Source organism: Lepidochelys kempii, chromosome 23, assembly GCF_965140285.1.
Source record: "Lepidochelys kempii isolate rLepKem1 chromosome 23, rLepKem1.hap1, whole genome shotgun sequence".
NCBI lineage: Eukaryota > Metazoa > Chordata > Testudines > Cheloniidae > Lepidochelys > Lepidochelys kempii.
Window position 1 is genome coordinate 5,402,709 of NC_136402.1, and position 133,108 is coordinate 5,535,816.

General features: G+C 54.5%; 3 protein-coding genes across 3 annotated transcripts; 1 reads left to right on the plus strand and 2 right to left on the minus strand.

The window, feature by feature from the left end:
- Positions 1–18,406: 18,406 nt before the first annotated feature.
- On the minus strand, positions 18,407–68,253 carry PPP5C (protein phosphatase 5 catalytic subunit). The gene is made up of 13 exons (XM_073322313.2): positions 68,050–68,253; positions 49,881–50,122; positions 48,261–48,408; positions 44,025–44,146; positions 43,533–43,598; positions 40,823–40,921; positions 38,763–38,868; positions 36,491–36,633; positions 36,046–36,133; positions 25,323–25,363; positions 24,402–24,580; positions 22,944–23,025; positions 18,407–20,497 (listed from the first exon to the last, which is right to left on the minus strand). The coding sequence occupies exons 1-13, from the start codon at positions 68,168–68,170 to the stop codon at positions 20,435–20,437; spliced, it is 1,500 nt and encodes a 499-aa protein (XP_073178414.1). The 5' UTR covers positions 68,171–68,253; the 3' UTR covers positions 18,407–20,434.
- Positions 68,254–80,147: 11,894 nt separating this feature from the next.
- HIF3A (hypoxia inducible factor 3 subunit alpha) lies at positions 80,148–98,162 on the minus strand. Its single transcript, XM_073321663.2, is given in 17 exon segments — positions 80,148–80,256; positions 80,258–80,381; positions 80,925–81,021; positions 81,290–81,401; positions 81,730–82,007; positions 82,009–82,113; positions 82,444–82,521; positions 83,072–83,304; positions 84,263–84,423; positions 85,085–85,232; positions 85,950–86,056; positions 86,794–87,005; positions 87,925–88,034; positions 88,319–88,403; positions 88,705–88,841; positions 89,271–89,464; positions 97,974–98,162. Coding segments are annotated over 17 exon segments (2,352 nt in total). The 5' UTR covers positions 98,120–98,162; the 3' UTR covers positions 80,148–80,231.
- Positions 98,163–124,289: 26,127 nt separating this feature from the next.
- Positions 124,290–128,514, plus strand: SNRPD2 (small nuclear ribonucleoprotein D2 polypeptide). Its single transcript, XM_073321600.2, is given in 4 exon segments — positions 124,290–124,578; positions 126,344–126,494; positions 126,496–126,524; positions 127,047–128,514. Coding segments are annotated over 4 exon segments (411 nt in total). The 5' UTR covers positions 124,290–124,576; the 3' UTR covers positions 127,276–128,514.
- The last annotated feature ends 4,594 nt before the right edge of the window (positions 128,515–133,108 follow it).

Genomic DNA, 133,108 nt, shown 5'->3' on the forward strand with positions numbered 1-133,108 from the left:
GTCGGGGGGGCATCTGTATATCTTTTTTAGAGATGGGGCGACCAGAACTGCATGCAGTATTCAAGATGGGGGCATACCATGGATTTATATAGAGGCATTATGATATTTACTGTCTTATTATCTATCCCTTTCCTAATGATTTCCAACATTCTGTTCACTATTTTGACGGCCGCTGCACACTGAGTGGAGGTTTTCAGAGAACTATCCACAGTGACTCCAAGATCTGCATAGACACACCCCTAGAACCCCAAGCAGGGATATTCTATCTGCTACCCAAGATCCATAAACCTGGAAATCCTGGGCGCCCCATCATCTCAGGCATTGGAGCCCTGACAGCAGGATTGTCTGGCTACGTGGACTCTCTCCTCAGGCCCTACGCTACCAGCACTCCCAGCTACCTTCGAGACACCACTGGCTTTCTGAGGAAACTACAATCCATCAGTGATCTTCCAGAAAACACCATCCTGGCCACTATGGATGTAGAAGCCCTCTACACCAACATTCCACACAAAGATGGACTACAAGCCGTCAGGAACACTATCCCCGATAATGTCACGGCTAACCTGGTGGCTGAACTTTGTGACTCTATCCTCACCCATAACTATTTCACATTTGGGGACAATGTATACCTTCAAATCAGCGGCACTGCTATGGGTACCCGCATGGGCCCACTGTATGCCAACATTTTTATGGCTGACTTAGAACAACGCTTCCTCAGCTCTCGTCCCCTAACACCCCGACTCTACTTGCGCTATATTGATGACATCTTCATCATCAGGACCCATGGGAAGGAGGCCTTTGAGGAATTCCACCAGGATTTCAACAATTTCCACCCCACCGTCAACCTCAGCCTGGACCAGTCCACACAATACACTACAGTGCTAATAAGCAACGGTCACATAAACACCACCCTATACCGGAAACCTACTGACTGCTATACTTACCTACATGCCTCCAGCTTCCATCCTGACCACATCACATGATCCATTGTCTACAGCCAAGCTCTAAGATACAACCACATTTGCTCCAATCCCTCAGACAGAGACAAATGCCTACAAGATCTCTATCAAGCATTCTTAAAACTACAATACCCACCTCCTGAAGTGAAGAAACAGATTGACAGAGCAAGAAGAGTACCCAGAAGTCACCTACTCCAGGACAGGCCCAAGAAAGAAAGTAACAGAACGCCACTAGCCGTCACCTTCAGCCCCTAACTAAAACCTCTCCAGAACATCATCAAGGATCTACAACTTATTCTGAAGGATGATCCCTCACTCTCACAGATCTTGGGAGACAGGCCAGTCCTCGCTTACAGACAGCCCCCCAACCTGAAGCAAATACTCACCAGCAACCACACATCACACAACAGAACCAATAACCCAGGAACCTATCCTTGCAACAAAGCCTATTGCCAACTGTGTCCACATATCTATTCAAGGGACACCATCATAGGACCTAATCACATCAGTCACACCATAAGAGGCTCGTTCACCTGCACATCTACCAATGTGATATATGCCATCATGTGCCAACAATGCCCCTCTGCCATGTAATTGGCCAGACTGGACAATCTCTAGGCAAAAGAATAAATGGACACAAATCAGACCTCAAGAATTATAACATTCAAAAACCAGTCGGAGAACACTTCAGTCTCCCTGGTCACTCAATTTCAGACCTAAAAGTCGCAATTCTCCAACAAAAAAATTCAAAAACGGACTCCAACGAGAAACTGCAGAATTGGAATAAATTTGCAATCTGGACACCATTGAATTAGGCCTGAATAAAGACTTGGAGTGGATGGGTCATGACACAAAATAAAAACTATTTCCCCATGTTATTTTTTCCCCCTACTGTTACTCACCTTCTTGTCAACTGTTTGAAATGGGCCATCCGGATTATCACTACAAAAGTTTTTTTCTCCTACTGATAATAGCTCACCTTAATTGATTAATTGGGCCAAAAGGAATCTGATGAGGTTCAATAAGGATAAGTGCAGGGTCCTGCACTTAGGACGGAAGAACCCAATGCACAGCTACATACTAGGGACCGAATGGCTAGGCAGCAGTTCTGCGGAAAAGGACCTAGGGGTGACAGTGGACGAGAAGCTGGATATGAGTCAGCAGTGTGCCCTTGTTGCCAAGAAGGCCAATGGCATTTTGGGATGTATAAGTAGGGGCATAGCGAGCAGATCGAGGGACGTGATCGTTCCCCTCTATTCGACATTGGTGAGGCCTCATCTGGAGTACTGTGTCCAGTTTTGGGCCCCACACTTCAAGAAGGATGTGGATAAATTGGAGAGAGTCCAGCGAAGGGCAACAAAAATGATTAGGGGACTGGAACACATGACTTATGAGGAGAGGCTGAGGGAGCTGGGATTGTTTAGCCTGCAGAAGAGAAGAATGAGGGGGGATTTGATAGCTGCTTTCAACTACCTGAAAGGGGGTTCCAAAGAGGATGGCTCTAGACTGTTCTCAATGGTAGCAGATGACAGAACGAGGAGTAATGGTCTCAAGTTGCAGTGGGGGAGGTTTAGATTGGATATTAGGAAAAACTTTTTCACTAAGAGGGTGGTGAAACACTGGAATGTGTTACCTAGGGAGGTGGTAGAATCTCCTTCCTTAGAGGTTTTTAAGGTCAGGCTTGACAAAGCCCTGGCTGGGATGATTTAACTGGGAATTGGTCCTGCTTTGAGCAGGGGGTTGGACTAGATGACCTTCTGGGGTCCCTTCCAACCCTGATATTCTATGATTCTATGATTCTATGATTGGTTTGGTCTCGTTACAGTTGGTGTGGCAACACCCATTTTTTCATGTTCTCTGTGTATATATATCTTCCTACTGTATTTTCCACTGCAGCATCTGATGAAGTGGGTTTTAGCCCACGAAAGCTTATGCTCAGATAAATTTGTTAGTCTCTAAGGTGCCACAAGGACTCCTCGTTGTTAGGGCTAAGACAGACTAACACAGCTACCCCTCTGAAACCTATTACCTCACTGGTTACTCAGAAGTCCAAACAACACAGTTCCCTTAAAGCGATCCAGACTCAGGCCTCCACCCAGACACACATGCCAGATATGATGATGATTGCTGAAAATCTTATCTCATCATATAAAAGAAAAGGTTCTTCCAACCCCAAAGGATCAGCCACACACCCAGGTCCAATTATAACTTAGATCTTACTCAAAATACACGCTTATGGTCAATTCTTGTTAAGTAAACTAAAATTTATTAAAAACAAAAAGAGAGAGATAAACAGATTCGCATTCAATTCTTGAAGTTCAGATACATAGCAGAGATGAGTTGTAGTTGCCAAAAACTCCAGTCAGTGACTGGGGATCTCAATCCTTATGGCTAAAGGAGATCTGAGATGAAGAAGGATCGTGTCCCAGGGTTTTTAATCCATTTCCAGCAGCCTTTTGGCCTGAGAAAACAATAGGCTTAACTTTCCTCCTCCTAAACATCATGGCAATTAGCATAGGGTAATTTATCCATTAACAGTTCAGACACCGGTTACCACAACCTTCAAAGAGACACATAGCCCAGAGGTGGGCAAACTATGGCCTGCGGACCACATCCGGCCTGCGGGACCCTCCTGCCCGGCCCCTGAGCTGCTGGCCGGGCGGCTAGCTCCCGGCCCCTCCCCTGCTGTTCCCCCTTCCCCCGCAGCCTCAGCTCACTGCACTGCTGTTGCAACGCTCTGGGTGGGGAGGCTGCGAGCTCCTGGGGCAGGGCAGCTGCAGTGCCCGGCCTGACCCGGTGCTCTGTGCTGCATGGTGGCGCAGCAGGGAGCGGGGGGGTTGGATAGAGGGCAGGGGAGTTCAGGGGGGTGGTCAGGGGGCGGGGATGTGGATAGGGGTTGGGGCGGTCAGAGGGCGGGGAACAGGGGGGTTGAATGGGGGCAGGGGTCCCGGGGTCCTGGGGAGCCAGTCAGGAAGGGGGAGGGGGTTGGATGGGGCGGCGGGGAACAGTCAGGGGCAGGGGTTCTGGAGGCAGTCAGGGGACAGGGAGAAGGGGTGGTTGGATGGGCAGGGGTCCTGGGGGGGCCAGTCAGGAAGGAGAGGATGGGTTGGATAGGGCAGTCAGGGGCAGGGGTTCTGGGGGGAGTCAGGGGACAGGGAAAAGGGGTTGTTGGCTGGGGCAGGGATCCCGGGGGTGGGGGGGCAGTCAGAAATGAGAGGAGGGGTTGGATGGGGCAGCAGGGGGCAGTCAGGGGTGGGGATTCCGGGGGCGGTCAGGGGACAGGGAGTAGGTTGGGTGGATGGGGCAGGGTCCTGGGGGGCCATCTGGGAACAGAGGGGGTTGGATGGGGCAGGAGTCCCGGGGGGGGGGGGGGTCACGGGGCGAGAAGCAGGGCCAGGGGGTGAATGAGGGGGGCATGCCTCACTGTTTGGGGAGGCACTGCCTCCCATAACTGGCCCTCCATACGATTTCCTAAACCTGATGCAGACCTCAAGCCAAAAAGTTTGCCCGCCCCTGATATAGTCAATAATACTCTTTCACTCAAGTATCTTCCTATATATTAATACCCCTTTTTTGATCTTTGAATCAAAGCTATAGCCATAGACGAGACTTGTTTGCTGACATCACAAGACCTGAGCAAACATCTCCCCTTCCATCTCTAACAATGCAGGCTGGCATTTCAAAGCTCTATTCATTTACAGATCTTCCTAACAAGTCTTTAAAGTTTGGCCATGGGTCATGCCAGTCTGTGAGTTAATTAACTCTTTCTGGCCCTATGTCACCTTTCAATGAGATATTATATTACACTTGTCAAGGTTCCTTCCCCACTTTGAACTCTAGGGTACAGATGTGGGGACCTGCATGAAAACCTCCTAAGCTTATTTTTACCAGCTTAGGTTAAAACCTCCCCAAGGTACAAACTATTTTCCTTTTTCCCTCGGACTTTATCGCTGCCACCACCAAGTGTCTAACAGATATATAACCGGGAAAGAGCCCACTTGGAAACATCTTTCCCCCAAAAATCCTCCCCAAACCCTACACCCCCTTTCCTGGGGAAGGCTTGATAAAAATCCTCACCAATTCGCATAGGTGAACACAGATCCAAACCCTTGGATCTTAAGAACAATGAAAAAACAATCAGGTTCTTAAAAGGAGAATTTTAATAGAAGAAAAAGTAAAAGAATCACCTCTGTAAAATCAGGATGGTAAATATCTTACAGGGTAATCAGATTCAAAACATAGAGAATCCCTCTAGGCAAAACCTTAAGTTACAAAAAGACACAAAAACAGGAATTTACATTCCATTCAGCACAGCTTATTTTCTCAGCCATTTAAAGAAAACAGAATCTAACACATCTCTAGCTAGATTACTTACTAAGTTCTAAGACTCCATTCCTGTTCTGTCCCCGGCAAAAGCATCACACAGACAAAGAGAGAGTTTGTTTCCCCCCCCCTCCAGTTTTGAAAGTATCTTGTCTCCTCATTGGTCATTTTTGGTCAGGTGCCAGCGAGGTTACCTTTAGCTTCTTAACCCTTTACAGGTGAAAGGGTTTTTCCTCTGGCCAGGAGGGATTTTAAAGGTGTTTACCCTTCCCTTTATATTTATGACAACACTATGATAATATCACAGCATACTTTGCTTAACAGCCTTTGGTAAGCAACCTTGTCAATGGCTTTCTGAAAATCTAAGTACACTATATCCACTGGTCCCCCTTGTCCACATGCTTGTTGACTCCCTCAGAGAATTCTAGTAGATTGGTGAGGCATGATTTCCCTTTATAAAAAGCCATGTTGACTCTTCCCTAACAAATTGTGTTCATCTATGTGTCTAATAATTCTTTTCTTTACTATAGTTTCAACCAGTCTGCCCAGGACTGAAGACAGGCTTGCCAGACTGCAATTGCTGGGATCACCTCTGGAGCCCTTTTTAAAAATTGCAGTCACATTAGCTATCTTCCAGTCATCTGGTACAGAAGCTGATTTAAATGATTGGTTACAGACGACAGTTAGTAGTCCTGCAATTTCACATTTGACTTCCTTCAGAACTCTTGGGCGAATCCCACATGGTCCTGGTGACTTATTACTGTTTCATTTACCAATTTGTTCCCAAACCTCCTCAATCTGGGACAGCTCCTCAGATTTGTCACCTGAAAAGAATGGCTCAGGTGTGGGAATCTCCCTCACATCCTCAGCCGTGAAGACCGATGCACAGGATTCTCTGCAATCTTGTCTTCCCTGAGTGCTTCTTTGCCATCTCGATCATCCCACTGGTTGTTTAGCAGCCTTCCTGCTTCTGATGTACTTAAAATTGTTTTGCTGTTACTTTTTGAGTCCTTGGCTAGCTGTTCTTCACATTCTTTTCTGGCCTTCCTAATTATATGTTTACACTTCACTTGCCAGAGTTTATGCTGCTTTGTGTTTTCCTCACTAGGATTTAGCTTCTACTTTTTAAAGGACGCCATTTTGCCTCTCGCTGCTTCTTTTACTTTGTTGTTTAGCCACGGTGGCTCTTTTTTGGTCTTCTTACTATGGTTTTTTTAATTTGGGGTATAAATACATTTGGGGTGTTCGCCTCTATTACGGTGTCTTTAAAAAGTTTCCACGCAGCTTGCAGGGATTTCACTTTTGGCGCTGTACTCTTTCATTTCTGTTTAAGTAATGTCCTCGTTTTTGTGCAGTTTCCCTTTCTGAAATTAAATGCTACTCTGCTGGGCTGCTGTGGTGTTTTCCCCACCACAGGGATGTTAAATTTTATTATGTTATGGTTACTATTACCAACTATATTCACCTCTTGGACAGGATCCTGTGCTCCACTTAGGACTAAATCAAGAATTTCCTCTCCTCTGGTGAGTTCCAGGACTCCAAGAAGCAGTCATTAATGGTGTCTAGAAATTTTATCTCAGCATCCTGTCCTGGGGTGACATGTGCCCGGTCAGTATGGTGATAATTGAAATCCACCATTAATAATGAGTTTTTTATTTTTATAGCCTCTCTAATCTCCCTGAGCATTTCAGTCACTATCACCGTCCCGGTCAGGTGGTCGGTAATATATCCCTACTGCTATTCTTATGATTAGAGCATGGAATTACTATCCATAGAGATTCTTTGGTACAGTTTGGTTCATTTAAGATTTTCACTTCATTTGATTCTCCGCTTTCTTTCACATACAATGCCACTCCCCCACCAGCACGACCTGTTCTGTCCTTCCGGTATATTTTGTACCCTGATATCACTGTGTCCCATTAATTTTCCTCATTCCATCAAGTTTCTGTGATACCTATTATACCAATATCTTCATTTAAGGCGGGGCACTCTAGTTTGCCCATCTTATTATTTAGACGTCTAGCATTTGTATATAAGCACTTGTCACTTTTAAGCAGAGTGGATACAAATCAATGATTTTTTTTTATCGGATTTTTTTTACTTAAATCAGATTTTTTTTATAAAATGTTTTTTGAGGAAAAAAACCCATCTAAAGATAGTTTTAATTTTGATGATGATGGGTGATCACTCATTACTGGGTATGATCAACTTCCATGGGAGTTATGGTTCCTCAGGTGGCTAATAAGGCCAATCCTTGAACCACAAGTTCTATTACAATGAGGGGAGATGTTTTCAGACTCAGCAGGAGGCTGTTGACAATGACTAGAGACCAGTCTCTCCTTCCTGCTGCGCCTCTTGTCCTCTTCGGCTTGTCGGCGAGCAAGTTCAAAATGCAGGGGACCCTCACGTAGGACTTCACTCCATTTTAAGCGATCTTAGGCAAGTGTCTCCCAAGTGTCAATGTTGATATTACATTTTTTTTAGGTTGTCCTTCAGCAAGCCCTTATAAAGCTTCCATTGTCCACCCACGTTACGGTACCCTTCTTTCAGCTGAGAGAACAGGACCAGTTTTGGGAGGTGATGGTCTGGCAGCCGGACAACATGACCAGTCCAGCGGAATTGCAAACGGAGGATCGTTGCCTCGTACTGGTGGTCTTTGCCTTTCCCAGAACACTGATATTGGTGCCCCTTCCTTCCCATTTGATCTTCCGAATCTTAAAAAGGCAGCGTTGATGGTGCCTCCAAGGACTTTCAAGTGGAGTCTACAGATTGTCCAAGTTTTGGACCCATACAGCAGTGTTGGGAGAATGACGGCTTGATAAACAAGAAGCTTGGTGTCTGTTCGAATGGCGTGATCTTCAAAGACACTGTGTCACAAACGGGAAAAAACGACCCTGGCACACCTCCGGTGATGTTGAATTTCTGCATCAACATCTGCCTTGGATGAAAGGTGTCTTCCAAGGTAGAGGAAACGATCGGCATTCTCCAGTGCCACGCCATTGATTCTGATAGATGGGGCATGCAATACCTCCTTTGGAGAGGGCTGATAGAGCACTTTAGTCTTCTTGATATGAAGTGTGAGACCAAGATATGCATAAGCATCGGCAAACACATTCAAGATAGTTTGAAGATCTGTCTCAGAGTGGGCAAAGACTGCGTTGTCATCAGCATACTGGACTGCCACAAGAGATGGTGTGGAAGTCTTACTCTTGGCTTTCAGCCGGCTAAATCTGAACAGCTTTCCATCCATTCTGCAAGTGATTTCAACGCCAGCTGAAAACTTCCCAGCAATTAGGTGAAGAATGATAGCAATAAAATATGGTTGGAGTGACGATACAGCCCTCTTTGACTCCTGTTTGTACTTTGAAAGGTTCACTCTGGGAGCCAGTGCTGCTCAGAACAGTCGCTTTCATGTTATCATGAAGCAATTTTAGGACATTGACATATTTATCAGGACATCCAATCTTTGAAAGTACAGTCCGGAGGGCACAGTGACTCACTGAGTCAAAGGCTTTAGTTAGATCAATAAAAGCCATGTACCGTGGTTGGTTTTGCTCCCGACACATTTCTTGCAGCTGCCATGCTGTGAAGATCATATCCGCAGTTCCACGACATGGTCAGAAACTACTCTGTGACTCCGGTAAAATTTCTTCTGACAGGGGCAGAAGGCAGGTTGCAAGGATCCGCACCAGAACTTTGCCTGCAGTGGCTAGGAGGGAGATACCATGATAATTTCCACAATCCACTTTATCCCCTTTCTTGAAGAGGGTGACAATCAAGGCATCCTTCGTTTCACTGGGTATCTCCTCCTTTATCCAGATTTTAAGGATAAGCAGGTAAAGCTGCTGAATTAGCTCTGGTTCACCGTTTTTGAAGATTTCAGCAGGGATCCCATCTAGACCTGCTGCCTTGTTGTTCTTCATCTGCATGGTGGCATTGTGTACCTCATACAAATTGGGAGGGTCTCCGAGCTCTTCCCTAAATGGTCGTTGAGGGATTTGCTCAAGAACTTCATCTACAACCACAGAATTATGGTTAAGGAGATCTTCAAAATGTTCTTTCCAGAGATAATTGATAGCTTCGTTGTCCTTCAGAAATGTGGTTCCGTAATTAAGATACATTATAGCTCAAAGATATCTCATCATGGAATAGGGATTATAAATTCTGATTCTATAGTATGAGACAATATATTCATGTAATGTTTAAGAAGAGTTTTGTAAAGGAGTTCCAATAATTCATGGATTAGGGACCCAATCTTATGGGGTTCCACAGGCTTCTGTATAGATTATTTAGGTTAATCTTTCTATCTACCCAATGGGACTCAGTGCTCCGTCTAGAAGATACCATCAGAGATGCTTAGTTTTGTAGTTCTCAAACTGTGGGGTTCTGTCTCCAGAGATAACATGCTTGTTAACAGCAAAAATGTTTTAAAATAAATAAATAATATAGAGAGGTGAGAAATAACAGACCTCAACCCTATTGTCCCTCTGCAAATTTGTGTACACAGGGTCAACCCCTTACCTCTCTCTAAAAGTGCAAAGTTTCAAAAAGTTCAACGAATAGAAGATTGTTGGGGGCGGAATAGATCTGGACAAGGAGAAGAAGTCTGGAAATAAATGTGAGAAATGAGGGACATATGCTTGTTTTGTTAAAATATTATATGTTTTCTGTTGAGGAAAAAAATCCAGAATACTTAATGTTGTTGTTTTAGTTAAATAAGACAGTTTAAATGTCTGTCTGGTGAGATTCTCCTCCTAATACAGCCTGGCAAGAAAATCCTCCAAATATTAATGATTAACCTGTTGAATTGGAAATAGTTGCCCTCCCAGTGACTTCATAAATATCTGCTTCAATTACCTTTGGTAAATGAAATAACCAAACCATCGTTCATTTTCTGATATAACTGTAAAACTCATCTGAAAAGTTTTCAAAATAAATCACTTTAAAAATGCACCTTCTAAAAATGAAACCTACATCTGAGTTGTGAAGAATATGTATTAAGCTTATAACCAACAAGAATGCACTTTTATGTAGAAATCCATGATTAAATAGAGTTTTCCTGACTCGTGATTTAAATCACATCCACCCTGCTTTTTAGCTGTCTCCCATTACACGATGTAATTAAATGGGCCTCTTTTTCATTTGACTGTTTCTCATCAGATCCTACCAGTATTTTATCGTCTTCCAGCCTCTCCTCCTTACTAGGACATAGAGAATCTCCATTAATAAATCCTCCCCTAGGGGATGTAGCTGTATCAACCACGTGCTTCTCTGCATCGTTGGCTTTCCCCAAGTCCTTAGTTTTAAAACTGTTTCTGCAAACTTTTTAATTGTACGTGCCAGCAACCTGGTTCCATTTTGGTTGAGGTGGAGCCCATCTTTTCTGCATAGGCTCCCCCTTTCCCAAAAGGTTCCCCCAGTTCCTAATAAATCTATACCCCTCCTCCCAACACCACTGTCTCCTCCAGGCATTGAGACCCTGCAGTTCTGCCTGTCTAATCGGCCCTGTGCGAGGACCTGGGAGCATTTCAGTGAATGCTCCCATAGAGGTCCTGGACTTCAATCTCTTACATGGGCAGTGGGGCGCTCGAGACAATCCTCTTCAAATCAAAAGAGCAGCAGATGCTCTCATGTGAGGGCTGGGTCCAAAGGGGCTGATGACAGGCTGAAGGGGAAGCATATCCTGCCATTGCAAGGGCTGCTGGTGGGTTAAATTTAGGGCAGCATCAAAAGCAGGAATGTTCCCAGGGTTTTGTTTCTTTCTCGCTTTGTTTTCCTTTTTTCCCACTCAGAACAGGTTAGTTGTTTTTTTTCCCTCCCTCCTTCCCTCCTTTATGGGAATTCACTTTCCTCCTTGCTGCAGCTGGAATGGCAAACATCTGGCCGGCTCGGGAAAGTGGTGAACGAACGGGATGTCAAGCAGCCGGTTTTCATCATCCCCCCAAGGGAGGAGTGGATCTTCCTCTCCAGCGCAGTGGATTTATGCACCACTTAACCTGAGAAGGAAATCCATATTATCGTTCCGGGCTCTGCACAGACCCCAACCATGAGCAGGGCCAGGGGAGGTGCAGCCTTCCCAAAAGTGGGGGGCCAGGGGCCCTGCCCCCTCCATGGCCCGCTCCTGCCCCCTCCTCTTCCACCCAAAGCCCTGCCAAGCTGGAAGCTGGAGCAGGCCAGGAGCAGCAGACCCTCCACCTGCCCAGGGTGGAGGGGTCTGAGAGCAGCCCCCGGCCCTTGTCCCTGTCCTATGGGCCCCATGCCTTGGGCAGGCAGAGGGTTTTGCGCTCCCCACAGCTGCCCACGCAGTTCTTACCTTGGAGCCGCAGCCTGGCCATGGTAAGAGCCACCCAAGCAGCTGCAGACCCTCCATTTTCCCGAGGGGGCCTGCAGGGCAGGAACACGAGCCTGGGGTTGCTCTCAGCCCCGCAACCTGGGCAGGTGGAAGGTCTGCGGCTCCCCACAGCTGCCCGGGCTCCCCGGCCAGGCTCCTGCTGCCGGCTGGGCCATGGGGGGGAGAGGGAAGAGGAGGAGTGGGGGCAGGGCCCATGGTGAAAAGTGGACAGGACAGGCCCATCCACTTTCAAAACGTGGGAGGGCCATTGGCCCCCCCACCCTCTTCCGGGTCAGGGCCCCCATTGTGCCAGGGGACCCTGACCCAGATCAAGGCCCTGTGATGGGGTGTCCACCCCACACAGGGCTGGAAGGGGTTAAGATGGCCAGGCCAACCGATTAGCTCCAGGGGCTGCACCCAGAGGAGAAGCCAGGGAGCAGGGACCTAATTGGAAGCAGGCTCAGCTGGGCAGGGACAAGGGGGGGCCTGTATAAAGCCAGGTAGCTGGACCGCGGCTGCAGGGAAGTAGGCTGCAGTCACTCCCTGGGAGGAGGGAGTGGGGAGGCTGGCAAACCCAGAGAGGGGGGAAGCCAGGAAAGGAGGGGAAGGCTCAGGGGAATAGCAGTGCAGACCCTGAGCTGGAACCCGGAGGAGAGGGTGGCCCTGGGTGCCCCTACCAGCCACTGGGGACGTGGCACGAACCAGGCAGAGGACAGCAGACTGCCTAGGAGGCCCGGAAAGGGGGAGTACGTTGGGTGACCTGGCCGGAGGGCCGAGCCATGAAGAGGAGGCTGGGGTGAGAGGGGTCCACAGAGTGGGAGAGATCCTGCCGGAGGGGTGGGGGCGCAATGGCTGGCCAGGGCTAATCCCCAGGGTGGCCAGTAGCAGGGAGTGCACCCTGAGGCCAGGGCACCGTGCTCCCGCCCGAGACCAAGGGGCCCCAGCTGTACTGGGCACGGGGCTCCCGCTGACCCAGGATGTGAGACAGTCCCGGCCCCAAAGAGCTTCCAGTCCAAGTAAGCAGGCAAGACAGAAATACTATCCCCATTTCACCGCTGGGTGAACTGACGCCCGGAGAAGGGGAGGGACGTGCCGGGGCCTCACAAGGCATTCGTGGTACAGGTCAGCCTTGAACCTACGGCTCCTGAGCACCAGCCTTGGGGCTTCCAGGCCCCATGGGACGGCACTGCCTCTTGTCGCTCCTTCCACCTGGCGCAGCTGCTCCATAGATGGGGTCAGTGAGTGTGGGGCAGGTGATCACTCGGGGGCTGATTCTAACGCCCCCGCGGTTGGCCCCCGGGGGGAGAGGGGGGCTGGTGAGGCCAGGAGTAAAGAGGGCACGTGCAGTGATGGGCTGCCAAAATCTGAAGAACCGGTGCCTTCAGTCGCTCCAGGTCTTCGGCGGCACTGAGGGACCCGCCGCCGAAGACCCGAAGCGCCGCCGGGTGAGTGAAAAGGGATTTGGGGGGAGGGATAGCTCAGTGGTTTGAGCATTGGCCTGCTAAACCCAGGGTTGTGAGTTCAATCCTTGAGGGGGCAATTTAGGGATCTGGGGCAAAAATTGGGGATTAGTCCTGCTTTGAGCAGGGGGTTGGACTAGATGACCTCCTGAGGTCCCTTCCAACCCTGATATTCTATGATTCTGTGATTCTCAAGGGGAGCCTCCCCAGCCGGGAGCTCAAGCGGGCCAGACAGGACGGTCCTGCGGGCCAGATGTGGCCTGCGGGCCGGAGTTTGCCCAACCCTTTGACAACCAGTTCTAAACTGGCTTCCAAATTTAACAATTTCATGCAAACCGGCTCCAGCTCGCCCCTGGGCATGTGTGAAAGGGACCCACTCAGGTCAGGAGCAGGCAAGTTCCTCTCCTCAGCTGCTGGCCATAGGGCTTCGGCTTTAACACGGGATTCTTTTTTAGCCCAGCTGCGTCCCGTTAAGGCCAGGGTCTGTGCCAGCAACGCCGCCCCAAGCCACCCGGCTCTCTGTCTCCTGCAGCCAGACGCTGCCTCTGGATTTACTCCCAGCACCTCCGACAGCAGAGCTGAGTCACTCCAGCGTCAGTGAAAGGTCTGGAGTTGGCGAGCCTGTCCTCGCCTGGGAGCAGACGAACCGAGCCAGGAGGTCTGGATCTCATCTGGCACAGCTTGTGCATCTCTAGTGACTTCAAGGAAATCACTCCGATGCCTTCAGTGGGTTCCTACTAGTTTGTACGTGTGTATTTTATTAAATAACCGAGGATCAGAGCAGCAATGCTGTGGTGTCTAGCGGTTAGAGCAAAGAATTGCTTTTCCTGTTCCCAGTTTTGGGCCAGAAGGGGAGTGGGGTGGAGTGGTTTAGAGTGCGGGAGAAGGCTGGGAATCAGGACTCCTGGGTTCTATTCCTGGCTTGCTTTGTGGCCATGGCCGAGTCATTTCCCCACCTGTAAAGCCGCGCTAACGGTCTTGCCCCTCTGTTTTCAAGCGTGTCACATCCTCGCCAGCCAGCAGCAGTCAGGGAACATGCTGCACGCGCTTTGCCACGTCTGCTACAAGCCTGGGGGAAGCCCTGCTCCTAATCCACCACTAAGCCCCATTCCTGGGAACCAAATTCCCAGCTCCCACATGCAGCCGGGGCTACAGCAGGGCTGCTCCTCAAGGCACTCAGATGCAATAGCCCATGTGCGGGAGCCACATGTGAAGACCTCTTCGGTTCTCAGGAATTGGCTTCTGTCAGTTACGAATGTCCTTTCACTTTCATGTGCTGAGGGTGCCTCTGGCACTGATGCATTTAGGGTCATAATTTTCTAAAAGGGCTCCTGATTTCGGGGGCCCAACCGAAGACCCCCTTAAAGGGGCCTGATTTTTAGATATTCGGAATAACCCCTAGCTCTCGGAATCGGCTCATCTCGAGGAGGGAGAGATTTAGAGATGCCGTGGAGAGAAGGGCAAGTTAGTTCTCATGGGGGAGAACCTGGAGCACGAACGGGATGACTTCGCGGTCCCAGCTCCGGGCATAGGCGCCAACTTTGTGGGTGCTCCAGGGCATGGAAAAAAATTAATGAGTGCTGAGCACCCACCAGCAGGCCCTTCCTCCCCTACCTGAGAGAGCCCGGCGGGGGAGGTGACTCCCGCTTCCTGCCCGGGCTCGGGTGCTGGGGTCCACGGTGGCCCAGCCAGGCGGGGAGCAGAAGCCACCTCCTCCCCAGCCAGGCTCGCCCAGGCAGCTCCTGGCGAACAGGGAGATCAGCAGAACATGCCGGGACGGCAGGCGCAGCGGGAGGACAAAGCGTCCGTCCCCGTCCCCTCTGTCATTCAGTCCCAGCTTCTGGCAGTCAGCAGTTTAGGGACACCCAGAGCATGGGGTTGAGTCCCTGAGCATCTTGGCCAATAGCCACTGATGAACCTGTCCTCCAGGAACTTACCCAGTTCTTTTTTGAACCCAGTGATACTTTTGGCCTTCACAGCATCCCTTGGCAAGGAGTTCCACAGGGGGACTGTGCGCTGGGTGAAGAAATAGTTCCGTTTGGTTTAAACCTGCTGCCTATTAATTTCATTGGCTGACCTCTGGTTCTGGTGTTATGCGAAGGGATAAATAACGCTTCCCCAGTTACTTTCTCCACTCCGGCCCCAATTCTGTAGGCCTCTGGCCTACCCCCTTTGTCATCTTTTTTCCAAGCTGAACAGTGCCAGGCTTTTAAATCTCTCTGCTTATGGAAGCTGTTCCCTACCCATCTGCAAAAATAACCCTTCATACTATAGTGCTACTATAACTTAGCTGGTCCGCTCTTTTGGGACATCTTTCTGCTCTGTCTTTGTACAGCACCTGGCACAATGTGGGCTAGGCCATGACTGAGGCTTCTCGGTGCTATCCCAAAATTAAGAATAAGCATCAGGAAAAGGAATATATCCCAGATGTCCTGAACACCTGTCCTCTCCTCTAACCTCTAGTCTCCATTCCCTTCCAGCCCCAGGATGGGAACCCAGGCGTCCTGCGTGCCAGCCGCCTCCTCTCATTGCTTGTTCTCGCCTGTTGAGTCCCTTCTTGCTGCCCAGCTCCAGGCTGGCCGGCCATCCAGCCGAGCGACCAGGCTGCAGCGTTTCCTGATGGCTTCACGCGCCCCAGGGACAGAGCGAGTGGGAAAGCGTGACCGGCTGAGCCTGGTTTGTAGCTTGCCTGTGATCTCAACCTGCTGACAGACCCATGGCGGTATCTCTGTGTGTGCGTCCCTCACAAAGGCGAGGTCGAAATGGTTCAGCCAACCTCATTCATAGACCTAAGGGGCTTTGATAAGCTCGGGGGACTTCCTAGCTTAATGACCTCCTAATCAAAGCCTGGGCAAATGGCTAAAAGCCAAGGAAACCTACAGAAAACTGACCCCGAAGAGTTCGTTAGACTGAGCCGTGGCTGCTAGGGGTTAAGAGGCAGCGGGACTGCACTGAGAATTCGAAGTGGGCTGAAAATACCCATCCACCCACCCACCCAGAAGGCGGTCAACAGAAACAAATATTTTTTGAACAAGCTTCTCAGACTCCCCAAATGTTCTTTTTGCGGCAGCCAAAAGCCGACATTTTTTCAGTGTAAAACAGATACCGAAAACTCAGCTCTGTTCAATAATACTATGAAGAAACTGAGGGGGGGGGGGGGGTGGCTTGCCCAAGGTCAGCCGATGGCAGACCCTGGACTAGAACCCTGGGTTCTTGAGTCTCAGGCCACTAGGCCACACTGCCTCTAAAACAGCATGTGATAAAGACGGCTCCCAATGATGCACACAAGGGGGGACAGCATTAAGGTTATGGGGACATCCTTAAACCTGGTGCTTGGTAACAGCTGCGTGCTTGTCTTTGCAAGCTCCATAAGGTTCTTTTAGTGTCACTTTTGGGGGATGTGATTAACTACAACAAAAGGAAAGGAGGGGAGGGACTCAGACTCCCCCACCTGCCAAGCAGGAGATACCCAAGAGGCAGGTTAGTGGGTAAGGTGGCCATATTTGTTCTGGGCATGGGGTTCTGAAGCCAGGAGCTAGGTGGGGAGAAGGTTCAAGGCTAAGACAGCCATGTTTTTTGTGGGCGAGGGGTTCTGAAGCCAGGAGCCAGCTGTTTTCCAAAGCAGATATGCTGAGGAACTAAAGGCAAAGGCCATTTTCATGGCAGCACCAGAGTATGGATCTGGGGGACCAGGCCACTGAGTCTAGAGCTGGGCAAGCAGATTTTTTTTCAGCCCACTGGCAATTTCAAAAAGTCAGGGGGCGGGGACAGAATCATTTGGAGTCAAATCAAAAATGAAAATTTGCGACCAATTGAAAAGTTGGGGAGAAAACGAGGGTTGGGTCAAATGCCCCGTTTCACGACATTTACATTTTTCACAAAACGTACTTTTCGCCAAAATTTTTGGCCAGCTCTGACCAGGTCCCCATTGCACGGAGCCCAGCTAGAGTCTCTTCAGAGGTGCCTTTGCATCCTGTTCTGTTGTCTCCAAGCCCCTTCACCAACACGAATGCCAGCAGCAGTTGTGTGATCAGTAGCTGGCTGATGATATCCAGGGCAGGGACGGGGTGTCAGCTCTGGGCTGAACCGCAAGCCCGCCCCCAGCAAGGAAAAAGCTCCATCACCCATTCCCCTGATCCACCCAGTCTCTTTCATAGCAGCTGATTACGAGCCCTTAGCACCATCACCCCACGGCTCCTCCAGTGCAGGGCTTGAGGAGACAGAGGAGGTGAGCGTTGACTCGAGGGAGACACACAAGGTTCATGCACTTTGCTGTGAAGGAACTGATGCACCAGCTGACAGTATCACACCAACTCCTTCCCGGGGAAACCTCTTGCAGCAGGGTGGAAACTGAACGCCCAGCGTGAAGGGAGATGATCTCTGACCACCACACGGTTGACCAGTGACTCTTGATTCCAAAGCTGCAGCATCCTGTTCCAGCAGGTCACAGGGTCCCCGGGATCCTCTGGGACACTCAGCAGGTTGAAATATTTGGAGAAGGGGAAGCAGCAGGGGATGGAGCGCTCTGGGATGCACGTAGGAGGAATACAGAGCACGAGTGGCTTCTGCCCATGGTGAGTGACAGGGGTTGGGAGGGAACGCCGGGCCCCCGACCGCCAGCGGAGCAGGATTATTGTAACCAGGCGCCCGCAGCCAACCTGACACTTCTCCATGCGCTTTCTGCAGCCTGGGACAGGCCGGATGGGCCCACTGCGCTGGCGGGCATTGAGTCATGGGAAGGCAGGACACCTGGGTTCTATAGCCCTGGATAAGCGATCTAAGGGCTTGGGGAAGAGTCCTTCTGCTCGAGCTCCACAGATCAATTTCCCTGTGTAGACGGGGGGGCTTTGGCAGCCCAGGCCTGTCCCACTCGGCGGTGGAGGGGGGAGGACTTGGCAAGGTCTGAGAAGCACTCGAGAGGCCCTCGGGGATGGGACAAAGTGTTAGCTCAAGGAACAGATGGAAGCAGCACCATGCAATGCTTGAACACAGCACTGGGACCCAGGCGACCTGCGTTCCTGTCCCAGCTCTGCCTCTGCGTGGGAGGCCATAGGCGCGCTCCTTTCCCGTCTCTGTGCCTCGGTTTCTCTTGCTGTAAAAGAGAGAGGAGGCTGCCCCGAGGTCTACGGCTGGCAAACACAAAGCACGGTTCATAAGGCTCGGTGACAGAGCAGGCTAAAGGCTGAGCTGATGCTTCAGATCCATCTGTGGTGGGGGACGACAGAGCTGGCAGGAACACAGGAGGGGGAGCTTTGGCCCCTCGGGGCAAGCGATCTGCTGGGGGGCAGGAGGAGGGGGGCAGGCCCGGGACACAGGAGTGGCCAGCGAGCCCGCAAGGCTTATAATAATTACTTTATTTTAACATCTTTAATTACAGACAGTAAAATAGCTCGAGAGGTGGTGGTGGAGGGCGGGCTCCTGGATCCGGTGGTGTGCACGGAGACACCCAGGGGCATTGGAGGCATCTGCTGTTGGCTTGCGCACATGGCACAAAAGGCTCTACCTCAAGGAGGTGCCCGACGCTCCCCAGGCTGAGAGAAGGGGGCAATGGTGGGGGGAGGGGCAAGTGGGGTAAAGCACCCCAAGAAATCCAGTCTGCTGCCCCCCCCCCACTGCCCCTGCCACACACACATCCTCCCCCCCCTCCCCCCCACTCCTGGCATGAGTTGGAGGCTGGGCCTCTGCCAGCCCAACACCCACACACCTATTGCTTATTTGTAAGGCTAAGATTAGGCTGCGGATTCCAGCACTTCCCAAGACGTCCGTGACATTTTCCGCTTCAGCCCTTGGGCGGTGGGACTTCAGCTGTCAGCCAGCAGGGGGCCCCCCGGGAGCGCCAAGCCGCCATGGGGGGTCCCACATCTCCCAGCCGCCGTGGACCTCCCCGCTTACCTTCCCCGCAGCAGGGCTCGGGCTCTCATCATCCATCCCCCCCTGCCCCTCCCCCCCGGTCAGCCCCATTTTGTCACATTTTGTCAGGGACGGGGCACTGGCTTCTGTGAATTTCTGTTTATTGCCTGTGACCCGTCCCTGGCTTTTACTGAACAAACCATGACAAAATCTTAACCCTACTTCTTTGTTTGTGGACCGGCTGGAGGCAGACGCCCGGGGAGGCAGCATGTCTCATGGGGAGGGAGGGGCGTATGCTGCCCCTGTCCTCTGCAGCAGGGAGCTACAAGCTCACAGGGGATCTAGAAGAGGGGCACCCCAGGGTGAGAGAGCTCCTGTGAGACGGATAGCTGGGGATCCTGGGACCCAGATCCCAGCAGCCAGGGATCCCAGGCCCAGATTCCAGCAGCCAGGGGTCCTGGGAGACAGATCCCAATATTTGAGAGCTCCCAACAGACTGGCAGGCAGAGGTCCCAGGGCCCAGATCCCAGCAGCCAGGGGTCCCAGGGCCCAGATCCCAGTATTAGAGAGGTCCTGTGCGACTGGTAGCCAGGGGTCCCAGGGCCCAGATCCCAGTATTAGAGAGGTCCCGGGTCCCAGATCCCAGCAGCCAGGGGTCCCGGGTCCCAGATCCCAGCAGCCAGGGGTCCCGAGGCCCAGATCCCAGCAGCCAGGGGTCCCGAGGCCCAGGTCTCAGTATTAGAGACCTCGTCAGACTGGCAGCTGGGGATCCCAGGCTCAGATCCATTGACCATAGAATGCCTCCAGGGATGTGATCAGGGATCCCTACTGGGCCGAGCTCTCACCCCACCTCTCTGAGCTGTGCCAGTGAGTGCCTCCAAAGCTGGTGAAAGCAGAGCCCTGCCTGCCCACCCTGGGTTTCTGATGCAGAGGAAGAGGACAACTAGGGATGGGACCCACCCCCCGCCTGACACCTTGCTTCTGCTTGTGACCTGATCCTAACCTCTGACCCCACCTAGCCCCCTCGCCGCTCCTGAAACCCCCAAGCCCAGAGACCACTGTCGGAGACACGCCTCAAAGCCAGAGCACTTGGGGAAGGGAGGGGAGGCCTCCATGCTCCACCCTGCAAGCCAATACCGTCTGCTGGGAGAGATCGGGCCGGGGACAGAGCCGGCTTGGGCCCAGCGGCCTCTCTGCTCCAGGCCGGAGTCTGAGCGAGGCCTGGGAATAAATACAATCTTTCCAATATATTAAAAAAAAAAAATACTCCTTGCTAATGCTCTGCCTCTCAGCTGTGCAGCACCAGCTCACGGCAACACTACAAATGGGCTCAGTGTGGGGGGGCGGGGGGGAAGAGAACCACGGCAACACCCCCCCTCCCCCGGCCCTCGTGATGGACGCTCCGGCGCCTGGCCAGCCCGGGCTGATGGCGGAAGAAAGTAAAAAGGCCGAGGGGCCGTCTCTGCCTAGCATGGGGGGCCTCCAGGTGGGGGCGGCGGTGACAGGGGAGGTTACATCATCCCCAGCTGGAGGAGGGTGTTGGCGTAGGCCATCGGTTTGACGTTCGGGTGAGGCTGAAAGAGAAGAGGTGGCCAGGTTAGGGCCCGGCGGGGCTCTGGGGGCAGCACTGTACTCCCTCCCATGGTATCTGCAGAGCCCCCTGCCCACTCGGGAGGCAGAATCACACACCAAGAGGCTGTGGGGAGACTGCGACGGTAACCAAGGTGCTGGCTAGGGGGCGCTGTCCTCTCTCAAGCAATGTCCCAGGGCGGCAGTAAGGGGCGCCACACTGCAGGGAGCAGGGTGGGGGACGCTCTCCCCCGGCAGTCAGTGCTGGCCCCAATCCCCCAGAGCAGCAGTAGGGGGCGCTGTGCTACAGGGAGTGTTTTTTGGGGGTAATAGGTAACATCAAGGTCTTGATTGCTTGTGGTTGTCAGAGGTGAAATGGGATCTCCCCTCCACCCACGAGCTAGGGCATTTGCCTCTTCCCAGATAAATTCCAGTTGGATAAATACGCTCTGCGTCCTTGTGTCAGGCCCACAGTTTCTGTTCACTTCCAGCCCTGAACGGGTGTGGTTTGGCTGACAGCTGTTGGCAAACTTCTGCGCTTTTACCTCAACACAGCTGTGCTTCTGCGCTGGGGGAAGTGACGGACGCATGCTGAGCGCCTAAGCACTTTGGGATCTCAGACGCTCCAGATGGCTGGTAAATTAACTATTACAGGGGCTCACGTGCAGAGCAAGGGGGGCTGGGCAGATCCCAATGCCCAGGCCGGGTGTCAGGAGGTACTGGGGGGGGAAGGATTGCCCACACAGCTGGTAAAAATGTAACATGGGGCGCCACCATAGACACGTGGCTCACGACTCTCGACTGGGGATTAGAGCCAGGTGACAAATTGATTTTCCCGGTCAGCGGCTGAACCAAAAAAATCCCAAACCACTTCGGTTCAGGTTGACCAAAACCAAAAAAAACCGGGGGGGGGGGGGGGAATTCCACATTGGGTGGAATTAAAGGACCCGTTTTCGACTGGGTTAATGGGTGTTTTCACTCTGCGTTTCTAAACTATTCCATTGTGTTGTTATTTTTTCCGGACGAAGTTATTAGCCAAATTTGACCTCAATTCGCACACAGTTTCGCTCCACCTGAAATGGTCGTTTTCAGCAAATGAACTTCTCCCCCGCCCTAGAACTGCCCATCTCTATGGCTCCTGCCCCTTCTCGAAATCAGACCCTTTGGGAGTCTCAAATTGGGCCTTGAATCACTAGGCACCTTGGCAAACATAACCCCTAAGGGCCTGTTCCCCCCACAGTTACAGGGCACTTGTCTCTCCCCTTGCCCTTTGACGGGGCAGAGGCTGCCCAGCTGTTCTGAGAATCAGGCCCTGTCCCTTTAAGATTCCTCAGACTCCACTGCCCCACAGGAGGGGTTTAATAGCTTCCCAGCCTTTGTATCCCATGGTTCATTCCCCTCAGGAGCCTTGTTGCCAATGGCTGACTCCCCGTTCAACACGTGACTGTAGGCCTCCAGCCAGCAGGGCTGGAAAACCCCCTCAAGCCCAGAGGTCCTGTGGCTGAGATAAGGGGACCCCACCCCAATGCAGATGACTTCACTGCATCTAGGCAGTGAGGAGCAGAGACAGGCAAAGGGTAAACATCCCCTCACAGCCAAGGCCTGATGAAACTTCAGTGAAATTCCTTCTCCCAGGGAGGAGGATTAACACTGCAGCTCCCAAGCAGCTGGTGCCCGGCTGCTGATCAGCCTGTGGCCAAAGCATCCGAGGGAGGCTGACTCCGTCAGCTGGGAGATTTGGAGGGGCACACGGTGGACACGTTTTTCCAGGATCCCGCCTTGTTCCAGTGGCATTGGGCCCCATTCCCAGCTCCCCTGTCCCTGTCATTGGGGAGAGGGACAGGGGATGGCTTTAAGCCCCCTCTGCGCTCCCCATATTCTGGGACCCTGGTGTAAGAACAGCCTTGAAGCTGCTGTAATTAACTCACGTTCTCTGCCCCATGGTCCCTGGGGGGCAGAAAATAGTCACAGCATAGTGTGCTCTAAGCACAAGCCTGATCTTTCTCTTCCACACTCCACACCTGCTGGGGAGGCCCCTTGTGCGGGGGATGTGGTGGGCGTTTCTGCCCCCCTCAAAGGCCTCTTCATGTTGCCAGAGTGGCCTATAGGGCCCCTTTATCTGCACACAGGAGCACAGGGCAGGATGGTGCGGGACAGGACAAGCACCTCCCAGAGCCCAGGACAAGCTCAGAGATTTCACAACTGGCCCGCCCAGGTCTGGTTACCCGATGCTTGGAGCTGGGTTTGGACGGGCAGGGAACCCCAAGAGGCAGGCGGAAAGAGCAGGGGAAGGACTGGGATTGTCTGCCTAGCCATGGAAACAGGCCGTGCCAACGAAACCGCACCCCTAGGCAGTGCGAAAGCCAGAGGGGGTTGCCCCAGGCGGGCAGGCCCACAGGGGCAGGTGCAGTCAGCGCCCAGAGGCCCCAACGGGACAATCAAATCACTCACCACAGCTGTGAACTGGTGGAATTCGGGGCGTAGGTCTGACCCCCGCAGGTGGATGTATGAACCTTTATTCCCCATCTGGTCGCTGGGGAGAGAATGCATGGGGGGTGGTTACGTCCAGCAAAGGAAGGGGATTCCCATCCCCCGTCCACAGAGACCTCCATGACTTTTACCCAGTGGGCCCGGACCGCCCCTGACTACACTGCTGCATGGGAGAAAACAACCAGACCTGTCTGCTGCACGTGCTTCAGGGAGGCAGCTCCAAGGAGGAGGGCGAGCAGCGCTCAGTACTTCCACTGAAACCTCAGATGCTTCACCAGCAGGGCTGGGACCCCATTTCACAGATGGGGAAACCGAGGCACAGAGCAGTAACGTGCCCAAGACTTGCTGAGTTGGGGATAGAACCCCTGAGTCTGACTCCCAGCCTCCTCCCCTGATCTAACCACTAGACCCCACAGCCCTCTCAGCTCTAACCACTAGTCAACGCTATCTTTTACAACATGCGCACACAGCCTGTTAGCTGCTTGCCAGCCACACTGCGTCCCTTTCCCAGGCAATCCGCCCTCCCCGGTGGTGGAGGCAGGAAATGTAGATGCTAACCAAGCTGGCTTTGCTCCTGCCCAGAAAAGACCAGCCTGGAGCCCTGTGCTGTCATCCCACTCAATCTCACCCGCGAAGATGGGCTAGGTCAGTACTGTACCATGACTTGAGACCTCCTGGAGAAACCCAGAAACTGTCGGGAGCGGGACAGAAGGCTCAGCAGGGGGCACTCTCCCCTGGCAGTCAGTGCTGGCCCCGATGCCTCTGTGCAGCACTAGGGGGCACTGTGATTCAGGGGGGCAGGGACTCAGCAGGGGTCTCCCCTCGCACTCAGTGCTGGCCACAATGCCCCAGCACGGTGCTAGAGGGCACCGTGCTGCAGGAAGCAGGGTAGGGGCTCAGCAGGGGGCGCTCTCCTGTGGCAATCAGCGCTGGCCCCAATGCCCCAGCGCAGTGCTAGGGGTGTAGGAAGCGTGGACAAGATTTAAGCCTGAGATCCTGACCTCCTGGGGGTTGTTAAGAATCGACAGCTCTTCTCACAGGAGGAGCACGAAGCTCGGCTTCCTGGGAACATCTAGCGAATTCCCCCTGGCCGCAGGATTCTTGACTTCCTGCCCTAACCTTGTAACCAACTAACCAACTGCCACGCCCCAGAAGTGGCTGCATCTCAGCAGCAGGTGAGCCATCCCAGTACAAGCAGTGGCCATGTTCCACCTCAGAGGTGGCTGCATCTCAGTGGAGTGGGGGAGGGAGGAAGGGTGCAGTGATCCCTGGGGTTGAGATTTCATGATCTGAATGCAGCAGGCTGGAAAAGCAGCAGGGGCCCCTACAGGCCAGGCCCTGGAAAAAACAGAGACACTCCCAGCTTGTTGCATGGCATGGCCACCCAGGGGGCCCCAGGGTACGGCCCGGAGCACTCACCAGTAGTTGGGTGCCGAGAAGACGGTGATGCACTTGCCCTCATGTGTCACCTCATAGCCTTCGGACTTGACTTCGTGGCTCCGGATGATGTAATCTAGCTGGTTCCGCTCCAGGAAGCTTTTGGTGACATCAGGCCCGAACTGACAGCTCACACCACGCTTGCTGACCGACCGGCCGTTCTGGAAAGGTGGGGCGAGGGGATCCCGATGGAGTTACTGAACATGTCCTGACAGGGCTGAGTGGGGTGAGGGGTCTGCACGTGGTGGGGGGAGCAGAGATCCCACAGACCAAGGCTCACAATGCAGTGTGGACGCCCCTGCCGACTCTTTTGTGATCTCCCAGATGCAGCTTTCCTCCCTCCTGCCTGCCAGACCTTTGGGCTGGCGCCAGGTGCTACAGACAGCCCTGGGCAATCTCCACCCCCGATAAACCTCTAGGAGGCGATGGGGATTCAGTCTCCATGGCCCAACAGTCCCTCAGCCTCACAGCAAACGAGCTTGTGCCAGCAGAGACGGGAAAGCCCCTGCCAAGCATCTGAGCTGAGCCCAAACTTACCCCACCCCAGCCACTGTCTGAGGGTGGGGCTGACTCTGGGCTAGCACCAAGCAGAGCAGCAGATGGTCCCTCCCTCCCTCCCCCCCCAGCAGTGAGCTGTCAGCTGGGGTGGAGAACCAGCATCAGCTGCCAGGCAGTGGGGGGATGCCCACAGCTCCCGGGATGCCCCACCCCGGTGAGAGCCAGCAGAGGCCGCTCTGAGTCAGCCCACCCACATCCTCTACCATGAGCAGTGACCCACTCGGCCTGTGATCGGCGCTTCTGTGCAGAAGTGGGGGTGGAGGACAACAGCCCGGCGCACAGCCCGCACCGGGAGCAGAACTAGTCGCGTGCGCACGATGTGGGGGATTTCACCGGCACACTCACCTGAGGCTGCGGGTCGGACCACAGCAAGTCGCACATGGGACCTGCCAAGGAGAGAGCACACGTCACTCCACGCGGGGTGTGCTGGGGGAGCGCCACCCTCGTGGCCAATCCTACGCCAGCTATGGGCTGTGACTGAGTGAGCCTTCCTCCCCACACCCTCTCCGGCTCAGTCCCCTGGGCCCCTCCAGCCCAGAGCTGACCCCCACCCTCCCCAGCTCAGTCATAGATTCATAGATATTAAGGTCAGAAGGGACCATTATGGTCATATAGTCTGACCTCCTGCACAACGCAGGCCACAGAATCTCACCCACCCACTCCTGCGATAAACCTCTCACCTATGGCTGCACTACTGAAGTCCTCAAATCATGGTTCAAAGACTTCAAGGAGCAGAGAATCCTCCAGCAAGTGACCCGGGCCCCATGCTACAGAGGAAGGCGAAAAACCTCCAGGGCCTCTTCCAATCTGCCCTGGAGGAAAATTCCTTCCCGACCCCAAATCTGGCGATCAGCTAAACGCTGAGCATATGGGCAAGATTCACCAATCAGATACCCAGGAAAGAATTCTCTGTAGTAACTCAGATCCCACCCCATCTAATATCCCATCACAGGCTATTGGGCCTATTTACCATGAATATTTAATTACCAAAACCATGTTATCCCATCATACCATCTGCTTCATAAACTTATCGAGTTTAATCTTAAAGCCAGATAGATCTTTTGCCCCCACTGCTTCCCTTGGAAGGCTTTTCCAAAACTTCACTCCTCTGATGGTTAGAAACCTTCGTCTAATTTCAAGTCTCAACTTCCTGGTGGCCAGTTTATATACATTTGTTCTTGTGTCCACATTGGTACTGAGCTTAAATAATTCCTCTCCCTCTCCGGTATTTATCCCTCTGATATATTTATAGAGAGCAATCATATCTCCCCTCAACCTTCTTTTGGTTAGGCTAAACAAGCCAAGCTCCTTGAGTCTCCTTTCATAAGACAGGTTTTTCATTCCTCGGATCATCCTAGTAGCCCTTCTCTGTACCTGTTCCTGTTTGAATTCATCCTTCTTAAACATGGGAGACCAGAACTGCACAGTATTCCAGATGAGATCTCACCAGTGCCTTGTACAACAGTACTAAAACCTCCTTATCTCTACTGGAAATACCTCGCCTCATGCATCCCAAGACCGCATTAGCTTTTTTCACAGCCATATCACATTGGCGGCTCATAGTCATCCTGTGATCAACCAATACTCCAAGGTCCTTCTCCTCCTCCGTTACTTCTAATTGATGCGTCCCCAGCTTATAACTAACATTCTTGTTATTAATCCCTAAATGCATGACCTTACACTTCTCACTATTAAATTTCATCCTATTACTATTACTCCAGTTTACAAGGTCATCCAGATCCTCCTGTATGATATCCCGGTCCTTCTCTAAATTGGCAATACCTCCCAGCTTTGTATCATCCGCAAACTTTATTAGCACACTCCCACTTTTTGTGCCGAGGTCAGTAATAAAAAGATTAAATAAGATTGGTCCAAAAACCGATCCTTGAGGAACTCCACTGGTAACCTCCCTCCAGCCTGACAGTTCACCTTTCAGTAGGACCCCTTGTAGTCTCCCCTTTAACCAATTCTTTATCCACCTTTCAATTTTCCTATTGATCCCCATCTTACCCAATTTAACTAATAATTCCCCATGTGGCATGGTATCAAACACCTTACTGAAATCTAGGTAAATTAGATCCACTGTGTTTCCTTTGTCTAAAAAATCTGTTACTTTCTCAAAGAAGATCAGGTTGGTTTGGCACGATCTACCTTTTGTAAAACCATGTTGTATTTTGTCCCATTTACCATTGACCTCAATGTCCTTAACTACTTTCTCCTTCAAAATTTTTTCCAAGACCTTGCATACTACATATGTCAAACTAACAGGCCTGTAGTTACCCGGATCACTTTTTTCCCCCTTTCTTAAAAATAGGAACTATGTTAGCAATTCTCCAATCATACGGTACAACCCCTGAGTTTACAGATTCATTAAAAATTCTTGCTAATGGGCTTGCAATTTCATGTGCCAATTCCTTTAATATTCTTGGATGAAGATTATCTGGGCCCCCTGATTTAGTCCCATTAAGCTGTTCGAGTTTCGCTTCTACCTCAGATATGGTAATATCTACCTCCAGATCCTCATTCCCATTTGTCATGCTACCATTACCCCTAAGATCCTCTTTAGCCTTATTAAAGGCTGAGGCAAAGTATTTGTTTAGATATTGGCCCATTCCTAGATTATCCTTAACCTCCACTCCATCCTCAGTGTTTAGCGGTCCCACTTCTTCTTTCTTTGTTTTTTTCTTATTTATATGGCTATAGAACCTTTTACTATTGGTTTTAATTCCCTTTGCAAGGTCCAACTCTACTTGACTTTTAGTCTGTCTCACTTTATCCCTAGATGTTCTGACCTCAATAAGGTAGCTTTCCTTGCTGATCTCTACCATCTTCCACTCCCTGTATGCTTTCCCCTGGTCCCCTCCAGCCCGGACCCTCCCCGGCTCAGTCCCCTGGGCCCCTCCAGCCCGGACCCTCCAGCATCCTCCCCAGCTCAGTCCCCTGGGCCCCTCCAGCCCAGACCCTCCCTCTACCCTCCCCAGCTCAGTCCCCTGGGCCCCTCCAGCCCCCTCCCCTAGGGGAGGATTTATTAAAGTGGACACTCTAGATCAATGGTTCTCAACCTTTCCATACTGCTGTACCCCCTTCAGGAGTCTGGTTTGTCTGGCGTGCCCCAAGTTTCACCTCACTTACAAACTACTTGCTTACAAAATCGGACATCAAAACACAAAGGTGTCACAGCCACACAGTTACTGAACAATTGCAGACTCTCTCATTTTTACTATCTAATTATAAACGAAGGCGATTGACTATGAATGCGCTATTTTCATTTCAGTGTGATACCCGAGCCCTGGTTTCCACTCGTGAGCCTGTTCACGCCAGGAGGCGGTGGAGCGACACCAACAATTCGGTTTTTCTCCACACTGAGTCTCTTATTCCTGTTCTTTGGCTGGCTCGCAGTCTTAGCAGAACATGAGACTTCCCAGAGATGTTAACCCAGCAAAGCCTGGTTCCCAAGGTTAGCATCCTCTCTCTGTACTAAACACCACAACTGGGCTGCTGCGGAGTCATTAAACGCCATTCGCAGACCCCGGTCTGAGGATAGCTCAAGAAGATTTTCTTTCCGGCTGGCAGAGAGCTAACATCTGACAAAACGAATGGGTTTTTTACCAACTTGAGTGGAGTTGTGTTAAACGTTGGGGAAATTACTTGAACTCAGATGTCAAGCGGGCCAAATGATCTACTGTTATTTCTTTAATTTTGCTCTGCTCAAATTTCCCCTGTGCAGACATCAGTGATGTATGCAGGAAGCAGCGGAAAACAGGTACAGCCTCTGTCTCTGCATCTGGACTTTCAGAATTCCTTGGTAAATGCATTTTGCCATAGAGATTCTGAATGTTAGTGTCATGGCCTAGCGTGGAAAAATTTAGATCATTCAGCTTGCTAAATATATCTGCGAGGCTGGCAAGTTGAGCTAACCACACGTTGTCAAACACAGAAGCAAGAGGGGATGAATGATCAGAAAGAAACGTGAGCTTCCGTGCCTAATTCAAACACTCTGGTAAGTACTTTCCCTCTTGAAAGCCAGTAAACCTCTGTGTGAAGCAACAGTTGCTGATGTTCAGACTCCACCTCTTTGCAAAGAACGGGAAACAGGCGAGCATCGAGTGGCCTAGACAGGAGAAAGTTGACAGTTTTGGCAGACTCATTTAAAACTTCATACAGCTCAGAACGCATCTCTTTTGAGGCAAGTAGATAGCACAGTGCAGGTGCTGCAAGGAAGGGTTTTCTGTCCTGATCATAACTATAAGTCTGTTCACTCTCCGGGTCATTGCAGCAGCCCCGTCAGGGCAGATGAAGTCAATTAAACATGTCCTCTCCAGTTGAGCTGGCCATGGGAGGCGTGTGAACTCCCCCACTTTTGGGGAGGCTAGCCCCCCAGCCTTGCCCCTTTTGCCTAAGGCCCCGCTCCCCCTCGCCTGCCGAAGCCCCAAGTCCCTCCTCCCCATGGCTGGAGGAGCCTGGCCAGCAGGCCTGAGCACTGGCCTGACTGCTGGCCAGCCCAACCAACCCCTAGCAGCTCTGGGCCACCAGCCGGCCTGAGCCCTGAGCTCCAGGTTGCTGGCTGGAGCTGAGCCCCCGCCGGCTTCAGGGGAGAGGGGGAGCATGGGCGGGGCCTTGGGGCAGAGCGTGGGTGGGACCACAGCCTGGGTTAGAGGAGGCTTAGCTTCCCCTGGCCTCTGACACCCACCGCGGCCCATGGAGTTGGCCTTTATCCTTTTGGAAAACACTATGTGTTCATTGATATCAGTGGCTTTGGGTATCGACTGTAAGCAGCTGAGCTTCTCCACTGACATCAGCGGACTCATCAAACTGAAGAGCAAATGTTTTTGCCATTTTAAGTTTCCCTATAAGCTGAGAGACAGTATCCTCAGCCATTTCTTCACTTCTACAGCACACGCTGTCACTTCATCAGGGTACTTCCGGGTGCGTATCAGCTACATTTTTTATCAAGCAGGCGCCACAGAGGCAAGCAGAATCAGATTTCCTGCAATTGTGTGCATCTTCTTTGATTCTGCTACAAGAAGGGAGACCGCAGATGAAGCTTTGAGTGCATCTGTAGAAGCAGTCGACGCTTTTTTCATTTTAAGCTGGTAAGTCTGGACCTCAGAAAGCTTTCTTTGAAAAAATTCTACTGGCTTACCCGCACGCACAGGGTATATCTTCACGTCATTGCAAATGCACTGGCTTCATACGGCTATTCGATAGTTTCTCCGCAAAGGAAACACAAAGCTTGAGGTGGATCTTTCTGTGTAGATGTGCATCCAAAAGCAATACACGCCTTGCAGATCTGACGATGAGGCTTTCCCAGTCATTTTCAATTTCCTGCCATTTTCACCATGGCCACTTCCAGCTCCTCGTATTAAAAAAATCTATCCCCTTTTACGTCAAGGCCACATACACACCATGACAACTTCAACCTCATTAGCATGCCTGAATGCTTCAGTGATATCGAACGCATATCTAATACAGTGTGTCTACGCACGCTATGTCACCGCATAATAGTATAAAGAGCAGTATAAACAAATCATTGTCTGTATGAAGTTTTAGTTTGCACTGCCTTTGCTAGGGCTTTTTTTGTAGCCTGTTGGAAAACTAGGCAAATATCTACAGGAGTTTACGTAAGCCCTGGAAGACCCCCTACATACCCCCAGGGGTACATGTAGCCCTGGTTGAGGCTACATGCTCTGAATCCTAATAAAGAGGAGAGGGTAGAAGTTGGTAAAGTACAGGTAAGAGAAACAATAGAACAATCAAATGAAAGAGTTCCATTCAATTACATCAGAAGAAGGCAGACAATTATATACTGACAAACTGTATACCTGTGCTAGAAGTCTAAACACTAAGATGGGTGAACTAGAGTGCCTGGCATTAAATGAGGATATTGCTATAATGGGCACCACAGAAACTTGGTGGAACAATGATAACCAATGGGACACAGGCACAGCAGGGTACAAAATACAGAGGAATGACAAAGTAAGTCGCGCTGGTGGATGAGTGGCACTGTGTGGGAAAGGAAGCAGAGTCCAACATAGTAAAAATCTTCAATGAATCAGACTGTGCCACAGAATTTCTACAGACAGAAATTCCATGCTTGAACAATAAGAACATAGCTGCAGGAATATACACCGAGCACCCGACCAGGATGGTGATGGTGTTTGTGAAATGCTCAGGTAGATTAGAGAAGCTACAAAAAAAACAAATAAGGGGGGATTCCAATAATCCCCATACAGACTGGGTACATGTCACTTCAGGACAAGATGCTGAGATAAAATATCTAGACGCTGTTAATAACGGCTTCTTGGAGCACCTAGTCCTGGAACCCACAAGGGGAGAGGCAATTCCTGATTTAGTCCTAAACAGAGCACAAGATCCAAAAGATTAGCGGAACCATCCAGCCACAGCAACCATAAAATTATTATATAAACATCCTTCTGGAGGGAAATACCAAAAAACCCCACATCTCAGTAGCATTCAATTTCAAAGAGGGGAACTAAACAAAAATGAGAAAGTTAGTTAAATGGAAATTGAGAGAGAGAAATGCCAGCAAGTTGCAAGGAAACTATTTAAAAACACCATAATAGAGGCTCAAACTAAATGTAAACCCCAAATAAATAAATAAAAACAGTAAATGGAGCAAAAAAAGGCCACCATGGCTAACCAGAGAAGTAAAACGGGCCATTAGAAGCAAAAGGGCATCATGTTTGGAAGTCAAATCCTAGTGAGAAAAATAGAAAGGAGCATAAACTCTGGCAAGTCAAGTGTAATTAGGCAGGCCAAGAAAGAATTTGAAGAGCAAATAGCAAAAGGCACAAAAACTAGCAGCAAGTTTTAAGTACATCAGAAGCAGGAAGTGGGCCGATCAGTGCGGCCACTGGACAATTAAGATGCTAAAGGAGCACTCATGGAAGAGGAGGCCGTTGCGGAGAAGCTAGATGGATCCTTGGCATCGGTCTTCACCGCAGAAGATTTGAGGGAGATTCCTACACCTGAGACATTCTTTTTAGGTGACAAATCTGAGGAACTGTCCCAGATGGAGGTGTCGATAGAGGAGGTTTTGGAACCAATGGATAAATTAAGCAGTAATAAGTCATCAGGACCAGGTGATTTTTACCCAAGAGTTCTGAAGGAACTCAAATATGAAATGGCAGAACTATTAGCTGTGGTATTTAACCTATCGCTTATATCAGCCTCTGGATCAGATGACCGGAGGGGAGCTAATGTAATGCCAATTTTTTAACAAGGCTCCAGAAACAATCCTGGCAATTACAGGCCAGTAAGCCTGACTACAAGACCAATTTCCTAATTTTTCTGGCAAATTGGTTGAAACTATAGTAAAGGGCAGAATTATCAGACACACGGATGAACATGATATGTTAGGAAGAGTCAACATGGCTTTCGCAAAGGGAAATCATGCTTCAATCTAGGAGAATTCTTTGAGGGTGTTAACAAGCATATGGACAAGGGTGATAGAGTGAATATAATGTACTTAGACTTTCAGAAAGCCTTTGACAAGGTCTCTCCCCAGAGGTTCTTCAGCAAAGTAAGCAGTCATGGGATAAGAGGGAAGGGCCTTTCATGGATCAGTAACTGGTTAAAAGACAGGAAACAAAGAGTAGGACTAAATGGTCAGTTTTTCACAGAGAAGTGAGGTAAACAGCCAGGTCCCCCAAAGATCTGTATGGGACCAGTGCTGTTCAATATGTTCACACATGATCTGGAAAAGGGGATAAATATTGAGGTGGGAAAGTTTGCAGATGATACTAAGTTACTCAAGACAGTCAAGTCCAAAGCAGGCCATGAAGAGTTACAAAGGGATCTGGGTGACCAGGCACAAAATGGCAGATGAAATGCAATGTTGATAAATGCCAAGTAATGAACATTGAGAAAAAATAATCCCAACTATACATACAAAATGATGTGGTCTAAATTAACTGTTATCACGTAAGGAGAGAGATCTTGGAATCACCGTGATTAGTTCTCGGAAAACATCTGCTCAACACGCAGCTGCAGTCAAAAAAGCGAACAGAATGTTAAGAACCATTAGGAAAGGATAGATAAGAAGACAGTAAATAATATCATAACGCCACCATATAAATCCATGGTACACCCACACCCTGAATACTGCGGGCATTTCTGGTCACCCCACCTCAAAAATGATTTATTAGACCTGGCAAAGGTACAGAGAAGGGCAACAAAAATGATGAGGGGGGATGGACCAGCTTCCAAATGAGGAGAGATTAAAAAACCTGGGACCGTCCAGCTTAGAAAAGAGACGACTGAGGAGGGGTGGATATGAGAGTGGTCTATAAAATCATGACTGGGGTGGAAAAAATTAATAAGGACGTGTGATTTACCCCCTCACATAACATAAGAACCCGGGGTCACTCAATGAAATGAATAGGCAGCTGGTTTAAAACAAACATAAGGAGGTACTTTACATAGAGCACAGTCAACCTGTGAAACTCACTGCCAGGGGAGGTTGTGAGGGCCAAATGTATAACTGGGTTCAAAAAAGAATGAGATAAGTTCCTGGGGGACAGGTCCATCAATGGCTATTAGCCAAGATGGCCAGGGACGCAGCCCCATGCTCTGGGTGTCCCTAAACTTCTGATTGCTAGAAGCTGGGACTGGATGACAGGGGATGGAACGCTCAGTAATTGCCCTGGTTGTGTTCATCTGGCACCAGCTACTATTGGAAGACAGGGTACTGGGCTGGACAGACCACTGGTCTGCCCCAATATCGCCACTCTTATGTTCAGTCCCCCCCAAAAATATTGGGATTTCATCAAAAAGACAAAAGCTTTTTGGTTTCCCAATGAAGAACAGAAGATTTCCCAAGTCACTTCACCTCTCCTGGTACATAAGAATGGCCACAGTGGGTCAGACCAATGGTCCATTCAGCCCAGTGTCCCGTCTTCTGGGGTGTCTATAAAGAACTGGACAGCTGGAGTGATGCACCCCGTCTACCCCCTCCCACCCTCCGGCAGCTGGCAGTCAGAGGTTTAGGGTTTTGCTCCTGACCATCTTGGTGGAGAGGAAGGAGGGCCCAGTGGTTAGAGCACTAACCCAGTACTTGGGCTACGTGGCCAATTCATTGTCTACGCACCTTATCACCATCTGTAAAACCGGATTACAGCACTGCCCTGCCTCTCTGGAGGGTTATGAGGATAAATATGGTAAATATTGTGTGGTGATGAGAGCCAGACAAAAACCTGAACGAGGCAAAGTGACTCCCTGGTACTTAGGATCACAGAGAGTTGTAGTGCTTTCGAGACACGCCTGAGCATTGAGGCCTTTTCAGGCAGTGAAACTACAGGAGGGAGAAGGATCCAAGTGGGCCCCCAAACGTGCTTTTAAAGCGTGATGCCACTGGAAGGAAAAGTTAACAAAAAGAAACAAAGCTTTGGGGGGGGGGGGGGCGGTGGCATGGGACACCAGGCACAGGGAGCATGTTCTAAGCACACCCAGCCACCGGGGGATATAGGGTGATCAGATGTCCTGATTTTATAGGGACAGTCCCGATATTTGGGGCACCGATTACCCCCCACCCCCCGTCCCGATTTTTCACATTTGCCATCTGGTCAGCCAAGGGGGATACGAACAGCTAAGGATCTGTCACTCAGCACGGGGAGGGGGCGGGGGGAGCGACTGTGTAACCGAGCACTGGAACAGTGGAGCTAATTGAAACCGCTGGTGGAACTGTTACCAGAGCTGGATCTGAGCCAGGACACCCCCGGTTACAGAGGCCGGTCTGGGAAAAGCAGGCAGTGACCGGCTAGTTTGGTCCTTCAAACAGCATTTCCTGCAGGACCGCCCCCCCCAGGGCACTGCTCCCATACTGATTTACAGGGGCAGCCCCCTAGCACCCAGCCCCACTTCCTGCAGCACGGCACCCCCTAGGGCACTGCTCCTGTATTGACTTACAGGGAAGGTTACCTACCACCAGCCCCACTTCCTGTTTCCAGCAGGGGTCCCCTTCCCTGGTCTCCCATCCAAGCACTGGCATGTCCTGGCTCTCCTCAGCTGGGGGTGGGGTGAAATCAGATTGCAGCATGTGGCATAAATCCACACTGCCAGCTCCCTGACACTTTGCTCTGACGTTTCTATCCAACTGAAATTGTACAGCCCTCTGGACTTCCACGCAGGGCGTGTCACAAGCACCGTGGCCTGGAGGCAGCCACGGGCGACTTTACCGAAGCCGGTGGGTTGACAGCAGCGATCGATTTGGCCCGGTGCGTGACTACAGAGCTGAACATTAACTCACTCCAGTTTCCAAAGGAAAACACTCCACTCTGCAAGCCAAGCAGTCCCTCGTGGAAATGAGCAATGGAAAGTCCGCATCATAGATGATCACTTTCCTTTCAGGGCAGAGTCATTCCCTAGCCTGTGTTTTCAAATATGTTATTTAGCCTTGTTTCAAAGACCCCAGCTGCCAGGTTTTCTTCAGCCCCCTTGGAAGGGGGCCAGGTTATCTGGCCAAAACTTAATTCCTTTACATTCCTCAACATTCCTCAGTCCTGCCTCTTTAAACAGCACATGTTACTTCCTCCAGATTTATACCCTTCGACTGGCTTCCAGGTAACTGATCCAGGGGATCCCTCAGTGGTTTCCACACCATGCTGCAGAGCCTGACACCAGCACGCCGCGGATAGGCCCAGTCCCATAGGGCGTAAAACGCAGCAAGGAAGGAGGATCTGGTGTGAGCTGGCCAAGCTGGGGACAGGGGTGCGGTCATGCCCAGCCCCAGAGCGTTATGCGGGCCAGCTCCCCACTGATGTAAACCAGCACAGAGCCGTTGTAGTCACTAGGGCGACACGGATTAGCACCAGCGGAGGTGCCCACAGAATACAGGGACCGGTGCTTCACAAAAGCGGGCAGCTGCCGACGACTCCGCTGTACAGTATGATCCAAGGAAACCAAAAGGGCTCTCCCTGTCTCTCTCCGTGGGCCAGGATCGGTGCACCCAGGGGACTGTCCCACCCCACCAGTGCAATCCCTTGCAGCGGGAAAGGCCCGACCAGATACAACACCCCACCCTATGCAGGGCGCGCCTTCCTGTCCTGACCTGAATCCGGAGGCTGCCGATTCCTCTCAATCTTCCGGATGTCGTCCAACGTGACCCCATCTTCGCTGAAGAGCCCGCCGTGCATTATCTGGCAGGAGCACAGCACAGGTCATGGTGGGGAGAGGGCGCTCAGATAGGTCAGGCCATAGCAACAAGCTGGCCTTAGGCTTCCGCTCCCCCGCTCCCCCCATGGGAGGCAGGCAGGAACAGCTGGGAAGGCGAGTACATGGCAAGGGGACATGTCGGACCCCTGCTCTGACTGGGGTTTAACACACACAGTGCCCTCCCAGACCAGCTCCGAGGGAGGTAACAGTCAGGCTAGAGGTAGATCCAAGCCATGGAGATGCTCAGGATTACACACCGGGCCTTGGCCTACTCTCCATGCCCACTGCCGGTCCGGATGCGTGTCCCCCCGCCACCCCGCAGTGCTGTATTCCGCTCTCACCAATACTTTGCCATTGATGCATTGCGCCAGGGGAAGCCACTCAAAGACCTCGCTGAAAAGTGCAAACATCTGGGCTGTGTATTTGGCTTTCACCTCCCCCTCGAACCCGTAGATCTGGTTCATGTTGTCCGTCTCGTGATTCCCTGGGGGCCAAAGAGGTGCGGGGAAAAAACATCAACCAACCAATGGGGGTCCAGCTGGAGAGAGGAGAGCTGCCCAGCTCTGGCCAACAGACGGCCAAGACTGGCTGTCCTCCCTTCCCCAGGGCAGAGGGAGGGATGGGGTTGAGCAATTCACTGCAGCACAGAGCCACCAGAATAGTAGCGAAAGGTTTAATGCATTCATAAAGGTCAGTGTGGCTGCTCCCCAAGGAAGCCCCCATCTTTGGGCTGATTTGACAGCCAGCATTAACAAGGGGGATGGGGGGAGTTTTACTGCTTTAGAGATTCACTGATTCCAAGGCCAGAAGAGAGCATCTAGTCTGACTCCTGTATAGCACAGGCCAGAGAACTGCCCCCAAACAATTCCTAAGGCAGATCTAGGATAGTTTAGCCATTTCATCTGGGCTCACTGGCTGGACAGCCCTTTGGGTTAGCGCTGTCCACACGGAGCAGAACGGGGCGGGGCTCACCTCATTAACCCTGAGCTACCTGGCTCCCTCATGCATTTCTGAGCAAAATTCAAGCAGTGGCTTTTAACTTGAAGTTAAACCTGGCCTCCCTCACTCTGGTATCTGAGCATCTCCTAATCCTTAATGCATTTATCCTCCCAGCTCTGCGATGAGGCAAGGCAGGACTAATATCCCCATTCAAAAAATGGGGAAATGGAGGCGCAGAAAGACTAGGGAACTTGCCCCAGGTCACACAGGGAGTCTGTTGCAGAGCTGGGACTTAAACCCAAGTCTGCCAACAGTTAGGCTTGTGCCCTAACCACTGGTCCATCCTTCCTTCCTCCCTCTCTGGAGGCTCTACCGAGCCCCAACTGGCTTGTGAGCTGGGATGCTTTCCTGTGTTCACACCGTGATCAACCAGGATTGGAAAGCATGCCTGACAGGGATCAGCTCCCACACCTCCACCTGTTTAGCTGAAAGAGAAGGTGAAGGGGTAACTTGATCACAATCTGGAAGTAACCCCATCGGGAACAAATATGGGATCACGGGCTCTTAGATCTGACAAAAGTCTAACAAGAGCCAATGGCTGGGAGATGAAGCGAGACAAATTCCGACCAAAAATAAGGTGCTAATTTTTAACAGTGAAGAGAATCAGCCAATTGCACCAGTTCATCAAGGGCTGTGGTGGATTCTCCATCAGTGGCCACTTTAAAATCAAGACTGATGGTTTTTCTAAGATACCGGCTCCAACAGGAATTGCTTCAGGGCAGCTTTCTGGCCCATGCTATACAGGGGGGCAGACCAGATCATCGCAGTGGGCCCTTCTGGCCTTGCAGGAAGTGATCAATGAAACAAAGCACTCTGGGACTGACAGGCCTTAAATGTGGATCTCACGGCTGCTGCTCACTGGAGGGCCTCCAGGTGGGGTAACCGCTCCCCTCACAAGAGTCATCCAGAGCCTGGGCTGGTTGGCAAAGCTCAGCTTCTCAAGCATGCGGAAGGCTGTGAATGGTGGCACCTTTCTCTCCTTCCTGGCAGGGAAGAGGTTAATATTGCTGCCAAGCGGGAGTGGTGATAGCTGCTATACAGGAGCAATCGCCCTGAGCAACTTGGTTCTTTTGTGGATGGGGGCATCACTTTCGGTGGGTTTAACTCATTCCCCACGGTGGGCACGCAGACTCTGTGATAGGGCTGGTGAATTTTCATGCCCGCTTGGTTCGGCTGAGTTAGCTTTAGGGGAGGGATGCACCCAGGTCTTTTCAGACGCTCAGGCGAGATATAACCATAAAATATCAATGACTTGGAGACTGTGACCCACCCAGAGACCAACTGAAAAGGCATGAGAGAGCTGGGAAAGGGGAGGAAAGGAGCAAAAGCCAGAGCATCCAGGGAATTCCACATTTCCATGATGATCCCCATGATCCTCTGCAGCTGGGGAATCTCAGAGACAGCAGGTGGATTTGGAGAAGCCAGCTTTGCTAAGAAGGAGAACTCCAGCTCTGGGTCTCTGCTGCAGCTTGGGGAAGCACCAGGAAAACAGCCAGCGAAGGGGACAGTTTGGGGAGCTCTTGCCCCGACTTGAGTACAAAGCAGAGCTCTCCAGTGGCTTATTCCCGCTGCCCCCCCCACCCCCACCCCAAGGTGGGATGGGACTGCACTTACCACGGAGTAAGTGGAAATGATCCGGATACAGCAGCTTAAAACCGAACAGCGTTAATATCACTTCCACGGAGAAGGAGCCGCGGTCAACGAAATCCCCGTTGAATATCTGCCGAGGGGGCTGCGCTCAGGAAAACGGGCCCAGGCGTCACTCTGGGATGAAGAACACTGTGATCCACCTTAGGTACTTGTATGGCCCCCCCGACACCACCACAGTACTGGAGCAAGCAACCCTGGGATTTGCCATTTTACAGAACCAAAGCACAGAGAAGCTAATGGATTGGCTCAAGACCACACAGGGACTGCAGCCCTAGCCACTGGGCCAGCCTTCCTTCCCTCCCTTTCAGCACCTTTCCTCTCCCCAACGCCGCTTTCCCAGTCCCACCCAAAGGCCTGACAGATGGAGTGTGACCCCCCGCCGGCTTCTCTCCCCGGAAAGCATCTTAGAGACCCCCCTAGGACACCCCAGCTCCAGTGTTCCCTCTAATTTTTCCCACACATGTGAGGAACGAATTTTGTTACGTGCACCAATATGGAGGTGATGTGTGACACATCACCTCCAAACTGGTGCACATAACAAAATTCATGTGGAGGGGGTTTGGCGTGTGGGAGGGGGCTCGGGCAGAGGGCTGGGGTGCTGAGGACTCCGGCTGGGGGTGCGGGCTCTGGGGTGGGACTAGGGATGAGGGTTTGGGGTGCAGGCTCCCCCAGGGCTACAGTGGGGAGAGAGGACTCCCCCTCAGCAACACCTGGGCTGCGTGGGGAGAGGTGCTTCTCCCCTGGCCGCGGCAGGTCCAGGCCAGGGTTGGGTTGGGGGTCAGTGGAAGGGCTCCTCTCCCCACAGCCACAGCAGGTCTGGGGCCGGGGCTGGGTTGAGGCACCTCTCCCGCTGGCCGCGGCAGGTCCAGGGCTGGGCTGGGGTCAGGGCGCCTCTCCCCCAGCCGTGGCAGGTCCGGGGCTGGGCTGCGGCCAGCAGGGAGAGGCGCCTCTCCCCACCACAGCAGGGCTGGGGGAGAAGCATCTCTCCCCACCGCAGCCCTGAGCGCCTGCATGGCACTGCTGAGCAGCTGGGCAGCTTAGAGAGAATTTAGCCCAGCACCACCAAGGTGTAGCTTTAACTCATTCCCCAAGCCCTCCGACTCAGGACTCATGCTCTGCTGTCAGGCTCAACAAAGCACGGCAGTCAGGAACAGGTCACTATGGGAGTATAATCTCTATGCCGGGGCTGGCAAACTTTTTGGTCTGAGGGCCGCATCGGGTTTTGGAAATTGTATGGAGGGCCGGCGGGGGGGGGGGGGGAGGGGCTGTGCCTCCCCAAACAGCTAGGCATGGCCCGGCCTCCCGCCCCCTATTCCCCCCCACACACACTTCTCGCCCCCTGACTGTCCTCCCGGGGATTTCTGCCCCATCCAACCCCCTCTGTTCCCTGTTGGCCCCCCTGGGACCCTTGCCCCCATTCAACCCCCCTGTTCCCCGCCCTCTGACCGCCCCAACCCCTATCCACACTTCCGCCCCCTGACCACCACCCCAAACTCCCCTGCCCTCTATTCAACCCCCGCTGCTCCCTGCCCCCTTACCGTGCTGCCTGGAGCATCGGTGGCTGGCGGCATTACCGCCGTGCCACCCAGCTGGAGCCAGCCACGCCACCACGCAGCACAGAGCACCGGGTCAGGCCGGGCACTGCAGATGCCCTGCCCCAGGAGCCTGCAACCCCACCGCCCAGAGCACTGCACCAGCTGAGGCTGCTGCGGAAGGGGGAACAGCAGGGGAGGGCCAGGGGCTAGCCTCCCGGGCCAGGAGCTCAGGGGCCGGGCAGGAGGGTCCTGCGGACCGGATGGGGCCTGCGGGCCATAGTTTGCCCACCTCTGCTCTATGCCGAGATCTCAATGGCAGTCAGGACCATTTCCCGCACAGTACAAATGGGGAAACCAAGGCACGGGGAGGGGAAACAATACATCCGAGCGCTGGAACAGAACCCAGGTCTGTCTCCTAGCCCTGTCACCTCCTGTTCCTAGAGAGCACACATCACATGCTAGATCAAAGGGGGAACCAGCAAAGGATACATATGGGTTCGTTTCAGACGGCAGCCCGTTCAGTTCAAATATATTCAGCAAGTCGTAATACTGCCCGTGGGTGTCTCCACACACGGTGACCTTCTCTGTCTGGGAGAGGCCGAAAGAGGAGAAGAGAAAAAGGAGAAGGAGACAGAAGAAAAGTAAAACCCAAGCCAGACAGAGCACCTCTCCCCATGCAGGATCCCAAAGCACTTTGCAAGAGTGGCTTCAGCCCACTGTGGACACACAGCCACCTCTGAGGTGGGACATGGCATCTGTTTATACTGGGATCCCTCACCCAGCACAGAAACTCAGCCACGTCTGGGGTGGAGCGTGGCAGCTGTTCATACAGTGATCATTTCCCCACACACGTCTGGAGGGGGCATGCCAGGTGTTTAAACAGGGACTGCTCACTGGTCTAATAATTGGGCCTACACATTTACCCTAATTGCAAGCTTAACTTTAAAAAGTGAGTATACGTTTAATAAACTATAACAACTGCTGATGGGAAAATGTGCCAAAGGGAGACAAAAGGACTGAATCGGTCTAAACCAAAATGCCTACTGATATAATTCAACAATTGTGTTAAGATCGTGCCTGGTAAACAAGTGTGGGACTGGAAATCAACAAACCAAAATTGGTGTGTCAGAAAACAGGCTGAATTGGATAAAATGATGAGAGGACAGACTATCCCACCCATCAAGCCCTTCCAGGGTCCTCCAAAAGAGACTTCGGGGGAGGAGAAAGCTGGCAGCATGGGAACAATTTACCAAGGGTCATGGTGGATTCTCCATCACCAAGTTTTAAATCCAGAGCGGCTGGTTTCTCAAAGGATCTGCTCAAGGAATGACTGTGGGGAAGTTCACTGGTGTGGGTTATGCAAGAGGTCGGACTAGATGATCAAAATGGAATCTATGAAACCGTGAGGCTGGCTGACTCAGACACATGCTTCACCATCATGGCTGCTACACCCACCATCTCCTTGGACCCTGGACTGTCTTCATCCCAATCCTGAGACATATCCTGAGCAGACCAGACCAGACGGAGGGAGCCAGATGATATCGTCACCTCCAGTAGCTCCAGCTAAATTCTGAATACTACCTGGGACATGAGACTTTGTCTCCTTCCTCCAATGTGCCCTTTTCCTTCCCTACCTTATTTCTTCTCTTTCCTGTCTCTCTCCATTTTCCTTCGGTCTAATAAGAGTCTGGCTTAGCTGGCCAACACTGTTGTAAGCCTGGGACCAGAAGGAGGCAGCCCAGAGGAAGGCCCTAAACAGCCCGATGCTGGTACAAGTTTGCCAGGTCTCAGAGTGGCTGATCAGACCGGGGGCTGGGCCTGAGTTTTTCCAGCAGTGAGGCTGCAAGTAAAAGTCTACCACAGACAGAAGCTGCCTTTTCTGTCTTTCCTCTTGTGGCTGTTTGTCTGGTCTCCTCTCATCTTTCAGACTTTAATAGCAGCCGCTCAAGCGCATTTCAACTAACTTTGTCTCTCTTCCCCCAAACGTATAGTAACTACCATCTTTAGTGCCAGTCTTTTAGATGTCAGAGACGGGGAGTTTCTTTCTAAAATCCGTCCAGCTAAAGGGAAAGGGAACAAGTGAGGCTGTTAAAATGAAAGCCTGACTTAATATTTTACATTTCAACCTCTTTTTCCTTATTTTCTGTATCCTGAATAAAAGACTAAAATGACGTTTAACAATGCACTTGCCATGGTGCTAAGCAGGCTGAGGTCCCCACAAGTTGTTTAACTCTGTTTAATGTTGGACAGCTGCAGGGCCAGGTTAATGCTTTTGACTCATTGGGCTCATATGTTCCATCTAAATTAATACATCCGTGGTGAAATGCAACCACCTCTGGGGTTGGACATGGCAGCTGATTAACAGGGCACAGTAACACTGCTCGCACTGAGGACACAAGGAGAATACTGGGTCCATTTTGACCAGCAGGAATTTAGGGAGACTGGATGGCTGAGGTAATAATCTTTTATTGGACCCCCTCATCTCTCGAATATCCTGGGACCAACACGGCTAGAACTACACTGAATCCAGGAATTTAGGGAGGCAGGTTGGAATTGCATGCCTGAATCTGTCCCAGACAACAACGATAACGACCCTAACTCTGGTGAAAAGGATCATGGGATCCCTCATCACGAGCCCAGCACATCACCATGCTGGGACAAGGAGGGAAGTATGTAACTCAAGGGGAAGAAAACGGCCTATTTCAAGCAACCCGGCCCCTTTGAGGGCTCTGACTCTGGTTACGACAGCAATGGGTGGATCAAAGAACAGACATGTCAGAGCCTCCCACTCCAATCCCAAAAGCCGTTGGACAGCTGCAAATGCTCTCAGATAAGGGCTGGACACGCAGTAAGGGATTCCCCCTCCCACTCCACTGCCTCATGCTGCAACAAGAGGCCATCCCAGCGGCTTAGCCAGCCAGGGATGGATCTCCGCTGGTCCAGAGCCCCATACAGGTTAGCTTGGCAAGCCCCAAGTTAGGTGAGGTCAGAGGTGGGAGGAGACATGGCATGGATTGAACAGCTGCTCATAGGCAGTGCTGGCATGCCATGGTTCGAATTACACCACAGACTGTTTTGGCCCCCAAGCAGCCTGAGGGGGGAGGGGAGATATGAAGCCACCGGAGCTTCTGCTCACCCAGTACTGCGGGTTTGGGATCCCAGGACCTGCCACCCCAAGGCTGCAGAGAAGGATACCCACCTCTTTTAACGTGGTTTCTACTAGAGTGGGGAGTTTGACGAGCACCTCCTTCACCTGCACCAAGATCTGCCCAAGGGGGAAAAGGAAGAGTTAGCAAAGGCAGGATGGGGCGGGAAATGAAGGACACAGCCCTATCTCCAGATGCAACAGGTCCCCGCCCTTTGCCAGCATCTTGCTGGCAAGTCCCTGGCCTTGCAAACAGCGGCCCCCCAACACACAGGGTGGAGAGTTCAGCTCCCAGCATGCAATGTGCCATCTTGATGACACGGAAGCACTGCAAGCTGGGACATGTAGTCTTTATGGCTCCCTCTATGTTACAAAGTGACACTGGCTGCAAGCCGGCTCCATTTTACACCCTGGACTCCTGTCGACCTGCCGCAGCAGTCTTTGCCACCCACAGCCGGGAAAGAGGATGCCAGCTCCTTCCGAAGAAAGGGCGAAGGATTCCACACATAAGCCTCCCGCCCTATAGCAGGGCAGGCAGGCAATTACCTGATAGGCACATTTTCTGTGGAGTTTCTTTTGATCCTTGTACCATTGCATTAACTCCTTCATGAACGCTAGCGTCACCTTCCCGTTGTCCAGCTTGGGGCCGCTGTACTCGTCCTCGATGGCTGACAGAAGCCGAGATGGGAGGAGAGCAGAAGCACTCGTTAGCAACAGGACGGCACCCAATAATCCAGAGCCCTGCGGGCACTGCCCACCCGCCTCCGCTGCTTACATGGGCTGCCCGCTTCCACCCAGCTGCACCCTACACATCCACAGCTGTACATGAATCCTCTCCTTCGTGCATGAGCTCCAAGTGCTTGGAGCCAAGACGTCCAAAGGCAGTGTCGTTAGGGCCTGATCCTGCCAGAGGCAGAGTCCCCTTGATTCACACTCCAGGGGGTGCTTGACACATCACGGGATGAAGCCCAATCGGCTCAAACAGGCCCTGGAACCAAAGACATTCATCTGACAGAGGGACAAGCCACTGACCAAAAAACCTCCATGAATTGTCCAGGGAAGCCTGGCAGAGGAGACTGAGCTGGGACAGGCAGAGAAGCGGATTAGGTGCGTGTTTTGGGCACTGGCGCTGCTCTCAGGTAGGAAGAACCGCAAGCACGAAGTTCTGCTGAGCTGAAATCAATACGTGGGCAGATGGGCCTGTAGCCATTTGCTTGGTAACGGCCGGCACATGGAATTTGTAAGCACTCCTCTCCCCTTTTCCCAAACGTTGAACAGCAGGGGGAATTAACCACTGGAACCAACTCCTGAGAGAAGGGGTGGATTCTCCATCTCGCAATAGCTTCAGGTCAAGACCGGATGCCTCTCCAGAAGGGTCGCTTAGCCTATCACAGGTTAAGGGGCTCAGCACAGGGGTAGTGGGATGGATGCTATACAGTAGATCAGACTAGATGCCCTAACAATCCCTCCTGGCAATAAAATCGAGGAATCTGTGCACCCAAATGGTCGGAATTTCAAGAGATCTCAGCACCCAGTAGTATGAGCTCTTCAGAAAATCTGGTTTAGGTGATGTTTTGCTACGATTCTTGAGTCATAAAATCATGTTTCCGTGCAATTTTTCAGCTGGAGGGCTATTTATAGACGCCCTGGAATCATTGCTTTAACAGCTCATCTTTTCCGAACGGCTGCCTCCTAGCTACTTATTGGCCTTTCCCCATGTTATTATTTGTCCGACTGTAGCACCTTGGAACCTCCTCCATTCACTCACTACAACAAGACAGGAATGCCGGTCCGATTCCAAACAGCATGTGCTGGATTTAAGCAAGCAGTGACTTTTTATTGTCCCGCATGACAATGTTCATTTATGGGTGAGGGATGTTAACCGCAGTTTGTGGAGTCAGCTGTGACTCAGAGAACCAAAAAGTCAACAGGCCAAGAGCCCCAATAAACCAGAGCTAATCCAGTGGCTCCTGGCCAGGAACAGCCGCCAGCAATACACGACAACACATCTAGTATCTACCGAAGACACCCTTAAAAGCAAAGAAGTGAAAAGGGGTGAAACCATCAGCTGCGTCCGGCCCCTTTATGCAGAAGAGCCAAGGTGGTGTAAAGGGGCCTAAACCCCCCCCAGATCCAGCCAGGCCAGGATTCTCCCTGGTGCAGGCACTGTGGAAGACAGCTGTAAGGCTGTCCGCAGAGGACCCTCTCACAAGCACTGGCATAAGGGGTGTGTTGGGGTCAGGACACGACCTATAGTGCTGTGACTTAGGCCCCCAGGACTATCTAAGATATGCTGGTGGGGCCTCTCCAGCCCCTGGAGCACCCCAAGATCGGGAGAGCAAAATGTGGCTTAAAGCCACCTTAGCGTCCCCCTACTCTCAGCTGTACCCTAGCGCTCAGCAGACCCCCACAAAGGCACCCCGAGTTTGTATCTTCTACTCCTCCAGCCAGACACCACCCACCACAGCCAATACACCACAGCCTTCGCGGTCATGTCTCACCCTCATCCCCCCAAACGCACCCTGTGAAGGACACAGTCAAGTCACGGATTGTAGAAATCTGGCGCACTCTGGTTGGAAGAGGACACACATTCCCCTCTTGCCATGCCGACTGACTGGGTTGACACAGGGCCAGGTTGACAAATCTAAGACCCTAGAATGTCTGTAAATAGCCTGGAAGCCAGGAGGCTACGAGGAAAAATGATTTGAGGGATTCATCAGAAAAAAGGGAAGAGCAAAGCCTAGCCACCTCACCTGCGTGGTGTGTGAAATAGATAGCTTTGATCCTAGAGCCTGGTTCCCCGAGCCACCAGGCTACCTGGGACTCTTCCTGAGACATCTGAAACATCAAGGGGAAGAGGGAGCCTTTTGCTCTTATAAATGAAGCAAATTTGATCTAAGTCGCTGACGGAAAACAGCCCACAATGCTCTTCTGACAGAACCCCTTTTTAAAAGCCTGGCATGGCACAGACTCCAAGGGGCTAACCAGCTTCCATCAGAGTTGGGAAGCCTGCATCCCTGCCACAGATGACGCAGGCCCCTCTGATACTAGCAGGAGAACGGGGAAGCGGGTTACAGCCCCCTGACTGGGACTTGGCAGAGCTGAGTTTAGTTCCTGCCTCCGCCACAAACTCGCCATGTAGTCTGAGGCAAGAATTTTCAGAAGTGACTAAGCAGGTTTTGATTAAATCAATAGGAGCTGGGTGGCTGGGTCCCTTAGGGCTGGGTTTTCAAAGATGTTTAGGAGCCTAAAGATGCAGCTAGGTGCTTAACAAAGGTGGGATTTTCCACAGTGCCTGGGCAGGTGAGGTGCCAAAACCCCCACTGATTTCACCTGCTTAGGTGCCTCTGAAAATCCCACTAGGTGCCAATCTGCCTCTTTAGGTGCTTAAATCCCTTTGAAAACCCACCCTAAGGGCTGAGGCTCTCGAGTCTCGATGACTTTGGATCTTTTAAAAATGGGATTATGGGGCTTTTGAAAGATTTATCCCTAATCTTTCTGGGCCTCAGCTCTTCATCTGTAAAACAAGGATAGCAATCCTTCCTTTTCCCCCACCTTATTTATTCAGATTGCAAGCTCTGGGAGGCAGGGACTGACTCACTGTGTACGTGCACTGCCTGGCAGAATGGGGGCGCTGATCCCCGGCACATGTTACTGTATAGATAGATTCAAAAACAACCGGGATCTCCCAGCTTCCAATCCTGGGTTTTAGTCATGAATCAGCACCCTTTGTGGTCAGGATAACACCACCCCAGGACAAACCTGCCCCAATCCTCTACCAGGATGCCAGAAGCACAGGGGAGAGCTCGGCTTTGTCGGAATCACACACACATATTCCTCTCCAGCAATGTCCTCGTAGTCTCATGCTGATCACATACACAAGGTGTGTCGCGTGAGATCATAGATTAAAACTACACAGAGCAGACAGGACACAGAAGCCAACTAGCTATTATACTAGGCCCAGAGCCCCACCTTTTGGTAGCTGTGTTCATGAGACGTGCATCATTGCATGAGGCAGTTATAGCAAGATATCCATGCAATAGGAAGCACGACCAGACCATAGTCTCCTCTGACCTCCTGTACACCACAGGCCAGAGTACTTCCCCCGTACTGAGCCTAATCACTTGCGTGTGACTGAGGCGTCTTCCAGCAAGGCATCTGGGCTGGACTGGGAGACATCAAGGGCTGGAGAACCCACCACTTCCCTGAGCTGATTGTTCCAGCGGTTAATCACCCGCACTGGTAAGCACTTGGCTCTGACTTCCAGCTGGAATTTCTCCGGCTTCCCCTGCCAGCCATCGGTCCCTGTTCTGCCTTTCTCCGCAGACATCTGAGCCCTTCATTTCGCTGGGATGTTCTCCCCTGGAAGGAGCTTAGAGACTGTAATCAAGTCACCTCTCAATCTTCTCTTGGATCAGCTACCCAGATCAAGCTCTGTCAGTCCCTGTCAGGCATTTCTCCAGCCCTCAGATTGGTTTCCTGACTCTTTTCTGCACCCTTGACAATTCTGCAAAGTCCTTTTTAAAATGCAGGCCCCAGAGCTGGACGCAGGATCCAGCGTCGGCTCGCCAAGGCCGGGTACAGAGGGAAAAGCACCTCCCCACCCCCACTCACTATCCCCATTTCAACATCCAAGGGTCCCATTAGCCCTCTGGGCCCCAGCGCTGCTCTGGGAGCTCGTGGTCACTGCCCCTCCCTCGAGCTAGCCAGTTCTCCCCCAGCACCCCTGGGGGATCCATGTGACCAGAGAAGCCAGGCCCAGAGCCCCGCAGCCCAACTCACTCATGCTCTCTATGTCCAGGGAGTCAACCACGGAGCGTTTGTGCTCATCACTGGCGATGGCGCGCTCGAACGCCTTCTGCTTCACAATCTTGTTGCACTCCTGATACTTCATCTTGGCATCTTTGTCGTTTGGCTTCACCTTCACCACCTGGAAGGGAGAGAGCAGAGCACAGAGCCCATCACAGGCCAGTGTCAGGCAGGAAGGAGAAACGGAGGGAAAGGAAGACAAAAGGGCATGACAAGGAGAGGCCCGGGGAAGTGCGAGACTTGGCATTAGGCTGGGAGGCAGGACTCCTGGGTCCTATCCCCAGCTCTGGGAGGGGAGTGGGGCCTAATGCTTAGAGCAGGGCAGGCTGGGAGTCAGGACTCCTGGGTTCCCCTAGCTCTGTAATGCTGGGCACATCACTTAGTCTCCCCCATTGAAAACACAGTGACCTTAATAGGCACCGTCATTACTGTTTGAGGGAGGTGGGGTCTGTGCCCTACCTAGTGGCACTATAAAGCTACTGGATGAGGTCATGGAGGGATCTCCATCAGAGTAAGCCCGGTGCCCATTCTGTGAAGGAGAAGCAGAGATCCATGGTATTTAGGAAGCACCAGGCACACGCTACCAATGCCCACAGGGTACAGTTAGCCAAGCCCTCACTATGTGGTAATCCTGCTCCCGCCATGGGCCACCGGCCCAACATCCCTCCGGGAGATTTCACAGACACCCGGGAGCCCACGTCTCCTGCATGGCAATGCAGCCAGTGCCAGGATCTGTTGCATCCTTTCTAAACCAGCCCCCAGACACAGTATGGCAGGAGCGGGTCCCCTGACAAAGTCCACAGCTATTCGGGCTGTCCCAGTGGACCCTGGGCTCAGGGTGTCATTGATCTAGAGCTTTGAAAGCACAGCAATAATGGGACTGAAATGAACCGTAATGGCTTGGACAGGAATTTACATCCCACGATGGCTGATTCCAGATTCCCAACTCCGGTCGCCAAAGGGAGAGGGGGAAAATGCGATTCCAGCCAGCTGGACGGGAGCATCATAGTGGTGTCTTACTGCAGCCCACCGCCCTGCAGTGAGCAGGGCTGGCTGAGAGCGCTGCAGGTGGTGAAAAACAGCCCCAAGCTCCACATTATGCAGCACCAAGCCCAGCCAGAAGCTAAGACAGGGAGCGTGGCCGTGGGCACAGCATGCTACGCGGGGCCCTGCTTTCAGCTGCATGGGCTGGCAGGGGTGAAACTTGAGTAGGTGGAACCTGGACACACATGGGTCGGAAGCTAGGGGGCTGTTTTTATGGATATCACCACACCTTTGTGTCCCAAACGATGGGATCTCTACTTTTCCCCAGGAAGACAGTTCTACAGTCTAGCCGGCCTGACCGATGTGAAACATTCCCCAGGACAGGAGCTAAAGATCCCTTTGTTCAGTTCATCCTAGTCCTACCTGTCTCCTGCCCTGTTTCGACCCATCACCCTCCTGGGTGCAGACGCCCTCTGCTCTCAGCTGCACCCAGGTGAGCTCACCAACCAAATGTTGGCAAAGGCAGAACTCAAGCCAGAGTGTTGCAAAGCCGGAGAGGACCATGGCGCTGCCGCTGGATTCCCCGCAGAGTGTCCCGCTCGCACTCACCGTCTCGTAGTCACGCAGGGCGGCCTTGAACTTGCCCAGGGCCATGTTGCTGGTAGCCCGCCGGTAGTAGCCTTTGATGTACTTCTTGTCCAGCTCGATGGCCTTGGTGGCGTCGGCCAGTGCGTAGCCATAGCACTCTGTCCGCAGGTAGGCCAGGCTGCGGTTGCCATAGTAGATGGCATTGGCAGGGTTCAGGTCGATGGCCTCGCTGTAATATTTCACAGCATTCTCGTAGTTCTTGCCTGGGGGAAGCAGAGCAGAGATGGGAGGTCAGCAGGCTCCGGGATGTCCAGGACCGAGCAGCACTGGGGGACCCAGGAGCATTTTGAGGGGGTAACAGATGCATTCGGGGCAGCAACAGCAGCAGGAGGCAGCCTACAGCTCTGGGCTGTTCCCGAGCTCTCTCTGACGCGCCAGTCAGGATCGAGGGCACGAGTCAGCAGAACTGAGGTTCCCCTCACCTCCCCCAGCTTAGCAGTGACAGTGCAGGGCACTCTCCCCCTACTCTCCACAGGGCACTGCCAGCTACCTCCCCAGCAGTGCCAGCCAGGCCTTCCAGAGGGGGTGAGCCTGCCCCAGCCATGGTAAGCCAGCAGGGCCCCTTTCCCACTCCTGCAGCGCCTCCCCATGTGGCACCTAGGGGTCCAACGTAAGCCCCAGCGCACATGACAGCCCTCAGGCACCATGGGCTCCCCTGCACCTCTACAGAGCTCAAGCTGTCCCCCTAGAGGCTGGTCCCCAACCCCCAGCAATTTTGCCAGAATGTGGCCAGGGGCCTCTCCCCGCCTTGAAGCGGAGCCGCACTCAGCAGCAGGTTGGGATTGGCCTAGCCCCACAGTGCTACATCAAAGGCCCAGAGAGGAAGGCAGAGCCTATAAAGCCTTCATCCGCCCCCAGCCCCCTCAGAGAGGCGTTCTGAGGTACAGTGGAGTAGAGAGAGAGAGCCTGGAGCACGGGGCCTGGGGCAAGACCTAAGGCATGAACCACAGTCAGCAAAGCCAGGCCGTGCTAGAAGCCAAAGGCAGAACCTGTTATAGAGCAAACGCTTGCTTACAAGTTCACCGTCCGGTACCTGAACTTGGCAAAGGCACAGCTAGCATGGCTGAGAGCCAGGTGCTCCTGAGTACTAGGCCCTGGGTGTTCGTGTAAACACATCCCAGAAGGCCCTAGCCCAGGTCCACCCCAATGGAGCATAAGATAAGATGGTTTAACAGAAGCAATGAATAGGGATGTTTTGTCCGAGACATCAGCAGCAAGGTACAAGGGGAGGTAACAAACAGATGTCAGGAAGCAAGGAAGGTGGTATGGAAGAAATGGTTTGTTTTCCGTACAAATATCAATGTACCAACCCCGGATTCTGTGTGCTGGCTTAGGGGACAACTTGACGTTGAATGTGCTGGTACCTTGTCACGAGCATACAAGCAGTGCACCCAGAGAACAACTGGGTTTTAGTAATTCCACAGCAACGACGACATTTATTGGTGAGCTGGATATGTGACTCTCTTGTAGGGGGACACCCCAAGTTAGAATCATAGAATATCAGGGTTGGAAGGGACCTCAGGAGGTCATCTAGTACAACCCCCTGCTCAAAGCAGGACCAATCCCCAATTAAATCATCCCAGCCAGGGCTTTGTCAAGCCTGACCTTAAAAACTTCTAAGGAAGGAGATTCTACCACCTCCCTAGGTAAAGCAGTCCAGTGTTTCACCACCCTCCTAGTGAAAAAGTTTTTCCTAATATCCAACCTAAACCTCCCCCACTGCAACTTGAGACCATTACTCCTTGTCCTGTCCTCTTCTACCCCTGAGAATAGTCTAGAATCATCCTCTCTGGAACCACCTCTCAGGTAGTTGAAAGCAGCTATCAAATCCCCCCTCATTCTTCTCTTCTGCAGACTAAACAATCCCAGTTCCCTCAGCCTCTCCTCATAAGTCATGTGTTCCAGACCCCTAATCATTTTTGTTGCCCTTCGCTGGACTCTTTCCAATTTATCCACATCCTTCTTGTAGTGTGGGGCCCAAAACTGGACACAATACTCCAGATGAGGCCCCACCAATGTCAAATAGAGGGGAACGATCACGTCCCTCGATCTGCTCGCTATGCCCCTACTTATACATCCCAAAATGCCATTGGCCTTCTTGGCAACAAGGGCACACTGCTGACTCATACCCAGCTTCTCGTCCACTGTCACCCCAGGTCCTTTTCCGCAGAACTGCTGCCTAGCCATTCGGTCCCTAGTCTGTAGCTGTGCATTGGGTTCTTCCATCCTAAGTGCAGGACCCTGCACTTATCCTTATTGAACCTCATCAGATTTCTTTTGGCCCAATCCTCCAATTTGTCTAGGTCCCTCTGTATCCTATCCCTGCCCTCCAGCGTATCTACCACTCCTCCCAGTTTAGTATCATCCGCAAATTTGCTGAGAGTGCAATCCACACCATCCTCCAGATCATTTATGAAGATATTGAACAAAACCGGCCCCAGGACCGACCCCTGGGGCACTCCACTTGACACCGGCTGCCAACAAGACATGGAGCCATTGATCACTACCTGATGAGCCCGACAATCTAGCCAACTTTCTACCCACCTTATAGTGCATTCATCCAGCCCATACTTCTTTAACTTGCTGACAAGAATACTGTGGGAGACCGTGTCAAAAGATTTGCTAAAGTCAAGAAACAATACATCCACTGCTTTCCCTTCATCCACAGAACCAGTAATCTCATCATAGAAGGTGATTAGTCAGGCATGACCTTCCCTTGGTGAATCCATGCTGACTGTTCCTGATCACTTTCCTCTCATGTAAGTGCTTCAGGATTGATTCTTGGAGGACCGGCTCCATGGTTTTTCCGGTGACTGAAGTGAGGCTGACTGGCCTGTAGTTCCCAGGATCCTCCTTCTTCCCTTTTTTAAAGATTGGCACTACATTAGCCTTTTTCCAGTCATCCGGGACTTCCCCCGTTCGCCAAGAGTTGTCAAAGATAATGGCCAATGGCTCTGCAATCACAGCTGCCAATTCCTTTAGCACTCTCGGATGCAACTCGTCCGGCCCTATGGACCTGTGCACGTCCAGCTTTTCTAAATAGTCCCTAACCACCTCTTTCTCCACAGAGGGCTGGCCATCTATTCCCCATGTTGTGATGCCCAGCGCAGCAGTCTGGGAGCTGACCTTGTTAGTGAAGACAGAGGCAAAAAAAGCATTGAGTACATTAGCTTTTTCCACATCCTCTGTCACTAGGTTGCCTCCCTCATTCATTAAGGGGTCCACACTTTCCTTGGCTTTCTTCTTGTTGCCAACATACCTGAAGAAACCCTTCTTGTTACTCTTGACATCTCTCGCTAGCTGCAGCTCCAGGTGCGATTTGGCCCTCCTGATTTCATTCCTACATTCCTACAAGTTAGAAGAAGCTATAGAAAAACTTTAAAAGGTAGGCTGGTGGCCAAGGATAAGGGAAGACATGAAAATGCACACACACCACTGCTTAAACATGTGCAAAACAAGATCCTGCACAACGAAAAAGAAGAGGTGAGCTAATGCATCAGGCTTCGAAAGGGCTGTTCCAAAGCCTGCAGGTGAATTTTGTAGGGCCACTGCCTATAACGTCTAGGAAGAACTGATTTTGTTTATCATTGTGGATAGTTTCAGTTAGTGGGCGGAGGCATTCCCCGCAAGAAAGGAAGGTAGCCATGTCACTGCAAAGCCTTAATGAGAGAAGTATTTCCTAGATGGGGTTTACCTCACTGACTATTCTATATAATTCTAATAATGGGCCAGCATTTATTGGATATGTGTACCAAAGCATGGGCGCTCAGGCTGGTATTCCCTTACCATTGCATATCACCCTCAGGCCAGACGACAAGTAGAAAGAATGAATAAATCTCTTAAAATTGAGTTATCTAAGGTACGTAATGAACTAGGCACAAATTGGGATCCGGATTTCACATGGGTGCTCATGAGAATCTGTAGTTGTCCAAACCGTATGACTGGGCTTAGCCCACATAAAATACTGTTCGGAAGGCCTAGGCCTGGATGGGAAAATCTATTATATCCCCCAGATTGGGAAGCCATAGCAGCACTGGCCACAAAAACCTGGATAAATAGTCTTAAATATTGACTGGGCACGGTCCAGGGGTCAGCCACAAAAAGTGAATCAAGTCTTTGATGAAAGCAGTGGCAAACAGGGGATCAACTAATGGTTAAAACTGTCCCATCACCCAAAAAGAAATTGAATAGCACGGTCCACATCAGACTATAAATAAACTGGGACCATTGCCGTACCTGGTCGAAAGAGAGAACCAACCTTGGTAGAAATACGCCACGCAGATAAAGGAGTTCAGGGCCTAAACTGTATGTTACATCTCTTAGTCTGTAAAAAAAGCACATCTCAAAAGATAACTGTCTATAAGTATAACGGAATCTTTTCAAATTGGCATGGAGTTTTATTAAATTTGGACATACGGGCCGTATCGGTTCCCCAGGCATTAACACAAGTAACCTGGAATCAAATGACAACCTTTGAATTAAGTAGGCCTTATCCTGTCAAACAGTTAACTGGAAAAGAATGAATACAATGGAAAATAGACAAGTACTAACTATTTGGTGAAACAATAGATACACATCAATATGGAAAATGGACCATAACAGGGTTCAAAAAAGAATTAGATAAAATTCATGGAGGATAGGTCCATCAATGGCTATTAGCCAGGATGGGCAGGGATGGTGACTCTAGCCTCTGTTTGCCAGAAGCTGGGAATGGGTGACAGGGGATGGATCACTTGATGATGACCTGTTCTGTTCATTCCCTCTGGGGCACCTGGCACTAGCCACTGTCGGAAGGCAGGATACTGGGCTAGATGGACCTTTGTTCTGACCCAGTAGGGACATTCTTATGTTCTTATGGAACAGGAAGGAAAGAAAATACTCTGGATGCTGGGCCCAAAGGTTCGATGGACAAGTGCGGGGCCTATAATCCAACCATATCCTAGATTTATTTTATTTTTTTTTAATTGAAAATCCCATGACAAAGGATGAAATTTTGTTTGAATTGGATGTGGACTGCTGGCAGGAGAATGGCCTTTGCAATAAAACCAGTGGTGCCCTTTCCAATGTACCTCAGTCAAATAAGGTTTACAATACATACAATTATGCTGCTTAAAAAAAACAACCCAAAAAGTGATTGTTTTTGTTTTCACAGGTCATGAAATTAATCTGGATACGAGGACTGCTGAGTGTAGTGGTAGTGATCCAATGTGCAGAGGGACTGGCTAACACCCAAAGACTAAACCAGACACGTTTTGTGATAAAAGGATTTGAATGGAAATTTCAAATAATCCCATTGTACTGGAAGCGGCCAGCCAAGCTCATCCTGCAGGAACTGTTCTAAATGTAGTATGTGAAACAGAAAGACGACTGTAGTCGGGCTACATCATCGAAGAGCGGCCGTGGGGCCGGCAGCCAGGACCCCAAGCGCGGGGCTGGCAGCAGAGCCCCACACCCAGGCCAGCAGCCAAGTTCCGGGTGTGGGGCGGTAGCGGGGAGCCTGGGCCTGGGGTGGAAGCTGGGATGCCGGGCGTGGGTGGCAGTGGAGCCCCGCGTAAAACGTGGGGGTGCTGCAGCACCCCCCCCCGCATTCTTAATTCCCTGCCTCTGTGAACTCCTTAACAGTTAACGTTTAACCAAGAGAATTTTAATAGGTTCAACTGTTACTATTTTTAAACCCCATTTACATCCCTAGCCATTATCCGTACTTTAGCTCCCAACACTGACTCAGCTGTTACAGAAAACGCTGACACACCTGCAATTAATATCCCCATTGTACCTGAATCCCCACTAGCTAAGGAAAAGGAAGTAGGAATTCAGGAGAGGGAACAAGTCTCAGTTACAACACATCAAAGAGTGGAACGTTCGATTACAGAAAAAGTAGAGGATAACCTTACTTTGCCACATAATATTAAATCATACCCACATGAGAAGGCTGATGTAGCAGTTGATTGCTTTAAAGCAGTCAACCCAGTAACGAACCACGTGGAAGGAATCATTAAAACATACAGGGCCTTGGCAGACAGAGTAACTATTATCAACGTAGAGGATAAGTGTAGTACATCCATTTGTATTAATTATCTCCAGGCTTTATACACAAGAACTTGGGCAACATCTCCAGGTATTAGCAAATGTATTTATCATGTGTGGCCATAACTGTGGTACCGTGGTACCAATCTTATCCCCGCAACTTAGCCTACCACTATCACTGCTCCATCAGTGGAAGGCCCACATTTGCAACCATGGCCAGAATCGGGCATCTTCCTACATCCTATCACTGAGTACCTGGTGGAAGATGCGGGATAGATGGATGTGCCACTCAAATTAAATTTCACCAGTATGGCTATGCACATGCAATGTCCCCACTAACATGACTGGTTTGATACAGAGATTAGGGTACAGTTACAATATTGGAAAGGTTTTCAAAATCCTTTAATGAAGCAACAAGGATGGGAAAAGAGAAGTGTCATGGACACAGTGTTGGGAGGCTCAAGCCTCGGCATGTCTGTATGGAATACAGGAGATACTGAAAACCTAAATCTAAAAATGAACAGCATCATCAATGGGGTAGGAGGAAAGGCAGTAAAAACTGGGCGACATATTCGCCTATTGCCTAATCAACACGCAATAACCATTGATAACATACATTTGATTGCTCAAAGGTTTGAATACCTCAACACCACTATCCTTTCAATGACTTATTCCTGGGGGAATTCTGCACCAAAAAAATAAAAATTCTGCACACAATATTTTTAAATTCTGCATATTCTTTTTCAAATTAACGCAATATAATCAAGCTGGTTTCAATTATTTTGGTAATTTATTTAAACTATAGTACAATGGATGGAGAATGGGAGTGGGGAGCACTGGAAGAAATCTCCAAATCCCCTGTGTCTAACAGTAATATAGCTAGTATTGACCATTTACTTCTAGTTATTAGTCAACAAATACATGCAGCCATATGCTCAGTGTTACATCACAGGAAACTGAAGAGCAAGTGAGGGCTGGGGACTCAAACTCACCATTTATACTGGCTACTGACCATCTCCAAAAAGGTCAGTAGCAAACAGTTCACAGAGCACATTTTGATAGGAATTTTTTTCAGTCCAAAAATGTAGACCAGTTCTAATCAGTGAAGCACCACAAGCATTTAAAAGGCCATACTCTGGCAATGTAAAGAAGCCTTAAAATGTTTACACCTGTTTATACTCCTGGGGGAATTCACTAAGAACAATGGAAACAATTCACTAAACAGGCAGGCTGCTACATTCTGCTCTGCCTGAGAGAACAGAGCCTGCCTACCCCATGCTTACCTCTTCAGAACCACCCCCAAAGCCCTGCCGTTCCATGCCAAGCGTGCTGCAATAGCAAGCGAGAGGGACAGCATCTCTTTCTCTCTCTCACCCACGCATGACTGCCCAGCCTCCCCCCTCACCTGGTGGTGATTTACATTTCGACCAGCTGCTCTGGGTGCCCAAACCGACCTACCTGCACTGCCGGGGAGGGAGCACATGACCACTCTTGCAGCTTCCCTTTGCTTCCCCATCAGAAGTCATTTTTCTGCGGGGAAGCAAAGAAATCTTCAGGACCATGAATTCTGCATGCATGCAGTGACGCAAAATTCCCCCAGGAGTAAATGATCAATAGTTTGGAAAATAATTATGTTTCATTGGCAGTGGCTTGGGTAACCTATGGAGACAGTGTAATTGAAATAATCAAACATGGGTTGTTACATATAAGGCTACAAAAATGGCCCCGCTTATTAAATGGCACAGCTTTTATAAAACAGATACAGGAAAAAGAAAAAGAATATTACCCCAGATTTCTTACAATTTGCTAAATCTGATCGGGTAGATTCCTAGACAGTCGTAAGAAGAGTAAAAATATTCAAATTATGATGGCTATTCCAAGGTGGACCCACGCTCCAGTAAAGGTACCTTACGCGAACAGTGTAGGAACCTTACTAAACAACACTTATGTGCAATCCTATCGTAGTGTGCCAGGGTGGATTTGATTTAAATCAAACTGATTTAAATTATGATTTAAATCACCAGTCAGAAAGACTCAATTTAATCATGCATTTCTACATACAAGTGCATTCTCGTTGGTTGTTATAACCGTAATACATATTCTTCACAGACAGGAACTTCATTAAAATATTCCCAGACTGGGTCTCTTTTACGGCCTGCTGCCATTATAGGTTTTCCCTTCTAGTGAGAGAATGGTATGGTAGATCTCAAATCAATGAAGGCTACACTCAGAAAGACCTCAAGACTTCTGGATTATGCTGCTCAAACAGTTTCATTTTCGTTTCTACTGCCTGTCCCTCCCTTCTCACATTTATCTCCAGACTTCTTCTCCTTGTCCAGATCTATTCCGCCCCCAACAATCTTCTATCCATTGAACTTTTTGAAACTTTGCACTTTTAGAGAGAGGTAAAGGATTGACTCTGTGTACATAAATCTGCAGAGAGACAATAGGGTTGAGGTCTGTTATTTCTCACCTCTATATTATTTATTTTATATCATTTTTGCTGTTAACAAGCATGTTATCTGTGGAGACGCAACCCCACAGTTTGAGAACAGCAAAACTAAGCATCTCTGATGGTAGCTTGAGAAGCACTGATCTAGAAGATATCTGATGTGGAGGACTGGCAATTTTTTTTTTCCAATGTGCGCGCAGACCAGCAGCCGATGGCTCGCAGACCAGCACCAGTCCGCGAACCACCACTTTGAGTAACACTGTTCTAGACGGAGCACTGAGTCCCATTGGGTAGATAGAAAGATTAATCTAAATAATCTATACAGAAGCCCCTGAAACCCCAGAAGATTGGGTCCCTAATCCATGAACTATTGGAACTCATATACAAAACTTTTCTTAAACATTACATGAATATATTGTCTCATGCTACAGAATTAGAATTTATAATCCCTATTCCATGATGAGACATCTTTGGGCTATAATATATCTTAATTAAAACTATTTTTAGATAGGTTTTTTCCTCAAAAAGCATTTTATCAAAAAAAATCCAATTTAAATAAAAAAAATCTGATTTTTTTATTTTTTTAAATAATTGATTTTTATCCACCCAGGTGTGCACCTGGTGACAGAAATAGATTCTGAAATCAACCAGGCTGGCTGCACAAAGCTGGAGGTAGCTGTGTGAATGCTACACGACTATTGACATTAACAGTACAAAAAATGGCTGGCCTTAACTGGCACAGAAAGAATTGGTCAAGGATTTGGTTTGTGCATTGGGAGTCTAATTTCACAATGTATGAACAAACCTGTCCTGGATTCTGCGTAAAGGTCACAAACACAATCCAAATCGGAATTCATTCTTTCTGGCCAACCAGTGGCATGAACACCATCACTGAACTCATCACTCTTCCCAATAACATAAATGATCTAGCAACCAGGTTATTTCCCACCACTATGCAATTACATTTAAATATACAGGACTCAGAAGCACAAACCAAGGAAGCTTTGGTACCCATAGCTAATCTAATTCAACAACAATTAGAGGAGATAGGGTACAAGAGGAGGTGGAAACACCTTGGTGGGCCCTGCCACGTCCCTTCACATCCTATAGTCAGAACACGGCCTAAATCTTATGATTGTGCAGGCAGTAGCACTAATTACCCTAATTGGACTGTGCTATTGTATCCGTTACCAAATGAAAAAGGCAAAATTACAGCAGCAGATTGGAAAAGGATTGGCTTGGCTTGGCTATTAAAGTCATGGTAATGGATGAGGGTTAGATACTTATAATCACACAACCATGGAGGATTACTAGGTATCCTTATGTTATTCAATATGTTATTTTATAATCAACTATGAGCATTATATGCGGTGTTACTTATTTCAGAGCAACAGCCGTGTTAGTCTGTATTCGCAAAAAGAAAAGGAGGACTTGTGGCACCTTCGAGAATAAATTGGTTAGTCTCTAAGGTGTTACTTATATCACACATAAATTACGCATATATTATTTATATATAAACTATTTTTTTAGGTACAGGAACTCCTCACTTAACGTTGTAGTTATGTTCCTGAAAAATGCGACTTTAAGTGAAACGATGTTAAGCGAATCCAATTTCCCCATAAGAATTAATGTAAATGCGAGGGGGGAAGGAGGAGGTTCCAGGGAAATTTTTTTCACCAGACAAAAGACTATATTATATTACACACACACACACACAGTATAAGTTTTAAACAAACAATTTAATACTGGTACACAGCAGTGATGATTGTGAAGCTTGGTTGAGCTGGTGAAGTCAGAGGGTGGGATATTTCCCAGGGAATGCCTTACTGCAAAATGGTGAACTAGCCCTCAAGGGTTAACTCGGTGTTAATGTAGCCTGGCACTCTACAAGGTAGAAGGAATGAAGGGAGGGGAGATAGCATAGCAGACAGAGACACACACAGTGCGTGTGTGTGAGAGAGATGTGCATTTCCCCTTTAACTATGTTGATCCCTGTCTTAAGTACACTGCCTTGTTAATTAGATCAGCAAGCTGAGACCCACCTCAGCTGCTGCATCCATCATGTGTCCCCCTGCTCTATGGCAGATGGGGTAAGCGGGGTGCAGGAGCAGGGGGTAGGGAGACACCCTGACATTAGCCCCCTCTTCCTCCCCTGTGCCCCCCTCACCCCCCGCACAGCAAGCAGGAGGCTGCACAGCAACAGGAGGCTCAGGGAGCAGTTCCAAGGCAGAGGGCAGGAGCAGCACATGACAGTGGGGGAGGGACAGCTGAATTTCTGGCAATTGATAGCCTGTTGGGCAGCAGCTGCACAGGAAACTTAGGGAGCGGGGAGCTGATAGGGGGAGCTGCTACAGGGGCTGCTGATCCACCCTAGTTCCAAGCCCCGCACCAGTTAGCTCCACCGGGCTGCTCTTCCTGCAAGCAGTGGACAAAGCAGGTGGCTGCCAAACAAGTTAGAAGGGAGCATTGCACAACTTTGAACGAGCATGTTCCCTAATTGATCAGCAACTTAACAAGGAAACAACCTTAACCGGGACGACTTTAAGTGAAAAAAGAAAAGGAGGACTTGTGGCACCTTAGAGACTAACCAATTTATTTGAGCATAAGCTTTCATGAGCTACAGCTCACTTCATCAGATGCAAGCAGTAGAAAATACAGTGGGGAGATTTTATATATGCAGATACAGACTAATACGGCTACTACTTTGAAACCTGACTTTAAGTGAGGAGTTTCTGTACATGGAAGCATCTCCCAAAGCTCAATCATAAAACTACAGCCTTCAATCAAAGTCCCAGACCTAACATTCCCAGGCCCACCATAAGGGACTAAGAAAAAATTGGAAACGAAAAATCTGTCTACCAGTTGTATGTGGGAATGTGCAGACCAAAGGACAGATGGGACATGAATATGTGGATGGGAACGTAAGGTATAGCCATATAACAGTGTTTAGCCCACTGGCTCATCTTCAGTCCACGCATTATGCTTTTCTGGGATGATGAGTACACATCCTCCCCATAGAAAGACAAAAAGCAGGGGAATGTAATAGAGAGAGCCTGGAGCATGGGGCCTGGGGCAAGACCTAAGGCATGAACCACAGTCAGCAAAGCCAGGCCATGCTAGGAGCCAAAGTCAGGCCCTGTCATCACAGAGACACTTGCTTACAAGTTCACCATTTGGCACATGAACTTGGCAAAGGCACAGCTAGCGTGGCTAAGACACAGGCACTCCTAAGAACTAGGCACTGGATGTTCATGTACACACATCCCAGAAGTGAAGACTCACTCAGGTCCGCCCCAACCGAGCACAAGATAAGATGGTTTGACAGAAGTGATGAATAGGGATGTTTTGTCCGAGGCATCAGCAGCAATGTACAAGGGGAGGTAACAAACTGATGTGAGGAAGAATGGAAGGTGGTATGTAAGAAGTTGTTTGTTTCATCACATAAAGATCGAGGTACCACCCCTTGATTCTTTGTACTGGCTTAAGGGATGACTTGACGTTGAATGTGCTGGTACCTTGTCACAAGCATACATGCAGTGCACCCGTGCAGCGTATGGGATGCTGATAACATGCTTTAAGACAATAAACTTAGCCGAGTCTTTCTGCCACTGACACGAGCCTGCGGTCTTTCAGGGTACCACTGTTGAGGTCTGCTGAATCAATTATCTACGCAGGGCTGGGACAGCCTATGGAGAAAACTCACATGTTCACCAACTGACAACATACAGAGCCCCTCACATGCTGACCGCTTCGGCCCAGAGAGATCAGGCTGAAGTCACTGAACAGGCCCCCCAAAATACTCTGCAGAGCCTGGACAGCCCAGAGTTGGACTCAAAGCCTGGAGATTGTCCCCCTTGCTGAGGACTAGGCACCCAGCTCCTTCTCCCCCAATAGAGCCCTGGCTGACTGCTGCTTTCCCACAGGACACAGCAGCTGCTGTATTTGGAACATTCGCTCACTGGCTGGCACCATGTTCTACATGGAGCAATCCGGCATGGACAGATCCCCCGCCTCCACACCCATCACCTTTTAAATGAGGTCACTGATCAACATAGAAGTCACTGAAATCAGGGAAGGGCACAAGCTGCTAGATCCCACTGAATCCAGCACAGAGCTCCGGCCCAGACTGTCCCTTCACTACGGTGATTCCCCCAGGGCTTTGTCCAGTCCTGATATAATTTCCTAGCCTTCCTGGGGTTGAGATCCAGGAAACTTCTCCCTGATATTCACCCCTTGCTTTGCTTCATCCCCTTGTATTGCAGTAATGTTCTCTGCAACTGATGCAACTAGGTCATTATGTATCGCCCCCCACCTGTCGTCATTTGGCCAAACTAGGCAAGTTTCTCTCTCTTGGCCTTTCCCTATAAATCCGTTCCCTTCAGCCCTTGACCATTTGTTTGCTTTTCTCTGAAATCACTGCAATCTTATTGACACCCTCTTAGCACTGACGCCCCCAGAAATTAATACCGTATATTTTAAAGGGCTGTGAAGGAAGCCCCCTAGTGGCTGATTCATTGCAAGTCACAAACTGGAAGTTTTATCAAACCAAAAATAGGAACCTGGATAAGATGCTATATCCCTTCAGGACTAAAAATAAATTACCTCATTACATTTTAAACATAAAATGAATTATTCCCCCCCCCCCGCCCAAAACAGTACTTGAAACACTAGACAATACAGCCGTCACTTGGAAGGCTAGGGCTCTGATCTTCTCAGCATTTGTGATATAGCTTGACTTATATATAATATATATATATATCTATATCTTGACTTTAGCAAAGCTTTTGATATGGTCTCCTACAGTATTCTTGCCAGCAAGTTAAAGAAGTATGGATTGGATGAATGGACTATAAGGTGGATAGAAAGCTGGCTAGATTGTCGGGCTCAATGGGTAGTGATCATTGGCTCGATGTCTAGCTGGCAGCTGGTATGAAGAGGAGTGCCCCAGGGGTCGGTCCTGGGGCCGGTTTTGTTCAACATCTTTATTAATCTTGGATGATGGGATGCATTGCACCCTCAGCAAGTTTGCAGATGACACTAAGATGGGAGAGAGGTAGGTAAGCTGGAGGGTAGGAATAGGGTCCAGAGTGACTGAGACAAATTGGAGGATTGGGCCAAAAGAAATAGGATGAGGTTCAACAAGGACAAGTGCAGAGTCCTGAACTTAGGAAGAATCCCAGGCACCGCTACAGGCTGGGGACCGACTGGCTAAGCAGCAGTTCTGCAGAAAAGGACCTGGGGATTACAGTGGACGAGAAGCTGGATATGAGTCAGCAGTGTGCCCTTGTTGCCAAGGTCAACGGCATATTGGGCTATATTAGTAGTAGCATTGCCAACAGATGGAGGGAAGTGATTATTCCCCCCTATTCAGCACTGGGGAGGCCACACCTGGAGTATTGTGTCCAGTTTTGTTCCCCCCACTACAGAAGGGATGTGGACAAATTGGAGAGAGTCCAGCAGAGGACAATGAAAATGATTAGGGGGCTGGGGCACACAATTTATGAGGAGAGGCTGAGGGAACTGGGGTGATTTAGTCTGCAGAAGAGTGAGGGGGGATTTGATAGCAGCCTTCAACTACCTGAAGGGGGGCTCCAAAGGGGATGGCGCAAGCCTGTGCTAAGTGGTGGCAGATGACAGAACGAGGAGCAATAGTCTCAAGTTGCAGTGGAGGAGGTCCACGTTGGATATTAGGAAACACTATTTCACTAGGAGGGTGGTGAAGCACTGGAATGGGTTACCTACGGAAGTGGTGGAATCTCCAACCTCCGAGGTTTTTAAGGCCTGGCTTGACAAAGCCCTGGCTGGGATGATTTAGTTGGGGTTGGTCCTGCTTTGAGCAGGGGGTTGGACTCCTGCGGTCTCTTCCAATCCTAATATTCTAGGATTCTATAATACCTCTCTCTTGCACAGCACTTTTTATCCCTAGATCTCAAAGCGCTTCCCTCCTTAGCGTACATACTCCCACCACACCCCAATGAGGCACAGAAGTGCTGTTATCCCCACTGGCCCAGAGAGGCATAGTGACTTTCCAAGGTTACACAGGAAGTCTGTGGCAGCGCAGGGAAGTAGGCCTGCATCTCTACAGTCCTAAACTAGAGTGTCATGATCACTGGGCCATCCTTCCTCTACAGATGTTTAACTTCAACGATTAGAGCAACTCCATGGAACTCAAGGGGGCCAGTCACACCGCGTGGAACTTTGTGTGCGCAGTACAGGGGCTTCAACGCTAGTAAAGAGTTACCTGATCACGTGATCTCACCAGACGCTAAGCCAGGTGACACCTTCTAGATAGATATACTTCCCTATTTCTGCTCTCCTTACTTTGATTAGACACAAGTCAACGCATTTTTAGAAGTGCTATCAGCAAGAGCCAATCACTGACTGATGGGGAAGAACCTTTGCCTCTGATCAGGTAATTCCACCATTGCACCTTCCTCTGGTGCTGAGCACTGGGTAAAGATGGGAAACTGGAACTATCCCCCATCAGGTCTAATCCAGTTTGGCACGTCCTAGAGTCGGTGACAGGGTTTGTTTAAGTCCCAGGACAGGAAGTGCAGACTTCCTCATAGTCCTCCATCCTGTCCCGGAGGGATCATATCTAGAGGTAAGAGTGGTACCTGGGGTTGGGGACATGACTTCCAGCCTCCCCTGAAGGGCTGCCTGCAGAGAGGAGGGTTAAAGTAATAAAGAAATGATTGACAAAGAGCAAGGAAGAAAGGAGGCTATCTCCTGGTGGAAAGCTCTCAAACCTGGGGAGATGGGGTCTCTTTAGGACAAGGCCCAGCCAGACACTTCCATGGACAGAAATTCAGGCCTAAGAACAAGCGGCCTTAACGAGCTCGCACACATGGCCTCTTCCAAGAGAGCCATGTTTGCTCTCGGACTGGACATTAACCCCTCATAATATGGAAGGAGGGAAGTTAAGCAAAGCAACAATCCAGTTAAAGTATTTCTTCAGGTGGCTCCCGGCTGGCAGTCTCTCCCTGTTTATGCCAAAGAAACAGGCCAGGCTGCTTCTGAAGCATTCAGAAGCTAGCCACAAGGTGGGAACCTATGGGAACCACTGCCCTATTTGCGATGCCCATCCGCAATGTCTTCCCTCTCCTGCCAATCGCTTGCTCCAATCATTTATTTCATCTCACTATTAAGCTCGGCTCCACAAATCCTCCCCTGAGGGAATATGCCCTCTGTTGCATCAGACAGTCCTTCCCTCACCTCAGGACTTGTCTACACATGAAAGTCACTCTGGAATTAGGTAGGGTGTGAATTTAAAGCAGAACATCCATTCAGGAATAACTCCATGTGTGCACACACTTATCCAAGAACAAGAGGGCCTTGCTCTGGTTTGGCTTAATTTGGAAAAAGGAACGCTTATTCCAGAATAAGAACCTGTCTACACAAGATACTTCGGAATAAGGTAGGACATGAATTTAAAACAGAATAGCTACTCCAGAATAACGGTGCGTGTGGATGGTCTTATTCTGGAATAAGGATTTATCTATACAAAAATGTTGCACTGGTTTAATTTATATCGGATTTTAAGCCAATTTAGTTAAACCAGTGCATGCTGCCGTGTGGATGTTTGATTTAAGAGGGGCTTACTTCTGGTTAATTTAAACTGATTCTTAACCAATTTAAGATCAACTGAAGTAAGCCTGGTTTAAATGGAAATAAGAGTATCCACACATGGGTTTTTCACTGGTTTTATTTTAAACTGATTCAACCATGGAGTTATTCCAGAATAGCACCATATGTAGACAAACCCCCTGACACATCAACGTCTCCTCTAACACTAACCCCATTAACAGATCAGATTATGCTAGTCACTTCAACTGAACACCTTCTCCCCCTCACCCCCACACATCCTGAGGCCCTTTGCTAGCTCAGCCTCTCTTACTCTGATTTAATACTCCAGTGATGGGCATCAGGGAACATCTATACCTCAAACTGAATTAGTAAGTGTACCAGCACAGTTACAGCAGTACAACCCTATTGTGTGGACACGCAGCAGTATAAATGTGCTTAGACCAGTATAGTTTATTACCCTAAGTGATCCCTGTGTAACTGCCTCTACATTAGGGCTTGTACTGGTGTAACTATTTCAGTTTAAAAAAAATCACTTCCTGAGTCACAATAATTAAACCCATAAAACTTTCACGTGTAGAGCAGGCCTCAGCAGCTAGAAAAGGGAACTTGGAGCCAGAACTCCTGGGTTCTACTCTCAGCTCTGCTACAGACTGCCTGGGTGACCCTGAACAAGTCACCTCCCCTGCCCTATGATTCAGTTTCCCCAGCTGTGAAATTAGGATGCCCAGGGGGATGTAGTGGCAAATTAACAAATCCTTGCAAACTGCTTGGAGATCGTGGATAAAGAGCAAGAGAAGGGGAAAGCATTCGCTCTGAAACCATAAGGCCCTTCTGTTGGCACCCCTGCAAACGGAGCTGAGTGTGTAGGGCAGCGTGCTTCCACTGCTGGCATGAGGCCTTTGCCCTGAACGTAACAAATAATAGCGATGGTGATAATCCTGAGCTCTTCTCCAGCACTTTTCAGCAGTAGTTCTCAGCACACTATACAGAACAGATCAATACCATTATCTCCATTTTACAGATAGGGAAACCGAGACTCTAAGCAGGACGCATCCCTGAGCAGCTCCCACCCCTGTGCCTGCTCCTGTGTGACCGGGTTGCTCACCACACACGTCACTGGCAGAGCCAGGAACACAAACCAGGAGTCAGTCCCCTGCTCTAATGACTAGACCCCATAACCCTCCCACGTCCATCCATCCCACATAAGGCATACATTTTTAACGGTGAGAGTAACCCACCTTTGGAACAAGTTACCATGGGTCATGGTGGATTCTCCGTCACCAACCATGTTTAAATCAAAATGGGATGGGTTTAGGTAAGAATGGCCACACGGGGTCAGACCAAAGGTCCATCTAGGCCAGTAGCCTGTCTTCTGACAGCGGCCAATACCACGTTTCTAAGAGATCTGTTCTGGGAATTATTTGGGGCAGTTCTCTGGCCTGTGCTCTACGAGAGATCAGACTAGATGACCTGGTCCCTGCTGGCCTTGGAATCCATGACTAGAAGGCAGGAGCCCCCACTCCCACTCCCCTGCTCTAGCCACTAGACTAGGCTGCCTCTGGCGCCCTACCACCGTCTCTGCTCCCCACCTAGGACTCACTCTCTGGTAGCCCCTCCCCGCTGGCAGGACCCTCACACCATCATCCCTCCCACACTCGCCCCCTGGTTTCCCATCTAGCTGCCCCTTCCCTACCCCCTCCCTACAACAGCTCCCTGTGTGCCAGCCCACTATGGCTCCCCATCTGGCAGCTCCTTCCCCCCCCCCCCGAATCCCCTTCAGGCTCCATATCTCGCAGCCCCTCCCCCCTCGATTTCCCCCACTAGCTCCATATCTCGCAGCCCCTCCCCCCTCCACTTCCCCCAGCAGCTCCATATCTGGCAGCCCCTCCCCCCAGCAGCTCCATATCTCGCAGCGCCTTCCCCCCGGCTTCCCCCAGCAGCTCCATATCTGGCAGCCCCATATCTCGCAGCGCCTTCCCCCCGGCTTCCCCCCGCGGCTCCATATCTGGCCGCCCCGCCCGGCTTCCCCCTTTGGCTCCATATCTGGCCGCCCCCCCCCGCTACCTTTGAAGTACTCGTTGGCCTGGCTCTTGAGGGCCTCCGCCCTCTCCAGCGCCCCCGCCTCCCCCACCAGGGGGGGCCGCCCGAGGCCGCCGCTCTGCTCCGTCCGCTCGCCCTCCGCCATCGCCGGGCCGTAAAGCGACCCTAGCAACCGCGCGCACCCAACCGCCCCGCCGAGCGCTGCCGCAAACAGCAAGGGGGAGGGGTCGCGAGGAGGTCGCAAACGCGCGCACGCGCGCTGAGGCGCCGGGCCCCTCTGGCAGCGAGGGGGCGGGGCTCGGGGCTCAGCCATAGAGAGGCGGGGGAGCGAGGGAAGGGCGACTGCGCATCATAGAGTCCGGGGAAGGGGGGCTAGAGTGGCCATGCCCCGAGGCTTCATTGGGCAGTGCCCGGTGGGACCTGATTGGGCATCACCTGGTCTGAGGGGAGGAGGCGGGATTGGATGGCATCATGGGGGCACGTGATTGGATGGCATCAAGGTGGAGGCACGGGATTGGGCAGCATTGGGGGACTAGGCCAGGACCTGCCATGGTTATGGCTGGGCGGCACCAAGGGAGAATCTCTGAGCCCACATGTGGGGTGCCCACGCTCCCAGAGTCCTGCCCTGGGGCGCGTGGCCATGGGGCCACGGGACCTCAGCAGATGCAGAGAGATCCGGCGAGCGGCCCCATCCCAAAGCACCTGGCTTTGATGAGTGCCATGGGCTCTGAGCCGACGCAGCGTGGGGGCTTGGGGCTGTCGTCCCCGCAATGAGCCCCCCAACCTGAGAGCTGCGGTGAGGACGTGTGGCTCCAGGCCATGCTAGGCCACGCTGCTAGATATCACTGGAGCTGCCCCTGGGCCTCTGGGAGGTCACCTAGCCGCAGACGTTAGGCTCTTTCCATGATCATCTAGACCCAATTGTTGGGTGCTCAGCATGATGAAGTGAGCTGTAGCTCACGAAAGCTCATGCTCAAATAAATTGGTTAGTCTCTAAGGTGCCACAAGTCCTCCTTTTCTTTTCGCGAATACAGACTAACACGGCTGTTACTCTGAAACCAGAATAAACATGCATCTTTACCCACCTCCCCAGGAAGTTCTCCAAGGGCAGCGTTTTCAGCAGCTTGGGTCATTTGGGAACCATCTAGGGAGCTGGTGGTTAGCCACGGTCATGTTGTGTGGGGACTCAAGAGAGAGATGCAGGGTCTGTGCAATGGGTGCAGGGTAAGCAGGTCTGGCAGCTGCTCTTAATAGCTTCTCTGTGGCTCATGCATCCTGAAAACAGTGCACAGAGCAAGGGTCCTTTATGCTCATTTGAGGGTAGCAGGATTTACAGAGGTCTGGTCTACACCACAGAGTTAGGTCAATGACCTAACTATGGAAGTGTCTATACTAAAATTTTGCTCCCTCCAATGTTACTACCCCACCACGCCGACTTAATAACTCCACGGGTGGTGTAACGAGAGGTCGATGCAGTGTCAGTATAAAGGGAAAGCGAAGAGGGGGACGGAGTGGAGAGGAGCAAGCAGGGGGCAGGGCTTTGGGGGAACGGGCGGCATGAGGGTGGGGCTCGGGGAGAAGGGGTGGGGCCTTGGGAGAAGGGGCAGTGCAGGGGATGAGGCCACAGTTCGGGCAGCGGTGGCCCCTCACTTTTAGGAAGCTTCCACCACTCCTGGTACAGCTGTGTCATGGTAGCCCTTCAGTGTAGACACTACCTACACCAATGTTCTCCCAATCAGCATAGATAATCCATCTCCCCGAGAGGTGGTAGCTAGGTTGATGGAAGAATTCTTCTGTCAATGTAGTGCTGCCTGCTCCAGGGGGTTCGGTTGGCATAGCTGCGTCTCTTGAGTGTGGATTTTTCACCCCATGAGAGACATAGCTAGTCTGAGATACATTTCTAGTGTAGACGGGGCCAGATTCCCAGCTACATTGCTGTTAAGGGAACACAAAGCATTTCTGGGGAGAAGCTGATAAGCATGGTTTCTTTCACAGTGCGAACATGCCGAATCTGAAAATGATGTGTGCCACATTGAATGGAAACCGCAAATTGGCTACCATTTGGAAAATGAATAGCAAGTGAAGGGGAGGTACTCAGTGTGGAACAGGTTCCCGAGTTGGAATGCTGCACTATCAGAAAGCACAGGGAGTGGTCTCTGTTGAAGATCATTCTCACGTCTTTCTCTTCCTGCCTGATTGGCCACACCACCCGACTGGCCACAAGCGGCCAGCAGGCTGGCTCTTAAGCCAGTAGCCGCAGCAGCCTCTTGGTGGCTTCTCAGTGCTCCTGCCCACCCCTGTGCCTGCTCCTGTGTGACCGGGTTGCTCCTGCCCCGGCCTTGCATCCAGCCTGGCCTCTGTCCTGCCCCTGCCTTGAACCCGTCGTTGCCTGTTACCCTGCTCGCTCCAGTTCCTGCCCTCTGGTTCGACCCGTTGATCTGGCTCTGGGATAGTGACTCTGGCTCTGGCCTCAACCCCAGAGAAAGAGAATTCAGTGCTGGGGCTGGGCAGGGCCCCGGGGGATTCTGGGTAACTGGGAATGGGGCACTGGGGACAGGCAGGGCCCCAGGGGATTCTGGATAACAGGGAATGGGGCACAGGGGCTGGGCAGGGCTCCGGAGGATTCTGGGTAATGGGGCCCTGGGAATAAGCAGAACACCAGGAGATTCTGGGTAACCAGGAATGGGGCACTGAGGATGCATAAGTTCCTGGGGAATGGGAGATGGGCACTGGGGATGGGCAGGGCCCCGAGGGATTCTGGGTAACAGGGAATGGGGTGCAGGGGCTGGGCAGGGCCCCAGGGGTTTCTGGGTAAACGGGAATGGGGCGCTGGGGACGGGCAGAACACCAGGGGATTCTGGGTAACAGGGAACGGGGCACAGGGGCTGGGCAGGGTCCCAGGGGATTCTGGGTAACAGGGAATGGGGCGCTGGGCCTTGGCAGGGGTGGGACCTAGCATGAGTCTGTCTCAGAGCTGTGATTGGAACCCAGGAGTTCGGGTGCTCGCACCACTGCCCTGTGCTTTCCTGATGCTGCCCACAGACTCCTCTGCAGACCGTGCGGGCTCTACTCTGCCCAGGGGCCCCATCGTTGTCCCCAGTATCCTCAACACAACGCCCCCACCCCGGGCCAGGCGGGCACCTCTGCCCTGTGACGGGATGTCAGCGTGGTGTCCCGCCTGTCCTGGCCCCACAGCATTCTGGCACGGCCCAGAACCAGGGCCTGGGGACAGGTGTGTTTGTACGAACCCACTTGGAGAAGCCAGCGCTAAGGGGGTGAAAGGGAAGAAGTGGTACAGGGAGAGAGATGTGGGGCGGGAGGAGAGGCATTTTCAGCAGCTGTTGCTGGATGTGAACACTAGGTGCCGCTAAGTGTCCGCCAGCCAGGGCTCAGGGTTTCCTTAGGGTCCAGTAGAAGCCACTTCCGCCAGAGGGCGTCTGTGCCCGGGGTGGGCAGGGCACAGCTGGGCCCAGGGGGTGCTGGCTGCGCTGGGCGTGGGGTGGGGGCATGACCAGTGGCACATGTGTGTGATAAGGCATATGTGACTGCGCGTGATAAGAGCATGTGTATCTGTCATAGTGTGAGCATGGGCGTGATGGAGTGTGAATGTGATCGTGTGTGTGTGAGAGTGTGCACGGGATTGTGCATGAAAGAGCATGTGATTGCGTGTGAGAGTTTGTGTGTCTGTGCGAGGGAGTGTGATTGTGGGTGTGAGATACAGCAGGTGCGTGATCGAGCGTGTGCTTGTGTGTGAGAGCGTGTGGGTGTGATTGCATGTGACAGTTTGTGTGTCTGTGCGATGGAGTGTGATTGTGGGTGTGAGATACAGCAGGAGCGTGATCGAGTGTGTGCGTGTGTGACTGTGCGTGAAAGAGCATGGGTGTGATTGTGTGTGACAGTTTGTGTGTGTATGTGATGGAGTGTGATTGTGTGTGTGAGATACAGCTGGAGCGTGATCGAGCATGTGCGTGTGTGCTTGTGCGTGAGAGAGCATGGGTGTGATTGTGTGTGACAGTTTGTGTGTCTATGTGATGGAGTCTGATCTTGTATGTGTGTGATACACCAGATGTGTGATCAAGCGTGTGCTTGTGTGTGAGAGCGTGTGGGTGTGATTGCGTGTGACAGTTTGTGTGTCTGTGCGATGGAGTGTGATTGTGTGTGTGAGATACAGCAGGAGCGTGATCGAGCGTGTGCGTGTGTGATTGTGCGTGAAAGAGCATGGGTGTGATTGTGTGTGACAGTTTGTGTGTCTATATGATGGAGTCTGATCTTGTATGTGTGTGATACACCAGATGTGTGATCAAGCGTGTGCTTGTGTGTGAGAGCATGTGGGTGTGATTGCGTGTGACAGTTTGTGTGTCTGTGCGATGGAGTGTGATTGTGGGTGTGAGATACAGCAGGAGCGTGATCGAGCGTGTGCATGTGTGCGTGAGAGAGCATGGGTGTGATTGCGTGTGACAGTTTGTGTGTCTGTACGATGGAGTGTGATTGTGGGTGTGAGATACAGCTGGAGTGTGATTGAGCGTGTGTGATTGTGCGTTATAGAGCATGGGTGCGTGAGCATGTGTGGCAGAGCACATGTATGTGACCATGGGTATGTGTCTACAACAGACCACATCAGGTGTCTGTAGTGATGTGGCTAAACAAAATGTGACTGACTTGCACCTTCACGTGCACCCTCCCAGAGCAGCTCTTGGGCACTGGCTGGGGGGGTGAGGACGCGTCCCTAGATATCTGTATAGCTCTGTGTGTGTGTGTGTGTATATCCATGTGTGTTGAGATATCCATGTCTGTGTGTATCTTAGTGTGTAGATCTAGATATTTTTGTAGCCCTGTCTGTGTGTATCCCTATCTGTGTGTATCTCTGTGTTCTAGAGATCTGTGTGTATCTCTGTGTGCGTATCTCTGTATTTGTGTCTAGAGATCTGTGTAGCTCTGTCTGTATCACTGTGTCTGTGTGTATCTCTGTGCAGGTCACTAGACATCTGTGTCGCTGTGTCTTTGTGTATCTGTGTGTGTGTCACTAGACATCTGGGGTCTGTGTGTGTCGGTGGGGGGGGTGTCTGTGTGTATCTGGGTGTGTGTGTGTCCCTGTGTTTATCTGGGTGTGGAAGGGGGTCGGGAGGGTCCCTGTGTGTATCTGGGTGGGTGGGTGTCCCTGTGTGTGTGTGGGGGGTCTGGGTGAGTGTGTTCCTGTGTGTATCTGAGTGTGGGGGGGTCTGGGTGAGTGTGTCCCTGTGTGTATCTGGGGGGGGTCTGGGGGGGTCCCTGTGTGTATCTGGGGGGGTGTCTGGGTGTGTGTGTCCCTGTGTGTATCTGGGGGGGAGGTCTGGGGGGGGTCCCTGTGTGTATCTGGGGGGGGGTCTGGGTGTGTGTGTCCCTGTGTGTATCTGGGGGGGTCTGGGGGGGTCCCTGTGTGTATCTGGGGGGGAGGTCTGGGTGGGGTCCCTGTGTGTATCTGGGGGGGTGTGGTGGGGTCTGGGTGTGTGTGTCCCTGTGTGTATCTGGGGGGGAGGTCTGGGTGGGGCCCCTGTGTGTATCTGGGTGGGGAGGGGTCTGGGTGTGTGTGTCCCTGTGTGTATCTGGGGGGGAGGTCTGGGTGGGGTCCCTGTGTGTATCTGGGTGGGGAGGGGTCTGGGTGTGTGTGTCCCTGTGTGTATCTGGGGGGGAGGTCTGGGTGGGGTCCCTGTGTGTATCTGGGGGTGGGGGGGTGGGCTGGCACCACATGGCAACTAGGCCAGTGTTATGGGAAAGCCCAAGGAATGCTTTGTAGCTGAACCAGCAGGGGGCGCGCTCCCCTTGCTGGCGCCAATGCCCCACTGCAGCACTAGGGGGCGCTGTGCTGCAAGGAGCGGGGCTGGGGGTCAGTAGCCGGCGCTCTCCTCTCACTCTCCCAATGCAGTTCTGGGGGTGATTCAGCAGGGGGTGCCTGTCACTCGGTTCAGCACCTGGACTCTGCCCCATCCCCGGGCAAGCCCCGCTCCGCCCTGCAGACATAGCTCCTAGGGACCTGCTGAGCAGGTGCCGGGACCGGGACCAGGACCCCCCCGGACCCCACCTGCCCCCGTGCAGAGCTCTAATGCCCTCTAGTGGCCGAGAGGTTGATGGGATGGCTCCAGCTGGCTCTTGCAGCGCCCGGTGCCCCGATCTCGGTCACTGTGTGTCTGGGCAGCGCCCGGCGCGACGGGGCCCCGATCTCGGTCACTGTGTGTCTGGGCAGCGCCCGGCGCGACGGGGCCCCGATCTCGGTCACTGTGTGTCTGGGCAGCGCCCGGCGCGACGGGGCCCCGATCTCGGTCACTGTGTGTCTGGGCTGCGCCCGGCCCAACGGGGCCCCGATCTCGGTCACTGTGTGTCTGGGCAGCGCCCGGCGCGACGGGGCCCCGATCTCGGTCACCGTGTGTCTGGGCAGCGCCCGGCCCAACGGGGCCCCGATCTCGGTCACTGTGTGTCTGGGCAGCGCCCGGCGCGACGGGGCCCCGATCTCGGTCACCGTGTGTCTGGGCAGCGCCCGGCGCAACAGGGCCCCGATCTCGGTCACTGCGTGTCTGGGCAGCGCCCGGCCCAACGGGGCCCCGATCTCGGTCACCGTGTGTCTGGGCAGCGCCCGGCCCGATGGGGCCCCGATCTCGGTCACCGTGTGTCTGGGCAGCGCCCGGCCCGACGGGGCCCCGATCTCGGTCACTGCGTGTCTGGGCAGCGCCCAGCGCGACGGGGCCCCGATCTCGGTCACTGTGGGTGCGGCGGGGCCCTGATCTCAGTTAGCATGTCATTCTGCCCTCCTCCAGCAGGGGGCACGACAGCCCAGGTCCCAGTACCGTGAGGTCCTGTGCTCACCTCCAACCCAATACACCAACCCCATGGTGGGGTTTTCAGTGGCTTCCTAGGCTGTTGAGTTGGGACAATGACCAGGGAGCTGCCAAAGGCCCCGGCTGGCACATGTCCTGGCCCAACGCTCCCCTACGCCCAGACAGGCCCAGTGCCCTGCTACGGGGCAAGGGTCTTGCCCACTGCCCTGGCTGGGCAGGAAATGGGCACAATATCTTATGCCTCACCATGCCATGATCCGGGGGGCACTGGAGCCTGCCCCACCAGCACAGCAGACCCCTAGCCGGGGGGTGGGGTGGGGCTCTGCTTGGCTGGCCCTTCACCACACCTCCCCGCAGTGCCCCCTATCAGCACCGTGTCCCTCGCCCCTGGGGTAAGACTGCACCAGTGCATCTCCGGCCCCCTGGGACACCGCCTTGGCCCCGGAGCCCATGGCATTCAAGGGGGCTCTATGTTAAGGGGCGGGGACCCTCTGGGAGAAGCAGGGATTTGACCCCTGCCGGCAGCACTTTGGCAGGCAAAGGCAGCCAGCTCCAGGTTCCCCCCTGGGCCCCCTGGGTACGCCCCCGCAGTGCACCAGACGCTCAGCGAGGGCATTCACCCAGAGACCGCACAGCTGCCTCCCCAGGCCAGCGAAGCAGCTTCCCACCCTCCTCCCAGGAGGCAGGTCAGATGTACCCAGGGCATTGGGCAGGTGTGGGGGGGAAACTGAGGCACTGAGAGGGGAGGAGACCAACTGCAGGTCACACAGCAGGACAGTGACAGAGCTCCCCAGTGCCTTAGCTCTGGTCCCAAGACCATGCCCCCAACCCCCCACCCCCGAGGGGCTCTTTGTCCAGACCGCGACTTCTGTCAGAATGTTGGTGAGTTAGAGCAGGGGGGCTGGGAGTCAGGACTCCTGGGTTCTCTCCCCAGCACTGGGAGGGCAGTGGGGTCTAGTGGTTAGAGCAGGGTTTGGGGATGAGGGCCTGGAGGCTAGGATTCCTGGGTTCTATCCCCAGTTCTGGAAGGGGAGTGGAGTCGAGTGGTTAGAGCCAGAGAAATGAGCCACCTCCAGGTGCCAAGTTCTCACCGGACTGATTTTGTCAGAAAGCCAACCCAGCACACAGAGGCGTCTGGCAGCCTCAGAGCGTAGGCTCCTAGAGCTCTCCTTTTCTGGTGGGCTTGGCCCAGGGGGGTTCTTCTCATCCCCAGGTCACAGACCCCCCCTACCCTCTCCCAGCTTGGTCCCCGCAGCCAATGACAAGGTGAGCCAAGGTTTGTTACCAGACGTGTTTATGTCCAGAGGGTGCCGGAAGAGAGTCCGGCCCCAAAAGAAACCGGACGCACACGGGGAGAGGAGACAATAGAAAAAATACACATGCCCCAAAGCCTGGCACCAACCCACCCCACCTGGCTGCCCCCCTCACCTCCTTCGCCAGAAATCCCTCTTCTGGGGGACCCGATCCTGATCTTCCAGCAGGGCCAGGTGGCTTCACCCCACTGGAGTCACTCCTGATTAACACCCACAGACTTCAGTGAGGTCTCTCCTGATTCCCAGGGTGTCAGCAAGGTCAGAATCAGGCCCCTCCAGACCTTACCCCCGCTCCAGGGTGTTAGATCCTGGGCTTCCTGGCCCGGGAGGGGGGACAAAGGTTGGGGGGGGGCTGCAAGGAGCCAAGATACACAAGGCCAAGAGTCCCTCCCCTGCAAATTGCTCTGCTCAAATGCAAAACAATGGGGGAGGCTCCAAGTTCTACTGGAGTATCCCCCCTGCTCCACCATCTCCCACAGATTCCCCCCCACCCCATATTACAGGCAGGAAAGAGGGAATCCAAGTATATCCAACTCACAGTGTTTCTAACCCCCCCTCATTAAAAACGGGGTGCTCCTAAAAGAGGGTTGCCCCGGTGTGAAGTAGCTGCCATGGGGTAGGGTAAACACCCCAGGGATTTGGGGGGGCTAACTTGGATCCCCATTGCCATGTACCAGGCAGGTTGCTAATGCGGGAGCAATCGGAGGGTCCACATCGCATCGGAAGAGAGGTGGGTGGGAAAGGGGCATCAGACACTCCCAATGGTGGGGCTGGCTCAGGGGGGGGGGGGCGCCAGGCTTTGGGGGGGGGGCGTGTGCGCGTAACAACCCGACGACAAGGAAAACGCTAACCCTACAATAATAACGACGACAAGAAGAAAAAAAGAGCAGCACACTCTCGGAAAGTGAAATCAACAAAACAAAACCAAGAACGCCGGGAGGGCGGGGCAGGGCCGCGGCCAGAGAAAGGGGCGCGGCGGCCCTGCCCCCCCAACCCTGGGCGCGGCCTTCTCCAGGCTGGGAGAAGGCCGTCGGTCTGTGCGTGTGGCCATGTGCGGCTCTGAACAGCTGCCTGGAGGGGCGGTGCCCGTCTACAGATTGTGCGCGTGTGTGGGTGGGTGTGTTGCATTCGCAACGCAATTAACAGTCGGCGTTGAAACACGGCGCCCCACGCGGAGCTCAGCTCAGCCCCCTCTCTCCCCTCCCTCACCCCACTTCCCGCAAGGGTTGCCCACCGCCTGGGATGGTCCTGGGGTCTCCAGGAATTCAAGATGAATCTTTCATTAAAGATTATGTCACGTGATCAAACCTCCAGAAACACGTCCCATCAAAATTGGCAACCCTACTTCCCGGCAACTGGCATGGGGGAAGATAACGCCAGGGGCCAAGCCCCGCAGGGAAATACGGTAGGAAGGGGGAGGTAGAGGAGGCGGGTCCATCATTGCTTAAAGGGAACATCTGGGGGAAAAGAAAAAGAAAACCCACTGGCAGTAAGGAGAAAAAAAAACGGGGCTTGAATCGCACCTCGTGCAACCATCGACCCCCGTGCCCAGCGAGCGTGACACACCCCCGTGCCCAGCTGGGAGCGTAGGCTCTGCACAAGAGCAAGTGATGGCGCAAGGAACCGGGGCGGAAGCGTCGTCCCCTGTCCCACCCCTGCCACCATTCCTGTAAGTCCGATTTAACACCAAACGAGAGATTTTCCCACTGCAGCAAGTCCCCACATCTTGGTTTGGTAAAGAAAAAAAACCCAACAAACCCCCCACCCCCAACTTTCGTTCAAAGAATTCAAATCACGGTGAAACTTTCCCGCTAAGGGGATCAGTGAAAAAAGGGATTTTAAAAATCCATCGAGTTCAATTTTCCTCCCATGGCGAGCCAAGGGCTGGAGAAGTGGAACGGATTAGGTGGGAAAACAGAGGTTTATGTCACACAATAATTGCTCTGCCTTAACTGCACCGGGGTAATTCATGCAGTACAACACCCCCTAGGGGGGACTCAATTGTCCTGGGATAAAGGGGCTTATCCTGGGATAGCTTATTCCTGTATAGGAAGGGGAATATGCAACATGGGTCTAACTTAATCCAAGTGTAATTGCATCCACACTCGAGATTGTACTAGTAGAAGGCTACCAGTAAAAACACAACAGACTCTAAGAACATTTCGAATGGAGGTGCAGGCCCCTCTGGGAATCAGGCTGTGGACCCCAAGGGGCGTGCAGCCCATGGGTTGAAAACCACCGCTCTAGACCGATCAATTAAGCCCTGTTTGAACGAGAGCAGAGCCTTTAGGAAAACATCCAATCGTGACTGAACAATTGTTCAAAGCGGGCAGGGGAGAAAGGTCTTGTCCCGGCCAAGTGGAAGGAAAGCTGGGGTAGAGGAAGGAAAGAAACACGGTGGGAAGGGGGTCCAGAGCGGGTTTGAAACCCTGCTGTGGGATTTCACCGGGATCAGGACAGGATAATTTCCCCTGCCTACATCCCTCATCTCTCAATGTACTCTACTTTGTGGACCCGATCCTGCAGCCCCTCGCCCCGTCGCGCCCGGTTCACCATCACCCACCCCGCTCATGCAGAGCCCAGTGCCGAGCGGCTGGGAGAATGAGCCATCGTGAGCTGGCAGCTTGCGGTGCCGGGGGACGGGAAGCTGGCACTGCTCCGGGGTGCGTGGTATCTGCAGGGTGGGGGCGCTCGACTGGTGCTGCTCCCCCTTCCAGCCTCAGCGTGAGCAGAATTGGACCCGAGGCTGGACTCTGACGCTAGAGGGCGGCGGGAGATTCCCTTGCTCCCAAACCAACCAGAAACAAAGCTTAAAAATAACCCATTTTAAAAGGGAATTCTCTGCCCCCCTATGAAATGACACCCCCGCCCCTTGCCAGAACATCCTGGAAAGCCAAAGAAACCCACAGGGTGCACGATGGATCGTCCCCATTCCAGGATCTCCCTGGAAAATGGGGTCCCCTCTTAGGCAGAGCGAGGGGGCCGTGGCTACAGACTGTTGGAGCTGCCAGCTGGAAAAGGACCGTTTGGGGCCACGAGGCTCAGACGGGGCAACTGATTTGGAAACACAATCCCGAGTGGCTGAAGGACCGGGGGGCGGGGGGTGTCCCTGCTTAATTGGCCTCTGCAGCATTTGCACTGCGGCTACCAAAGCCACCATTTTGGCCACAAAAAAAATGGAGAGATTTGGGGTCCTAGGGCCAAATTCTGCCAGGGGGAAATAGCTGCCAGTTGGCAATTGATGGGGTGTCATCCCTCGGCCCCCACACTGTGCTTTCTCTCCCCCCCGGGGGGCAAGAGGAGATGGCACTGCTGAGGTAAATGTGGCAAGAGGCACCAGGAGGATTCTGGGTAAGGACCAGGGTTGGAGGGGGGTGGGGGAGTATGAGCAACCCCAACCCCCCAGGGTGGTCCCAGCAAGGACAGGGAAAGATGGGAGGGTCCGGTGGGGTGGGGTGAGCGGAACATAGGGAGAGCCAATCCCGACCCCCCCGACCACATTGGGGGAAGGGACCCCACCCTGCACCGGAAGGACGAGGGAGACTGTCCGTACCCCATCACCAGCCCTGCCAACATCCCCCAGCTATCAGGATCCGCCCCAATTGGGGCCAAGATCCAGCCAGCACGACAGCCTGGCTCTCTGATCCAGACATGGCTCCAGAGCACGGGGCAAGGGGGGGAATTGGGGGACTGCCCCCTGCCCCATTTGGTTGGCTTCTATTGCAATCCCCAGTGTCACCCCTAGGGTGCAGATTTCCCCCAGCACCATTAAGGGGTGGACAGCATGAAAGGGAGATTCGCCCCTCCCCACACCCCAGGGCAGGGCTGGTCAACTCCCCTCCCTCATGCACCCCAATATTTTTTGGAGGGGAAGAGGCTTAAGGAACAGAAGGCCCGGTCTGGGGGGCAGGGCTGAGGTAGGTAGCATTCTCTGGGCCCCGGAGGGGAAGGCGAGCAGGTGAGTGTTGCTGGTGTGGGGGATGGCGGGGAGAGGCAGGTTCCTCCCCCCGGAACGGGCTGGGGTTGGGTTTGGTTCTGTTTGTCCCATCTATGGAGTGGGAGCGTCGGGTGGGGGCCCGACCCATCAGGTGGCCTGGTCCAGCTCCCCAGGAGCTCTTCGCCGGCTGGAAGTGCCCGCCACTCTGCTCCAAGACCTCATCCTCACCGTCGTACAGGGCCAGCTGGGAGAGCGCTGGACCATCCACCACGAAGGGCAGCATGTCGCCCAGCAGGGCTGAAGGGGGTGGGATGCAGGGTGTGAAAGGTAATGGGATGGGGGGGTGGTTAGGAGAGGACAGAAAAAAAAGAGGGGGTGGGGATTAATCTCATGTGGCAGGGAGTTCCACTGGTTAACAAGGCAGGCAAAACAAAGAGTCACAGCCAAAGCGTGCAAGGAGCTAGCCAGTAAGTGTGCTGCTGCCATCTGCTGGATGCAGCCAGAACTGCTCGATTGTGCATGCCCTGCACAATCGTTACGGTTGATTCTCCCATAGCCCCAGAGGCAGGGGGCCAGGCTGGTCCCCCATGGGAGCAGCATCTGCCATGACTTTAGCTAGGGCAGCAGGTCCCTACCCTCCCGCATCGGGGCAGCAGTGGCTCCCCGGTGGGGGTTCAGGAAGGAAATCCATCCTGGGGGAGAATCTGCAGCGAGGTGCCTCCTGGGGGGGACAAGATGGGCTGTGGGTGGTCGGATCTGCTATCCCTGCCCCCCGGGATGCCCCAGCCTCCCCCACTATGACTCAGACTGAGCCCCACCCCCACGCCGTGCGGCACTCACCCATTGGTTCCTCCAGGGCCAGCAGTTTCCGCCCTAGCACCATGCTGCCCCGGGGGCCCCCGGCGTTCAGCCCCTCCTCCACACTCAGCAGGAAACCCTGGGGGGTGGAGGGGTGCATCTGAGAGGACAGGAGATCACCCATCCCCCCCAATTCCCATAGGCTGCCCCCCACCCAGCCTAATCCCAATCTACTCCCTCCCATCCCATTCCCCCACCCGGCCCCCTTCCCAAGCACTCCAACCTGACCCCTTACTCCACCCTTTCCCTGATACCCCTGGCCTGCCCCCCACCCACTCTGCCCCATGTCCCTGAATCTCTCAGGCCAGTTGTTGTCCCCCACCCCAGTGCCAGGGCACCAGACGTACCAGGTTAAGGGAAGGCAGCAGGAAGCTGTCGGGCTCGGAGCCATGGGCACGTTTTAGGGGCGCCGCCTCCAGGAAGTCAGCCCCTTCCTCCTCCAGGTTTAGCTCCAAGGCCCTGGAATGTGTGGGGGAAAGTGGGGCATGTAAGAAGTTGGCTGGCACTGAGCTGGCTGGATGGACCCTTCCTGCTCACCTCACTCCTGGTGCAGGAATAAGGGCAGGGCAGCTACAAGGAGACAAGCCACACAGGGACCAAAGGAAGCAAAGAATTTACCTGTGGGACTCCTTGCTGCAGGAATTTACTATAGTTAAAATATGGATGGGGGGGTGCCAGGCTACATGGGCGCATGGGTCTGATCTGGGGTGGCAGAGATGGGGAGATACCAGGTTCATGGCCCCTGTGGTTCATTCCCCACCCCATCCCCTTTGCCCCACCCTCTCACCTCTTCCTAGCCCCCAGGTGTGAGGCTGGGTGATCCCTGTGGTTGCCCCCTAGGGGCGCTGTCGGTGGCGACGCAGGCCCTTCCAGCTCCATGGGCTCCTCCTCTGGGGGCTGGAGGGACCGGGGCTGGCTCAGGCTGGTCTCGCTGCCCCAGCGGGGCAGGCCAGGTAGGTCGGGTTCGCGAGCAGACACCCCATGGAAGCTGCTGGAGCGAGGACGCAATGGGGGCGAGGCAGGTGGTGGCGGGGGACCTGTTCCCCTGGATGCGGCAGGATCACCCCCGTTTCTCGGCCAGCCATGGGGGCTGGTCGGTGCTGCTGAGCTGGAAATCGTCGTCCATCGAGATGTACGGAGCCAGCATCTCCAGGTCGAACCCTTCGTAATCCTGCAGGGGGAGTGTGGCATTAGCAGCCCAGCGCCAAGATGCAGCCACCTCTGGGGTGAGGGCATATCAGCTGTTTATAAAGGGATCCTCCGCCCAGCACCAAGATGCAGCCACCTCTAGGCCAAGGCACAGGGGCTGCTTATATAAGGACTGGGGTGGGATCACGTTGAGGATCCAGGAGTCAGTAAAGGTTTGAATCTCAGGGGTGACTCCCTGGCTGTGTCCAGCGGGGCAACCGTCTGCCTGGGGGGCAGGGGAGCGGGGCCTGGGAGCCCCAGGGGACAAAGTCCCTGGCAATAGGGGTGGCTGCCCCCTTCCTGCCCCCAGTACCTGCAGTGCCGTTTCCACGGCCTCCTGGGTGGAGGCAAAGAGCTTCTGCACGTTCTCCACGTCAAAGAGCAGCTCGGCCTTGGGGGAGAAGGGGAACAGGGCTGGAGGGCGGGGAGCCAACTGGGAGCCCCCTCTTCATGGCACCTGGCCCCCGTTCGTGCCACCCCGGTCCTTGTCCCGCACTCCCCCAGCCCCATTCCCTTTCCTGCAGCCCTCTCAGCCCTTCCCCCTACAGACACAGCCCCCCAGCTCCCCAGCGGTGCAGCCCCACCCCCACTCCACTCCCCTGATAGACCCCCTGCAGCCCCCATGGACACAGCTCCCTGCCCCCCATTTCCCCCCGGACGCAGCCCCCCCCCACTTCCCCTGCTACTCCCCCACTGACAGAGTCCCCCTACAGCCCCCTTTGCCCCTTGCTGTCCCCGTCACCCCCCATTCCTGCAAACTCCACCCCCATCACCCCCTGCTGCCCCCTAGAAGCACAGCCAGCCCCCCATTCCCTCACTAACCCCAGACACATCCTCTGCCCCCCCAAATGTGATGCAGCCCTTCCCCCCATTCATAAGCCCCCACCCCTTTTCTCCCCTACTAGCCCAGCCCCCTTGTTGCCCCACAGCAGGCTTCTTACCGGGGCGGCACTCTTGGCAGAGTCCTGGGGCGGCAAGCCGGCCTCGGGCGGGCGGGGGGAGGACCGTGCCCGCGGGGCCCCCTCCCCGTTGGCGCGGGCTCCAGGCGGGTCGAAGATGGGCCCCAGCAGCCGGTGCAAGTCGGGGCTGCAGAACCGGCGCGGGTCACGCTGCAGCTCCCCCTCGCTCACGTGGGCCGGGCGCAGGAAGGCCAGGAGCCGGGGGCCGTGCCGCTCTGGGGGGAGCGGAGGGTCACGGGGGCGACTGGCACCCAGCTCTCTGAGCAGTGCCCCTCACACCCCCCGGCCCCCCCCAAACCGCGCCCCACCTGTCACCCCGCCCTCGACACCCTCGCCCCACTCGCCCCACCTCTGCCGGCCCTCCCACCCCCCCACTTGCCCAGCACCCAGAGACCCCCAAACACCGCGCACCACCTCTGCCAGCCCTCCTGCCCCCGCAGCCCCCTTCACTTTGCCCCGGCACCCGGAGCCCCCCAAACACTGCGCACAGCACCCCACCTCTGCCACCCTACATGCCACTACCCGACACCATGCCCCACCCCTACTAAATCCCGATACCCTGCCCCATACCCCACCTCTGCCCCCTGCCCACCTCTGATGCCCCACCCCCACCACTCCAACACCCCACCCTGCCCCACTACCCTAGACACCCTGCCCCGTGCCCCACCTCTGCCAGCCCTGGCCCCCTCCTTCCTACCCCAGAACCCGGAGACCCCCAAACACTACACCCCATCTGTCACCCCGCATCCCACCGCCCTCAACACAATGCCCTGCGCCCCACATACCCCCTGCCCCGGAGACCCCCAAACACCCCGCCCTGCCCCTACTACCCCTGATGCCCTGCCCCGTGCCCCACCTCTGCCCCCCTGCTCCCCACCTCTGCTGCCCGACCCCCACTACTGCCCCAATGCCTGTCTCATGCCCCATCTCTGCCGCCCGCCCTCCACCTTCAACATCCCACTCCCCACCGCCCCGAAACCTCGCCCTGCACCCCATCTCTGCTGCTACAATCCCCACTGACACCCCATCCCATACCCGACCAACCCCCCGCCCCCACCACTCCACCTGGCTCACTCCCCCGGCCTCCTGGAGAACCAGCACACCCACCCCATACCCCACTCCCCTCAGGAATTAACTGGAGCGCGATGGGCTCCCCTTTCCCATGCTCTGTACCGAAGCTGAGGTTGAGGATGGTCTCCCCAGTGTCTGGCTCTGGTTCCTCGGGGCTCCCGTTGGCCTGGCGGGCAAGGTCGGGCTCCGGGGGCAGGCGCCGCCCCTCACCCTGGCGTTCGGTCTGCTCCAGTGACAGAACCACGCCCGTCTCCTCCACCTGGCTGTAAGGGAAACAGAGTGGCGGGGGGGAGGCAAAGGGCGCTGTTTCCATAGGTGTCAGGGGCCAGCAGCTCACACCAGCGCTGCAGGATGCAGTCGGGGGCACTCTGCTGTGTCTCATGGCCCCTATACTGCCGGAAGCTGATGGGGATTCTCTTTCAGCTCCGCTGGCGCAAGGCAATCTGGGTTCTGTCTGGGGGAGGCCAAGTGGCCAGAAAGTACCCAACCGCAGGAGGGCCAGGAAGCTGCTGGTTTGCTACAGCTCAGCTCCTACCAGCACAAGTAGGGGATATGGACCGAGCTGGGCCCAGTGTCACCTTCATCCAGCTGAGTCGAGCACCCCCCTACCCTGAGCTGGCTCCTGCATCACCCTCCCCGGCTGAGCTCCCACTGAGGCAAGTCCAGCTGGTCCTTGGAGTCAGCCCCCAAGCTCCTCCATCCCAGCATCAGCCCACCCATCTCAGCTGGTCCCAATATCGCCCCCGACCCTGGGCTGAGCCAGCGGGGCCCATACTGAGCAAGAGTGGCCAGGTGCTGGGTGGTCCATGACCCCGCTCTCCTCAGAGCTGCTGCACGTCTCTGGGGGGCCTCGGGACACGACTCCACCCGCATCCAACAGACGGGCCCCTTTCCCCCCCGGCCCAACATCCCGGCCCCTCCCACCTGAGGACGAAGTGGACGCAGACGACACTCTCGGGCTGTGAGTTCTTGCTGTTGGAGATAACAGTGGCCTGCGTCTGGGCCCACAGGTAGCCCCCGCTCTTGGCCAGGAAGCGGTACTGGCCTGTCACCACCTGCCCTTTGCTCAGCACTGCGGGGAGGAGCGGAGGGGTCAGAGCCGCCCGCGGGGAGGGACTGGACAGAGAGACAGACGGAGAGAGAGACGGGACAGGAGGGGATGGGACAGGACAGAGAAATGGGATGAGACAGGAGAGAGACTGACTGGGACAAGGCAGGACAGGATGGGAGACACAGGCGGAATGGGACGGGGCAGGATGGGACAGGATAAGACGGGAGAGACAGGACAGGACATGGGACGGGACAGGACAGGACAGGACTGGGAGTGAGAGAGAGAGAGACAGGATGGGACGAACACAGAGAGAGAGAGAGAGAGGATGGACAGACAGATTGAGAGAGACGGCATGGACGGACGGATGGCGAGAGATGGGGGGCTGCAGGGAAGGAGGCTCTTGCACTGACGGGGGGGGGGGCGAATACCAGGCTGGATGGGCCATGGTCTGACTGAGGGGTGTGTGCCCCAAGCTAGATGGGCCCATTGGTCGGATCTGGCACACCATCTCCCATATAATAGAACGCACTGGCTCGGAGGTGCTCTTTCGCCCCCTGCTGGATGCATTGGGAACTGCTCAGCCGTGCGTCATAGCCCCAGGACTGCTCACAGCTAATGGGGAGTCTCCTTTAGCTGCAGCGGAGGAGGGGGGCATTCGGAGCAGGAGGCTCCGGGGCTCTCTCTGCCATTACAGGGGCCGCAGAGGACGGGGGCGGGGGGAGGCTGGAGGTCACTTACGGGTGTGGATGCTCTTGCTGACGGCATCGGAGTCCAGGGCATGGATGTACTCATAGATGGAGCAGCCCAGTAACTCGTCGGGCGTGTACCCCGCCACCTCCGCGATCCTGCCCGGGAGACCGGGGTGTGTGTGTGTGTGTTTCCAATCAGCAAGACACCCCTCCCCCCATCCCGGCTGGATCCCACGTAGCTCTGCGTAATCCCCCGCCCCCAACCCAAAGCAACATCAGGCCAGGGGTTCCCCCGGCACAGGGGTGGTGCCCCAGTACCCCAGAACAGTTGCCACCCGCAGAGCCATTGTAGCATCAGAGTGCTGGGGGAGGGGGGACTTCAAGTGGGGGGCTGCGAAAGGGAGAAAGGTGGGGGAGAGGATGGACAGCGAGGAGCAGAGGGGACCCTTGGGCGGGCCAAAGAGCAGCATGAGGGTGAAGAGAGGGGACCCCAAGAAAGAACCCCCTCCCTCCAGGAGAGCAAGGTGGGGGAGGGGGAAGCAGTGGGGGTGGATCAGGGCCTCCCAAGGCCAGAGTTGTGTCCTCGTGGGGGTCGGGAAGGAGCCTCCTGTGGGGTCAAGGTGGGGAAAGGAAGGGGTCCCTGGGGCAGGGCTGAGCCCTCAGAGGTGGGGATGGGGAGGGGGAAAGGTGGGGGAGGAGAAAGCATGGGGGGAGGGAGGGGCCCCTCATGGGGATGGGGACCCCTATGGGTGAAGGATGGGGGCAGGACCTCTCATGGGGGCAAGGATGGGATGGGACCGCGTGAGAGCCGGCTCCCTCGTGGGGCGGGGGAGGGAAGTGTGAAGGCACAGCCCCCAGGAGGGGCGGGGCCCCCGGCGGCCACGCCCCCTCACCTCTCGTCACAGTAGGTGAATTTCATGTCCATGCTGTGCTGGCTGAGGAAGGTGCTGCTGTCCAAGGGGGTTTCGATGTTGGCGGGGTGGGGGATGGCCTCGCAGATCAGCACCAGGCAGCGCAGGGGGGGCTCCGCGTACCCCTCCTCTCCCTCCTCCGGGCCCTCCCGCACCGGGGTGTAGGACCGCAAGTGGCCAGCACAATGCAGCACCTGGGGGGAAGGATGGGGGGGTGGCCAATCAGAGCCCTCTTGCTCCAAGCTCCACCCCCAACACAAGGCTCCGCCTTGGGACACCAAGCTGGGGGGGGGGTCTAGAATCCTGTCTCCATGGTGATCCGCTCACCCCTGTTCCAAAACCACCATCCCCCAGTAACTCTCCTGCTGCTGCTCTAGAACGCTGTTGTCGTAGCAACCCCCCGGTTTCTCTTCTAGAACCCTGTTTCCATAGTGACCCACCTGCAGTTGCTCCGGAAACCTGTATCCATGCCAACTTCCTCCACCCTATTCTAGAACTCCGTTTCCGCATTCCTCTGCTGATCTAGAACCCTGTGTTCATTGCAACATGTCTACTACTGTTCTAGAACCCCATTTATACAGTAGTTCCTGCCGCTCTAGAACCCTGTTTCCATAGAAGCCCACCTACAACTGTTCCAGAAGTCCGTATCCACGTCAACAGCCCCCACCCCATTTCAGAACTACCTTCTCATAGTGCCCCCAGCAAGTTCTCTAGAACCCTGTTTCTGCAGTGGCCCATCCCCCACTGCTCCAGAAACCTGTATCCATGCCCACCTCCTCGGCCCCCATTCTCATCTCACCCAGTGTGGCTCTAGAACCCCGTTTCTACAGCTCTAGGCCGGTCGCTGTTCTGGAACCCTGTTTCCACAGTGACCAACCACTGTCCCAGAACCATATATCCATGCCGACCCCCCACCCCTGTTCTAGAACCCCATTTCCATAAGACCCTGGTACTGTCCTAGAACCCTGTTCTCACAGCTGCTTCAATACTGTTTCCATAGCAACCCTTCCACTACTGTTCTAGAGCTGATTTCCATGGACCCATGGAATGCTCCAGAACCCAATTCCATCCCCCAGCTGTTCTAGATCCCCCCCCCCCCCCCGCATCCCTCACCTTCCAGGTGGCCGACTTGAGGTTGACAGTGCGCCCCCTGCTGGTCAGGGTGCTCTTCATGCGCAGGGAGAAGCTGCGCTCGGTCTTCACGTCCTTCTTCTTAGAGAAGCCTGCGGCAGGGGAGAGGGCAGGGCAGTGTTAGGCGGTGGCGGAGGCTGGTGCCCGGGGGGGGAGCAACTGGGGGGCAGGGACGGGCAGTGGAGGCTGTGGGACTGGGGGTAATCACAAGGGTGGGGTGAGTGTGGGGGCGGTTACAGGGGCCGTGTGTGACAGTGGGGGTGAGAGGTCAGGTGTTGGTGACTGGGGCTCCAGGATGGGGAGGGGGCAACTACAAAGGGGAGCTGATTGGACAGGGTGCATATGGGATAGTGGGGGGCTGGGGGGGAGCACTCACCCTGCCGGGGGCTCAGCACATCCTGCAGCTCCTCCTGGTCACAGGGGTGGATGAAATCGAAGACGCTGTGTCCAATCAGCTCCAGCTGGGGGGGGGGGGGGTCAGGGGAAAATCACAGCCAGTGTTGGAAGGGCGGAGGTGGGGGGGGTCACCCTATGCCAGACCTGCCCCCTGGCCCCGGCTACACACTCAGCGCCTCCCCCGCGGGCCCCTGCATACCCAAGCAGGGCGATGGATTAACACGCCCCCCGCCCCCACCCCCCTTTCCCACCCCATCCCCAGCGGCCGCGAAGGGGATCCCAGAGCGGGGATGGGGATGGAGCCCCCAGCCCTGCTCCCTGCCGATGGCGGGCGGTGCCGGCTCCCACCCACCCACCCACGCTCACCTGGGTCAGCCCCAGGTGCTTGCTGACGTTCTCCGACAGGTAAGCCATGTCGCCCTCCTCCGTCAGCACCATGACGAAACCGTCCAGGGCCTTCAGGTAACAGGCGTCCACCTGCTCCGGCTGCCCTCGCCACTCCTCTGCCGGCCGCAAGCACAGGGGTCAGGGCGGGCCCCCCGCCCCGGGGCAGCCGGGGGGGCAGGGCTCTCACGGGGGGAAGGGCAGGTTCCAGTCTGCCCCACAACGCTCCCCCAGTGATAAGAGGCCCCTGCTGCCCTACATCAGGGGCCCATCCAGCCTGGTATCTCTCTCCATCCCCGGACCCCTGGGCCCCTCCAGCCCATGCCCAGTAATGGCCAATCCCGGACACCTCCGCACCAGCCGAGTCTCCCCCACGATGCCCGGAGGGGACGGGATCCCCTTCCTGACCCCGACCCCACCGGCGCCCTGAAGCCTGCGATCCCATCGAGCCCACCCGGCTGCTGGGAGCGGGCAGAGCTGGTGCCACCCCTCGCCTGTCCGCTGAGCCGGGACCGTCCTGGCACCCAAAGGTGGGGAGGGGGCCTCACCCGAGGTGATGAGCTTGTGCATCCGCAGGTAGCTGATGGTGAGGCGCATGATGGAGGCCTTGTCCAGGTGGGCACTGACCCCCCGGGCGAAGGGCAGGGTGTGGGCGAGTTGGTAGAACACCTCGGTCTCCTTGCTCCTCCGGCATCGCGCCGCGTCCCGCGACTTCTCCTTGCGCAGCTCCGTCGTAGACCGGCTGCCGAGGAGGGTGGGGGACGACAGGCCGCCAGGTCAGGGCGCCTGCTCCGTGGGGATGCACGTCCCCCCCCCCCACACACACCACCCACATGCAGTACACACACCCCCCAGGCCCCAGAGCGAAGCAGGACGCCTGGGTTCTATCCCCGGCTCTGGGAGGGGAGTGGGGTCCAGTGGTTAGAGCAGAGGGCTGGGCACCAGGACTCCTGGGTTCTATTTCCAGCTGTAGGGCTGACTGGTTTGACTTTGGGAGGGGCAGGAAGGCGCCATGCTCTGATCCCACTAGCCGCCCCCCAACCCCCACGCCAGACGCAGCTCCCCTCACCCATGATTGTACTCAGCCAAACAGGGTCACCCAAAACCCCATTCACCCAGCTCCTCCCAGGGCCCCTCGGAATATCCTTGTGGGAGAGGGGGGACAGAGCGGGGGGCCAGGGCAGCCCTCAGCACAGAGACACCCCCCAGAGCCCCTGCAACCAGGAAGCCCCCAACACACACCACCCCCCAGCAGCTGCAGGGTTGCTCAGAACCAGGTCCCGCATGGGGTTAATATTAGGAGTGGGGATCAGAGGAGGGGGCAAAGGGAGATGTGGGGGAACCTCGAGGGGAGGGGGGCAGTGTGTGGGGAGGAGAGGGGAGGGGAGGGGAGTCTAAGCCAACTATGCATAGGAAAGAGACTAGGACCATTCCCCCCCACCACACACACACACACAATATCCCAATGCCCCTGCCCACTCCCCACACTGTGCCCACCCAAATATCCCACCACCCCCTTCCCACTCCTAACCTGAGCGCCCCCAATATTCCACAGCCCCATTCTTACTCCCCACCCCAGCACCTCCCAATATCCCAGTGCCCCCTGCCCACTCCCCATCCTGTGCCCCCCAATATCCCACCACCCCTTCCCACTCCCAACCCCAGCATCCCCAATATTCCACAGCCCCTTCCTACTCCCCACCCCAGTGCCCCCCAATATCCTAGTGCCCCCCTGCCCACTCCCCACCTCTGTACCCCCAATATCCCAGTGCCCCCGCCCATGCCTCACCCCAGCACCCCCAATATCCCACAGCCCCCTTCCCACGCCCAACCCCAGCACCCCCCCAATAGCCCACAGCCCCCTTCCCACGCCCAACCCCAGCACCCCCCCAATAGCCCAAAGCCCCCCTCCTGTTCCCCACCCCAGCACCCCCCAATAGCCCACAGCCCCCTTCCCACGCCCAACCCCAGCACCCCCAATAGCCCACAGCCCCCTTCCTGTTCCCCACCCCAGAACCCCCCCAATAGCCCACAGCCCCCTTCCCACACCCAACCCCAGCACCCCCCAATAGCCCACAGCCCCCTTCCTGTTCCCCACCCCAGAACCCCCCCAATAGCCCACAGCCCCCTTCCCACGCCCAACCCCAGCACCCCCCAATAGCCCACAGCCCCCTTCCACGCCCAACCCCAGCACCCCCTGCAATATCCCACAGCCCCCTTCCCACGCCCAACCCCAGCACCCCCTGCAATATCCCACAGCCCCCTTCCCACGCCCAACCCCAGCACCCCCCCAATAGCCCACAGCCCCCTTCCCACGCCCAACCCCAGCACCCCCCCAATAGCCTACAGCCCCCTTCCCCACCCCATATTCCCAAATATCATGGTACCTGCTGCCCACCCCTATATCCCAGTACCAGTCCACTCTCCCCAGCTCCTACCCAAACCATCCCCCGTCTCTGTGCCCCCGGCATCATTGGTGCAACTCCAGCCTGGCACCCCCTCCTGCCTGGCACCCCCTCCTCTGGCCGGACCCTCCCACAATCCCCGGACCCTCCCACAATCCAAGGGGCCCAGCTGCCGAGCCCGCCCCCTCTCCCTCGGCCCGTGAGAGAACAGCCTGTTCTGCCTCTGTCCTTGGCCCTTTGCCCACTTCCCACCCCACCCTGGGAGCCGGGCGCCCGGGGAGAATGCAGGGCTTTGCCAGAGGTATCAGCATCTTAGCCGCCAGCGACGTGCCACGGGGTGGGGGGGAGTGGGGGGACACGTTCGGGGCCTGGCTCGGAGCCAGCTGTGGGCACAGGTGGGAACCTGGTACAAGGGGGCGGCACAAGCTAGCCCCCCAGCTGGGGATGCTCCAGTGGGGAAAGGTCTAAGCCACGGAAGGGGGCTAGAATCTGGGGGGGGCAGTGTGGAGCAGGAGGGCACTGAGCCCTGCCATCGGGGGGAGCCGCTCACTCATGCCCCGAGTTGCAGAGTTCTCTGTCCGACGGGTACCGCGGGGCCCTGGGAGGGCAGTTGCAGGAGTGGGGGCTCATCGGGGAGGGAGGCATGGCTGCAAGCTTCCTCACAGCAGTGCCCTGATGCCTGTCCCAGAGCAATCGTGTGCGGGGGGGGGGGGGGGAATTGAGATGTGTGGCTGTGAGCTTCCCCACAGCAGTGCCCTGACACCTGCCCCAGATGAAGCTTGTGTGAGGGAGGGAGCATTCCACCCAGCCCATGTTATGTTCTGGCAGCTGTGAGTTACCGCACTGGGCACGTGACAGCAGGTGGCCCAGCCCCAGGAACACACGGCTCAGAGGCCGGGACACTCGCCCTCAAATGTGTGTGCCCCTCGATTTCACACCCTCACTGCAGGCCAGGGCTCAGCAGGGAGCTTTGCTTCTCAGCATGGGCTCAATGCTGGAGCTGTGAGCTTCCCCAGAGCAGTGCCCTGCCCAGCACCCAGTGTGGGACCCCAGAGCTATGAGCCTCCCCAGAGCAGTGCCCTGTCCGGCACCCAGTGTGGGAAAAGTCCTTGGGTGGGTTAACCCACTTCTCCACCATTTGCCCATGAAATACAGCACCTCTGCCCCACGCCTCCCCCCACGGGTCCTTCACTCCCCATAAAAGGGCACCTGCCCCCCCCCAGAGGGTACCCCAGATTTCAAAATCACACACATCCCCTCAAGTCACGCCTCTCCCTTCTGCCTCATAGCACAGACCCCCGCCAATCACAGCTCCTCCCGTCCCCCCATGGCAGAGACCCCCCCATCACACCTCCCCGCAACACAGACTCCCTAAATCACAGCTCCCCTCCCTCCACAGCAGAGCTCCCCTCCCCTCCCCCGCGTGCCGTCCGCACGTGCACTTGGCAGCCTGTCCAGGACACCGTGTTCTGCACACCGGGCTGGGTGCCAGGCCTGGCTGCCTGGAGCTGCGGGAAGGGCAGGGGGGTGGGGGGGAGCTGTCAGCCTCCAGCCCAACCACTCTGCTAACCAACCCTCCCCCCCAACCCCAGCAGGTCCCTTCCAACCAGCTCCACCCTCTTGGGCAGGATCACCCCCCACTCCGGGGCAAAATCGTCCCCTCCCCTTACAGTCTACAGCCACCCCCTGGGGGGGGGATCGGCCCCTACAGCCTATTCCCCAGCCCCCCTCCTCAAACAATATAGCCCTGGGCAGGGGTCTTTTATGTTGATCAACCCCCTCCCACCTCCCCCAGCCTGCTTGGCCTCTTAGACCCTCTCCAGGACCCCCTTTCACCTGCTCCCCCCATCTACCCCTGAGCGAGCAAAAAGCCAGAGCCCCCGGCCACTCTGGGCTGGGAGCGTTCTGTCCCCGCTGCCCCACCCGAGGGGGCACAGTGCAGTGTGGGGGAGGGGGCCCTGTACCTGAGGCCTCCCAAGGGCTAAGGGGTGTGAAGCCCCACTGCCCCCCTCATCCAGCAAGGGCTGGCACCACCCCCTTCCCTGCCCTCAATCACCCTCAGCACCTGCCCAGCCCCCTCCCCTCCTGGGGGCAGCAGAGAAGGGTGGGGAGATTCCTCCCCCTCCACCGGCACAGGAGGAAGGTGGTGCCCTGGCCAGTGAGAGAGCCAGCAGGAGGGGGAGGAGGAAGCCCCACCCGCCCTGGCAAAGGGCACATCAACTCCAGCCACAGCAGGAGACGGACCCTTTTCCCCTGCTCCAAACGAGAACGGAGAATCCCCATTAGCTGGGAGCAGTACAGGACCTATGACACACGGCTGTGCAGCGGCGCACGCACACACGTACAGCATTTTAAGGACTGGTTGGTACAGTGATCCCTCACCCAACACTGAAATGCAGCCACCTCTGGGCTGGGGCTTGACAGCTGTAACCTCACAGCAAGAGGAAGAGACCGTGCTGGGGCACTGGGGCCAGCACTGACTGGGAGGGGAGAGCATCCCCTACTGAATGACCGATACCACGTCACACAGCCGACAGAGCATCTGTCCTGGGTTTCCCATCCGATCCCGTGCCACGCCCAGCCCCATGCAGCCCGTGCCCGGGTGCCAAGCCAACAGCACGAGCCGAGATGGCCACGGGCCACGTTGCTGCATCCCGGCAGTGCCGGAAGCGGGAGGGACGGCTGGCCGACACTGGCAGGCAACACAACCTTTCCTCGGCCCAATTCCACGGCCCAGCCGACGGAGCCAAGAACACTGCGTGGGAATGAATGACACTGAGCCAGCACCAAACTGGGTCAGAACCAGACCCAGCTTAAAACAAGCTCCAAGTCAAAGCAGAATCGGATCCGAACCAGACCCAGATCAAAACCAGATCCAAGCCGAACGAGAACGAGAACCGAGCCGCACCCAGAACCAGAGTCAGCGCCTTCTGGATCCCAAACCCAGCTCCCGGCCCCCTGGATACATTATCCAGCGATGGGGTGGGGAAAGGAGCACTGGCTGTTATTTTCGTTTAAGGGCAGCTCGGCTTGGAATTTGCCACCCAACCATTCACCATTCAGGGCACCCAGTGCGTCTGGGCTGCCCCACCTCTGTCTCAGATAAGGCAGGAGCGAGGTCTAGTGGTTATAGCCAGGAGGGGGCTGGGAGTCAGGACTCCTGGGTTCTCTCCCAGCTCTGGGAGAGAAGTGAGATCTCGTAATGGGGGGAGGGGTAATTAAGAATCCTGGGTTCTTTCTGCTCTGTGACCTTGGGAAAGTCCCGTCCGTCCCCCCCAAGTCCCAGCTCCCCCCATAGTCGGGGGGTGCCCTGTACCCACAGGAAGCCCTCCGCTAGGGAAATGTGGCTGGGCAGAACTGGGATAATCCTGGGAAGGGTGGGGGGGTCTATGGGGGGGGTTAGCCTCTTCTCTGGAGGGGCAGGGGTCTGGCCCTCCACAGACAGCACCGGTGCCGGTGGGGGGGCGGGAGGGGGCTGAAGAAGTCCTGACCCCTGCTTGCCCGGCCCTTGGCAGGCAGCCCAGAGGCCCCTCTCCCGGCTGGGCCTACGTGAGCCGGGCGAGGGGAGGGGCGGGGGAGGCAGCGGCCAGGCCAGGGCCTTTTCCTGTTTGCTGCTCCCAGGGCCCAACTAATTTTGGCTGGGGAACAGGGTGGTCCCATAGGGCGTCCCGGCCGGGCCTGAGCCCCCCATACCCCCCCCGCCCCCTGCCAGCAGGGGGCAGGGACCAGACAGGGTGAGGGAGTTTGCCCATCTGGGGGGGGTCAAGCCCCTTTGCTGAGCTGGAGGGACCCCCCCACACCTCCTCCCTGCTGGGTTATGGGGCACACATTGAGCAGGGGGAGGGGACCCGGTGTGGGACATAGAGGACAGGGGACAGGGTGGGGGCTGAGACATGGGACAGAAGCGTGGGGGGAGACAAACTGGCAGGAAAGTAACAGGGGACAGAACTGGGGGGGAGTGGGAACCATTTACCCTCCCAGAGACACCCCACCCCAAGTGACTTCCTCCACCCCTTGCTGGGCTCCAGGGTCAGAACTGGGGGGGCAGTGGCAAGGGGAGCAGGAGTCCAGACCACTGCCTCCCCCACAAGTGACCTGCCCACCCTCCTCCGCTGCTCCCACCTGCCAACCTCACTGACCCTCACCGAGCTCCCTGCCCCCAGGCCCAGCTCTGCCCAGCGGGAGCTGGGCCCGGCCAACTGGCTTGGATGCCAGGCCTCGGGCGCCATGCTGGAAGCTGGAGGCGTTGGTTCATGGAAACGTCGCCAGCCCTCCGGCTGTGGGATTGGAGAGGGGGGTCAACAGAGGACCCGACTGCCCCACAATCGTAGACGCACCCCACCGGACATGGAGATTCATGCGGAAAAGGGACCCAGAACCACGGGCATTTCTTAGTGCCCATTACACCAAGGTCTCCAGCTTTCTGGGCTCAGGACTGCAGGGACGGCCTTGGCAATAAATACAGGTCTAGGAGACCGGACTTCTGGGCTCTATCCCCAGATCAGGGAAGGGAGTGGGGGCTCGTGGCTGGAATAGGCGGGCTGGGCATCAGGACTCCTGGGTTCTAACCCCAGATAAGAGAGTAGGGTCTAATGGTTAGAGTAGAGGACGCTGGGAGACCAGACTTCTGGGCTCTATCCCTGGATCAGGGAAGGGAGTGGGGTCTTGTGGCTGGAATAGGAGGGCTGGGCACCAGGACTCCTGGGTTCTATCCCTCACTGGGCGATCTCAGGTGTGTCCCTGGGAGTGATGACACTGAATCAGGAAAAGCACCTTCCATCAGAGGGTCACAAAGAGCTGGATGGAAAAGATACACCCCCCCCGTCCCACCACCGCCACCACCCCCACCCCCCGGCAGATGGACACCAGCCGATCCTGGGGCGACTCCCTGCAATTTCCTCTTATATTTTAAGGACAGAAGCAGCCACCAGGGGGCTGAGCAGCTGGTCCAAGCGGCAGTACCTCCACCCCCAATCCTGCCCCCTGCTGGTCACTCCCGCAGACAGAGCCCGGCACACCCACAGCAACGCGATCCCGTTAACCTTTCCACTAGGAGGTTCTGCAGAGTTGGGAACAGTGGCACAGACAGGGGATGGGAACTGGCCCAAACGTACACGGCTGCAGAGCTGGAAATAGAACTCAGATCCCCCCCCGCTCTAACCACTAGACCCCACTTCCCTCCCAGAGCTGGGGAGAGAACCCAAGAGTCCTGACAGCCAGTTCCCCTTGCTCTAACCACTAGACCACACTCACCCACCTACCCTGCCAGCCAGAGAAAAGACCCAGAAAAATAACGTGCCTTTCGAATTACACGCCACCCGGATGGCTTCCCAGGCTGGTGCTGGGCACAGCCACAGGTGTGTGTGTGGGGGTGGGGGGAGCAGGATCTCATGCAGAGTGCCCCTAGCTCAGTCTGCAGCGCCCCAGAAGTGTGCCAGGGGGGCAGGGGGAGATCACCCCTCTGAACTTGCTTCTTGATCATCCTTGCTACGTGGCTCCCCGCTTCCCGCCAGATCACACCCTGCCCCCTCCCAGCCACCCCCCGGGCCGAGCTGAGCTCAGAGAACGCCACCGGCTTCGGTCCAGTGGCACAAGCCCAGCTCTGGTGGCAGAGAGATGCCCGGCGACGCCGGGGTGGGACCCAGCTCAACAGCAACGCTGGGGGCCTCCAGCGGACAGTGAGTGGGGTAGGGCGGACAGGAGAGAGCGTGGGGGGGGGGGGCGAGAGAGCGCGTGAGCGAAGCAGAGCGTACAGAGGAGAAAAGGCAGGGGATGGGTGGGAAAAGGAAGACAGGAGAGAGGAGAAGGAAGGAAGATGCTGGTGAGATAGGCGAGGGGTGCTGGCGATGCCACAGTGACTCACCCCACAGGTGCCACTTCCGCGCCAACATCCTACCGAGTCGCCCCGTGGGCCCCGAATGCCAACGCCTGCCGCCAATCCCCTCCACTAGCCCCGGATCAGCACCGCCCCGATCAGCAGGACTTGGCTTCTCCGTATGGCACCAGAGGGCGCAGCTCCTCCCCCCCACGTCACGGCTTGGCACCGGGCTGGAACATGTGATGTACACACACACACGTGGCGCGCTCCCCCACCCCGCGGGCAGCCGGACAGCCACCTTACGCGGGGGAGGAACCCAGGAGGGAAGGAGTCAGCTGCTTGGGGTGCGATGCAGGGGCTGGACCAGGCTTGGTGCCAGGCGGGGGCATCCAGCAAGGGGAGGAGGAAGCTGTGCCCCAGAGGATATACACCCAGTTCTGTGAGTGCCACAGCGACCCAGGAGAGCACGGCGGGCAAGGAGCACCCCCTGTGCCAACCACTCGGCGGGGGGGCAGGGAGGGGCAGGAGAACAGGGCACCGAGGAAATATCTCCCAGCTCCGTGCCCGCCGTGAGGGGGCACCATGCAGAGACGGAGGGGGGAGCATCCCGGGGGCAGACAAGGGTGCCAGCCGCAGGAGCAGGGGGTGGGATAGCCAAGTGCAGCTTGGGCACAGTGTGCCACCCTGACCTTCGATCCCAGGGCTGGGAAATCCCCACCCCAGCCAAGAGGGGGCAGCACAGAGGAGGTTGGCACTCGGGGCTTCCGGATTTCTGCTGCAGTCCAACCCCAGGGGTCTCAGCCACAGCCATCCCCCGCTCCGGGCGGGGCAGTGGTTCCTTGCATGCCCCGCACCCTAGCTTGGCAAGGGTTACAGAGACACCAGCAGGATTTCAGAAGGGGCCAGATCCCCAGCTGGTATTGACTGGCCCTGCTCCATTGCCATGAATGCCCCTTTTCCCCAGCGGTCCAGGAAAAACTTTGATGGCGACCTCCGATCCCAAAGAAACAACAACCTGACACACCCACCTGGCACGCAGCCCACTCCCAGCACAGCCCAGCACCTCCAGCCCGACAGCCGCCCTCGGATAACTTTGTTCCTTAAAGGTCGGGGCGGCTGGAAGGCAAACTTCGGGGCTGGCCGCCCCCCACTCAAGCCCCGGACCCGCTCTCATCTCCGTAAGCTGCAGAGACAGTCCCGGGACGCAATCCCCGCACCAGAGACCCAGGGAAAGCTCCGATCCTCACACCAACCTCACACCCTCCAGCCCGTTCCTATAATGGAGAGGAAACCGGACACCCAGCCCCTGAGACCCAACCCACCCGCCCCACCCCCAGCGGTTCTGATCCAAGTGCTCAGACGGGACAGCGATGGGGGGTGGGTATGAAGCCGGGTAGAGTAAAGCTCCCCTAGCCATCGCCTGGTTGGGATCAACCCCAAGGAGGTTAGCCGCACCTTTGCTCAAGGGAGTGGCCATTCAAGGCCAAACTGCTCACCTAACCCCTTCCAGCACCAGCTTCCCCGCCCCCGGAGATCTAGGGAAAGTTCTGATCTGGGTCCAAACCCCCCCCTTCTCTGAAGGAATCGGAGGCCAAGTGCAGCTCAGGTAGATTTCAGCCGCAGCCCCCAAAGCACTGCCTGGAAATCAGCGGGGTTTAAAACTCCAGCAAAACTCAGTCCCAGGTTCAGCGCAAGCCTGTCTAGACCCAGCCCCCGCCCCGCACTACCCTGGCCCCGCAAGCGTGTCTAGACACAGCCCCCGCCCCGCACTACCCTGGCACCAGAGAGGTCCCTGCTGGGATCAGACACCTGTCCCCAAGGCTCTCAGGGAGGGCGGAGCGGACTGCATCTCTCTTCTCCCCCAGCTCTCCGCGCACAGCACCCCAAACCCCGATTACCCCAAGGGGGGCGGCTCATGGAGAGGCTCAGGGCAAGACTGCAAACAAGGAGAGTGTGTGGTTGGGGGCTTGGTTTTTTTGCGGGGGGGGAAGGGGGGGATCTGCTCACACCCACTCCCTCCTCATGCCCTGGCTACAGAAGCTGGTGAGCTTGGCCCTGGAGATGAGATGGGGGGGGTCTTCCAGCCCATTCCCCCCCCCCCCCCATATTAGCCGATCAGACGTGGCACATCTGTAGCTTCTGCTCAGCTGGGTGCATCCCTGCCGCCCCCCCCTCCACACCCCTCCCCCCCACACATACACTCCCCTCGGGTGAAATTCACCCGCTGACGTCACAAGGAGCCAAACTTTGGCATTATCAAGTCATCGCCCCTCCCCCACCCGCAATCGACCTCGTCTGCAAAGACTCGCCCCCCCCAACCCCCCCCAAACACCCAGAGATCTCAATGCAAGCCGGGGGAGGGGGCGCGCTGTGACTACTGCCCCACTCCAAGTAGAACTGGGGGGGGGGAAGAGGGGAGCGTCTCTCGCCAGCCCCCAGGACCAGCACTGCAAAAAAGCGGGGTGCGATTTCAGACAATTTCCGGGGGGGGGAGTTGTGTGCAGCCTCAAGAACATTATAGGTGATTATCTTATCTCCTGCATAGCCGGGGAGGGGGGAAGCATAGAGATCTATGAAAAATCCGGGGGGGACTGCCCCCCACTGCAAAAAAAATCCCCTCCCCCCCCCACTGCACTGCGCCCCCTGCTTGGGATCTTGCTGACTCGGCAGTTCCCAAGACCCCCAGGGCTGGGGGGCAGGGGCTGTATCGAGCCGAGCCAGCCCGGCTGCAGCCCGTGCAGCCCCCACTAGGCCCCGGGCCCCCAGATCGCCCCGCCTCCGGCGCCTCACGGGTTAACCCCGGCGTGCCTGGGCAGGGGGTGCCCCCCAGTACCTTGCACACTGGAGGCTGCTGCTCTCCATGGCTCGGCTCCGCAGCGCTTCCCTTTGCACCGCTCCGTCCTCCCCCACCAACTCCGGGGAAACCCACTCCCCTGCAAGCTACTCCCCCTCCGCCGCCCCTCCCCCAGCCGTGCCATTGGCTCCCCCTTCCCCCCCGGCCCGGGGCCCCCTCCCCGCCATACAGCCCTGGCACACTCGCAGGGCCTTTGTGCTGCTGCGCGAGGGGATTGGGCGGCGGGGGTGTCACTCCGGGGCCACCCGCTCCCCCCCCCCAGCTGCTGGCAGATGGCTGGCCACGGGAACCCCTCCGCGGCCGCCGCCGGGAGCTGCGGGCCACGAACCGGCCCCGGGCCAATCCGGAGTGACCCCCGGCTGCAATGGGGGCAGGGCCGGATCCTGCTCTCAGCTTTCCTAGGGTCAATCCGGAGTCACTCCCCAACTGCAGTGGGGGCGGGGCCAGATTCTGATCTCACACCCCCTCCCCGCCTGCCTCCCCTAGTGTCAATCCGGAGTCACACCCTGATTGCAATGGAGTCAGGTCAGACTCTGATCTCAGCCCCCTCCCAATTAATCCGGAGTCACCCCGCAACTGCAATGCGGGGGCAGGGCCAGATTCTGATCTCACCTCCCCCGTGTCAATCCGGAGCCACCCCCTGACTGCAATGGAGTCAGGTCGGACTCTGCTCTCAGTCCCCACCGGGTTAATCCACAGTCACCCTGCAACTGCAGTGGGGGCAGGGCCAGATTCTGATCTCAGCTCCCCTGGGAAACGGGTCAATCCAGAGTTACCCCGTGACTGCAATGGGGTCAGGCCAGACTCTGATCTCAGCTCTCCCAGAGGAAATCTGGAGTCCTCCCCAGGCTGCAGTTAGGGTTTGTCTACACTTAAAAATTAATTCGGATTAAGGTAGGGTGTGAATTTAAAGGGGAATAGGTATTCCTGAATAACTCCATATGTGGATGCTCTTATTCCAGATGAGGGGTGCCCTTTTCTGGTTTAGCTGAATCCACTTCCAGAACAAGGCAGGAACAAGATTCTACACACAGAGTGGCTCTGGATTAGCTCCCTGGGTAGACAACCCTTCATTATAATTATTATTAATCATGTTTATTGTAGCAGTGCCTTGGGACCAGCCAAGATCAGGGCCCCAGACACACTCAGGACTAGATTCTGATCTGTTACATTGGGTTAAATTCAGCAAAGAGGAGGGAGTTATGGCCCAATTTGGATTCTCAGTTACACCATCTGGCCTCCCTGCAGTAGAATTAGGGCTTAATCCTGATCTGTTTCCCTGGCCATAGACCAGTGCAATTCAGAATCAGTTCTGACCCAACTGGGAAATGCAGTGTGATCTCATTAACATCAGTGGAGCTGGAGCCTGATCCTGCTCTCAGTGACCCAGCCATAAATCTAGTGGGAGTCACTCTGGATTTATAACAGTGTAAACTGAGACCAGATTGACCCAGGAAGTTCCTGGCTACAGTAGAATCCTTTCCAGGTCCAGGGAAACTGGGTCAAGTAAAATCCCCTGAAGGTATCTTTAAAATGTGATCCACACAGCCAAGGCTAACCACATCCTGGGAAGTATGTGTGGGCCCATGGTCCCTGACACAGTCCCCAGGCACTTCAGTGTCATCCTACCTACGAGACAGAGAGGTGTCGGGGATGTGTCCCCCAAGTTGACACACGTAGACCCCAAAACCACAGCACTACGACAAGTGTGTGTCATCCCCAACATGGTTGAACCATGCAACGCAGAGAAGACCGACACATGTTGTAAACATGTTCCCATGATGTGTGCATACATGGTGACCCCAACATGGCTCGGCCCTGCAGTGGGGATAGGGATGGAGCCTGGGTCTAACCCTGTTCCCGTTTTGTCATTGCACCAAAGCCACATTCCCCTCCCAGAGCCGGGGATGGAACCCAGGAGTCCGGGCTCCCAGACTCCCTGCTCTACTCACCCGACCCACTCCTCTCCCAGAGCTGGGGGGCAGCTCTAGAGTTGGATGGAAATTTTTCATGGAAAGGTTTTTTTTCTATTAAAAAAATGCCGTTTTTGTTGACATGGAAACTTTTCTAAAAACATGGCACTGCCAATTAAATGTCGGGGACGTGCAACTGGGAATAACGCCCCCCGCAGCCCATGGGTCAGTCACAACCGGGAGGGCTATGCGGCTCATGATGGGGAAGGGACGTATCTCCCAAGTCAGGACCAGCACAGGATGCTGAGCCAGGCAGGTGCTAAGCCACAGAGTGCTGCAGCTACCAAACTCTCAGGGTTGCACCCGGAACCCCCAGGAATCCGCGACCCCCCAAGTCACAGCATCAGCTCTGTGCATGGCCTATTGGAGTTGCATTGGGAAAGTGACACAAAGGCTGAAATCCTGGCCCCCATTAAAGACAATTTTGGGATCTAGTGATGAGATCCGAGGGGGGGGGGGGCGACTGGGAGTCATGACTCCTGGGTTCTCTCCCCAGCTCGCAGAGGGCAGTAGGACCAAGGAACAGAGCCGTTGACACCTAAGCCACTAACTCTCTAGATGACTTTAGGACAAGCCACTTCCCTGTCCCATGCCTCAGTTTCCCTCCCTGAGGGCTCCCCTCCCTGTGGTTGTTTAGGTCTTTAAGGGACCCCATCCTACTCCTATGACTACAGCAGTAATTGAGAGACAGATCATCCCGTTGTGCCCAGCAGGGGGCAGCGCCTTTACTCTGAGGAAAGGGGGTGGTCGAGAGAAGCCCCGATTGAGCAGGGAGTGGACCGAGCTGCCAGGGGCTGGAGGTGGGGGTTGAGCCGTCATCCCCCTGGGGATACCGGGGTGAGGCAAACACCCCCGGCACACACTGGCAGCATGTCCACACTGTTCCCCCGCTTTACTGGGGGACCCCAGAGTGGGGCAGGGGGCCAAGGCATTTCCCCTCCTCCCCTTGCCCAAGGCCTTGGGGCTGGCTCATCCTGGCTCTGGGGCAGCTACCGGCTCTTGCTCCTCGGCAGGGCCTGACCAGTGGGAGCCAGGCACACCCTGAGACCGGAGAACCAGACCCTGACTTCAGGGTGGGGGGAGTCCGGCCTGGGGGGCTGAGGTCTTTGCTGGAGGGGGCCAAGTTGTCTGCAAAGCCCTTAAAGCTCATCCCTCCTGCTGGGTTTGTGCAAGAGGCGCCCTGGGCCTTCACCCCATGCCTGGGGATCGAATCGGGGTCTCCAGCTCTGAACTCATAAGCTGCTCTGCTTGAGCTAAAGAGCAAGCCCTCCCAGCTGCCAGGGGCTCTGTATGCCCCCCCCATTCCCACTCTCTCTGCCAGGGGCTCTGTGTGCCCCCCTTCCCCCATGCCAGGGGCTCTGTGTACCCCCCATACCCCCTCCCTGTACCCGGGGCTCTGTGTGCCTCCCCTTCCCAGTCCCCCTGCCAGGGGCTCCGTGTGCCCCCAACCCCCCTCCCCCTGCCAGAGGCTCTGTGTGGCCCCCCCTGCCAGGAGCTCTGTGTATCCCCCTTTCCCTCTGCCAGGGGCTCTGTGTGCCCCCCATTCCTCTTCCCCCCATGCCAGGGGCTCTATGTGCCCCCATTACCCCTCCCCCTGCCAGGGGCTCTGTGTGCCCCCCCTTCCCCTTCCCCCCTGCCAGGGGCTCCTTGTGCCCCCATTCCCCCTCCCCCTCCCAGGGGCTCTGTGTGCCCCCATTCCCCCTCCCCCTGCCAGGGGCTCTGTGTGCCCCCCCTTCCCCCTCCCCCCTGCCAGGGGCTCTGTGTGCCCCCCCATGCCCCCTCCCCCTCCCAGGGGTTCTGTGTACCCCCCATTCTCCCTTCTTTTGTCTTTCAGCATGTCCACACTGTTAAACTCCATTGGGAGGGAGAGCAGCGCTGTGGGGTCAGATTGTTGAAGGGGAAGGTGTTGATGGCTGCACAGTTGCAGAGCTGGTTGAAGCTGCTACCTCTGCTAGCCAGATGGTGGGGCCCCAGGGGGCCTTTTTTTGCCCCCTTCCCTGATTTTCCCCCAAATCAAAAGGGCTTATAGATTCCAAGGCCAGCAGGACCTGTCTGGTCATCTAATCTGACCTGCCAGATAACCCAGGCCAGAGACCTGCCCCGACGTAATCCCTAGAGCAGATCATTTAGTTAAGACTGTTCTGTAAAGGGAAATCATGCATCACCCATCTATTAGAATGCTTTGTGGGAGTCAATGAGCATGTGGACAAAGGTGACCCAGTGGAGATTGTGTACTTGGACTTTCAGAAACTTTTGACAAGGTCCCTCACCAAAGGCTCTTAAGCAAAGTAATCCGTCATGGGATAAGAGGGAAGGTTCTCTCCGGGATCAGTAACTGGTTAAAAGACGGGAAACAAAAGGTAGGAAGAAATGGTCAGTTTTCACAGTGGAGAGAGGTAGACAGTGGGTTCCCCAAGGTGGGACCAGGGTTGTTCAACATATTCAGAAATGACGTGGAAAAGGGGGGTAAACAGTGAGGTGGAAAAGTTGGTAAATGATGCAAAATTACTCAAGAGAGTTAAGTCTAAAGCAGACTGCGAAGAGCTACAAAGGGAGCTCACAAAACTGCGTGACTGGGCAACAAGATGGCAGATGAAATTCACAGTTGATAAATGCAAAGTGATGGACATTGGAAACCATAATTCCAACTCTACATACAGAATGACGGGGTCTAAATTAGCTGTGACCACTCAAGAAAGAGATCTTAGTGTCATCTGGATAGTTCTTTAACAACATCTGCTCAGTGTGCAGCGGCAGTCAAAAAAAAGAAAATAAACGAACACACTGTTAAGGAGCCGTTAGGAAAGGGACAGATAATAAGACAGTAAATATCATAATGCCTCTATATAAATCATGCACACCCACACCGTGAATACTAACTAGAGTTCTGGTTGCCCCACCTCAAAAAAGAGATATTAGAATTGGCAAAGTGCAGAGGAGGGCAGCAAAAATGACGAGGGGTTGAGACCAGCTTCTGTATGAGGAAAGATTAAAAAGACTGGCACTCTTCAGTTTTGGAAAGAGACAACTATGGAAGGATATGAAAGAGGTCTATAAAATCATGACGGGTATGGGGAAAGAGAAAGTGGGAAGTGTTATTTACCCCTTTACATAACACAAGAGCCAGGGATCACCCAACCAAATTAACAGGCAGCTTGTTAAAGCAAACATAAGGAAGTATTTCTTCACCCAACGCACTGTCAACCTGTGGAACTCCTTGCCAGGGAATGTTGTGAAGAACAATAGGTCCATCAGTGGCTGTTAGCCAAGATGGTCAGGGACTCAACCCCATGCTCTGGGTGTCCCTAAACCTCTGACTGCCAGAAGCTGGGACTGGATGACAGGGGATGGATCACTCAGTAATTGCCCTCTTCTGCTGATTCCCCCTGAAGCAGCTGGCACCAGCCACTGTCAGAAGACAGGACACCGGGCTAGATGGACCATTGGTCTGACCCCGTCTGGCCGCTCTTATGTTCTTATGAAAACATCCCATTTTGATTTAAACAAGGTCAGTGACGGAGAATCCACTACAGCCCTGCGTAACGTGTTCTAACGGTTAATGACTTCAACTTCCCGCCACTGGATCATGTTAGTCCTGTCTCCGCTAGACTGAAGAGCCTGAATATGATTCAATACTTGTTCCCCGTGTGTACTGATAGACCCTGTACCTGCAGCACTGGGACAGCTGCTCTCTGGAAAACCCTGTAGCCAGGGTTGGCTGCGGACAGCTGGCCTCTGTCCAGCCCTGATGGCTTGGGGGGGCCTGGGCCCAGCGCGAAGGGAAGGGAGGTGGCAGGGCAGCCGGTGGGAGCGGGGGGGTGGGAGGGCACAAGGGCTCGTAACCACAACAAATGCTGGAGGGAAATGAAGCCGGCATGGGGAGGGGTTGGGGTGGGCAGGCTGGAGGGCTCAGCTGTGAGGCTGCTGAGAGACAGGGCAAGGGAGGGCAGGAGGCAGTGGCAGGCACGGGGGTGCCAGGGGGCAGGGCAGGGGTGTCAGCAGCAGGGGATGCACCAGGCAGGCTATGGGGAGGGAGGGGAGATGGGAGTTTGGCAGGGGTGGGCAGGGATAGGGGGAGGGGGCAGGAGGGATTGGAGCGATTGGGGAGGGGCAGGTGGCTATGGGGGCAGGGATAGGGAAAGGAGGGGGGATGGGAGTGACTGGGAAGGCCAGGGGGCTATGGGGGCAAGGGATGGAGCAGGGGAGATGGAATGGATTGTGGGGGAGGGGGGGCAGAACGGGGGACTATGAGGGAGCAGAGATGGAGGTAGGAAGTAGAGGAGTGGAGGGGGAGAGCTGGGGATGGGAAGGATTGGTGAGGAGCAGGGGCTCTGGGAGGGGGGAGGGGTGAAGGGTGGGGGCAATGGGGTCAGGGATGAGGGAGGATAGGGGAAGAGGAGGGGGCTATGGGCATGGGGAAGGAGAGGGGTTAGGGGGCTATGGGGGGCAGGGATGGGGATGGGAGAGGGAGGGGTTAGGGGCCTATTGGGGCAGGGTTAGGGTTAGGGGGAAGGGATAGGGAGGGTGTAGGGGGCTGTGGGGGCAGAGATGGGGGTTTGGGGGAGGGGGCTATGGGGGACGGTGTAGTAGTAGGATTTTATGTTTGTATTTGGTATAATTTCTAATCAAAAATAAAGAATAATAAAATAATAACGTAGCATGTATTAAATGTACTCGCATACGATTTGATCCTACCCTGCCAGCCACCCTTTCCGAATGGCAGAGAGGAGTGGCCGAACGGGCCATTTGGTAAAGATGCATCAGCCAGAATCTGTGTCTGTGGTGATTTCAAAGGCAGTGACAGACCGTCGAGGGCCACCGCTGTGCTGGAGGTTTAGCATTTTAAAATCAGTGAAAAGAAGCCGGGCGTGGGTTTTCTTTTGCCCTTGCAATTTAAGGTTCCCGTTCCAAATGTTCTGTGTAAATTAATTTTGTTTTGTGTGTAAATGAGGCGTGTGTGTGTGTTAAAAAAATAAGTGTAAAGGCCGTCGCTGAGCCAAATGCACAAAAAAACCCAACCTGGCAAGGGCGCCTGGAGCCTGCGACACGCCCCTGTTAAAATGTCAAAAAAAGGGCAAAGTAACAATGCGAAAAATAAAACAGGCACCTCGCAATGGGAACAAAGTAGCTGTAATAAAAAATAAAAAACCAAAACAATGTCAGAAAACAAAGCCCTCGTCAAACAACACCTAATCACAGCATGGCAGTGCAAACCTCAGTGGTCCCAATGAAGACAAATCATGAGAGAACCAGGGGGCCCGGCCACGAACCTTTGGGTTCGTCCTGCCACGACTTCCCCGGAGCCTCGTGTCGCGACTGGCGGAACCCGGCTCCTCCCGACCCGTGATCAGCCCCACCGAGCTGGCTGCTAGGTTGATCCGGACTCTAAACTGGTAACTGTAACATCGACTGGCGGGACAGTGTGCGTGTGTGTGTAATGTAATTAAATGCCTATGCTAATGGTTGTATCTTCAATAAACACGGCGCTTTGCCTTTTCCCCTAAAAAAAATCCCGTGTGCTTCTTATAAGCATAACAAAGGGAGAGGGATTGGGGGCTATGGGGAAAGGGGGAGGGGATGGGAAAGGGGGAGAGGTTAGGGGGCTCTGGGGACAGGGAGGGGATGGGGAGGGGTTGGGGGCTTTGGGGGGCAGGGATGGGGGAAGAGGAAGGGGCTAGGAGGGCAGGGATGGAGGATGGGGGAGGGGCTATGAGGGCAGGGATGGGGGCAAGGGGAGGAGGCTCTGGGGGCAGGGATGGGGAAAGGGAGGGTTAAGGGGCTCTGGGGGCAGGGATGAAGGAAGGGGGAGGGGTTGGGGGCTCTGGGGGCTAGGATGGGGGATAGGGGGAGGTGCTATGAGGGCAGGGATGGGGAAAGGGAGGGTTAAGGGGCTCTGGGGACAGAGATGGGGAAGGGGGAGGGGCTAGGGGGCTCTGGGGGCAGGGATGAGGAAGGGGAGGATTAGGGGGCTCTGGGGGCAGGGATGAAGGAAGGGGGAGGGGTTTGGGGCTGGGATGGGCGATGGGTGAGGGGCTATGAGGGCAGGGATGGGGGACGGGCTCTGGGGACAGAGATGGGGAAGGGGGAGGGGCTAGGGGGCTCTGGGGGCAGGGATGGGGAAGGGGCAGCGGCTAGGGGGCTATGAGGGCAGGGATGGAGGCCGGGGAGGAGGTGCTGGGGCCACATGTGGCTCTTCAGAGGTTAAGAGGCGGCTCCGTGTCTAGGCACCGACTCCGGGGCTGGAGCTACAGGTGTCAACTTCCCAATGGGCCGGGGGGTGCTCACTGCTCAGCCCCTGGCTCTGCCACAGGCCCTGCCCCCACTGCACCCCTTCCCGCCCCCTCCCCTGAGCCAGCCGTGCCCTCGCTCCTCCCCCTGCACCCCAGAGCCTGCTGCACGCCCCGAACCAGCTGATTGGGAGGTGCAGGGAGGGAGGGGGAGGCACTGATCGGTGCGTGGGAGGCGCTGGGAGTGGGGCGGGGGAGCTGACGGGGGGCTGCTGACATGTTACTGTGGCTTTTTGGCAATGCACACGGGTAAATTCTGTCTCTTTCTCAGGCTCAGGTTGGCCACCCCTGCTCTGGGGGCACGGATTGAGGAAGGGGGCGGGGTTGGGGTCTCTGGGGGGAAGGGGATGGGCGAAGATGGAGGGGACTTTGAGGGCAATGAAGGGCAGGGCTCAGCCCTTGTCTACGCACAAGTGTATCCGGCTTCAGCTCCCCCAGGCAGATGGGTGCTGTTGCCAGAGCGAGCGCAGGGATCTGGGATCCAGGCGCTGGCCCGGGGGAGCTGTCTGTCCCCTTCCCCACGTGGGAGAACCGCTCCATGTGCTTCCCCCCAGGTACCCCCATGTCCCTGCACCCTGTCCGGCTGCACACGCTAGGCATGCAGCACACGCTGGACACCCACCAGACACTATATAACACACACATTGCACACGCTGTAAATGCACCACACAGCATGCACTATATACAGTAACTCACACGATCCACACATGCTGTGTGCAGTCCACACACACACACACACACACACACAATACACACGTGCAATGTGCAAAACAATATACGCACACACACAATACACATGTGGTGTGTGCAGTGCAGATACACACAATGCAAATGCTGTGTGCAGTACACAGACACAATACACAGGCTGTGTGCAACGTGCACACACAATCCACACTGCATACGACCCAAGGCACCATACAGAACACAGTCTATACAAAACACATTGCACACACTATATAAACAACACAAGACCCACTGTTCACAGCACATACAATACACAGTAACTCACAAGGTACACAATTCACATTACACAATACACACATGCTGTGTGCAATACACACAAACAGTACACACATAAATTGTTCTTGGTAAGCACACAAACCACAAAGCACACACTGACCACAATACCCACAAACAACGTGCTAGGTAGAAACAAACCCAGAGCGGTAAAGAGAGTTAGTGTGTGTTACTCCTGCGGGAAATCTGCGCCACTGCACAATGCAGAATTTTGCAGAAATTAACATTGTGTGCGCAGAATTTCCTTCCCCCCACAGAAATGGGCTGCAATGCTGCTAGCCACCAATAGGGGTCACTGGACCCAGCAGAACCCAGCTCGCACATAGATGACACTGCCAGCAGGGGTGGGGAGAGAGTGCGGGGGCAGGCGAGCGAGCTAGAGGGTTCCTGGCAGCTGCAGTTCCCAGCATGCCCTGAGGGAAGGAGAGGGTGGGGCGGCAGGCAGGAAACTCTGTGCAAACCTGGGATCAAGCATACGCTGTTTCTCCCTCTGAATCCCTGGGCTCAGGGGGTAGGGGGATGGGACGACATGAATGTCTGGGCAAGGGGGGGCCCCGCAGCTGGGCTCGGGCATGGGGGGAATGGGGTGCGGGTATCTGGGCTGGGGTTGCCCCATGGCTGGGCTCTGGGAGGAAGGGGGTTAGGGTGCATTGGCTGGGAGCAGCCCCACAGGTGGGCTCTAGCGGGAGGGCTTGTGGGTGTCTGGCCCCCCAGCTGGTCTCTGGGGAGGGGAAGGGGGCAGAGAAACAGGAATTGGTTGGTCATAAGGGTTTCTTTAACTCTCTTCTCCTGGGCGAATTTTTGTGTGTCTGTGTTATTACAGACATACTTGCTGACAGGTATTTTGAAATAAATTACCAAAAGAATTGAAACTGGCTTGATTATGTAGTGTTATTTTGACAAATAACATTTTCAGAATTTTAAGATACCTTGCGCAGAATTGTTAATTTTTTGGAGCAGAATTTTTTTATTTTGGGGGGGCAGAATGCTCCCAGTGGTAAGTGTGTGTATTTGTGGCATATTTTTGTGTCTGTGTAAACTGTGTGTACATTGTGTATATTTCGAAGGCCTGTGAAGAGTAGGCATGTGTGTGTCCCCGCACCTTACACAAATGTGCACACACAGGGACGTGCACACAAGGAGAGAGCAACTATATTTGTGTATGTGACACACACCCCCTATAATCTCCCCTTTCTGTCCACACTCTGCTATAAACAGCAACACGCACAAAGCACTAGCATGGGACTATGGACATTATTTCATAGGTACCTTAAAGGGCCATTATTTGGTGCCATCAAGATCCAGTTCGGGGGCCCCTTTACCAGCAAGGGCCAGGCTTGTAAATTTACAGCAGCTAAAGAATTGTCTCAAGTTGCTTTTACAGGTCAAACGGAGCAACTACATGAAAACAGAAACAAGTTTCACTCAGAGAGAGAATGCCCCACCAGACTAGCTTAGAACGCACCCTTCTGACCATCCGTAGGGCTTGGTCACTTATCATGTGGATCTGAAAAACCAGTCCCCTTTATCTTGAGCAATCAGTTTGCATTTATTGTGTGTTGCTTTCTGTCTAAAAGCTAGGTATGCTTCTTCATTATTGTTGTTACCAAAGGGAAAGACAGTGCAAAATTAATCCTGAATTTCTTTCCAGCAATCTGCACATTTCTTTCTTCCTTTCTATGCCTTCTTCCCCCTAATGATCTGATCTTGTTGCCCACCAGAATCAAACTTTCAAATAATCCGAGAGACACAAGCTATTCCCAGGTCTTGTTTTCTGTGTATGCTTTTTGATGCCAAATGTATTTCCTTCGCAATTAAAAAATCTAGAAAAAGAGAGAACTTCTGAATTTCTCTCTGCTTTCAGCCTGCTTCTCGGATGGCAGATTTTGTTTAGTTTCTATTTTAGTTTCCTCTCCAAAAAAAAGAAAGCGTCATTCTACACAACCTGTGAGTTTCAAAAAATGACACGACAGAGATTTTAAAAAGACCCGATAGTTTACTTTTAAATGCAATTTGCAATGCAAGAGCCTTACCAACATGAAACCATTTGAAAGGGCTCCGTCATGTCGGTTTGTTATTAAGTCAACATACACATTAATAGCAGGGTAGGGCTGTAAATAGAGTGAAATCCTGGCCCCACTAAAGGCAATGGCAAAACGCCAACAACTTCAAGCCAGCAAAGATTTCCCTAAAATATAAAAACTGTGTGTTTGGGGCTGGGATCAATCCTGCTTTATTGAAATCAATTGGAGCAGTCATCAGGAGCTTAGTGTTTGATTCTGACCTTACTGCAGCTAATAAAGCCCGGGAATTGAAATGAACCCTTAAAAATAACGGGTGATTTCCGTATTTTTCAATGCCATAACGTCCTGTTTGTTTGTAAAGCGCCTTCTAATATGTGCAGAGCTGGGTAGTAGAGAGAACCTCTTTTATGATTATTATTTAAAAGCCTCCTTCACATATTTCGAAAAATCTCACATGGAAAGTCAGATCTCGAATGAAGGTCAAATGGTCAAAAACCAGCAGTTATCTATATCGAAAGGCACATGGGCCTCACTTTGCAGGGGCAGGGGGAAGGAACACTTTTATTTGATTTCCTTTTGAAAAATATTCATCCCAGAAACGCCCTGCCACTGACCCTCCGATCATCGGACAATTAAATCCAATCACACAGCGATTTCTGATGCCGAAGTTCTATTTCACAGCCATGTCTCAAATCCATACGAGATCTGAGTCAAATTACGGACAATTAATTATTCATTCTGTTTTAAGCAGAGTGGATTGTTGAACCAATATCTCCCATGTGACCTAGCCAGAAAAGTCTGCTGGAAGGGGGAATATATTTTATATTTGACATGGATCAGAAGGGTAAATCCAGCTCTGTTTTTTCTGATCGCGACTCTGTTCCTTGGGTTGGGTTGAGATTTCGCCTTAGGCCGACTGTGCTGATTTACGCAGATTGCACCTTATCCCCAGATGGTGTAAATCCGGAGGAACTCCACTGGAATCAGTGGGGCCGATTCACCTCTCAGTGCAAATCAGGTGTAACCCTATTGCACTGAGCAAGCTCGGGATCTACCCCAGCAGTCACCAGTCAGGCCAGGGCTAGCGATGTGAGAATCAGGCCCATTCTGCTGGTGAGGCTGGTTCAGGGGACAAGAGATGGGGGGGGCAGGGCTAGTCTAATCTGCCGGGTGCGATTGGCTCAGCGGCAAGCCAGCAAGCCTCCGGTTGGCTGGGCGGAGAGGGAGCCCGGGGTTATAATGACCAAGCGTCAAGGGAAAGTCTCTGGCTGAACGCTGGGCTGGCTGGATGGGCCCCTTGGCCACGGGGTGCTGCCGGGGACCCAGGAGGCCATCCCGCGGTGATGGAAGGGTTAACTGGAGCCAGCTTCACCCTGAAGTCTTCCTTCAGCATCACAAGCCTCCTCCAAGACGTGGCGCTGAGTGACAGGCTGGGGCAGCCTCCCGGAGGGGCCGCCGAGACGGATCCTGCCATGGCCAGCAGCCATGGGGGGGCCGGGGAAGACGGGAGTGCGGCAGCAGCAGCAGGAGGAGGCGGTGAGCCGGAGAAGGGAACGAGGGAGGTGCCGGGGAAGCGGCACGAGAAGCCCCCCTTCAGCTACAACGCCCTGATCATGATGGCCATCCGGCAGAGCCCCGGCCGGCGGCTGACGCTCAACGGCATCTATGAGTTCATCCTGCGTAACTTCCCCTACTACCGGGAGAACCGGCAGGGCTGGCAGAACTCCATCCGACACAACCTGAGCCTCAACAAGTGCTTCGTCAAGGTGCCGCGGCACTACGAGGACCCGGGCAAGGGCAGCTACTGGACGCTCCACCCGTCCAGCGAGGACGTCTTCATCGGCGGCGCCACGGGCAAGCTGCGGAGGCGGGCGCCCGCCGGGCGGGCCAAGGTGGCCTTTCGCCGAGGGGCCGGGGTGGCCTTCGCCAGCTCGTTCTACTGGCCCCTGCCTCCCTTCCTGGCCCTGCCCCAGCAGCCCGTCCCGCCCGCCGGCTACGGCTCCTACCCTGGCTCCTACTCCTCGGCCTTCTGCCCCGGGGCAGACGGGCTCTTTGGGGGAGGGGACGTCCCGCACGGGGGGCATCGCCAGCAGGTCACCGCCGTCTCTTCCTTGTCCTGTGGCTTCTCGGCGCCCAGCACCCTCAACTCCTTCAATCTCCTGGCAGGACAGGCCAGCTACATCTTGGCCCAGAGACCACAGCCTGCCCCAGCCGGGGCCTCTCTGTTCCCAGGCTACTTGGCCTCTCTGAATCAGGGCTCCCCCTTTCACCCGGCTCTGCCCTGAATGCGCCCCCTGGTAGATCCAAGGCCTCACAGGAGGCATTTGGCCCTGGTTTGCGTCTAAAGCACCCAACGGCGTTTGGCCACCAAAGGTCAGTTCTGGTGGATTCGTTTCTATCCCGCGCGGGGTCAATTTCCACCTGCGCTCCAGGGCACTTAGGAACCGTCTGGGACAACAGCGCAAAACAGGGCCAGATCTTCCGTTGGTGTGACGCCAGTGAGCTGATTTCCACCAGCGGGAGATCTGGCCCCTAGATCCTCCTACTGCTTGCTAATATTTTGAATTAGCAGAGCCACATCCGTGTAAATCACCAGTGACATCAACAGAGCAATGCTGATTTACACCAGCTGAGGGTCAGGGGTAAAATTGTCAAAAGCCCCAAAAGCATTTAGGAGCCATTGGAAAATTCTCCCCCCGTTCCTGATTTTCCCCCTGGTCTTGTTGCTAGGAATGTTTTCAATCAGCAGCAATCAGCTAAGTTTTGCATGTTCCTTCCTGACTCTTGTAGTGGTTCGATTGCTTTCATTTCTATATTACGCTTTGAATTTTCCAAACAAAGCCAGACTGCCTCGGGGCCAGATTCCTGAGCCTGGTGCAAATCAGACTTCAGTGAAGTGATGCCAGTTTACCCGAGGTGGGCATCTGGCCTTGTATCATCTTGTCTGTTTCATATCTAAGGGCTGCAGAAATAATGACCGTGGTATTGTTTAAAGGGAATACAATTCTTCGCATTATTGGATTTTGTTTTAAGATGAAATCCTGAGGTTGTGGCGGGGTTTTTTTGCGGAGGGGAGTGGCGGGGGGGGATATGCATGCACTTTTCTGAGGACACTTTTGGTAAAAGTATTTATTTAAAAGTGTTCAATATTAAAGAGAAAACCACAGAAAGCCCCAGTCTTGCAGACACTTAACGCATATGAGAATGTCTCTATGTGTCCCATTGAACTCAGTGAAATCGAGTTACCGCTGCAGGATTCAAAAAGTCAATTTTGCTTCATTTCTCAAGGGGAGTTTGGACAGTTTAATACTTTCCGGATCACTCTCCTAAATTATTACTATTTATGAACAATCACATTATTTATTATTAATATTCTTTAATTATCACCTGAATTATTATTACATATTCATGATCAGCCTTATTCCTGTCTGGTGACATGGTTGTTTAAAGCGATCACATCTATGCAGACTATCTATCTAATAAAACTAGATTCTCATCTCATTGGTGCTAGTGTGACTCCATCGCCCACACAGGGAGTCCTGATTTGTGAGTAACCAGGGAATCAGTCCCGCTGCTTTTACATATCCCTCCTCTTCTTCAGTGAAGGGATTAATCCGGCATTTAAAGCAGTGGGCGGTTTGCAGCTGAGAGCAGAATCAAGTCCGAGATGAGCATTCTTCTTTGGAGAAATGACCACGTTTGGGGGGGGATCTTAGTGACAAGGAGTCAGAAGCTTTGTGAAATTAACAAGGCAGGCTCGTTTTGAACCAGTTGGCTGTTGAGGGTTTTTGGGCTTCTTTGTAATCGTTAAAGAATATAAAATTGATTCTGCAAACAAAGAAGGCAAAGCAATGGATCAAAATGGCATGAGAATCTAAATCGAACCAAATAGCTATGCATCCGATGAAGGGAGCTGTAGCTCACGAAAGTTTATGCTCAAATAAATCTGTTAGTCTCTAAGGTGCCACAAGTCCTCCTGTTCTTTTTGCAGATACAGACTAACACGGCTGCTACTCTGAAACCTGTCAAATAGCTAATGCGATTCACTTTAAACAAAAAGATTTTTTTAGTCAAATACATTTTTTCCCAACTTTCAGGAAATGTGTTTATAGTTTAAAACAAATAACAAAAGGGCCAGACTCCCAGCTAGTGTAAATCAGTGTAGGGCCACTGAAGGAACTGGGCCTATCTAAAACAGCTGCGAATCTGGGCCAGAGACTTTAAAAGGTTTTACCGATTTGTAAAAGAAACTAGATTGAGATTAATGGAAAGGACAAGCGACCTCTCCTGCTAAAATTCTTACTTGTGTGAGTCAATTTGTTACCATGAAGAGGCTCATGGAGTTTAAGAGAGTTCCTCACATGCATAGTTTGTTTTCAGGATCGAGCCTTCTCTGCCTCTTGATTTTGCCGACGTTGAAAACCTAAACCAAAATGTTGTATTTTTTGTTTAAAAAGAGACTTTTTCCTCAACCAAAATACTGTCCCCGCGGAGCAAAAAAAGTATTTTGTTATTTTTTTCTGCAGTGCATCCAAAATCTGTGTGTCACAGAGGGAAAGAAATTGTACATATTTTGTAACGGTCGCTTAACGTTTTGCTCCAGACTTAGAAAAGTGTTTTGCAAAATAACAACTTCAAAGCCCTTTCTTGTTAGAAGGGAGATTTGGAGGCAGAATCCAGACAGATCTGGAAAAGTTCAAATCCATTAAACTTCAGGGTTGTTTTTATTTTAAATATATAATGTAAAGCCCCGTTCCTTTAAGCATTGGAAGACCAGGGCTTGAGTCATGCATTGTTTTTAAATGCTAAGGTTCTGTTCTTGAGAATGCACTGAAGCAAATCTGGAGAATAATTTCTCAGGGGAAGATCAGATTGTTGTTTCTTACCTGGGAGGTTCGAAAAATGTGTCATCTTAGTGTCCTACCAGCATAAGATCATAATATAGGGTCCAATCTTGCTTTCCCCATTGACTCCAGACTGCCATTGAGCTCTGTGAGAATAGTGTTGTATCTGTAGGGACAGATCCCCAGATGGTGCAAATCACCCTCCTCCCTCAGAGGCGATGAAGCGACAGCCATTCACACAACCTGGCCCATTTAAACTCTTGTTCAAGCGGCAGAACTGGGTGTATTGGGGGAGGTTTTTGTTTTTAAATCTAATAAATGTTGTTACCCCCCCCCCCATATTTGGGGCCGGTCCCTCTCCCACTGAAATCAATGACACGAATAAGGACTATGGGCCCAATCCTGTGCCACTGAGATCTGTGGGAGCTTTCCCATTGCTGTTAGCGGAGCAAGATCTATCCTGCAAAGCCATATCCAGCACAACGTGCGGCCCCTTAGGGCCCCAATCATAGAGCAAGCTCTGTGCAGGAGGGTCCCGGCCCCCGCGTGGAACCCCTTGGGCCCAGGGGTCCAGTCGCAGGACGGGGGCTCCAAACACTTTGCCCACAAGGTGAAATCTTTTAAAACTCATGATTCTCCTCCCTCTGCAATTGCAAGATCTGTTCATGACTTCCCCTTTCCAGGGGTCCCGCAGGGCAATCCAGGGGGTTTAAAGGGAAAACCATGAGCTTGGGAATCTGGTCAGTTTCAGACACAGAAAGGTCGGGAGTGCCAGACAGGATCAGAGCCAGGGCCCATCTAGCCCGATATCACCTCTCCCACAGCAGCTGCTTCAGAAGACGGCATAAGCACCCTGCAGCAGCAGACGTGGAATAATCTGCCTGGGATGAAGGTCTCCTCCTGATCCCTAATGGTTAGAGATTGGCTTAAAACCCTGAAGCAGGAGGTTTTATCTCCTTTCTTAGTGCTGACTGTTCTAACGCTGGGTCTCTCAGGGAAACGTCCAGTCTCTCTGTGAATCTTTCAAAACGTTTGGCTTCCGCAACTTCTAGTGACCGTGAGTTCCCCAGGCCAATCACACGGTATGTGCGCAAATCTTTCCTTTGCTCTGATTTGAATTTTCAACCTTTCAATTAAGTGGAATGTCCCCCTTCTTGTGTTGCTGTAAGACAGGGAGAACAGAAGCTCCAGATCTCCCTTTCCGAGACCTTTCATTATCTTAAAGGCTTATTATATCCCTTCTCACTTGTCTCCTTTCTAAGGTAACAATCACAATCCACTGAATGCATCCGATGAAGTGAGCTGTAGCTCACGTAAGCTTATGCTCAAATAAATTTGTTAGTCTCTAAGGTCTCACAAGTCCTCCTTTTCTTTTTGCGATCTTTTTTAACTGTCCTCATAGCAGAGGGGTTTTTTTTCCCCCAGCTGCTGATCATTCTCAGGCAATGACTTAAATGTCATTCCAGGTCCTATTTCTGCCCCTTGCCCATTTTTGCAGGTTTAAAATAACATTTTCCCGGTTTGGGTTTGGTTTTATGTTTTGTTGCTGTACAAGACGCAAATGGGTGACACTGACTAGCTATGCAAGGTACGGGCGTGAATTGACAAGACAGACAAGGCGTGAAGCAAACAAACTGGAAAACAGGATATTTCCCCCCCCCTTCTCTAATCAGTCAGAGATCTTGGCTCTCGTTTGTGACATTAGTAGCTAAACCTGCTCTGAAAAGGGGGGGGGAAAGCATGATTTTTTTAATGCAGTGGTGGCATCCTTTTAAAACTATACATTTTTGCTCTCAGTGTTACAGGGCAAAAAAGAAGAAAGAAAGAAAAAAAAAGCCTTGTGGCTCCTGTATTCTTGGTGTTGAGTTTGACGTGGTGTTTTAAAATATATATTTTTAAGATTTCAACCACAGGCGTACGCACTTTCTGGAAATGTTTTGCAGTGTCCCCTGAATACTAAAGTCCCTTTTGTGAACGTTTACCGCAATAAAACCGGAGAAAACCTTTCCGCTTCGCTTTCTTCTTGCAATCACAGCCACGGCCGCGGTCGATGGAAAACCATCGTACGGTGAAAATGTTTTTAAAAGAAATCTCTTTCTTGGGTCAGGTTCTAAACACACAGCAGTGTCCCCAGCTGGGGTAAATCAGCCATCACTCAGTTGGCAGCCGTGTGGGCCAGATCCCAAGCGGGTTTAAATAAACCCAGCTCAGTTGAAATCAATAGATCCCCAGTTGATGAAAACTGGTGTCGCTCCATTGGAGTGAATGGGATTGTGCTGATTTCCACCATCTCGGACTCTGGCCTTTTGGTTTTTATTTTTACAAATTTTGTCCCCAGATATTATTTGCTGGGTTGCAATCTGGCCCCAGCGTGCGGGGACTGGCTGGCGCAGGGGGACGGGGAATAGGACACAGGGCCTCTCCCCTTGGGTCAGGATCTAATTCTTAGCGCCCTCCACCCTATGTGGGAATAAACCCATCTTTAACCTGAATACAAACCAGAGCTCCTGATTTGGTTTAGGAGCGGTGATTTTTTATTGTGTTATTTATTATCCTTGATCCTTTCACAGTATCTGAGCAGTCTGGGACCAACCTGACAAATCATTTGTTAACAATGATCCCCTGGGGGGCTGCTCCCCATTTACCAAGATTAATTGCTCTTTGCAGCCTCTTTAAGAGTCTCTGATATCCGGTCCCGCCAGGAGACGGGAACCTGAGCCGCAGGGTTGGCATGTGAGCTGTCTGCCAGAGCTGTGAATGGAATGACAGGCCGGGTGGGACCTGTCAAAGTGAGATCCTGAGCTTGTTAATAAATAATAATTTCTCACGTTTCACCAGCGCGTTTAACTCCAAAGCACTTGACACACCGTGCCTGTGGGAATCGCTGAGATGCAGCCACATCTGGGGTGGACACGACAGCTGTTCATACAGGGATCACTCACCCAGGGCTGAGATGCAGCTGCCTCTGTGACGGGATGTGTCAACTGTTTAGACAGGGATCACTCACCCGGTGCCGAGATGCAGCCACATCTGGGCACAGCATGGCAGTTTATGCAAGGATCCCTTACCCAGTGCTGAGATACAGCCATCTCTGGGGTGGGGCGTGGCAACTATTTATACAGGGATCACTCACCCTACATTGAGATGCAGCCACCTCTGGGGTGGGGCACAGCAGCTGTTCACCTTGCTGACCTCTTCTTGCCTTCAGCAAACAGGCCTGTTGCCAGGTGCATGTAACAAAGGGACTGGAGGGATTTTCACAACTGCTGTTATTTTATTATTAGCTATTAACCGTGTATACATAACCCATTATAAATGTGCAAGTGGGGCCAGGACGGGGCACGGTTCCAGGGAGAAGAAAGCCAGGAATCTCGCCTACAGATTGTATTCCTCCCCCCACCCCAACCCCGGCTGCAGGTTGTAAAGAATCCATTCTGTTTATTCAGAGGGCAGGGACGAGCCCAAGAAGAGGAGGAGTACTGGGAAATGGGACAGAGACTGTATTAAGTACCCAAGACCTTTATTAACAGAGGGCTAATGTGGCCCAGTCGGGCCACGTGACGTTTCAGGCTGTGAAGGGGTTAAACTTAAATCTGTGCAAACCTGGCCCAGCAAAGACCCAAGCCCACTGCCCCCACCCATGTAGCTGAGACTCCAGCCACAGGGTGAGCCCCAACGTTTGCCCTAATTTTTTCGGTATGGCTTCCCCAAAAGGGCCATGGGTGCGAGACACTGAGATCAAGCCCACTGGCTGAGATGAGTTAGGGGAGGATCCAAGGCAGGGTTTCAGCCCCAGGCAAAATAACATTATGAGAACTGTACAATTTTGCTGTTGTGGGGTTTTTTTTTAAGCAGGGGGGGGGCTGTATCTCGGGAACCCTTTGCTCAAGTGACCTCAAATTTGGACCAGTCGCCTTCCCCAGGGGCCCCCGTGACACACTGCAATTTTCTAGACAATCTGAGGCCACATGTGGATTTCAGAGCGAAAATCTGTCTCTCTCGCCGGGCGTCCCCTGGGCATGATGAGTTTGGTGGTCCCAGCCCAGTTCCAGCTGGCCATGTCAGAAAAAATAGCCACCAGCTCTAACTTGGGCTAACTGGTCCCCTCACTGGCAGTCAAGGCAGAGAGGCCATGGAGATTGGGCCCCTCCCTCCCCTAGGGGGGTGACAATGGGGCGTCCCCAGGGTTCTCAACTAAAAACAAAGGGGGACCCAGACTCAATCCATATCCCTGCTTCCTGATCCTGTACTCCTCCTCTTCCTCTCTCCATCTGGCCAGGGCTCGTGCCCAATCTTCAGCCATACTCTGGCAGCATGTGACCTCCAGAAGAAGAAAGGGGAGCATCCATGTACCAGCAATGCAGATACAGGTAAGCAACCGTTTTCATGTTCTCTCCACAGGTACTAAGGCGGAGAGTGGACTAGATGATACGTCTGAGGGAAGGGAGCAGAAGGAGACTCCGCCGATTGGAAGACATGAGATGCACTGTCCTAGGGATGGGGGTTCCATGACCACTGCTCCCAAGAAAAGGAGGTGGGTGGTGGTGGTTGGGGACTCTCTCGTCAGGGGGACTGAGTCATCTGTCTGCCGCCCCGACCGGGAAAACCAAGAAGTCTGCTGCTTGCCAGGAGCTAGGATTCACAATGTGACGGAGACACTGCCGAGACTCATCAAGCTCTCAGATCGCTACCCCTTCCTGCTTCTCCACGTGGGCACCAATGATACTGCCAAGAATGACCTTGAGCGGATCACTGCGGACTACGTGGCTCTGGGAAGAAGGATAAAGGAGTTTGAGGTGCAAGTGATGTTCTCATCCATCTTCCCCGTGGAAGGAAAAGGCCTGGGTAGAAACCGTTGAATCGTGGAAGTCAACGAATGGCTACGCAGGTGGTGTCGGAGAGAAGGCTTTGGATTCTTTGACCATGGGATGGTGTTCCAAGAAGGAGGAGTGCTAGGCAGAGACAGGCTCCACCTAACGAAGAGAGGGAAGAGTATCTTCACAAGCAGGCTGGATAACCTAGTGAGGAGGGCTTTAAACTAGGTTCACCGGGGGAAGGAGACCAAAGCCCTGAGGTAAGTGGGGACGTGGGATACCGGGAGGAAGCACCAGCAGGAGAGCGCGAAAGGGGAGGGATCCTTCCTCATACTAAGAAAGCAGGACAAACAGCAAGTTATCTCAAGTGCCTATACACAAATGCAAGAAGCCTGGGAAACAAGCAGGGAGAACTCGAAGTCCTGGCACAGTCAAGGAATTATGATGTGATTGGAATAACAGAGACTTGGTGGGATAACTCACATGACTGGAGTACTGTCATGGATGGATATAAACTGTTCAGGAAGGACAGGCAGGGCAGAAAAGGTGGGGGAGTTGCACTGTATGTAAGGGAGCAGTATGACTGCTCAGAGCTCCGGTACGAAACTGCAGAAAAACCTGAGTGTCTCTGGATTAAGTTTAGAAGTGTGAGCAACAAGGGTGATGTCGTGGTGGGAGTCTGTTATAGACCACCAGACCAGGGGGATGAGGTGGACGAGGCTTTCTTCCGGCAACTCACAGAAGTTACTAGATCGCAGGCCCTGGTTCTCATGGGAAACTTCAATCACCCTGATATCTGCTGGTTTCAGAGTAACAGCCGTGTTAGTCTGTATTCGCAAAAAGAAAAGGAGTACTTGTGGCACCTTAGAGACTAACCAATTTATTTGAGCATGAGCTTTTGTGAGCTACAGCTCACTTCATCGGATATCTGCTGGGAGAGCAATACAGAGGTGCACAGACAACCCAGGAAGTTTTTGGAAAGTGTAGGGGACAATTTCCTGGTGCAAGTGCTGGAAGAACCAAGTAGGGGCAGAGCTCTTCTTGACCTGCTGCTCACAAACCGGGAAGAATTAGTAGGGGAAGCAAAAGTGGATGGGAACCTGGGAGGCAGTGACCATGAAATGGTCGAGTTCAGGATCCTGACACAGGGAAGAAAGGAGAGCAGCAGAATACGGACTCTGGACTTCTCACGTACGGAGGGACAGACAGACTCAGAGGGCAGCTGGCAGAGAGCTCTCCTCAGGCCTGAACCCTCTTGGGGCCCAATTCTCTGCTGATGCAAATCGCTGCCAATCCAGCGGCTGGGGCACAGTGCCGGAAATTGACAACACTGGAGGGGCTGGCCCCTTGCCGTGTGAGCAGCTGACTGAGAACAAGAAAAGAGACGTATGGAGCCCGACCCAGCCAGATACCGAGGGCACAAGACCCTCGCAGGGTCGGGCACCGGATCAGGTGGCTCGTCACCAGCTTTGGGGTCACAAAAGGGGCATTTTCACAAAGGAGAAACTTGGAAAGAGAAGTCAGACATTAACGGTGAGTTTTACTAGGTTTGTTAATAGCTAATCTAATCTATCTCCATGCACACCCATTTATCTATCTATCCATCTACCTATCCCCATACACACCCCCATCTATCTAATCTAATAATCTATCTACCTATCTATCTATCTGGCTCTTGTCCGAGTCCAAAGTGGGCAGTGGCAGGATGGGAGAAGCGAGTGGGAAATCTAAGCACACTTGGCCCTGGTGCCTGCCCCACTCCCTGCACCCGCCCAGTGCCCAGGGCACCAATCCAAACCACCCTGGAGCTGCTTGGGGTGCACAGGGAGCTGGATGGCCAGGCGAGACGGGCAGGCAGCTGGCTGTAACCGGAGGCCGCTGTTGATTAAACATAGACCCGGGCAGCTGCCTGCAGAGTTGCCTGTTGACATTTAGGAGCTTAAATGTGTTCTGTGAAGGTCCCAGATCTGCCAGGCCAGGGAGACCCCATGTCCTTGCCCCCCTACACACCAAAATGGGACAGGGGACCCCATAGGAGGAGAGAGAAAACATGAGGACAACCTCCCCAATCCCAGATCTATGGAGCTGGGCTGCTAGGGCCTGATCCTGTCCCCCATCCCCAGGCTATATGCCCACTGCAAGGCTATGGGGCTGGACTATCTGTCCACTGCAGGGCTATGGAGTTAGACCACCGGGGCCTGATCCTGCCCCTGATCCTGCATGGGATCCACATGGCTTAACCAGGTCCTGATCCTGCACAAGGTAGCCACATGGTTTGCATCAACATAGCCTGCTATTCAGCCTTCCCCTAGGCCAGCCCTGGCTTTGCCTTGCAGGTTAGCACTAGGTGCGACCCAGTCCCTTCAAATCATCCCCCCCATCGCCTGACACTGGCTACTCAATTTCCCAGTTTAATTTATTTTCAAATCACTGGTTACATAAGAACATGAGAACGGCCATATTAGGTCAGACCAAAGGTCCCTCTAGTCCAGTATCCTGTCTTCCCTCAGGTTTCAGAGTAACAGCCGTGTTAGTCTGTATTCGCAAAAAGAAAAGGAGTACTTGTGGCATGAGTAGCTCACGAAAGCTCATGCTCAAATAAATTGGTTAGTCTCTAAGGTGCCACAAGTACTCCTTTTCTTTTTGTCTTCCCTCAGTGGCCGGTGCCAGATGCTTCAGAGTTAATGACCAGAGCAGGGCAATTACCAAGTGATCCATCCCCTGTCGTCCACTCCCAGCTTCTGGCAGTCAGAGTTTTAGGGACACCCAGAGCATGGGGTTGTGTCCCTGAGCATCCTGACTAATAGCCATCGATGGACCTGTCCTCCAGGAACTTACTGAGTTCTTTTTTGAACCCTGTTATACTTTTGGCCTTCACCGCATCCCCTGGCAAGGAGTTCCACAGGTTGACTGTGCGTTGTGTGAAGAAATACTTCCTTCTGTTTGGTTTCAACCTGCTGCCTATTAATTTCATTGGGTGACCCCCTAATTCTTGTGTTACGAAGAGTAAATAACCCTTCCCGAGTCACGTTCTCCACCCCAGGCATGATGGTACAGACCTCCGCGATGTCCCCCCCCCCGTTAGCCGTCTCCTTTCCAAGCTCAACAGGCCCCGTCTCATTAATCTCTCCTCATAGGGCAGCCGTTCCAGCCCCCTAACCCCTTGTGGTGCCCTTCTCTGCACCTTCGCCAGGGCTCCTCTCTCCTGGCGGGGACGGGGCCACGCCGTGGCTCGACAGAGCGGCGTCGTGATACGTGCCGTCCAGGATCCACCCCGCTCCCCCCAGTTCCCCACGTTGGGCCGGGTGTCCGGCGGGGTGTCGGGGGGACCCCCAGGCTCTCCCTCAGGCGCGGTACCAGCTGGCTCAGACCCCGTCGCTTTGCAGGGGCAGCCGGGGTCCCGGGGCTGCCCCCTCGCCCCCCCTTGCTGGGGCCAGCCTGGGTCACTTTGTCCCAGCTGCAAACTCCGCCCCTTGGGTTGAGGCCCCGCCCCCTGGGGGGTCTGGCCCCGCCCCGATTGGGTCTGGCCCCGCCCTCCCCTGCTTGCAGCCAGACGGAGCCCCAGGGTGGGCAGCGGCCCCTTCGCGTTCCGCGCTCTCTGGACCCTCCGGCCGCCTCGTAGCAGGAGGCGCGCGGCCGCTCGGAAGCCGGAAGTGCGGCCTCGGAGGCGCCGCTCCCCACCCCCCACGCCAGGCTGGGCAAGTGCGAACGCGCGCCGTCCCCCTCTCGCACCCGTGACCCGGAAGCGGAAAGTCCCGGCAGCGGCAGCGGCGCGAGATTCTCGGCGGCGCGTGTGTGAGAGCGGGAGCGGCGGCGTCATGTGAGGAGGCCAGAGGAGCGGGGGGAGTGGGGCAGAGGCGGGGGGCAGGGGAAGGGGGGAGAGGCTGGGGGGAAGTGGGGCAGAGGTTGGGGGCAGGGGAAGGGGGGGCAGAGGCTGGGGAAGGGAGGGAGCAGAGGCTGGGGGAATGGGGCAGAGGCTGGGGGCAGGGGAAGGGGAAGGGGGCAGAGGCTGGGAGGGAGTGGGGAAAAGGCTGGGGGCAGGGGAAGGGAGGGGGCAGGGGCTGGGGGAGTGGGGCAGAGGCTGGGGGCAGGAGAAGGGAGGGGGCAGGGGCTGGGGGGAGTGGGGCAGGGGAAGGGAGGGGGCAGGGGCTGGGGGCAGGGGCTGGGGGGGAGTGGGGCAGGGGCTGGGGGCAGGAGAAGGGAGGGGGCAGGGGCTGGGGGCAGGGGAAGGGAGGGGGTAGATGGGGGGAATGGGGTAGAGGCTGGTGGGAAGGGGCAGCGGAAGTGAGGTGGCAGCTGCGGGGGGGCGGGTAAGAGGGGTAGAGGTGAGGGGGCCTGGCTGGGGGGGGAGATGGAGGGAAACGGAGCAGACGCCATCCATTCCCCAGCACTCCCAGGACCCGAAGGGCGAGGGGATTGAGCGCCTGGGCCCCCTGAGCCCTAATCCTCCCACTCGTCTGATGGTAGTGATGGGGGAAGCCGCCTCCACCTTGTCCTGGGGATCAGGGTCGGGGAAGGTTCCCTGATCGCGTGTTCATCTCCCCTCCGTAGGGGGGCATTGGCCCAGAGGTCTCCCTGCCCAGGCTCTGGGGTGGGATGGCAGATTCCCTGCCCTCAGAAGAGATGTTGCTGGGGATCCTGGGAAGGGAGAGTTGGGGTAACAAAGGGGAGGTTTGATTAACATCACTCCTGACTGGAAGATGAGAAAGCGTGGGGAAAGAGGGTTGAGCCTTTCTCCCCCTCCCCCATTTAGGCAGAAACACATGCCACCCGCTCTCGCTGAGACAGTTGAGGGGTCCCGGCCGAAGGGCAGTGTGGCACCCGCAGGGCAGATCCCAGGGCGGCAGTAGAGCTGATCCAGTCTAGGAATCTCTGTTCTGCGGGAAGTATTGACACTTTGAAATGTTCCAATTCCCAGCTGCAGCAAAACTGAACTTCTGAAATTTCAGGTGGAGTGAAATCGAGGCATTTTACTAGGACTTTGTTTGGTTTGTATCATTTATAACACGGGTTTTGAAAGGAAAACTCCAAACGTTCCGGGCAGGTTGAAATAGAGTGCTGGGTCTGATGGAAACACTTTGGTACATTTTGCTCTAAATGAAATTTCATCTAAATTGACACATTCTGGCCGGGCAGCTTTACAGCATATAGAGCAAGCCTTAGCATACCTCTCCACTGCAGCTGGGAGGTGTGATTCCCACTTGTCTAGCCGTACACATGCTAGCTCAGCTCGAAATGCCTAGCTGCACCAAGAACAAGCCTGTCGGAGACCCTAGGCAGATACTGGGACAGCTAGCCCGATCCACCACAGACACACTAGCTCAAGCAGACCCTATCGCATGTACATCCAGGCGAGCTGGGAATCACACCACGACTGCTGTGTAGAGGTACCTAGAGGTGGGTTATGGGGAAGCGAGGCCTGAACCCCCTAGCTGGTAGTGCCATGTCGTCGTGGGCTGTCAGGGACAAGGCAGTCCAAGAGATGGGCCCTTCGCCCTGCCAGGACACCCCAGATGAGGCGGCAGGAGGAGAAGGGTGTGGCAGAGGCTCCATGAATGCTGTGTCTTCCCCTTCTGCGCCTGCAGGAGCCTCTTAAACAAGCCCAAGAGCGAGATGACCCCCGAGGAGCTGCAGAAGCGGGAGGAGGAGGAGTTCAACACGGGGCCCCTGTCCGTCCTCACCCAGTCAGTCAAGAACAACACCCAGGTGCTGATCAACTGTCGCAACAACAAGAAGCTTGCTGGGACGTGTCAAGGCCTTTGACAGGTGCGGTTTCCTCCCCCCATACATTTAAAATACCTCTGGGGCCCTTCCTTCCCAGCCTGCCCCCAGGGGGCTGCGGTTTATGTCTGTCCCGTTCCCCAGCAAGAGCAGAAGGGTCCCCCGCCCGTTGCGCAGTACAGAGCAGGTGGGATGCCGTCCAGAGGTCAGAGCAGGGGGGCTGGGAGCTGGCGTTGCTGGGTTCTATACCCTGCTGTGGGAGGGTGGCCTAGTGGTTAGTGGCATGGCGGGGGCACTGAGTGGCAGGACTGCTGGGATGTATTTCCAGGTCTGGGAGGGAGCATGGAGCGAGCTACAGTTTCTCCCCCACCACCTCCTTGCTAGAACCTGACTGCTGCACTAAGTAGTTGATTCCAGCAGGAATGAGCTCAGCGCAACAGGCTTAGCAGAGGGGATGCCAGGTCAGGCTGCAGTGAGCAGCTTCCTTTCTGGCCATGGGGTCTAGGACGCGCTATCTCAGAGTCCAGCTCCACTGCTGTGTCCCTGATCCCCGCTCTCTCCCTCCAGGCACTGTAACATGGTGCTGGAGAACGTCAAGGAGATGTGGACGGAGGTGCCCAAGAGCGGCAAGGGCAAAAAGAAATCGAAGCCCGTCAACAAGGATCGCTACATCTCCAAGATGTTCCTGCGGGGGGACTCCGTCATTGTGGTGCTGAGGAACCCACCTCATTGCCGGCAAATAGAGAACTGTCCCAAGGTCCCAGCCTCGCCCTGGCATGACCCAGAGCCAGGCTGAGCGGGGAACCTGCCTCAAGTCCCTCTGGATGAAGCCTGCTGGCTGCATCACTTGTGAAAACCATCCTGTTCAGAAACAACTCTGCTGAGCTCTCCCCAGGTGCCACCTGTACCTCCCTTATTAGCCCTCAGAGCGCCGAGGGCTGAGCACGGCTCCCCCCGCCCTCCCTGTTGCTACCTCCAGCTCCCACGTTCCCATTTGATTGGAAGGGGGTTTCTGGGAGCAGAACCAGTCAGGAGACCCCAGCTGCGGTAAGCCCGTCACAGGCTGGTGTCCCCCCCACGCCCCTCACCCACCTGCCCAAAGCCGAAGGGAGCCAGTGTCCCGGCGCCGGTGCTCTGGATTTACCCAGCATCTCTGTGCCCACTCACAGCCTTGCTGCTGGGTGCTGCAGACTCAGCTGGCCCTGGGGAGGCTACATCGAGGTGAGAGGCTCTTTAGCTCTTAGGCCTCCGGACGGGCCTGCTCTGTGGCTTGCTTGCCAGGAGTGGGGAGCGCTGAGGTTTCCTAAGGGAGCTGGGTACAAAGAGAAGCACTGGGAATCTCAGCCTAACAGAAGGGGGGACCTCTCAGCAGAATTGTCTCTGAACAGCTCTTCAAAGGTGTCTTTTGAAGGGGAGCTGTCTGCTGTAGTTGTCTGATTTGGGTGGGGGCCGACTACCCTGGGAATTTCCGCACTGCATAGCTACCCTGCCGCAAACGCCCCACAGAGAGGCACCAGGAGCGCGTGACTGCTGCCCCTCTTGAACCTCCGCTTCCCCAGACACCAGCCAGACCAGCAGCAGTTGTACGTGAGTTCGGGTCCCGCTTTCCAGCTGAGCGAGGCGCCAGGGAAGACGAGTTCGCGAATGGGATTTGAAACACCGCTCAGCTCCTAGTGTAGACAGCTTCACGGTGGCGTCAGCCTTGGCTTAGTTCCAGCAGCACTAGCTGAGGTGCGAAGGGTCGTTCCTTACTACTCAGCTGTAAAGCGGGACAGGGACCAAGTAGCCTCTGGGCTGGGGATAAGTCATGCCTGGTACACTCCCACAGCTCGTCAGTACAGAAATCCCTGGTGTCGACAGCTCCCCTGGCCCTGATCCTCCAGCGGCATCCAAGCTAGTGGATCCTTGTGTCCCGGGTTCCTGGCATCCATGGGACAGTTTCAGGAGCTGGGTCTTGTACCTTGTAGCTCCAGCCTCCAGGCAGCTCCTCTCCTTGCAGCATCAGGAACTTTTGTAATAAACCAGTTTGATTTCAGCTGGCTCTTGCTGCCTGCTTCGGGGTGGGGAGGTAGCGTGGCCGGTGCCATGGGGTGAATCTTGCTGGCAAGTTCCATGTGGGGGCCAGGCTGCTGGCAGGCACCGTGTCATGAGAGCCAGGCTGGGGCAAAGGATGGCCGCTGCTGGCTGTAAATAGTCTGGAGGCTGAAGGCGTGTTCCAGAGTTAGACCCACACTCCTCTGCTTCCCCTCCAGAAAGGGGCGGTTGGATGGGGCAGGGATGGGACCCACATGCTTTAAACTTTGGTTCCCATCTTCCCGTTGCGGGTAACAAGCTGTTTGGCTTCTGTGGATTGTGAATCAGAAGGAGCCCAGGGAGCTACATTCTTCCCTGCAGCTCTGGCTCCTCCCCTCCCCAGAGCTGGTCTCTGTGTGAGGAGCCGAAGGGGGCCAGATGCCACAAGGGTGGGCGACCTGTGGGCAGGGCAGGCTGCGGGGGACTGCGGCGTCCTTACAAAGCTGTGACTGGATGCAGGGCTGGGCCCAGGCACTGGCTCAAGGGCCCTGGAGCCTGATGGCCTCTGTCAACTGAGCAGCAGTGGCAGGCTGGGCTGATTTGCCCTACGCTGTCAACACCCCCTGCCCCAGCTAGGGTTGGGAGGAGGGGCAGCCTCCTGGGCTGGCTGGGGGCAGCCACTGAGAGTCTGTTGGATGGGAACAGCTGACACTCCGAGGGGGGGAGGGAGACTCCCAACTCCTTTACGGGGGCCACCATGTGGCAGCAGGGGAAGCAACTGATAGGCCATACTGGCCTGTTGGGGTGGCTTTGATTGGGAGAATTATCTGGAACGGTCCCATTTCCTACCCCCTGTGCCAGCCAGACCCCGCCCCCAGGGGCCAGATGGGAGCCAGCACCCCCAGAGGGGAAAGGCCCCATGTCCCATTCCCTACCCATGTGGCTGGATCAGCACCCCATAGAGCAGTGGTTCTCAGCTGGGGGTCTGGGCCTCAAGCAGGTTTCAGGGGGTCCACCAAAATAAACCCGTCTTAAGCCCTGGGCCGGGTTTATTTTTGTCCCTATATTCTCCCTTTGTGTGTTCTAGGCAGGGGGGTGTAACTAGCTCGCCATTAAATACAGCTCTTCGGCTACTAGCGGTGTTGAAACCCCCTTGCTGGGCACAGGTGGGCTGGGGAGCTGTTATAGCCTGTTCGGGGGGCCTCAGAAAGAGAGGTTGAGACCCCCTGGGCTAGAGGCGAAAGGTCCCATTCCCTGCCCCTCTGAGCCAGCCAGCCCCATACTCTTCCTTTGTGCCCGGAGCCACCGTGGGTCAGTGCTGCTGGATCCACGGGCATCTCTTCCTCAGCGCTGTCTCAGCATGAGCTTACCCCTGGGCCCAGCTGCTCCTCAGCCAGTGAAACTCGACCCCCGCAGGGCCCCCGTGCTCTGCTCCGCTCTCAAAGTGACTTTGTGTTGCTCTCACACAGAACAGCCCCTTTCTCGCCGCGCAGCCACTGGGCCAGATCGGTTACTGCTGGCAGGAGGATGCGCCCCCCTGCTGCCGCCGGGGGGATGAATTATTGATCGGGGGCAGATGGGCTGTTTGGCAGGACATCTCTTGCTCAGCTGGGGCGATGGGCAGGGGCTCAGGAAAGGAGAGATGGGCCTGGGCTGATGGGAAGGGGCAACAACATGACATGGGGCAGAGGGAGCAGCTGTGTATGTCAGACCAGACCCACCCCACCCGGTGCTGGCTGACGCTGGCTACACATTGCACCCAGCACTTCCTTGCCTGGCAGGTCTGACCCTCCCCGATTGGACCCAGCCCTGGGCAGGGAAACAGCCAGGCCCACACTTCTGCCAGCACCCTGGCCTCTGGCACCCTTGGGGACTTGTCTGGTGCTAGCTGGGCACCAGTGCCTCCCTGGGAGCTGGGGTGTGTTGGAGCTGGAGCCTTCTTGCCCCTGGGGATGGGGCAGGGGGTCACTTCCCAGCCCCGCTGAAAGATTGTGGACTCAGTTAGCTCCCAGGGGATGGGGGACTGGATTCCTGCCTGGTGGCCTGGCCAGACCACCCCCCTTGTGCCTGTCTCCCCACAGATCCTGGCACAAGAGGCAGCTGGGGGGGACCCAGAGAGGGGAAGGGATGCAGCGCTTCAGCGGGTGGAGGGGGGTCACTGGCCCCCATTGCAGCGCCATCAGGTTCCATCTGCAGGATCCCAGCGGGCGAGGGATCGATTCCCTCCCTCCCCCCCCCCCCCCCCTGCCGCAACCAGAGCTCTGGGCTGGCTCCAGGGTCGGACTTTCATTGTGATAAGGCCATGCTGGCTCAGCCACCCCGGCCCTTTGCTGCTGTGCCTCCTCCGGGCCAAATCATCCCCTTCCCTTCTGTCGCCGCCACTGGGGGAGGTGAAGGAAAAGCACCTGACAAGGCGAAATCCAAGCCGCGGCCTGCACCGAACCCGAGCCTCTATATCGAGCTGCTTCCTCTCACCCCGGCACGTGGCAGAGATGCCCAGAGAGGCAGAGCTAGGTCCTGGGAACTGCAACACAGGTGGGATCGTTCCAGGTGGGCTGAGATGCTGCCACCTCTGGGGTCGGGATGCAGAGGCTGTTTATACAGGGATCCCTCACCCAGTCAGGGCTGATAAGAAGAGATGAAAGGGGGCCTATTGTACCGGCCTCCCTGAGCATGAGGGGCTCCCAAAATGTCTATAACTGGGAGGAGGTGGGGCACCAGCCAACATGGTGTACCAGGGACCTAAATTTCTCATAATGGACCTGCACCCAGCACCATGAAGCAGCCACCTCTAGGGTGGGGTTGTGGGGTTGTGGCAGTTATTTATAAGGAATACCTCACCTAGCACTGAGATGCAGCCACCTTTGGGGTGGGGCATGGAAGCTGTTTATACAGGGCTCCCTCACCTAGCACTGAGATGCAGCCACCTCTAAGGTGGGGGCATGGCAGTGGTTTATTATTTGTGTGGTAGGACTGCCTGGGGGCACCAGTCCCAGAGCAGGGTCCGTGTGCCAGGTGCAAACGTAGGAATGACTCACCTAGCAGTGAAATGCCACCATTCAAGGGAAGGGCACCCTGCCCCATTCCCTGGAGCACAGCACCCCACAGCATTGCACTGGGGCCTGCCCTGACTGCGAGGGGAGAGCGCCCCCTGCTGATTTGCTTGTGGTGATGCCCTAGCCTGCAGCAGCCTGGCTCTCCACCCATGCACAGATGTGCTGTCCACTGCCTGGGGACTGGCCGGGAGTGAGGGGGAAGGGGGCTTCTGAGCTGGGCCTCTGCCAAACTCACTGCCCAGATCACATGCAGGATTTGTTGGAGGGGCCGAGTTCCCCACTGCCCCCCCTCCCCCCACACACACGTGCCAGTGAGCTGCAAACCTGGCCGCTGGCTGGTGTTGGCTATGCCCTGTGGTTGCCCTTTGCTCACCCCCACTGGGAGCTGGGGAACCGGCTGGGCGGGGAGCCCCGGGTGTGATCTGGGCACCATCAGGATGCAGAGTCCGGCTACATCCCCTGCCTGCTTTGGGGATACTGGCCCACACTGGCTGCCAGCGGCCCCTCCGGGCCGGGCCTCTGCCAGGCTGCATGACTCAGGAAACCACCCGTCTCGTGGGGGACAGCATGTGTGTGAATATGCCCCTCCCTGCCCCCCAACTGCAGCTCTGCACCTTCCTTTGTCTCTCCCCCCAACCCGCTCTACCGCCCCCATCTCTTCCTTCCCCCCAGCCCTCGGTGTTCCCCTCCCCACCCCATTCCTCCCTCTGCCCATCCATCTCAGCCCTCTCCCCGACAATCCAGCCCCTCCCACGGCCACAGGAGGGGGTCCGGGCAGCCCCACGAAGCGCCCTCGCTAGGAGAGGCTGCGGAGCAGGGCCTGGCATGGGTGGAAGCCAGACCCCTGTGTGCTCGTCTGCAGGGCTCCAGGCTGCCCCTAGCAGGATCCAGCCTGACGCCTGTGGGGAGCCCACGCCAGAGGATCTGGGGGGCACAACGCTGGCACGGATGGGGCTGCCAGGCTGGGATCTGGGACTAGGCTCCCCTCCCCGAACTCTGGTATCCACCCAGATCTGGGGGGGGGGGAGGGCAAGTGGGTCCCCACAGCCTGGCCCCCCCCCCCCCCAAGCTGTGCGGCTGGGGGTCTGTGGGCCCAGGGGTCTCTGCCGACTGGGGTCAGCTGTGCCTAATACAGCTGTGGTGCCACAGCGCCCCCTGGTGGGAAACAGCAGCACTGCAGGCATGCCATGGGGCAGGGTGAGGGGGCGTCCCTGGCGCACCAAAATGAATACACAGCCCAGCACCGCCCCACGCGTGGGCGCATTCACACACCCAGCCCGGCACTGCCCCATGCCCCATACCCTCCTCTCCCCGCAACCCCCTGAAGGACAGAGCAGCAGTGAATTCAGCAGGGAGATGCCTTTAATGAGATGATCCAGGAACAGGCTGGAGCCGCTGCCTGGCCCCAGGGTCCCGCCGGGCTGGCACAGAGGAGAGCTGAAAGGCTGAACCAACCTAGCTGCAGATAGCTGCTTGCTGGAGCCCTGGGAGGAGAAATTCCACCCCCCGGCCCCTCAGCCTCGCCTGCATCACCTGGCAAACCCAGATGGCCTGGCGCCG

What these genes read in the sequence shown, in the direction of transcription:
- PPP5C (XM_073322313.2), bottom strand. Translation starts at nt 68,170, where the DNA reads ATGGCGGAGGGCGAGCGGACGGAGCAGAGCGGCGGCCTCGGGCGGCCC. An exon ending in TAGAAACCACGTTAAAAGAG is followed by an intron (nt 40,922 to 43,532) that starts GTGGGTATCCTT and finishes GGCCTCTCCCAG; the next exon opens with ACAGAGAAGGTCACCGTGTG. An exon ending in GCATCAATGGCAAAGTATTG is followed by an intron (nt 36,134 to 36,490) that starts GTGAGAGCGGAA and finishes TGCTCCTGCCAG; the next exon opens with ATAATGCACGGCGGGCTCTT.